The following is a 144,179-nucleotide window of genomic DNA, read 5'->3' on the forward strand; positions in this document are numbered from 1 at the left end:
TTTCCTTAGTTTCCTTCCTCACTTCTTCAACTCTGCCATTCATTAACTTGTTCACCCTATTCCAGCTTCTGAATTCCTTCTTATTTGCTTCCTCAATGAGCCTTTTAGCTTCATCTTGGGAGATACAGGTGCAAACATTGACCAGTTCTCTCTCTTTCATTTCTCTATCTATTTTACTAGCTGTCAACCTCCTCACATCAATAATATTATACAGATCCGTAGGGACGCTACGCTCCAGTTCATTCAAAGTCTTACTAAAGTTGTGTAAGTATAAAACAACAACTTCCTCAACTTTCCTTTGATCTACCTCAACTAGATTTTCATAGTAAGCTCCAAGGTTCTTCAAATTTCCATCAACAATTATCTCATCAATCAATTGATTTGTTTTCATTAGAGGAACACATGTATATTTACCTTGAAAATTGTCGATTTCAAGATCATCATCAAGTTGTGTTCTGAGCTTCCTTCCCCTCTTAGGTCTTCTGGTAAAGGTAGGTTCCAATTTAGCTTTCATGCTCTGCACCGCACCACCGGATTGTGGTTTCCTCACCACCCTTACAAATTATCCTTTCTTTTTAGCATTTTCTTCTTCTTCATCTGATTCAGTCTCAGATGCCACTGGAGATACAACAACATAGGTTCGTATGGGTTTCTTCCTTTTCTTCAAAACTCTTTTTCCGAATGAGCTATGTCCTGTTGATGGTGTTACTGAAGTAGGGGCATACTTGGTCTCCTTAGGTTTTTCTTTGGAGGGAACTGGTTGATCCTTGGGCTTCTTGGATTCCTCCTTAGCTTTCATATGAGCATGCTTCTCCCTTGCTTGCTTCATTGCATCTCTGGCAAATCCCATCTGCACAGCCACCTCTTCAACCATTTTAGGTACTTTTCTCTTTCTTGCAGGCTCAGTGAACTTGTGCAACTCCATATCTTTCTCCTTGAAGGTGCCAAACATGGATTCATTGGGGTCCACCGGTTTTCTCCAAAGGTGTTGAACATAAACTTCAAGGGTCTAACCATCCACCTCATAAGCCATTAGCAAAATCCAAACTGTCCTGGGTTCCATAGCTTCCATGTGACATTGGTCTTTGTCCACCATGAAGTAGATAGTGTTCTCATATTTCTCAACTATCTCTTTGGGAATCCTTTCTCTATCTTTCATTCGGCCTTGGAAAGTCTTAAAGAAACTCTGCAAGGCAGCTGCCTGATTTTCTTTTTTTCCCAATCTTTGCAAACCTTGCTTAATCTAGGTGGCCACCGGTAAATCAAATGCCCATTGCACTCTACCTGTACTGAGGATTTGGTTCATGAAGTACAATGCTAGACAGACAACTAGAGAACTGAACTTAAATACATTCTTCTTATCAGATTTTATCTTCTTCAAATTGCTCAGGAGCTCCTCAACAAGGATTGAACAAAGATCATACTGAATGTCCTCTTTTACCATCTAATTCGCTGCGTAAATGGCTGTATCGGAGACAGAATTCAGTCTAATAGACTGGTAGACCTTGTAGCCAATGATCATGGATGCAAATCTAACATCATTCTCCAAAATATCGTCAATTGTCATAGATTTGTTATCAAATTGTGCACCGGTTGCCTTTGTGACAGGTGTGTTACCTAGCTTCCTTAGATTCGATTTGTCACCAATTTGATGGAAACATGTGACTGCATGAATGGCTTGTTTGGTGGTTTTGTATGGTTTGTCTAGCCAGATAAATTCATCATGCACATGGCTCAGAATATATCTCACCCATTCATCCTCATCGAACACGGGAAAATGCACAAATTGCGTGAAACCCTTCCTTTGCAATTGCGCATATTTTGGTTTAAGATTTTCATCTCTGTCCTAGAGATGTTTGATAGGATCACCTCATTTTTGGTCTCCTCAATGTTGTAGTGAATATAGGCTCTCACATCGTCCACATGCAAAACACCGTAGGGCATAGATGAGAAGGCACCATCTGGATCATTTTCTACAGACTTAAATAGGTGCTTCTTAAATTGTGACCTTGCTCTCTCTGAAACCTCAACTAACAAAGGAGTATTGACAAAAGATGATGTCATTCCAAGAAATTTAGGGTTAAGAGTGTTCTTCTATAAATACCTCTTGTTCCTAATGAATCTACAATAGCTTCTATCGGATCGCCTCAAATATTTTGATCTCCTTGGAAACTAGTTTGCCTTGCTCTTCTGCTTCTTCTCTTCGCTCGTAGTGTGAGAAATGATTCACATTTTCCCTTTTTAACTTCACAAACCCTAATTTTAAGTTGACATAAATGCGCTGATAAGGTTCAATTGGATGCCCTGTTCACCATCAATCAACTCACCGGATGATCTAGAGATCCGGATAATCGACTCCAAACATCCGCAATCAACCAAGATCGATCACGGATCTCTTTAAGGGGGTTCTGCAAGATTTTGCATGAAGATGCCACCCCCTAAGGCCAAATGCCTTAGTTACTAGATGAAGATCCTACACCGGATTTAGGTGTAGATCCATTGTTCGCCTTGGATTCATCTTTTCCGACCTACATCTTCTCATGCTTGTCTTTGATATCCTCTACCTTTGCCTTGCCTTTATCATCAGTTTTGTTCTTGTCTACCGGAGCACTCTTGTTAACATATTTTCTTCTGCAATATTTTACAATGTGACTAGGTTTGTTGCATGCATGACAAACAAAATTTTGCATAGGTTTGAAGTTCATCTAATTTGGTCTCATCCTCCATTGATTATAGATATTTCCAAACATCCCACAAGCATAGCATCTCTTGTTTTGAAAATTATTCATTACTACTTTGCACATGTTTGACTTGTGACCAAAACTATTGCATATGAAACACTGACAGGTAAAGGTAGGCCCATTGTTCATATTATTCATTCCATTATTCATCCTACTTCTGCATTGATTTGCCACATGACCAAATTTATTGCAAGTAAAGAATCTACCATTGAATTTATGAGCATTAGGATGTCGTACTGGAAGATTCTTGCTCTTCTTATGATTAGGTTTTGCATTGCTTGTCTAGATTAGGAGGATTCTCCCTTCTCAAATCCAAGTCCTCGCGTGTCATTTCCATGTCTTTGACTTTCCAGCATCTCATCAAGCCTTGCTGAGCTAGAATTGAATTTTTCTTTGTATTCATTTGTAGTAGCAAGTTCATCTCTTAGGGAAACAATTTGTCTCTCAAGTTATTGACCATTAGTCCTTGATTGTGTTCACTCAAGCTTCAATTAATCATTCTCATAGGTAAGCCTAAAGCATTCATTTGCTTTGTCCTTCAATGATTGAGTCTAATTCCCTTCGCTCTTCTTCTAGTCCTCAATCTCCTTCGTCAGCTTCATCACAATGGATTGCATCTCATTCTTCAATGTAGCATTCTCTCTCTCAAGCTTTTCAACTTTTTCTGATTCTCCATGCATTGATCTTCTTTCTCCTTCAGCTTGTCCATCGACTCTTTCCTCTTCTATCTTGAAGTGTTGACCTGATCTTTCAAATCATTAATAAAATCTTATGGTTGCATTCAGGTTTCTCTTTAAGGAACTGATCTCATTTCTTGTTGCATCAAGATCCTCAAGTGCCACACAAAGCTGTTTTGAAAAGTGGAATCCATTGATTTAATTTCCCGAACCTTCCTCAAGCAGTTAGGCTTCCTCAGAGGAACTAGGCTTTGATACCAATTGTTGGAATCAAGGAACACTTAGAGGGGGGGTGAATCAGTGTTCTACCGGTTATTAAATTTTCTAATCTTAAACCATTGGAAGCATAAGCATGAAACTGAGATGCAGAAGCACAAAACAATCAACCACAAAATCATAACACTAGTATTTTTATGTGGAAACCCATATGGGAAAAACCAGGGCGAGATTTGAACCCACAATATTATCCTACTATGGCTAGTAGAAAAACTATATTACATGAAGGGGAATGCACAAATATTCAGGCACACTACCTAGAGCTTATAGCTCAATTACAATAAGGGCTACAACCCCGGAAGGCTCATTGCCTTACAGATCAATTATATTGATGAATTACAATGAATGAACTCCAAAATAACATCTAACAATGCCTGGATGAGTTCCGGTTAAGTGAAAAACTCTAATTGTACCACCTCTGCTACTCTGCTTTGTTTACTGTCTCGATTAGCTACTAGATCAAGAATGCGCACGTGAAACTGCACCAAAAGAGATTCTCGATCACTATTGGCTCATATTACCTCATACCATACACCAAAAAGATCTTTTGCAATAGTCTTATATATCCACAATAAAAAAAATAGACAAATATCAAGTCGGCATGTAGTGTAACGTGTAGAATTAAGTCGGCTTGACCAGATCACCAAAAAGATGATAAAATGATGTCTTTATGTCGGCCCTATCAACCCATGCATGATTCATAACACCGCAATCACCAGAAAACTTCCGAACCAAAACTGCTCTGCTCAACCTGAAATATCGGTTAACTCGTTACTAGTTCACATCCACTTCTGATTATCAAGATCTATAGCTACCGAATAGGATTCCATGAAGAGTTGCCATCAATGAAAACCCTTAAACCAATAATAAAGCATCAGTATCCACCAAATTAGTGTCAATTGCCAACATTGACATCTTGGGTGGAATCTTGCCCCTACATCTGGGGGAAATCTCAGCCTTCCAAGCAAGTAGGACTCTAATATATAGTACACAATCTATAACTGTTGGCCCGTATCTATTTGTCTATGGCTCCTTCCAACCTAAATCAATAAACTCCAAGCTCCACTAATGGCCCCTACCATTCTATGGCATCATTAACCATCATCAACACCATTTCCTTCCTCGGGGTGGTTCATCGGGGATTGATGTCGGAGAAGTGGGAATGAGACCTATATCTATATCTATTGATACCATTGCCATCATGTGTGTTGCTATCGCAATTGGGAACAGAGTGTCGCTGCGGTGAACGAAGGGAGATAGGTGGGGAGGAATCTTTTGAAACTCTTGATCGAATGTCGAGGGTTGATTGAGGGCCCCTATATACAGTTACAGTCGACATTCAACATATAGGGGGTTGAATGAGAGCCCCTGTATACAATTACAGTTGGCACTCAACCGGAAGGTCGGGTTGAGGAACTATTGATATATGGATGGGGGGAATTATTTGTAGTAGGGGCATTTATGTGAAGGCCCTTTATCTACTAGTAGGTCGTTGGTCTGCATAGAGCCTATATACAGATATAGTCGATGAACCCCCAAATAGTTCAGATGTTGGGGAACCTCTATTCCTTACCCACCCGCTCTGCCAACCCACCCCACCGCACCCCATCATAGATGAATAATAGGGCCCCTTTACAATAGTAGGGCCATAGAATTATTAAATTGTGGGGGATATAGTTCATTTTTTAGGGGGATTAATGAACTGATTAATTATTCTAGCAACCACAATTGTTATTCTAGCAAGATGATTAATTGGGGGGCCCCTACAATTCTAATGAGGCCTATTAATTTACTGATTAATTAACAGTTCATGTGGGTGGATGAATATAAGATAAGTCTTCCCACCTGGATATAGAGTTATTGTAGGGATGGGTGGGAATAAAGGTCAAGGATTGAGTCATTCTATTATATATGTAATATGTTGTTATAATTAATCAGCCTACCACCTTATATATCCACCCACCCACCCCTATCAAGGCCCCTACCATTCACGAGGGGACTTAAAGGAGAGGATTTGAGTGAGGTGCCACTATTATAATTTATATCTATGACCCTACAGTGAATTGACAAACAAACAAAGATATCGTCTATTGGGTGCAATGCCTCTATCTTTCAATGGAACAAAGGGAAGAATGAACTTTAGCGGGTGGGCGGGAAACAACCCCCCCCCCCCTACCATTTTAAGGGCCTCCCACCCACCCTTGGTGGGAGGAAGATAAAGAGAATGACTATCAAGCCACACTCAAGCGCAATCAACAACATTCATAACTCCTTGCATTCTCAGTGTTGAGCAGTTTGGAGCAATCCCACTCCAATTCTTTCGTTTTGATGTTTCCAGTTCTCAAGGCTTGAATCCCTCTTCAATAGATAGCTAAAAGGGATAATCTACCTTTTTAGGATTGTTTGAAACTAGGACACCCATGTAGAAGTTGGGAAGTTCGTTAACCACTCTACTGGTTGCTCCATTAGTCGGAGGATGCTAGTTCTTCACTCATTGTTTGGTTCCTCAGGTCGATGACGTACTTAGTCTTGTCACTCTCGATTGAGAGTGTGTTTTGCTTCCAATTATGATTCAGCTAGGCAGTAATCAACCATCCCCTCCCAAAGAGTGCTTCATACGCCTTTTCCTACAATGGGATAACTATGAAGTCCAAAAAAATTTGTTGTGTCCCAATCATCACTTGGTGTGCCATCAATGTTCCCAACAGATCGATGTCATGTTGGTTGGCACCTACCAAGTGGAAGGTCAGCAACTGGAGCGTTGGTCTTCCAAGGCATTTCCAAGTATCTTCTGGTAGTACTTTTACTCTCGAGCCTCCATCGACAATGGTGTGTGTCAACTTCTTCCTCATTATTTCCATCTCGACGATAGTCGACTTCCCCCTGATGCTCACCGTTAGCAACATTGGATCACTAGCCTCATTCCCTTCACATGGTAGGTTCACTGTCAGTTACTCTTGTGGTTTACATTGTTTATGGCTAATTGTGTCATCACTGACAGTGTTGGTAATTGCCACTCTCAGTTATGGTATAGTTTGAAGGAGGTTTGTCACTATAAGAATTTGTTGAAAATAGCCAAGATCAAGAGCACATTGAATAGCACAAAAGAGACAAAATATTTGATAAAAATAAATTTTATTCTAATCAAGAGCAAAATAAGATCAACTGGATCATTACATACAATGTATGATGAGCCTTCTTATAAAGGCAAGGCTAAGAGACAAGAGAGAACACAATGATGGCATGTGGCTCAATGAGATGCAATGGTAGGTAGGAGAAGTAGTAAAATATTTCACGAGGTGGATTACCCACCAAAGGTGGAATGTAACAACAAGATCACACCATAAAAGGTGGAAATTCTCCTACATACACACTTCCAATGTATGCACATCTCCCTAAGTGTCTCATATACAAGCTACAATGGTATACATGTACCTAAGTAAACTCAAGTGTAATTATATCCAACATGAATAAATAATTACACCAACAGTCACACCTCCTGAACTATGTTCTTCTCTGACTCTGATCGCAATGATGTACTTGCAGTTCTGTTGGAAATTATTCATTCCTTTGTTAGCACTTGTTCTACTCTTGCTCTAGCTTCTTTGAGTTGTTCCTTTTTCATACAAGAGTCCAAGTACATTGCCTTCTTCGTCTATGATCTCATGATTGCCAAAACTGCCACATATAGTTGAATTAACTTTTTGCATGGTATAATATCATTTTGTGTTTTACATCCATCAAAATTTTATGTAGAAGGTTTCTTCTCAAATTCATCAAGTTGGGTTGAATGCTTGAGGCAAGGTGTCACAAGGCAAAGAGGCTTTTGTTGGCATTGTATTGTCATTGATATCAACCGGTATAGGATGACTACCGATATAAGAGATGTATGTGCAACACTGTCATGGATGAGTACAGGATGACATATCTTTGATATCACCTTGTGTTGCAAATGACCGGTAAGGTAAGGTAGAGAATGTCATTAAGAGGAATGATCACTGAGGTCACCAGTACACAAGTTAGTGTTTGACTTGTGTGGATGAAATGGACATGTTATCGGTACAGTCTTTCACTGGTAAGGAAAGGATATCAACTTGTAAGTGTTGTGTTGGCAGTGAGTAGTTGCCAACCGACAAGCTCATGACTAGTGTACAAGCAGGATGGGCAAGGTGCTTGAGTTGTTGATTGTGGTGAAGAGGCAGAATGTTACCTAAATCACATCAACACAGGAGGAGAAGGATGTACAACAAAGAGGACCTCCTACCGGTAGAGGACAAAGGAGAGCTACTGCCCACAAGAAAAAGCAAGTGTGGGAGAAGAAGAGACCAAATCGAAGAGCTACACAGAATGGACAACCTAGGATCCATCCCCGAAGAAGCAGAAATGGAAATGCTAAACCGGTAAGATCTCCCCATGCATGGTAGAATAAAATTGTAAGTAATGTGCCCCCTCTTTCCGGTTACTATTTTGCATGCAAAGAATATGGCCATAGGGTAGATGAATGCAAAATGAAGTCTAGGAATAGACAGTATGTTTTTCCTAGAAAAAATAATGTCATCTATTGGAGGTGTAATGGCTTTGGCCATAGAAGTCATAACTGTAGAAGAATGAACTTGCAGTCACATGACTACCGGTGTAGTGGCTATGGTCAACATAGAAATGGATATAGAGCATATGAGAGACAAAATGTTGCATGGAACAAAAGTAGAAGAGATTTTGCTCCCATAAGATCAAGGGATCCACCGGTTCCGGTAGCAGGATATAATGGGATGACCAGAAGAAGATGGTCTAACCGGTACGCTAAGAGATTCCCCAATCATGAAGTTGGGATGGATGTTGTGTGCTACTATAGCACTACTTCTGGTTGTGATGCAGAGTCCGGAAATGAAAGGACCCATCAACAGAAGATGGTAAGACCTGCTCCCAAGACTGAAAATGGGAAGAAGAATGAGACCAAGTAGGTATGGAGGAAGAAAACCATGGACCGGCACTGTGCATTCAATGCACAGGTGATATCTCCTAAGGCTTAGAGGAGATGCGGGATCTTAGGGGGAGTAATACACTGACCATATCATTCACCCCCTTAGTGAAGAAGGGCACTTGGAAGATCAAGTTGTTGCCGGTATGAAGGATGGAAATGAGAAGATAGGTGTGTGTAGTGGCGGCCTTGCCTACACACCTACAGATCAGTGTTAGGTCACTACTATTGTGTCAATGTATGACAAGATAACAGTTGGAATTAAATACAAGGTGACACAAAATGTCAAGAGTTACAGGAAGGTACTCCGGTAGTGATGATGGACTGGTACAAGAAACCGGTATGTGCAGGATTTTGCTGGTATGAATGCTAACATGTACTTGCAGGATATGTAAGACAATGAGGTTGGAGATCATTGCATTAGCCCCAGTAGCATGGAATGTGGAGTTTATGTCTCAGGTGGTGTTGATGAAGACCTGAAAGACATATGGTGACCCGGTTGTTGATCATGCAGGCATGCATACTTTTGGGCTAACCGGTTTGACTCATGGCATGATGATGATAGTGTATGGCATTATGTACATCCAGGATCATGTCATAGGTTGTGGTGGATATAATGGAGCTGAAAGATCATCATATGATCACAGTTGCACAGCTCAACCGATATATGGTGTTGAATGGTGCCCCGGTATTGGACTTGACCGGAGATGAGGACCTGAGATGTATGACTCAAGGGAAGTTCAAGTGTTTATGAAGCAGAGCCGACATGCTTGAACTTGTGAGTGTACTGACTGCCTAAACTGAAGATGATGGAAATTGCAGTAGGAATACCCAGGAGAATTTCATGGTTAAGAGTATCTACTTGTCATTTGGTTGGTTGTATTCATAGTACAATCACATTTGATCCTAAAGAAATTTGGGATCAAACGGGAGGTGATGCAGTTTGACCGGCAAGTAAGTAGTATTTGATGTCATGGAAATGGGGACAAGGCAACAACAAAGTTCAATGTTAATAAGTTAGTTTCAACCATAAAAACAAAACAAAGAACTAAAAACCATTCCAAACATATCAAGAGAGATTTCAAAAAGCATGAAAGAAGTTTAACAAAATAAAAGAAAGGAGAAGAGCCTCCCTAAGATGCTTCCATGATGCCTTTTGATGCTTCTCCCTTGTTTCTCTCCTCTCCAAGTCCCAAATGAGTGTAGCTCTCAGCTTTTAGCACTAGCCATGGATGCCATATGGAGATTCAAGATGGTTGAATATGATAAGCAAATACTATGCAAGAGTAGATAGTGATGTATTCAATGACACATCTTTCTGCAATTGAGTGCTTTAACAAATAGTATCATATTTGCATACTCAATTGGTGTCAGTTGATGGTTGAGTCCTCCATCTCAAGTGTTGTGACTTGAGAAGATGTAACAAGTGGTATCAAAGGAGGAGATATATTCGGTAAAGAAAAAAAGGGGAGAAAGATTTTTGTCAGTGCCCGGTAGATACAAGGAGGAATGATATCCTGACAATGCCTTTTGCCATTGTTGTCAAAGGGGGAGAAGGATTCTATAGTATACCGCATACTATATGTGTGAGAATCCATGGATTGTTCAAAGGGGAAGATTTGGATCACACAAACGAGGAGAAAGACTGTCGGATACTACATGAGTTGACATCAATGCCAAAGGGGGAGATTGTTGGCATTGTGTTGTCATTGATGTCAACCGGTATAAGATGACTACCGGTATACGAAATGTATGTGCAACACTATCATGGATCAGTACAGGATGAGATATCTTTGATATCACCTTGTGTTGCAGAATACCGGTAAGGTAAGGGAGAGAATGTCATTCAGAGGAATGATCACTAAGGTCACCGGTACACAACTTAGTGTCTGACTTGTGTGGATGAAATGGACAGGTTACCGATATAGTCTTTCACCGATAAGGAAGGGATGTCAACTTGTAAGTGTTGTGTTGACAGTGAGTAGTTGTCAACTGGCAAGCTCATGACCCGTGTGCAAGCAAGATGGGCAAAGTACTTGAGTTATTGTTTGTGATGAAGAGGCAGAATGTTACCTAAATCACATCAACACAGGAGGAGAAGGATGTATAGGTCACTAGTATGTTGTGTGGATCCAGAATAGCAGGACTCCCACCATATAGAGATGCAGTCACCATGTGAAGAGATGACTAACAATGAATGTGCTCACACCAGATCACATGTGCTTGTTTGAAGATATGTTGCACAAACAGGGAAGCCACATGAGTGCATTGCAGGATGCAGATGACAAGGAATCACTACCACCGGTAAGTGGAGCTTATCTCCTATTATGCATAGTGTGCATCATAGTTCTGTGAGATAAGGAAGAAGAGGTAAAGGCAGGTGTTTGAAGGCTCACACCGAATCTACCGGTGAATCAAAGGAATGTCTCAAGTGCATGAAATCAAGGATATGCACTGGACCAACAGAGAAGGCATGTTGAGCTTCCGTAACAAATGGAGTGTGATGAGTTTCACTTTGACAAACCAGTCGAGACATGGTTTGAGCTGATCTGGAAGAAGGCAAGGTTGAGCAAAGACAGACAAAGGAAAATGGTCGGATTGAAGATGGAGTCTGTTGAAGGTTGATGACATGGTTTCATCAAGAGTGTTTACCAGTATGTAAGTCCACCGGTAATATGGACAAGGTACAGATGCAGAAGACTTCCCATCTGATGAATATGTGCATAAGGTAGGTTAGCAAGAGTGTTGACCGGTTGAGTGTTCCACTGGAAGAGAAGCATAGTGCAAGGTTGATGATAGACCGGTTAGAGGGTTTAACCGGCAGGGTTAGTAAGTCGGTAGATGAACCCAGTAATGGAGTTGGTCGGTGATCCCATCTATACTGACACAGATGTTCCAGCTAAGTTGGAAGCCGATACAGTTGCCTCGTGGAGATGAAGTGGCATGCAGGCACAAGTTGGTGTGTTGAGTCGGTGAAGTGTTAGGCGGCGAGGTAGATAGTGACAGGTCGACATTTATGTCGACTGCGAGATTCACGGGATGAAAGCAAAGGTTTGCGGTTCGAGGTCTGGAGGATAACAGAGAGTCAGCTCAGATTGATTGAGGAGATTGAGGCAAGTGAAGGAAACCGCAAGACCAATCTTGGTGATCGACCAAGAAAACAGCTGACTGGTCAAAAGCAGGTTGCTAAAGATAGAAGGCGTGATCAAGAAGGCACAACAATGGCGGGTTTGATTGATGAGTTACAGTTCATCAATCCAGGCAATCAGATTTGATGAGATCTGATTGGATTTGGTTTGTCTCGAGGTTGATGAAAAAACCCTAACCGCCTGAATTTTGAATTGGCTTTTGGCGGGAAAACTAGGTTAGAAATATGCAAGTCAAAATTGTTGAAGGATGCTACTGAAGGAGAGAGTATTGTCATTGGATGAGGGAGTTTTGTTGCATGTAAGGAGAAATCGGTCAAATGCTTATCAAGAAGAAGAAGAAGAAGAAGAGACTGAGTGTGAGGAAGAACAGGGTTGAAGTGTTCAACCGACAACAGAAGTGCAGAACCGACAATGATCATACCGTCAAAGAAGAAGTGCAGAAGACTGCAGAGCAGGCAAGCATAGAACCGACAGAGTGTAGTATCGATGAAGAGCAGCAAAGCAGAGAAGAGAAGAGGCAACCAAATGAGAGAGCCGACAGAGAGAGAACCGACAGTGAACTGGACAAGAGATCCAGCAAAGAGGTTTGAAGAAGAGTTTCAAAATCCATTTGTAACAAGAAGATAACTTTGATATTGAAATATGTTTGTATTCACTGAGTTGGAGCTCGGTGCAAGGGTTGTAGCTCCTTGGGTTGGTGCCCTAAATCAGGGGTTGGTGCTCTAAATATTGTAATCAGAGATTGATTGTGACACTGGATTGGAGCTGTAGTCTCCAACAACATTTCTCGTCGAGGTTTTTCCCATCTTGAGTTTTCCTCATATATGTTGGTGTTATGTGATGTCCCTCTTGTGTGAATGCATTTGTGTTTAGTCTCCTCACTAACCGGTAAGCTTGCATTGAGTTAGATTTGATAACCGGTATGCACACATAAGACAGTTAAAGGGAAAAAGCTTGAGAACCAAATATTGAGTCTCTTAACACTGATAAAACATCTATGAAAATAATGTTAATTTATAAATATATAAGGTGCCCTCGTAAGAGAGAAGATGATTATAGTAGTGTAGTGTTTCCAACCACTGTATAAATCACACAAGAACCATATAATTGCAAGTGGTGAAATGGTTTTTGCAAATGCATATTTCACTTCATGTGGCTTATCTTTATTTTACAGGTCCTTTTTTGAAGACACAAAGTAAGGTCAAAATAATTGTGATCTTCAATATCTAGATCATTTTAGAGGTGAGGCAACATAACACATTATATGCTAAATTTTTGTCATGTTAAGGATTAGTTTTCTGATCTTTAATTTAAAATAAATTAAGAACACTAGGCATTAAGTCAATTCATTAAACTTACTTACCTCATTTGATGATGCTCATGATTTAATTCATTCCATTCAAAATTTATGCATTACTCATAAATACTGGTTTTCTGGAAGTCTAATTGGAGGAATACATTAATTCAATCAAGAAACCAATATCTAATACTAATTATATACTGTTTTCTTTATCCACAACTCGTCATTTTCTTTTTGAGAATAATGTTCTATATGTATCATATTTTACTCGTAAATAGCATGTAATGAATGGAAGCATAACAAATGCAATCAAGTGCAAATTGTGGGAATAACATTTGGTGGAACGAATTTGAACATTCTAAGTTACACATCTCAAGTACAGAAAATATCTATTAATTCTTCTCTATTGATATTGAGTGAATTGATCCTTATTGAAATTAAAAAAATAGTAATAAAGGTCTTTGTGCCCCATCTAGACACCACACTCAGTGTATGAGACCCTCTTAGCTTTTGGCCCTGTGACTAATCAGAAATAGTTCAGACCATGGCAATCCTTCTAGACCTCATATTCCTCATATCATTGTTTGGCCCGTTTCAAAAGCAAACGGAGTGATGGAAAGCCAAGAGCACAAGTTTGCCAAAACCAACCTTTTGCATTGGCTTGATCCACCCTTTGTGCCAAGAAGTAGGCATAAGTTGCTTCTGCAACGTGAAGCAGTGTTGCAACATAAAAAAGGATTTGTAAATTTCTAACAGAGCGGAACAAAAGAATGCCAAATAACCTTACCCACTTCAGGGGACCAAGATATGGTAGTGGTATAAATGCAACACAGAATAATTGAAACATTCCAACAATGATATATGACCATATAAAGATGTTAGGTGTGTCCAGCTCCTTCTTTTTCTTCTCTTTCCAATATGTGATTGTTGTTTTCATGCCTTCTTCTGGCTTTACAATTGGAATGTAGCCTAGTTCTTGCTTGGCTTTTAAGAAAGAGAAGTAATGAGTGACCCCCACCTGTCGGACAATATTTTAGAGATTATAAAAGGTAATCAGCTAACATCACATTGATAAATTGTTATCTAGTTGCAAGTAAAGTTTTAGAAAGTAAAGATTCCAAATGCAAAATGCCAAAGAATTTATTTGCTTTCTAGAATACAAGAGGAAACAATGTTACTTTCTACCATAGAGGCCAAGGAAATTGTCAAGGTACACACCCTAATTGTTTTCTTTGACTTTTTCCTGTAGGTGCCATAGTAGGTACGTATTGATTATGAATAAGCATTCAGTACTTAGTTTGTTATACCAATGAATAAGTAAAGTTACTTGTTTACTTTGAAAGGGAATCACCAAAGGCACAACTTCTGGTGAAAATCCTTTAATTGTATTTATATGGACAAGATTGAAGTAGTGAAATAACCATCCTTTGAAACTGGTAGTTCTTATTCGCTTTCATTAGTTTATTGTTGTCATACGTTGATGTCAACTGTTTGCTGAATATCTCATAAGCTGTTAAAGGAACAGGTTAGGCCTGGTGTATGCTATCATTGATGAACCCAAAATGTTAATGTGGTAAAAAGTTACACCACTAACACAGAATGCAACTTTGATGGGCAAACAAGTTATTTGATCCCACAAAGCAAGAGGCAAAGGAACCAAGCAGCAAGTCAGAGAAATAAGATCTGCAGGGTTGCGGAGAGAGAATCATCCAGCTGACCTTGAAATCAGCCAAATCCCTGTGGAAGAAACATAAGTAGATATGTTAGCAGGAAGAGATGTTCTCAATGGTACTCTGTCATACTTAAAAGAGGAACAAGAAGTTGCTTGGACCAATTCGCTGTCCACAAAAGTTTCAAGCAGCAGCACTCAATGATATCAAAACAATCGAGTTGTGATGGAGAAAGAATCACATTCCAACCACAAATTGCTTGAACTGGGTGTATTACTGAAGGAAAATGGTATTAATGATGATCAAAGAAATAAGATCTGTAGGGTTGTGTAGGAAGAATCATCCAGTTGACATTGATATCAGAAAAATTCCCGTGCAAGAAACTTTAAGTAGATATGTTAGCTATGCAGCCTTTGACAGCTTTAGCATCACAGGAAGGACTGTCCTCAAGGGTTAGAAGAGACTTCAATCATCACAAAGCTTACAGTGCTCTTGATCCATACTTAAAAGAGTAATAAGATGTTGCTTGGATAGATTCACTGTCTGCAAAAGTTTCAAGCAGTAGCACTCGATGATATCAAAAACATCAAGTTCTGGCGGGAAAAGAATGACATCCCAACCACAAATTTCTTCAACTGGGAATATTACTGAAGGAAAATAGTAGTAAATTAGTAATGACGATCAGACCTGCCATAATTCCTTCACAAGAACATTGCGATATTATGCTATCAATTGGTATGATCAATTGAAGGGGTGGAAACAAGGATACACAGGCCAATAAGTGACCATTCAATAAGAAATTAAAACAGTGGCATGCAGATACCATATATTGAACAAAATGACAAATTTGAACAAGCCAAGGAATCCCAAGTTTGGTACAAATGTCAAATTATTCACTCATTGAGGGTTTAAAGTTAAACCAGTAATATCGTGTGAATTGGATTATGCCAAGTATTAAATATAGTTTTGACTCTTGAGGATAGTACCAACCCTGAAATATCATGAAACATATTAATGAAACATCAAACATATTAAAGACATAGATGTGGAATAGCAGCAATATTTGCAAAATCAAGACTGAGAACCAGATCATGAGACCAAATTTACTTTTAAGTGTCGAAACTGTTTTAAGTGTAAGAGAGAAGATAAAAAGGTGAAATGGAGAAAAGTGGGATATGGTGTTTAAGAGGCTTAATTAAGGGCACGAGGACAAAAACCCAGTTCAAGACTGCAATCTGCAAAATGTGAAGACAAAATATAAATGAATGCTCGTTTAACATAAAAAAATAGAGCAAACAATCAAGGTATGAAGGTACAACAATCACTATCAAGTGGGGGTACCACAATAAGAGAAACCAAAGGTCATCAACCAATAGCAGTCATAGTAGTTTGTGAAGAAATGTCTGAATACATCACTAATGAAAGTTAATAAAAGTAGATCTGCAATTCAATAATGAAAATGTGGGTAATTGAGCACTTTGTACAGAAATGTTCTAATGGGCCAATATAATGCCCCAAGTTTCTAAACTTGCAGGGAATATGGTTTGAGTGATTACTTTAAAGCTGACTATTAAACAAAGAAACCACTAAGCATGGTTGAAACTGAAAGTTATATCTTATAATTTATTAATTGTATGACATGTATTTATGACCTTGCTTTTGCATGCTAATCTAACCACTATTCTTTCACCTTCTTAATCTCTTGCAAGTTAATACCAGATGTTATTTTATTTCGATAGGGAAATGCCCATCTGTTGAACTTGATGTGGTCTTTCATTCATTTCATCATGTGATGGGAACAAGAAGTTTCGGTCTATACACTTGATCACAGACCAACACACAAACCTTCAACTATGTGTTTTTAGGAAATTTGCCATTGGAACCAGTTTTTATTCACTTCACACATATCAAAGTAAGTCTTTACTACATAGATTCAAAGCACAACAACATTTGACTCATACTCGATCATTTAACTATCAATAAAATCTTCAATCTTGTGTATCATGTGAATAAGAACGTGTCACCAATTTTGCCTGTCATGTGAGAATTTCAGTGTAATTATGTTAAGCAACTTGTTTCAGTTCCAAAAGGACCAAAAAACACACACTTACACATGCATACACACAAATTACACTGAAATTCTCACATGACAGGCAAAATTGGTGACACGTTCTTATTCACATGATACACAAGATTGAAGATTTTATTGATAGTTAAATGATCGAGTATGAGTCAAATGTTGTTGTGCTTTGAATCTATGTAGTAAAGACTTACTTTGATATGTGTGAAGTGAATAAAAACTGGTTCCAATGGCAAATTTCCTAAAAACACATAGTTGAAGGTTTATGTGTTGGTCTGTGATCAAGTGTATAGACCGAAACTTCTTGTGATCACAAGAAGTTTCGGTCTATACACTTGATCACAGACCAACACATAAACCTTCAACTATGTGTTTTTAGGAAATTTGCCATTGGAACCAGTTTTTATTCACTTCACACATATCAAAGTAAGTCTTTACTACATAGATTCAAAGCACAACAACATTTGACTCATACTCGATCATTTAACTATCAATAAAATCTTCAATCTTGTGTATCATGTGAATAAGAACGTGTCACCAATTTTGCCTGTCATGTGAGAATTTCAGTGTAATTATGTTAAGCAACTTGTTTCAGTTCCAAAAGGACCAAAAAACACACACTTACACATGCATACACACAAATTATTCCCATCTAGATTAAAATTATATTTAAATCTCTTTTCTTTAAAAAGTGCCCATGATGCTATTTTTGTTTCATCAATAAATTCTGGAAAATTCTTTTGGCAAAAGGAGCGAAAATGACTTGACATGCGTGTGCAAAAAGGAAACATCTTTCTTATTTCCTCTCATTTACTAATTTCTTAAGGCAAAGCTAGAAGGGATCAAATTACCTTATATACTTCTGCAGGAAGAATCAATGGTCGAGGAAACCATGTCTTATTCAACCAGGGATAACAGAGACTATAGATGCCCCAAAAGATCCACGCAATAGTAAGAGCAGTTGGAACACTAATTGTTAGTCTTGGGAAAGTGTAGTCCAAGCTTACAATTAATGGACGAAGAAACTCGAATGAATTCACTGGAGCACCTTCAAAAAAAATACATTTTCAATACTTAAGAATACATATAGCCAGAGAATTAAATAATAGAAAACAAGCAAGCACTAGACAATTCACATATTAAGTAGTTATACTAGAAAACAAATCATAGAAAGTTAATTATTTCCAATAAAGTTTTTCCCATGAGACTAACAAATGCCAACAATTAAACATACAGATGAATTAAAATGTGTAGAAACAAGAGAGGAAATTACAAAACTTGTACCCTAGCCTACAAATGAATTGCTAAATCATAATTTCCATTATTAACATGGCATCCAAAGGATACCCCAGGAAAAGATTTCTTAACTCCAGCAGAAAGTTTAGGATTGCCTTTCAGCTCATTCAATTTTGAATACTTGCACTAAGAAGTTGAGAAACATTATTACTAAGTCTGGTTCTGTCTGGAATTTTTGGAACAGCTGGATTTGTCTGATTCAGTTTGGACTTTTCAATTACTATAGAATTTGACTGATTTTCTTTTTAAATTCCAGATTTCCAAATTTTTTTACCTCCAAATTGAAAAATAAAAAATTGAAATCTAGTAACCATGCTACACAATAATAAATTGGAATCTAGATTTCCAGATTGCTATAAAGAAAAATTGAAATCTAGTAACCATGCTACACAATAATAAATTGGAATCTAGCTTTCCAGATTGCTATAAAGAAAAATTGGAATCTAGTAACCATGCTAAGAATAGTGTCGGTTAGCTTGTTACCAAAATAAACCATCAACGCACAATCTTGTCATTTCATAATAGAGCAGGCCTAAGACACAAGGTTAGAATTCAGCAACAATAAAATTTGGATGAAGCTTGACAAGCTAAAATATTTGAAAAAAAATTGACAGTAAACTCGCCTACATTTAATTTTAATTTTTTTAAATGTAAATAATATATCCACAAAATAACTAAATAAAATAAAATTTGTCATTTGTAAACTGTAATTTTCTAAACATGTATTATTAAAAATAATATATATATATTTGGAATTAAAAATCACATATCATTTATTTCTTCCAATCTGCAAACTAAACTATCCCAAATCCCTTAACTGCCAACCATAAATGCTTAAGATTGCTAGAGTTGGGAAGAAGCACTCAAATCTGGATCATCTGCCGGTTTGTGTTACTAATAATTGTTCCTGATGTGCATCTCTGCATTGATTATCATTAGACGGTGAGAGAGGTTCTCTACTACTTTCTTAATTGCCTCTTGCTCCATCTGTTGCTTAAGCATGTCAAAGGAATTCAAAAAATGGAGTGAGGCACTGAGAGTATTTGTGACTTCAGCTTTCCTCATGTGGGCTTTATAGAAACTTTTCTCCATTTGTGAAGTGAAATGCTTTCTGTTTTATTTTTCTTGAGTTCCAACTATATTTTACATTTATGTAGGATCTCAACTTCCTGTTCTGGTTTCCTCAAGTTGCTAGTTGTATTTATGTTCAGTTTTTTTGGGTGGGGATGAGGTAAGCGAGGCAGGGGGAGTGGGATAGGGATGGCCGGGGTAAGCTAGAGGCAGTCGGGTATCTTCTAATGTACAAACTTGAGCAATTGGCAAACTAGCACAGCCAATGCCTGGCATTGCATTCCCCAGGAGACAGGGCCAGATGCAAGACATGGATGAATTTGACAGAAGAAATACCCCAGTTGTGGTATCTAAGCCAAAGGGCACTCTGCAAAGAGAATTTAGTAATTTAACAATGGAAATAATATCAACTATCAAAAGTCTTATTTCAATAGTAAAAAGAATTGAAGAATACCATCAGAAATGAAATATGCTTGGCCAGCAGCAACTGGAGTTCCTTCTCTTCCTGGAATATCATCTAGAAGTCCCATACTTGCCAGCAACAGAGCATGTACCAAGTTATCAACATAAACCCAGTCATTTTTCACCCTAGGCTCCCCTATTTTGAATGTTAGAAGGCCCATTTGTCCTAAGCCAAATATTCTTGGAAGATGTCGTTCCTCGCCAGGACCATAAATTGCTGCTGGTCTGATAGCACACGTGTAAAGCTTTTTTCCATCTCTTTTTCTGTTATGGGAGACAAATGCTCATTAAGATACCAGAAACCAAATTCAGCAATAAATAGTTCATGTTAACCAGGTTAGGAACAAATAAACATGCACTTACACAGTTACACTTATTGATGATGCAAACTTCAAACTAATCAGCCTCTTTCCTAGCTTTAGTACAAAACCAAAAATAAAGAGTAAGGTAAGCTAGACATGTCCACTGTTATCAAAAGGATAACAAGCCATATTCGGTTCTTGCAGTACTGAATTGAGTTTCTAATTAAACCTTTTGACCAGTTTCTTCTTTCATTGTCTTTAATTCTTAAATTTATTTATTTTCTTGATTTTCTAAATTTCTGATTTCCAAAGAGAAGTTCTTATCCTGAGTATCCAAATAAATTGACAATATTTTTTGTTTTACAGTTTACTTGCCTCTTCCTTTATGCTTTGTCTCTGAATTTTCTAAAGAAGCAATGATTGTTCTTTGCGAAATCAGTTTTATTTGTAATAATGGAATTATGTTTATCTTCACTTGACAATTTATTTGTCTCTATTTTTGAGAAGATTATAGCTACCACATTGAAGAAAAAAATAGACACAATACTCCTCAATATTACAGCTCTAATATTTGTTTTCTATTCAATATTAGATTGGCCAAGCTCCTATCATTTACAAAGAGAATCCACAATTTTCATTTATGGTATTCCATATTCATATTTTAAAATATAAATATGGAATACTGCAAACAATCAGTGTTCCACCGGGATGCATCTCCCCACCACCAAGTCCCCGCATTTCTAGGTCAAGGATGTCTCCAAGATGTGGGAACTCGAAGAGGATGTCCCCCTGCTGTCCCACCACCTGTGCCACTGTCCCCGAGACCTCTCCCTCTCAAAGGGGACATTTCTAGGGCACCCCTTTTTGGGGGGACTTCTAGGAGATGCTGGGACATCCCTGAGACGTCTGAACCCTTGGGCCTAGGCCTGAACCCTAATAGCCTAGGGGCCCCACCTAAACCCCCAAAACTCTATAAATCTGCATTCTAACCTCATTTCAACTCACAAAAAGAAAACAAAAATCTGATAGTAGCGAGTGAGAGAGCAGCAACTCTGCAAGTGCAAGGTGAAAGAGTGAGAGTGAAGAGCAAGAGGGTTGAGTAAGAGCAAGAAAAGGAATGATGCCAGCTCAAAGGATTGAAAGCATTTTTCAAGCAAAGAGGTAGGCTTCTATGACTGGTTTTTTAAAAAAAATTTAATTAGAATTTCATTTCTTTCATTACAAATTGAAATAGTAGTTTAAACTTTACTTTGTTGATGGTAATTTGTTACAAATTTCAAATTTATATTTTAAATCCGATAGTTATTAGTTTATTTTGGCAAATGAATCATGATTAAATGAATAAAATTAATGAATCATGATCAAATTTTAATTTTTTAAATATATAACAGCAAGTTGTCATATTTATATTTTAAGTTTTAGATGTCCAAATTTTTTTATTTTATCAAATTAGAATTATAACTTTTGTGTACCTTTTACTTTTGTGCTTTGTGCAACATGAAATAAGAAAAACAAAAGTGATATCTTTGTTTGACAAGGGCTAAGAACAAAGATTTTTATTTCTGTATCCTGTAATGTCTCTGTTTTCCAAGTGAACATCTAGCGGAGATTTCTAGCCTATTTTATTCCCATAGGCTAGGGTAGGCAATTATAAGAGAATAAATTAATTAAGTTAATTATTTAAAAGTTGTCTCAATAAAATTAAATCCTAAGGATAACTTTATTTCAATTAATTTAATTAAAGTGACATTCGTGAAAAATAAATTAAATATTGTAAAGTCACTTTATTAAATCTTTTTAAATGATTCTTCTAGAAGCTTCAATGGAGGTTAAATCATATTCTTCTAGAAAACTCAGCTGGACCTTTAAAAGGAGGTGAAGGCAAGTCACTTGGCATCCATTATTGACTTGTTTAAGATATTTTAGAAGAGCTTGAGTTTGCAGGTTCAGCTGCACTAGGACAAAAACCCTTGGGTGTTTCAATTGTTTGGACGAAAACCAATTCAGCCTATTGGGTGGTGTTGACATGTCTGAAATTGCATTGCTGCAAACTCCATACGGCCAACGCAGAATAGAATAACCAGCTGAGTATCCTATCCTCTCTTGAGATAAGGAAGTCCCTAATGCTATTTTTTATATTTGATCAAAGGGGACAACCTCAAGGTTTTGATTGTCAGGTCTTGACTGCAAGATTACTCAGTGGTCGATGTGTTTTTGCTGGAAACACAAGGGGACTTACGATTTGCAACAAGCTAGTCTGCTGTGATTCTCGAATTACAAAATAAAATCAAAAGAGAAGGGTTCAGGAAGCCTAAGGACAAGGATGATAACAGCTGATGCAGTGGGTAGACAGATTTCGATAAACCAGTTCTTGTTTCACCAGAGATACCCTCACAACTGGACAAAAATGGTGCAAGCTCCAAGGGATGAAGGATTTTCAGACCGGAGACACCCGTTTTAGGCACCCAACTCTGGCGCAGCCTAAGACGAACACCCGCAGTTGAACTAAGCACAGTTTGGGTTCAGACTAACCATGCACGGTGACCTACAATCAGCAGACCCCCAATGGTATGAACCAGAAATGCATCAAATACCCCTCCACACTTCACCATTAAAATCCCTGCACTCTAAAATTAACCAGCTGAAAGAAACCATGCAAACAGACCAAAACAAAGACAACAAACACCATATTTCGGTGTTCATATATTTGCTTCAGCTGTCATTACAACAATTTCTGCAGCATCTCTATGCTATGCCTAAAATCTAACCTATTCTAACTCTAAAATCTAACTATCTAACAAGCTCTGATTATCTCACTATCTAACTATCTAACCATCTAACCCTTTACAAAAGAAAGGCCTCTGCCTTTTATAGATATTACAATTTTGAATCGAAGGCTAGGATGGACTGCATCCAAGGGTCCTGATCTGCCTTCCAAAAGCTGGCAGCTTTAACCCATGCCCAATTAATTCTCAGTCATCCATTCAACCACAATTTCAACTACCTACCACTTTTGGCTTCAATTCAGGTTTATCCAGTCTTCTTGGTGGTTGGGAATAGTTATCCACAAAAATATCTTGCGCGGGACCCATAGGCAGTCTACAATAAAGCTGTTTCAGTTTTAAAACTGAATTTCTGGACTTAAATCCAGCTATGTGCTTTTTCTCGAGAAGGCATAAACTTGCAGCATTTAGAGTGTTCTTTGGTCTTTGGTCATGGTGGTGGACTTCATCTTTGTTCAACGGCACGGTTCCCAATGTTTGGTTGCTCTTGCATCTTTTCTTTTCCAGTCTTCAGCGCCTAGCCTTGATTGCGATCCTTCTTCGATTTGCGTTTCAAGTTTTTCTCCCGGTTCTCCAATGATGTCCTGCAATCAATCAACCAATTTCATTTCATTAAATCAATTTGAAAAATTAAATAATTTAATTTAACAAACATTAAATATAATTACGACATCTGGCTTGAGAAGCTCTTTGTGAGATGTATCTTGAAAATGCTTCTCCTTTCTCTTCGAATGTGCAATCTGATCCTTGGTCTTGATGGTGATTGGGCACTACTTCTGCGTGATTTTACCTTTGGAGTCTTGAGCATTTTGAATGGGTTTAAGGCGTTTTGAAAACTTCTTATAGCGCGATTCTGGAGGTTTGAAAAGCTCCTGCAAATTTTAAAATCCTAACACTCATGCCCTTTCTGGATTTCGGAGCTGTGGCGCTGTTTTGCAAACTTTAAACTGCGTTTTCTAAAACCCTAGGGATGAACTTCGGATGCCTTGGCATATTTTTGCGATTTTGAAAGAACTTCGGACCACTCACGCCCTTTGGGATTTCGGGGTTTAAACGCCTTTTGGCGACCTGGAGACTTAACGCCTTTGCGAACTTCGGAGAACTTCGGACCTCAAGGCACAATTCACGATTTTTAAATGAACTTCGGAGTTTTCAGACGTTAAACGTCTTTTGGCGAATTTACCCAAATTTCGGACCTTAAGCCCCTTTTGGCAAATTTAGAAGAATTTCGGACCATTTGGGGCTTTTTACAACTTTTTCACTTTTTTGCAAATTGCGGAGGGTTTGAATGAATTTAAACGCTTTTTCGCGATTGGGGATATTTTGGAGCATTTGCCTTATTTTGCAAATAAAACTTCGGACCTTGGCCCCCTTCTTTATAAAACTTCGGACCCTTTCACGCTTTTGGAGAAATTTCGGACCATCAAACACTTCTGCAAATTCGGAGTTTTAATGCGTTTTTTGAAAATCGAAAAAAGCTTCAGACCATATGGCTATTTTTGCAAATTCAAAGAATTTCGAACCCTTAGCCCTTTTCGCAAATTTCGGAGTTCTGGAGTTTTGGGCGTTAAGGCATATTTCGCGATTTTAACCTTCTGGAGCTTTCAGCGTTTTGAAGCATATTTTGCAAACTTGAACAAACTTCGAAGCTCCCAGCGTTTTTTTTAACCTGTAGAAATTTCGGACCTAAAGCTCGATTTTGCAAAATCGATACACTTTAAAATTTCAGAGCTAGGGTCCGAAATTGGGTGTTTAAGTGAAATTCGGACCTAAAGGGTCTTTTGTAACATTTCACTTTCTCGAACCTCCAGCCGGTTTTGTCAACTTTTTCACTTTTTGCCCCAAGGTCCGAAATTGGTCATTTTAGCGATTTTAAACGTTTTTCGCAAGAAGTGCGAGCTTGGGCACTTGGACGAGTTTGTCAAGATCTCGCCGAAGGATCATTTTATGAAATATAACATTTAAGTATAAGAAGGATTCTTCAGTTTTTCAGAGTTAGCCAAATTTCAGGGTCAGGAAATTCAGGACTTAGCCAAATTTCAGGGCATTTGAAGATCAAGAGACATTCCCGACTTTATCACTCACCAACTTGACCCTTCATATCCCCTTCCTCTTCCACAAAGACAGAAAGGCACAAATCGGGGGGTTCCTGTCCAAGACGGGGATGGGTGTGCGATTCGCACAACAAATGGCGACTCGGCTAGGAAATGTTCCTAAACATTTCAAGGATGACTATCCAGATCGAACCCGAGAATCTCTGGTATATACCCCACAAAACAACCCAAATGACAGAAGACAGATTCAAAGTAAAAATGAGGTCGCAAACTGAATCAAGTCACCAACCTTGAGAAATCGAGTGTGTGTAGTGAAGTTCATTCAAGCCTAAAGAAGGTTGAGATATCATTGTTTAGTTAATGCAAGTTACGTAGAGCGACTCTAACTCCAAAAGCAACCTGGATAGAGCCCCGCTGCCAACAAGCGTCTATAGCCCCGGCGGAGTTATCGCTTGTAAGCTCACAGAGATTGCTCTGTTTCCGATAAATTTTCTTGTTGAAAACCGGCAGAGGTGTCTGCATTCCCAAAGCCAAGCAACTTGATATTTCTTTGCTTTTCAATTTCTTTTCTTTTGATTTTTCTCTTTTATTTTCACTTTTTCACCTTGGCTGGTAAGTAGTGAAGCCTATGTGGGATTGAGCGTTACAGTGGTCGCTGAAGCAGAGCTTCAGAATTTTTTCACTTGCAGTGACCTCCCTTTGATAAAACAACAAACTTAAGCGTTTTTAAGCATTTAAAAGTGCAGTGATCACAACGTTGGCGACAAGACGCAGTAAGCAACTAAATTTTTAGACTGACTAAGCCTTAAACCAAAATGGACTGACTACGGGGGCAACCGTCAATTAGGCGCTCTACCAAAGTCGGCATCCAAGAAATGAGCCGGAAAAAATTTCTGACTTCGTACACCAGAGCTGGGAAAAGCAAACAAACCCCTTCAAAAACTGACAGGGAGACAACCCCTTCCGAAAGGACACCTACACTACGGAAAGCAAACTAAACTAAAGCAGAAAACAGGAAATCTAAGCTAAAAGAACAGAAAACGAACAAAAAACCTAAACTAACTACGTACAAGAAGAGACCGATTGTACAAAAGGCGGGTTATATACATGCGTTCCCGATCCATGATGATTTCTCAGTATATGCAGCAGCAACAGGGCAGTGGGAATAGTTCTCAGTTTGGCTGGTTTGTCTTTATATTCTGAAAAGAAAATTTTCAGTTGGCCACTCTCGAATTTAACCAGGACATTGGGCAAAATTATTAATTGAGGGAGTTCATTAGGTCCGTGGTTAATCCATTTACAGGTTGTTTTTCCAGAATATTCAAAATTTAAACGGAAAATTTTCAGAATTAACAGCAGGAGGAAAAGAAACAACCTGGCCGGTTTCCGAGTCATGCAGAGTTTTGCACGGTGGGTTGTACGACAGGAAGGTTTCAGCAGCTGTATCAGGAGGTCACCATTGGTGGTGCAGCATCTCGATAGCGTCTGGTGCATGCGAATCAGCATCACATTCCACATTAGGTTGCGTAGGCTGAAAATTAGTCTTGAAACCAAACTCGAACTCAGGAAAGAGAGGCGCAGCATCTGTCAGTGAATCCTTGGGCTGTATGAACAATGCGGCCTTATGCACTTGTATCAGTATTTCCTCAAATAGCAGAGACTCTTTGATTGATTGGCTCTCAAAGACATCCTCGACGGACTCTTGGACTGCATCGTCCATTTGTGGGGTTGCTGCAAACTGCTCTTCAACCTGTGGCTGATCCACAAAGCTCCCTTGATCGTCCTCTTGAACACTGTTCTCATCAGTTGCAGGGATAATAAATTCATCTGCTACCTTGGTCTGATTGACTGGTTCATCTTGCTCAGCACTTGATAGCCCCAACTTAACATCATCAGAAGGTGTGGTGTTGTATTGATTTTGCGATCTTCTATACTCGTCTACAGCAAGGTAGGCACTCCACATTTTGTTGGTGATGCTCTCCTCTGGTTCTTCCGGTAGTCCAAATTGGGCTTTGACTTGACTGACTGCTTCTATGCATAGCGAGCAGGTGAACTCTGAATGTGGGGTGCAGTGAATTCTGCACCACCAAGGTGACAACACGTTCTCCAAGCATAACTCCTCTTCGAGACCAAACTGATTCTCAATCAAATTCTTGAATCTTGTAAATTCTTCGATGCTGGATGGAGGACTGAGGATATCCAGCTGTACAGTCGCCTCTGGTTTGGGGACATCCCAAAAGAATATCTGCCCATGTAATGCGAGCTCGACCCTTGACAAAAATGTCAAGCAATTGAATTCATCGTGCGCTGTGGTGCCATGAATTCTGCAATGAGCTGAAGATGCAAATTCGGACAGCTGCCTTGGATAGAACTGCAAACTCAACCTCTGATGGATCTGAAAAATTTCGGACTGCAAACAATCTTCGTGAAGCGACTGACTCAACATACTGACTCAGAGATATTTTTGGTATTTTCAAGTTTTCTAAATTTTTGGCTTTTCTGGTTTAAGAGGGATTTTGCATATCCCGAATATAGCATTTAAAAGGTCGATTAGACTCGTCTTGCTGCAAGGAACCGTTAAGGCGCCCTCCCCAATTTTGTTGCGTGCGGAGGGTAAAAGCTATAAAGTTACTCCTTACAAATGCAGGCAGATATGATGCGGATTTAGCTGTTTAGACATTCATCATACGCCCTCCTTCTAGCGCCAATTCTGTTGACGTGTCTAAAATCGCATTGCTGCAAACTCCATATGGCCAACGCAGAATAGAATAACCAGCTGAGTATCCTATCCTCTCTTGAGATAAGGAAGTCCCTAATGCTATTTTTTATATTTGATCAAAGGGGACAACCTCAAGGTTTTGATTGTCAGGTCTTGACTGCAGGATTACTCAGTGGTCGATGTGTTTTTGCTAGAAACACAAGGGGACTTACGATTTGCAACAAGCTAGTCTACTGTGATTCTCGAATTACGAAATAAAATCAAAAGGGAAGGGTTCAGGAAGCTTAAGGACAAGGATGATAACAGCTGATCTAGTGGGTGGATAGATTTCGATAAACCAGTTCTTGTTTCGCCAGAGATACCCTCACAACTGGACAAAAATGGTGCAAGCTCCAAGGGATGAAGGATTTTCAGATCGGAGACACCCGTTTTAGGCACCCAATTCTAGCGCAGCCTAAGACGAACACCCGCAGTTGAACTAAGCACAGTTTGGGTTCAGACTAACCATGCACGGTGACCTACAATCAGCAGACCCCCAATGGTATGAACCAGAAATGCATCAAATACCCCTCCACACTTCACCATTAAAATCCCTGCACTCTAAAATTAACCAACTGAAAGAAACCATGCAAACAGACCAAAACAAAGACAACAAACACCATATTTCGGTGTTCATATATTTGCTTCAGCTGTCATTACAACAATTTCTGCAACATCTCTATGCTATGCCTAAAATCTAACCTATTCTAACTCTAAAATTTAACTATCTAACAAGCTCTGATTATCTCACTATCTAACTATCTAACCATCTAACCCTTTACAAAAGAAAGGCCTCTGCCTTTTATAGATATTACAATTTTGAATCGAAGGCTAGGATGGACTGCATCCAAGGGTCCTGATCTGCCTTCCAAAAGCTGGCAGCTTTAACCCATGCCCAATTAATTCTCAGTCATCCATTCAACCACAATTTCAACTACCTGCCACTTTTGGCTTCAATTCAGGTTTATCCGGTCTTCTTGGTGGTTGGGAATAGTTATCCACAAAAATATCTTGCGCGGGACCCATAGGCAGTCTACAATAAAGCTGTTTCAGTTTTAAAACTGAATTTCTGGACTTAAATCCAGCTGTGTGTTTTTTCTCGAGAAGGCATAAACTTGCAGCATTTAAAGTGTTCTTTGGTCTTTGGTCATGGTGGTGGACTTCATCTTTGTTCAGCGGCACAATTCCCAATGTTTGGTTGCTCTTGCATCTTTTCTTTTCCAATCTTCAGCGCCTAGCCTTGATTGCGATCCTTCTTCGATTTGCGTTTCAGGTTTTTCTCCCGGTTCTCCAATGACGTCCTACGATCAATCAACTAATTTCATTTCATTAAATCAATTTGAAAAATTAAATAATTTAATTTAACAAACATTAAATATAATTACGACATCTGGCTTGAGAAGCTCTTTGTGAGATGTATCTTGAAAATGCTTATTCTTTCTCTTCGAATGTGCAATCTGATCCTTGGTCTTGATGGTGATTGGGCACTACTTCTGCGTGATTTTACCTTTGGAGTCTTGGGCGTTTTGAATGGGTTTATGGCGTTTTGAAAACTTCTTATAGTGTGATTCTGGAGGTTTGAAAAGCTCCTGCAAATTTTAAAATCCTACCACTCATGCCCTTTCTGGATTTCGGAGCTATGGTGCTGTTTTGCAAACTTTAAACTGCGTTTTCTAAAACCCTAGGGATGAACTTCGGATGCCTTGGCATATTTTTGCGATTTTGAAAGAACTTCGGACCACTCACGCCCTTTGGGATTTCGGGGTTTAAACGCCTTTTGGCAACCTGGAGACTTAACGCCTTTGCGAACTTCGGAGAACTTCGGACCTCAAGGCACAATTCACGATTTTTAAATGAACTTCGGAGTTTTCGGACGTTAAACGTCTTTTGGCAAATTTACCCAGATTTCGGACCTTAAGCCCCTTTTGGCAAATTTAGAAGAATTTCGGACCATTTGGGGCTTTTTACAACTTTTTCACTTTTTGCAAATTGCGGAGGGTTTGAATGAATTTAAACGCTTTTTCGCGATTGGGGATATTTCGAAGCATTTGCCTTATTTTGCAAATAAAACTTCGGACCTTGGCCCCCTTCTTTATAAAACTTCGAACCCTTTCACGCTTTTGGAGAAATTTCGAACCATCAAACACTTCTACAAATTCGGAGTTTTAATGCGTTTTTTGAAAATCGAAAAAAGCTTCAGACCATATGGCTATTTTTGCAAATTCAAAGAATTTCGAACCCTTAGCCCTTTTCGCAAATTTCGGAGTTCTAGAGTTTTGGGCGTTAAGGCATATTTCGCAATTTTAACCTTCTGGAGCTTTCAGCGTTTTGAAGCATATTTTGCGAACTTGAACAAACTTCGGAGCTCCCAGCGTTTTTTGTAACCTGTAGAAATTTCGGACCTAAAGCTCGATTTTGCAAAATCGATACACTTTAAAATTTCGGAGCTAGGGTCCGAATTTAAAGGTTTAAGGCGAATTTCGGACTATTGGGGTCTTTTGCAAATTTATAACAAACTCTCAAATTTCGGAGCTAGGGTCCGAAATTGGGCGTTTAAGTGAAATTCGGACCTAGAGGGTCTTTTGTAACATTTCACTTTTTCGGACCTCCAGCCAGTTTTGTCAACTTTTTCACTTTTTGCCCCAGGGTCCGAAATTGGTCATTTTAGCAATTTTAAACATTTTTTGCAAGAAGTGCGAGCTTGGGCACTTGGACGAGTTTGTCAAGATCTCGCCGAAGGATCATTTTATGGAATATAACATTAAGTATAAGAAAGAAGAAGATATAAGGAAATCTTCTTTCTTATACTTTAAGTTATATTCCATATATACTTTCAGGATGTTTGAGAGTGGTTTCTGCCCTCCAGGAGTTATATTGCAAATTCTAGTTTTTGGAGGATTCTTCAATTTTTCAGAGTTAGCCAAATTTCAGGGTCAGGAAATTCCAGACTTAGCCAAATTTCAGGGCATTTGAAGATCAAGATGACATTCCCGACTTCATCACTCACCAACTTGACCCTTCATATCCCCTTCCTCTTCCGCAAAGACAGAAAGGCACAAACCGGGGGGTCCCTGTCCAAGACGTGGATGGGTGTGAGATTCGCACAACAGGTGGATTCATTTTTAGAATTCACCTTTGTGCTTCAAAGTCAGTTTGTGAAGATTGTGGAAGCTTCAAGGTATTTTATTTTCTGCAGATCAGAATTTGGAAGGTTTGCAAAATAAGTCTTTTTATAAAGACAAACTTCCAAAATTTACATAGTATATGGAGATTCTAGATTTGGACGCCAAAATTAGTGTTAGGAGCTGCAGTAACAAAGGCATAAAGATATCACCTGTATGCTGAAACTGGAGGATTTGGAGTGGTTGCTTGGTGTGCTTTTATATCTGCTGGTTGGGGGTTTGATATCAGAAATTTTGATCACTTGTTTCCTTCTTTTTCTATGCAATAGGGTCACCTGGTTGGCATGATTCTTATGCTAGTCTGAGTGCATGAAATCAAACCTGTTTGCAAGGTTTTGAAATCATCAAATGTCCGAGCATTTGTTTATGGAGCTGTTCCTGATTTCTGGGCAAATATTTATGCATTTATTAGCAGATCCTAGCCACGTTGGAACCTTGAACATCACCATTTGGGCAAACAATTCAGAGGGAAACCAAAGGAGCAGATCACAATGAATTCTGGGCAGATTTGGGAGGTTATACCTACAGGTCTGCAGAAACAATAATGGCAGCGATTTATGTGATCACTTTCAAATATTTGGACAGCGATTTGCGTCAACAATCATTATTCTTTGGCATCCTTTTTTAACAGCAACCTTGATGTGATTGATTCTGATTTTTGTGGACAGCAATTTCATATATCATTTCCGGGCAACAAGGTCAGAAATTCATGTGTTTTGATTTACTATTGCCTGCTGTAATAAATCAGCGAGTATGTTGATATAATTTGCATGATAACTTCACTTTATGCACATCAATAATATTGACATTTTTTTGTGGTATTTTTGGCTACTTGAATTCATGACCTTTATGTATGCAAATTGTTTGATATAATGTCCCTAAATTTGAGCAAAAACTAGTAAGGGTCATTTCAGTGGTATCAGAGCTAAAAAACCTGTTAGTCTGTTGAGCAACTATCACTTGTTGCAGATATTCAGTTTCAAATCAGAAATCTCAGTTGTCACAACAGGGTTTGTGAGATGAGTTGTGAATCATGGCAACTTTGAGTGAAGAAAATGTGTGGAGAAAGCTTTTAAATGGGGGTGGAAAGTTAGAAAAAGTGTCTCAGCCAAAAAGGGTTTTTCTCAACACCTTGGAGGAAGTGGAGAATTACTTATGCAGGGTCGCACAGGCATCTTCACAAGCAATGCAAATAGCTATAACTCCATCAATGTAGTCTTTGGGTAATTAAAAGTTGTTGAGACATTCTGATGAATAGATAAGATTTGTAGTTATCTTATATGTTAGTCAAATCATGAGAATTTCAGCTCCTAATATACCTTACAATGATGACACAATGAAAGAGGTACTTCAACTGATTGTGGAAAGCTTCAAGGGTTTAAATGATATCACAAGCCTTTCCTTTGCTAAGAGGGTAACAATACTTGAGACATTTGTAGAAATTGGACTTGGTAATATCATGTTATTGTTTGGCTGTGAAGAGATTATAAATGAAATGTTATTGATCAGGCTCATTCAAAGAATGTTATCACTTTTATGCAATCTATTGTGTCCTTGATTTTGAAGGATGATGATATCTCTAATATATTGTTAGCTAATTTGTTGGTTGTTTGGAGGATGGAGCAGGATATGTCACCAATGGCACATAGGTTGTCAAAAAGGTTGGTTGAACAGAATATGGAAAAATTGGAAGATCATTTGACAGGAGGAGAATTGCTTTCTTGTGGTTTGCAGCCTAAAGTTTATTCCAGTAGAGTGATAATGTAAACAAAGAAACTGAAAAAAGAATCATTTGGTGCATCTACAAGTATAGTGCACACGAGTCTCTATGTTGGTAATTTAGAGATTGTTATTGACAAGCCATATGAAGGTTCTCTTGGTGATACTTTGCTTGATCATAACGTTGATCCACATGAAGATTGCAAGGCATCAACTAGTGAGTTAGCTGATCTTGGTGGTGATATTGTTCTTACAAATGAAGGCAAAACAGAAATCTGTTGTGTGGTAGGCCAAGTCACTGTGATGAATGGCTAAGAAGAGCCAAGGAAGCTAGGATGATAGGTTCTCAAGCAAAACAAAACCTACAGAAATTTAAGGAAAAGGTTGGCCACATGAACCATGAAAAACAAGATTGCATGAGAAGGATTTATTTTGGAAAAGATGTTTTTGAGAGCTTTAGAAGATCTTTTGATTAGGCATACACAAACAGCAGAGTTGCACAACGCAAGTATAATGAAATTATTTCTCCACTATGAATACAGATCAGTCACCATATGATTTTACAGATGGATTGGAAAGTACATGAACTCTTGCATATTGAGGATCAATTTTCACATGAAGGTGCAACTTTTAGCCATGAAATATATGCTATAACTAGTAATGCATGTAGTTTCCAGCTTGGTACAATTTATGGATAAGTAGCTAATGATGAGCAACTGAAATTTGAAGAAGAGAAGCTTGGGATCTATGAAGACATTATTGAAAGGAACGAATAAAATTTGGTCCTATCATTGTAAACAATTGTCTATTGTCTTTGTATGATTTCAATAATCATAAGGTCATAGATAAGTTCCATGTGGATTACATCAGTGAGAGGCATTATCATATTGACACTCAAGATTTCATATCCAAGTATGAGATAGTGTTTTTAATTCCAAGGTACACAAAAGGTTTGACATTCCATAATGGATTTGCTAATTCTTGCTTCATGAAGACATGACTAGTTGTCATCATGTTGGAAGGCAATCCCTTGAGATGGTTATCAAATGAAACATTAGGGGTTCCCAATTTTGAACATGCTGTTCATCATTCATTAATAGTTAATGATCAAGTATATCATATCCCCAGCTTGCTGAGTTGGCGTAATTCCTCCAATTTGCAGCAAGTGGGAGAATTTTCAGATTTGGTTCAAGCGTTGAACATAAAATTTTCAGACCTAGCATTGATGATTGCTGATTGCATGGGTTTGTGTGCACAGGATTGTCACTTCGGCACTTGGAGTTTAAGTGATGATGAGGAACTATTAGTTTATGACAGTAGAAGCACTCACAGAGTAATTATAAATCTGATTTTCAAATTTGACACTACTGTCATCTTTTGTAATAGCAGCTTTGAGGATGTTTGTGTGATTATTGTTAGTCACATGCTAAGATATCCTTTCACTGGCTTTGGATCCAGGGATTGTTAGAATACTTCACAAGGTAATGCAACAGGATAGAATTGCCAATTTCAGTACTATCCGAGTTGCACAGCAGAAATTTGGTAAGGCAAAAGCATTTCGTGGTGAGTTTGCTAATGCCATGATGAGGATTATCATACTTCTAGTCAGAAGAGATAAGGAGGTATTATTTGTAGGTATATTGCAGCATAGTGTTTCAAACAGAAGATTATACAAACCTCCTAGATTGATATGGGATCTTGCTAATTGGCTTTAGCATACAGGTACGGATTGCTTGGGGCCAAGCAATATCCAAGAAGGGACGATTGTAATGTCCTCTTTTTCCGAGTGAACATCCAACGGACATTTCTAGCCTCTATTTTATTCCCGTAGGCTAGAGTGGGCGATTATAAGAGAATAAATTAATTGAGTTAATTATTTTAAAGTTGTCTCAATAAAATTAATTCCTAAGGATAATTTTATTTTAATTAATTTAATTATAGTGACTTACGTGAAAAATAAATTAAATATTATAAAGTCACTTTATTAAATATTTTTAAGTGATTCTTCTACAAGCTTAAAAGAAGGTTAAATCATATTCTTCTAGAAAATTTAGCTAGGCCTTTAAAAGGAGGTGAAGGCAAGTCATTTGGCATCCATTATTGACTTGTTATGTTTGAGATATTTTGGAAGAGCTTGTGTTTGCAGGTTCAGCATGCCCTAGGATAAAAACACTTGGGTGTTTTGGTTGTTTGGATGAAAGCCCATTCAGCATATTGGGTGGAATCATTTTCAGAATTCACATTTGTGTTTAAAAGTCAGTTTGTGAAGATTGTGGGAGCTTCAAAGTATTTTATGTTCTGCAGATTGGAATTTGGAGGACTTGCACAATTTGTGAAGTCTTTTTATAAAGACAAATTTCCAAAATTCACTTAGTATTGGAGACTCCAGATTTGGATGCCAAGATTAGCATTAGGAACTGTAAGAACAAAGGCATAAAGATATCACCTATACGCTGGAACTGGAGGATTTGGAGTGACTGCTTGGCATGCTTTTATATCTGCTGGTCAAGGGTTTGATATCAAAAATTCTGACCACTTGTTTCCTTCTTTTCCCACGCAATAGGGTCACCTCGTTGGCATGACTCTTATGTTGGTCTGAGCACATGAATGTTAAAATATTCGATGTTCGATGTTACATTAAACAAGAAGTGAAAGCTTAAATAGAAATTACAAAAAGAAACAAACGCTAAACAGGAGACGAAAATAGAAACTACCTAAGATGACCATTAACTAAACAAATAGAAAGATATTATTGTTGAGACATGGACCAGCTAGGACTCGAACCTAGGACCTTCCATACACTGCTGGAGTGCTCTACTACTGAGCTACTGGCCCCTCTTGGACCAGTCCATCGTTGGTCCGGGTGTGGCTTATTTCCAACACCAACACCCCCCCTTAAGCCACACCTCTCGTGTGCTTGGGGCTCCTAGCCTGAACCTGGCTCTGCTACCATGTTGAGACATGGACCAGCTAGGACTCGAACCTAGGACCTTCCATACACTGCTGGAGTGTTCTACCACTGAGCTATTGGCCCCTCTTGGACCAGTCCATCGTTGGTCCGTGTGTGGCTTATTTCCAACACCAACAATTATTATAATACCCTCCCTTAATGGTCATCGTTTTAACTACCCAAAGAAGGCTATCCCTTTCTTCTCAGAACGCTGTTGCAACAAAAGACAAGAGCCTGCCACTGATTATGCCACTTGAGATGAGTCTGCCACCAACCCTCCCAGAAACTGAAGAACTTCTGGAAATCACCAAAACTGATCACAAAACATCCAACCTAATGTTGGGTAACAAATCTCTCTATAGCTAGAGATATCGGGTTCAGTTTCTCAAACCAAAACCATAATTTTGAGGAAAAATCGAGAAACCCTGAAACTGAGGATTACAAAGCATTGTTTTTTTCAGAAAAAAACGGTAAAAACCCTAATACAAGAACATCTATTCAGAAATTTTTAAGGGAAAAAATTTATTAAAACCCACCAATAATTTTGTAAGGGAAAAAATTATAAACCCATCAAAAAATTTTTAAGGAAAAAAATCATGAAAACCCATCAAAACATCTGTAGGCAACCAAACAAAGAGGCAGATTGCCTGTCCTAGTCGCATTTTTGCAGGGAGATGAAGACATCGAACAAGGCCCGACTCCACGAAGCCCTAGACAGCAGGTACACAAGATCTGAAACCCTAGGTCGCAGAATGCAGAATACAAATGCGGGTTGCAGATTTGAAACACCATAGTCGCGAACAGAAAGAAAAATCTGTGTGCACGAAAAAACATAAGAAAACCTCCACAATATTCAAATGCAGCACCCAAATTGCCCACGAACACAGATCTACGAACCCACAAAAATTTCAAATTATAGCTCCAAAAGAGCACATGAAATTTTGCATGCAAAAATCCTACACGATCTTTGCCTAGAAGACAGGTCAAAACCCTTCATGGGTTTGAACACAGAAACCCGCCTTTGCAAATCCATACCAAAACAAAGAACCAAAAAAGCCTTCCCATAATCCTAAGCCCTTTCGTGAGGTAGTGTTGACGTGTATTTTATACACCATCATACACAGAATAAAATACCAATAGGCATCTTATCCTCTCTTGAGAAAAAGCCTCTAACTGCTGAAGATTCGCGTAAAGGATCAGTTAGGAAGACTCCAAGGTTCTGGTTAGTAGGGTCTCTACGTGTGGACAAGCTTCCAGCGGTATGATGTGATTTGCTGTTTCCTCCAAGGGGTCTTACGTATTCCGAAAGTTCAAGATTTTACTAAAACTAAAGAAACTTTTCAAAAATAACAAAAGAGTAGGGTTTGAAAGAGGTCTAATCTAATCTAACCCTAAGAATGACTTCGTGTGAACAAGACTTGGCAAGATTCAACCAACTTCAATTTTGCCATAAGATAACAACTCAATTGAAATTGATGCAATCTTCTAAGGTAATAAAATGATATTCAATACATCAAAGATCAAAGATACTACCACGAAGGTACATATCCAAGATACAATAATGATTGAAGATTAAGGGACTCAAAGTATTCTCCAGTCGACCACGCAAGGCGTTCCTACAATCAGCAAGAAGCTAGTGGTTTGGATTACGAATCCTACCAAAGATCAAGTCTCACACTATGTCCTTCAAATTAACACACTACTTTGATTGAGCATGATTCAAGTAAATTGAACAACCATGAAGATAACCAAGAAAGTTGCAACAAAACACCATAACTTCAATATTTCATTGATTTCCAAGTCATCATGTACAACAATTGCTTGAATTCCTCTCTTCAAAACTCAATCTTGCTACAAAATAAAATTGCTTCTAAGTCTAATCTCTCTAATACAATAAACTCTCTGATATCTAACTATTGACTATTACCCAATGAAATGGAAAATGAGGGTATAAATAGCATCCTCAATTACAATGAAAGGTCCAGATCGAAAGTAGATCAACGGTCAAGATCATGACACCTAAACCCTAATTAGGGTTTGTTACAAATGGCCTCCTTTTTACTGAACAATATTAAATACATAGCCAAATATTAAATTTGGCACAAAAACCTAGGAGACATAAACCAATGACAAATAAGATGCCATGTCATCTATAACAACCTTTCATCTAGAACCTTATTCCCTTTCCAATGCTCTTTTTTGGCATATGCAATGAATCTTGTCACGATTCCTTCGATTTCTGCAATTGGAATCTCGGGAAGATTCTTCATACTCTCTTCCAAGTGGATGACCTGATCGAATGCATCTAGAAGAGCTGCATCCCAAGTAGATTCAAGTTCCTTTGTTCTTTCAATCAGGAGCATGGTGGCAAACATCTGATCATATTGCTCATCTGTAACATTAGCGTCCTTGCAAAAGATGACCTTGATTCTATCCTCTAATTCCTACATATCCACATCTGTCTCGACCTCGATCCTTCTGCCGAGAATGGTACGAAGTACCTCAAATACTCTGTCCTGGATCGGATTGATCATCTCTTCAACTTGGCCACATCTAACACTGATGTCCTCGAAGAAAACACTCTTCATATGGAGTAAGGTTGACCACTGAAACAAACTGTGAGATTCCCCATCCAAGATCCTCTCTTGCGCTAAAACTTTCCTGGATGTGTGTCTAATAACTTTCAAGACAGGAATGATAACATCTTTGGTATGGGCAAATGCAGCTACTGTTATCATCAAATTGTGGATTATCTCAAGAACTTGGATAGCTTGATGAATAATCTTCATCATCCTAGTTACAAATTTTGTGGCCACTGTATGAGATCTATCCATCCAATTACTTGTACGTTGGACCATGTTCCTGAATCTTTCTGCTTCATTGATTGATTGAAGTGGAAGTGCTTGCACTGGTGATCTAGCTGGATCCTGACGTCCCAAAGGTTCGTTGATGTGACTGAAATATGTCCTCCATGCACCGACCTCTCTCTCAAGCTTTCTGTTCTTCTCCATTTCTTCTCTAAGCTTGTCTTTCAATGCCTCAAATGAATCGGTGGCATCATCCAATGTCTGCTCTGCTGTGGATGGTCCTAGCTCAAATGTCTGTATATCATATTCATCTGCTAGGATCTCACCCTCATATTTGTCTACTGTCGGTGTAGCTATTTGCAGTTTTCTAGATCCAGTCTCATCTCGAATCATCTTGGACATCTTGGTAGCCTTTCTCTTCTCTGTTACTTCGTGTGAACGTCCAACAAGGCTCTCTAAATCAATTGCACTGTCCTCGTCCTCAACTACGATCACCTTGGTTAATCTTTCCTTCAACCAATCTGGGATAATCGATCTTGTTTCTTGAACTTGAATCTCTTTGTGCACTATTTCTTCTTGTCTGGGAGGAGATGTCATTTCATTGTCTTCTTTATCTTCATCTAACTCATAGTCCTGGAGAGATCCATCTGGTGAACCATGCTGTGTCTGTCCTCCTTCCTGCCTGTCATTCTGTACCATAGACTCCATGGACTCTTCCACTTGAATTGTTCTCTTCTCAGGTCTAGAAGAAGTACCGGATGATCAATCTCTGTTAGCCTCTTGTTTCTTCTTGGAAGATTCTCTCTTTCCAGGTCTCTCTTTCCTCTTCGAACCTCTTGGATGGAGATTGCCCTCACTGGCACATCGAAGGTCACCTTCACCTGAATTTCTAGGATTAGGATTGCCTTCACTCACACTAGCTCCACCTTCGGCTAGTTTCTCTTCCAAAGTGAAAGTCATAGCTATGCCTTGTTCTCTCAACTTCTGATGCTGTACGTCAACCCATCTGCGAGTACAAGACAAGACTGGTGCCATCAAAGTATCTAGATCCACGACCTCAGGCTCATTCCAATCCAACCTTATTGTTTTGCTTTCTCGATCATAGGAAGACTGGATATGTCTGCCACTGTCCTGAGCTTGGTCGGCCACTCTATAAATCCTGCATTTCCTGATGAAATCCAAAGGCAATCTAGAATGCATTTTTCGTTTCACTTCAAGATCATCTAAGAGATTCATCATAAAATCTTCTATTTGGTACTCATGCCTAAACTTTCTGCCGACTGTCTCCTCTAAATGTCCATGTGGATCAAAGCTTTCTCTCAAAGCAAAAGATGAAAAAGAATACAAGGCTAACTCCTTCTCTGCGTCATCCATGGCTAAAGCATTAGGACATACCTCAACTGAATTACCCAAAATGATAGGTACTGGAACTCCATTCTGATGTCTGTGTCTGAATGCCTTCGCATATGCTGCCAACTGTCTTGTTACTTCAAGTAACACAATTTTGTCTGTCGGATATCTCGGCAACATGTATGGAGGTAAAGGACATCCATGCACTCTAATATAAGTGAACTTGGGAAACTGAATGAACCAAGCACCGTACCTCCTTATGAATTCCTGTGCATCCTGAGATAATCTGTTGTGAATTCCACCTTGCAACGTCCTGGTGATGTGCATCGTGAAGGTATCATTAACCAACGTATAGTTGCTCCCTGGCGGATGATGCAAGTAGGCATAGGAATCACAAGCTCTGACCTCGCCGGGTCCTCTTCCAATCACTCCTCTGTGAGGTAGTCCTGCGTACTCAACACTCCTAATCAAGGCATAGATGACGTATGAACTCATGTGGAAGGACTTGGTAGCTTTGAGTCTTCTCAACTGTACGTCTAAGCAATGGCTAATCATCCTAGCCCAATGTATCGTACCCTTTCCCTGAACAATCACCTGGATGAAGTAGAACATCCACTTCTCAAAATAGAAGGCATGAGGGGCTCCTGTAACTCGGTTGAGCATAGTAATCAAATCTCTGTACTCCTCCTGGAAATCAATCCTGTGCGGTGTGTTCGGGATCTTGCTCAGGCGAGGACGACTCTTGAGTAACCAGTTCTTATTGATTATGCTTAGACAAGCATCTGGATCATCTTCGTACATTGACCTGGCTCCTTCTATGCTCTTGTATATCATGTCCCTGTGCTCTGGAAGATGGAAAGCTTCACTTATAGCTTCCTCTGAAAGGTACGCCAAAGTGTTTCCCTCATTGGACACGATCGTTCTGGACTGTGGATCATAATGACGAGCACACTCGATCATCAACTCATGGCACTGAATAGCTGGAGGAAAGCCGGCCGCCTTAATGATACCACTCTCGATTATTCTCCGGGCGACAGGTGATGGTTTGCCAATGTAAGGGACCTCTCGAAATTTCTTCGTGCTGAAGTTGCCTAAGTTTGTATCTCCAATGTTGCTCCACTTGGACACGATCTTAGTCTCCACTTCTTCGGTCTTCTGATCTTCTTTCATGAGAGCTGAACGACTGGTGGATGCTCCCGCCTTCGAGGTTGCCATACCTACACAACATTTCATAATGAGAAGCTAGATTTTGCAATAAATAACATGGATTAGAGAATATTTTAGGAAACTTCATGATAAGTCTTTAGAGTTATCATTTCCTAAAAATAACGATTGAGCTAGGAATTCAAAATTCAAAAATCAAAATTTAGGCTATGACGATGAACAAATAAAACAATAAAACCAAATCGCCATACCTCAATAGAGAGCTAACTCTAGAATGCAAAAAGAACAAAATCGCCTAGGCAAAATTGACGTATAGATAGTCTTCAACGCAATCTTCCTTTTAAAATATCAATTTCGCCACCTTTTGAGTCTTTGACGTGATCTCCTCTATCCTTGGCAAAGTTCGCTCAAATGTAAACTTCAAGTTCGCACAAAAGGATCTTTAAATATCGCACCACCTTTGAATGATATTAGCGCCACCTTGGATAATAGTTCGCACTTTCCTTTGATCGCATATGAGATGAAAATGAAAATGTGAAAATAATGATTTTCACCTCTCCCTTTATAGCGCTCACCTCTTACCACCATATAGGCCGACTTTGGTGAAATAAAGCAATTTTTAAACGATTTTTTAATAAGTAATAAAGGCCGACCTCCATATCTTAGCACTCTTTTTGATTTTTTTTTTAATTAATTAATAATTAATTAAATGCCTTTGTTTTTAAATTATCAAATTCGATTTTTTAAAGGCAAAATAATTAATAAATGTTAAGCGCAACATTTAAATGCTAATTTATTGAATTTCAAAAATTATCGATTTAGCATTTAAAATAAATTCAAAAAACATTTGTTTGAGCGCCAAATTCATGAAGATGAAAGATATGTACCTCATCGCCCTGGTCCCTGACTGGGGGACAGGAGCGATTCATCAATTTGGTTTTGATTCTTGCAATTTTTTTACGTCCCAGGTCTTCATCTCCACGTTGAATTTGGCATTTTGGCTAGGTCCTTTGAACTTGAATGTCTTGCTTGTATGAACTAGTGCTCTTTTAAGGTGACATCGCCCTGGTCCCTTGGAGAGGGACAGGAGCGATCTTGATGTTTTCTCCATTTCAAGCTCATCTTAACGTTCACCTTCCTTGTATCACCTTCCAAATGATGTTTTAAAACTTATGCGACTTTATTTTAACGTGATCTTTAAAGGATATCATGTGTTTTGGCAAATATCGTCCTGGTCCCTTGGAGAGGGACAGGAGGGATCCTCATAATTTCTCCTTTATCTTTGCATCTTTGATCTTTAATCTTCATTGTGATGGACAAACAATGCTATTCTTTCGCTCCCCTTTCGTTCCACTTGAATTCTACAAGGTGTTTAGACATTGGAAGGATCATCGCCCTTGTCCCTTGGAGGGGGACAGGAGCGATCTTGAAGCTCTAGTCCAAATGCATCACCTCTCAACCTTGGTTCCTCGTTCATTGCCTTCCAAAGGACGTTCTTGATCTAGCGTGAACTTGCCTTGTCTTGGTTTTGACGGAACATGAATGTTTTAATGAAATCGCTTTGGTCCTTGTCCAAAGGACAGGAGCGATATAGGCTCTTTGCTTAATTGATAGCACTTTGACGTTTGGAACCTTTGTAAATCATCTTCAAATGACACCTTATACCTTGTGTGATCTCGAAAAACCTTGGCTTGGCATGAATTTGAAGGAAAATGAAGGATCCCATACAAATCGCCCTGGTCCCTTGGAGAGGGACAGGAGCGATATAGCTTCTTTGTTCAATTTGATGATTGTTTAACGTTTGAAGCCTTTGAATATCATCTTTTAATCATGTCTTGGACCCTTTACGACCTTGCAAAACCTTGACCTTACGTGATATTTGAGAGATTTGGCTAACATAATCAATATCGCTCTGGTCCCTTCCTGAGGGACAGGAGCGAATTTCAACATTTTGAGCTCGTCTTTGCCTTGTTCAACTTGCAATCGCTATCATCGTGCAAAATAAAGTTCCTTGATCGTTCTTGATCACTTGATGCTTGATAAACTTTCAAATTTTATGCCTTTATGGAAATATCGCTCTGGTCCCTTCCTGAGGGACAGGAGCGAACTAGGTGTCTAAGTGCGGTTCCTTCAATATTGGCAACTTTGGATACTTCGTGCTTGATTGAGATGTCTTAAGACGTCCTTGCCTCCTTGTTCTTCATTTTGGAGTGGCTTGAACTTGGAAGAATAGCAATATAATCATCATATCGCCCTGGTCCCTTGGAGAGGGACAGGAGCGATTTTGCTCTTGTGGGCTTCATTTCACTTCATCTCCTTCAAAAACTATCTTCAATTGTCTCGTCATACTTCCTTTCATTCATTCATGCCTTGAGATCGGTTGTAACTCGGCAAGAAAATCATCTATAACAAAAATCGCTCTGGTCCCTTCCTGAGGGACAAGAGCGAACTTAAGCATTTTGGTCCTTTGTTGGCATTTGGTAATCTTCAATTTATCTTCAATGAGTTCATTTCACCTCCTTCCTTGCCTTCAAACATAAACTTGACTTGATCTTTGCCTGAATTTTGTCTTGTGAAGAACTTCGCTCTGGTCCCTTGGAGAGGGACGGGAGCTACAAAGAATTTCGCCCTGGTCCCTGACTGAGGGACAGGAGCGATTTTGGCATTCTGGGTCACTCTCCTTCACGGCGGCATTTCAAGTTATATTCATTTGATAAAACATCTCTCCTTGAGCATCTTCAAATTGTCAAGTCATTAAAATCCTGCAAGGACAAAGCAATATTTGATTTGTAGCTCCGGTCCTTCACTGAGGGACAGGAGCGATTTTGCTCCTACAGGGCAAAATAACATGATTTTACACGTTTAATCACTTCACGAGGCAAAAACAAATCACCCTCAATGCCCGGGATCAAAAATCAAAAAACTCAAACCTTGGTCAAAAATATTCAATTGAACAAAAATTTCACATTTCATTATCAACACTTAGACAAATTTAGGCTCTGAACTCAAAAATTCCAATTGAAAATAGACCATTCTAGCGAATTTATTCCATTCAAGATTGCATCCTACAAAAGGAAGCTCAAAATCTCTCAAAACTGACTGGATTCTGGCCTGAAAAGACGGCAATTAAAACCCTAAGGCTTGACCCTAAATCCAGACAACTGACTGACTAACAAAACCCTAAAAGCGAAGCGAAAAGTGAGCGAAAAACGAGCAAAAAAAGGGGGTCCCCATTTGCAATGGGGCGATGTGTGAAATGGTCACAACAGGTAGACAGGCTCAGACCGGCTCCAATACCATATTACAGAAAACGTAATTGGTAAAAAATTAGTTGTTATTACAAATGATCAATAGATCATTAAATAAAGTACAATAGCCCGATATTTCTAAATAAGAAACACTCATTATTAGAAAGAATCTAAAAAAGACGATATTTATATTATCTTACATAATTGACCATTAAACAATAATTAAGAATATTATTCTAATACCCTCCCTTAATGGTCAATCTGTCAACAACACCAAGCTGCCCCCTGAATCTAGCAAACTTATCTAGACTGAGTGCCTTGGTAAGAATATTTGTTGTTTGCTCTGTTGTTGGAACATACAACAACTGAAATGAACCGTCTTCAACAAGCTTTCTGATGAAATGACAGTGAGTTTCCACGTGCTTGGTTCTTTCATGGAAGAGGTGATTCTTGGCAAGTTTGAGCACTCCCTAATTATCACAGAACAAGGGAGTCAGACCTGCTTGAGACATCTGCATATCCGCAAGCATCCGACAAAGCCAAACTGCCTCACATGCTGCCTTAACTACTCCTCGATGCTCTGCTTCTGTCGAGGAGAGAGCCACTGCCTGCTGCTTTTTACTAGTCCATGTGACTGCACGAGATCCCAAACTGAACACATATCTAGAGGTTGACTTCATGTCATCAACCGAACCTGCCCAATCTGAATTTGTGAACCCACTAAGTCTAGGATCATGACTCCTAGTGTAAAGAAGTCCATAATCAGAGGCGCCCTTCACATAACGCAGCACACGCTTCGCTGCTACCCAATGATCAGCCTTGGGGGCTGTCATGAAGCATGAAATGTAGCTCACTGCAAAACTAAGATCAAGTCTAGTAGCAGTAAGATAGATGAGACTGCCCACTAGTTGCCTGAATTGTGTTTCATCTACAGGAGGAGAATCAGACTTGGCTGACAACTTCAGTCCTGTCTCCATAGGTGTGGAAGCAGGTTTGCAATCCTGCATTCAAAACCTATCAAGCAAGTTCCTGGCATACTTAGACTGAGAAATAAAAATGCTACTATCAATCTGCCAAACCTCAATACCTAAACAATAATGGAGAAGCCCCAAATTTGTCATATCAAAATCCTTGCACAGATCCTGTTTGATTTCTGCAATCAAATGTGCTAAACTGCCAGTAATGATCAAGTCATCCACATAGACAACAAGAAAGAGAATATCATCACCAGAGTGTTTGATATACAGATTACTGTCAGAAGGACAATGCTGAAAACCATGAGCAACCAAGTACTAATCAATCTTAATGTACCACGTTCGAGAAGCCTGTTTAAGTCCATAGAGTGCTTTCTGGAGTCTACATACTTGATGTTCTTTGTCGGCAACCTTGAAACCAGGAGGTTGCGTCATGTAGACTTCTTCCTGCAACTCCCCATTGAGGAAGGCACACTTAACATCCATCTGAAAGACTTTCCATCCAAACTGAGCTGCAATAGCAAGAAGAAGACGAATTGTACTCATCTTGGCAGTAGGAGCAAATGTCTCCTCATAGTCAATGCCCTCTCGCTGTGTGAATCCTCGAGCAACTAATCTGGCCTTGTATTTATCTAAAGTACCATCTGCATGATACTTGACCTTATATACCCATTTGTAGCTAATGGGCTTCTTCCCTGGAGGAAGATCAGAGAGAACCCAGGTGTTGTTCTTCAGAAGGCTCTGGTATTCTGCGTCCATTGCATGTTCCCACTCTGGAATCCCTTTTGCCTCTGTATAGGTCTGAGGCTCATAAATACTATGAATGTTGGCCATGAGAGCAAAGTTAACTGTATTTTGCTACTTGCCCTTATTTATGGAAGATCTACCCTCAATGAGCTCATCAAGACGAAGATCACTGATGGTCTTAGCCCACCACTTAGGTTGGAGAGTAGAGGTGCCAACATAAAATGCAAGAGGAACGATTGGAACTGGAGGTGGAAGAGGATCTGGAACAAGTGGAAGATTAGCATCATCCAGAGGAAATCCAGGTAGTGCATCATCAAATACAGAATCTGCATCATCCCTCCCATCAAGTGAGCCAAATGGAAGACGAACACCCAAATCAGAAGCCTTCAAAGGCGGATCCTTAGAATTCTGCTCAAACGAGGAAAGCTGAAATAGTCCTCGATCTTCATCAAAGACAACATCACGACTGAAGATAAGACGATCAGTGTCTACATCAATCAGTCGGTAAACCTTAAGGTTGTCATTGTACCCTGTAAACATAAGCTTTTGACTCTTGGAATCCAACTTAGAGCGCTTGGCATCCGGAATCCAAACATATGCTAAAGAGCCAAAAACTTTCAGATGGTTGATCCTAGGTTTGCGACCAGTCCATGTTTCCTCAGGAGTCTTCCCCTTAACAACATGAGTGGGAGACCTATTAAGGAGATAGACTGCAGTAAACACTGCTTCTACCCAATACTTCTTAGGAACATTTTTGTGTTCCAACATAGACCTAGCCATTTCTGTAATGGTGCAGTGCGACGTTCTACAACGTTGTTTTGCTAAGGGGTGTATGGTGTGGTTAATTGGTGTTTTATGCCATGTGTGTCGCAGAAAGTGGAGAAAGCAGTAGAACAAAACTTCCCCCCATTATTAGACCTAAGTGTAATAATAGAACAACCAGACTCTTTTTCTACTAAGGCCTTAAATTTCTGAAATACAGGAAACACATCTGATTTCTGTCTAAGAAAGTAAGAACACCCACATTTTACGACTATAATCATCAACAAAAAGTAAGAAATACCTACACCCAGTAACAGAAGGAGTATTCATTGGACCACATACATCAGCGTGGACCAGTTGTAGTACCTTAGATGCTCGCCATGAGTCACCATCCTTGAACGGTGTCTTGTGCTGTTTCCCAACCTGACAAGCTTCACAAACTCACTGATTCTGAGTTTGACTTTCAAGTAGGCCATGTACTAAATCTTCCCAAACAAGCTGAGCAAGGTAATGAATGTTCGGGTGACCATATTGTTGATGCCATAGACGAGTGATAGAGGAAGATTTTGTTGTGAAGGCATTCTCAAGAGAATCATCTGTATTCACAAGTCTGTAAAGACCATGATCCTCAATACAAACAGCAACCGTAGCGCATGTCGCACGATCAACAATCGAACACTTATGTGCACTGAAGATGACATCAAGCTGAGGAGAATGCCGCATAATCTGACTCACAGAGAGAAGGTTCAGTTCCATGCCAGGAACGTAGTATACATTGAGGAATATGAGACTCCTCCCACCAGACTGTATCTGAACGTTTCCCTTGCCGACAACAGTATACTCTTCACCGCCTCCAAAAATAACTGAATCAGTATAGAGAGAGAATTTTGTAAACCAATCACGCCTGTGAATGAAATGCCGAGAAGCACCAGAATCTATATACCAAGCAGAAGATTTCACATGGTCTGCAGGTATTTTAGCCATGAAGGCGTAAAAGGCAGACTCTTTCTGCTCTATGTGCTCGGCGACACTGGCTTTAGGCTGAGACCCCCACTGCTTCCGCTGTTCGGAAGCTATGCGATTGCGACAATCCTTAATCATATGACCATATTTGTGACAATAATCGATGATCGATGTTATATTAAACAAGAAGCAAAAGCTTAAATAGAGATTACAAAGATGTTGTTCTAAAAGAAACAAACGCTAAACAGGAGACGAAAAAAGAAACTGCCTAAGATGACCATTAACTAAACAAATAGAAAGATATTATTCTAATAATGAAATCAGACCTGTTTGCGAGGTTTAGAGGTCACCACAGGTTCAAGCATTTGTTTATGGAGTTAGCCACGTTGGAACCTTGAACATCACCATTTGGGCAAATAATTCAGAGGGAAACCAGAGGAGCAGATCACAGTGAATTCTGAGCAGATTCGGGAGGTTAAACCTGCAGGTCTGCAGAAACAATAATGGCAGCATTATATGTGATCACTATCAGAATTTTGGACAGCAATTTGTATCACCAATCATTATTCTTTGGCATCATTTTTGAACAGCAACCTTGATGTGATTGATTCTGATTTTTGTGGACAGCAATTACATATATCATTTCTGGGCAACAAGGTCAGAAATTCATGGGTTTTGATTTACTATTTCTTTCTGTAATAAATCAGCGAGTATGTTGATATAATTTGTATGCCAACTTCATTTTATGAACATCAATAATATTGGCATTTTGTTGTGGTATTTTGGGCCACTTGAATTCATGATCTTATGTATGCAAATTGTTTCATAAAATGTCCCTGAATTTGAGCAAAAACTAGCAAGGATCATTTCATATCATCTGCTTTTGCACTTCGTACAATTTGAAGCAAGAAAAACAAAAACAAAATCTCGTCTTACTCCCTTGCATTATGCATAGCTTGAATTTTAATTTTAAAATTAAACTTATATATTTGATATCATTTATTGCAGTGTCACTATGAATTCTCATAGCATGAGTGAGGATGAGGTTGAGCCTCAACAAAAAGTTGAAAGTGAAATTGAATTCGACTATGCACTCAATGAAAGTGCAGAAGCCAAGAGGGGTGAATCGTGAAACCCAAACCACTAGTTCTACTACAAGTGCAAATATTAGTTGCCATTCCACAATCCTAGCAAAATATGCTACAAGTCCCTTTGATCCTAAGTCTCCTCTAAGACAATTTTAAACAAAATAACAAATAAAACCAAGGGCATCATGAGGCACTAGGTTGTGGAAGTGTCACTTTTGTAACCTTGAATTTTAGGTAAGTATCACTAGAGTTAATGCTCACTTGCTTCATATCCAAAAGAAAGGTGTAGATGTATGTGAGAAGTTGGCAAAAAAACTGAACTATAGGGCTGAGATAAGTAAGTTATGGAGTGTTCGAAGGGGATGATCCAGGCAATAAAGAAAATGTACTTACATCTGCTTCTTTGTCTCTAAGGTCAAAGGGTAATTACGGTTAGGATTCTACTTCTACTACTTTGTAGAGACTAGTTGCACATATGCCAGTTTCTTCTACTTCAGGGGCAGCAAATGCTATAGGGAAATGTAAGATGACAAGTGATGCTCCAAACCCACACGCAAAATTATTCAATATGCAATTCAAGAATGAGGCAAAAGATACCATTGGCAAATTCTTCTTTGCCACTGGCATTCCAATCCATGTGGCTCACTCTCCTTATTATAAGGGGCCAGTGATGAAAATAGCAATGGTACGACCATCATGTGTGCCACTAGGAGATACAAAATTGAGGACCACAATCTTAGATAAAAACTATTCCAAAATAAATATTTTAATGGAGAAAATGAAGGAATCTTGGGTCACAAGTGGATGCAACATAATCATGGATGGGTGGACCAACATTAGTCATCATCCACTCATCAATATCACGGTTGCATGTACAAAGGGGCCTTATTTTATTAGGGTTGTTGATTACTCAAGGCATCACAAGGATATCAATTTTCAATTTCAAATCTTCAAATATGCTATAGAGGAGGTTGGGTCACAAAATGTGGTCCAAGTAGTGACATATGTGGCCCATGTGTGTAGAGCTACAAGGAAGTTAATTGAGGCATCTTATAGACATATTTGGTGGATTCCTTGTGTGCATGCCATGAATAATGCACTCAAGGACATGGGAAAGACCGATTGGATCAAAACAATTGTCAATGATACTACAGTTAAGATGTTTATTTGCAAGCATCACAATTCGCATGCACTCTTCAAGACCTTCTCTAGGAAGGAATTATTAAGAGCTATAGAGAGTAGATATACATCATATTTCATTCTCTTGAAGAGATGCTTGAGTTGCAAGAGGCATAGCAACTAATGGCTATGACAGCAAAATGGAATTGGTGGCCTAAATCCAAGTAGAGTAGGGGAAGATGGCGCAAAACATGTGGTGAAGAGTAATGTTTTTGGAGTGATGCAAAATAAATTGTCTCCATCATTATTCCAGTATTTGAAGTGATTAGATTTGAGGATGCTAATGCACCTAGACTTGAAAAGGTGTATGAGTGCATTGATTCTATGCTTGATTAAATGAAGGTTGTCATGTAAGAGAAGAAACCCACATTGCCATTCTACAACAAACATATTTAGCTAGTCATTCATCAAAGATGGATGAAGCTCAACACTCCCTTGCCTATAGTTGCCTATGCATTGAACCCCAAGTGGTACATGTAAAGGCCTGGTAAATTACACCCATATAAGATGCTAAGGTGAAGGCATGGTTCATAAAGGCCATCCAAAAGAAGAATGATTTTGTGGAGGTCAACATCATTCATACTAAGTGGACATAATCTGCCACTCTGAGGGGTTATTCTGAGGAGGCCAAGATGGATAAGGAAACTATGGCACAAGAGGACCCAATTTTGTGGTGGACTATGCATGTGCCGACTTTTTTACTACCTCTCTAGCCATTCGTTTGATATCTTAGGTTTCTAGTTCTTCTACTGTTGAGATGAGCTAGTCTACTTATAGCTTCATTCACTCCCTTAAGAGGAACAAGCTTACCTCTAGGAGAGCAAAGAAGCTTGTGGCTATAGATAGTGCCTTGATGCTCATTGACCAAAAGACACTTATGTACAAGGAGAATCTAGCATTGTAGTGGGATGTAGAGCCCAAGGAGACAGCACCAGTTGATGATGATGCTACACAAATAGCGCTCATTGGTATTAGTTTAGAGGAACTTGAGCATGTGGAATCCAGTAGTTCTACTAATGAGGCATTTTGGGATGATTAGAGGCCTCACTTCCCTCTGTTTTGCTGTTTTGAATATTTGTCATTGTAAAATTTTGAATATAATATAAATTTCAAATTTGACATTTTCATTGTTAATGTTCACTTTAAAATTCAAATGTTTAATGCAATCATTGCAATGTGTTTACAAGTTTAGTTTAAAGTTTATTGTTCAGCAGTTTTACTGGTTTGCCAAAGTTTCATTTGTATTTCTTATACATATTTTTATAACTATTTTTTCAAGTACTATATGTATGTTAGCGCCACTGCCCCACCACCATCCCCCTGTCATCCCCAAACTTAGGCCCTTGGTCCACCCATCCTTGAAACCTATCCCCCATCTCCCCATGAAGATACTCCATGGAACTACGCAAATAATGAAATTATGTTTATCCTCAATTATGATTTTTTAGTTTCTATTTTTGAGAATATTATAGCTACAAGATTGAAGAAAAATAGAGACAACACTCCTCAATATTACAGTTCAAATATTTGTTTTCTATTTAATGTAAGATTGGCCAAGCTCCTACCATTTCATAATAGAATCCACAATTTTCATTTGCAGTATTCCATATCAATATTTTGAAATATTACTTTTTGCCTCCTTCTGTTAGATCCTTCGAGTTATTCAGATTTATGGAATCTTTCATATAACATTCTAGGCCTTCCACACCTAACTGCTAGTTACTTTCCAGTAGTACAGATAGTCTCAGACCCTCACAACTATATGTTGTCTCCTGACGCTTGTCTGCCTTGTCTGCCTAAATAGTACTTAATGTCTGTAAATAGTACTTAATGTCTGAAGGCTTCTAAAATGTCATTTTAAGGTACAAATCTTCAATCATAGCATCCTTAAGCTTTTCCCTATTGTCGGGATTTCTCATGAGCCTCGGCTTTGTTTTGAATACTAGTACATACTATTCAAAAGCTGGTCCTTTGGGGTGTAATGCCAATGTTGGAACTCTATCTATTTCAAGAAATTAAAAATAATAATAGTTGCTATTTATATTAAAGTCTTGTGAATTTGTGTGACTAAACAGTCTGGTGGTTGAGGGGAGCAGGGATATTCAAGATGTTTTTGGTCATATACTTCTTCTTTCTTCACTAGTCTTTCAATGTATTTTCCATATTCTTTGATTGCCTTTGAAATTGCATTCAGACAATTTCCATCATTAAGTTCATAGAGAGCATGACATGGGAAGCTGTCTCCTTCATGCTTACTTTATCATTATTGTTCACCTTGGTGTGAAAGAAGGGGAAAAAGAAAAATAACCTACTCTGATACAAGTAAATATTCTCCCCTCCACAAAAATGAACCCAACAATAAAATACGAAGGCAATTTAGTTAATTTTTAGAAAAAGCACAGATCCATTAAAAAACCTAGCTCATATATAGGCATCCCTTGACAGTTTTCACCATTAAGGCTCGGTAGTTTAGAGATCCAGCCAATTTGTTCCTCCAACTATGCTTGATCTAAGACAAATATGCAATACCTGAGGGCTGAAGATTTTATTGAGCTCCAAATTAAATAAAAATGCATATGCAATATTTTCGTTGGATGGAAGTTGTAATCTTGAGATTTTATCATTTTGGAAACAACTATTTAGTGATGGAGAAAGACCAAGATATGATTTGTGATGATCATAGTTCTGCTTTATTTTGTACTACAATAATGCAGATTTCAATCTTTATTACCTATTCACGAGTTGAAATTTATGATATTTAGTATATGTTATAATAATTCAAAGATAGGATGGGTGATGTACTTGTAGTGATATTTGATATGCAATATTATGCCAGTATGCCAAAAGCTTGCATTTTCTCAAATTCATCTATTTGTGTATTTTGAAGCCCAAAAATAGTATAATGCCTCTCAACAGGATGCCAAACAAGTGTAACCATAAGGATTGGCAAAACCTAAGCCAAGAAACATTTGTTCACCATAATTAATCAAACCAAATAAAGAAACGTATAATTTTATTAGAGTGAAGGTTGGCAGGTGGCAGTTAAATGCTTACAATAGCCACAAAACTGTATATGATATGTAGTTTCTTGAGACATAAACTAATTAGGCAAGTTCTGAATACACGAAAATAGATTTGAAAGTGGCGCACCTAAAATAAGGCAAGATTTTGTTTATTCAGCATCCACACCATTTAGCAATATTGGACATCAACCATCAGATTGATTTAGTTTAGGCCCATGTACAAGCATATCTTTGCAGTATCATTTTAATGTATTGCTGGAAAATTGCATTCTATGGAAAGAGTAGTTTATACATTCAAATTTTAATTTACCTGTATGATCTAAATATATTAGCAGATGACTAAAACGAATAGTCATGTTGTTGAACAACTAACAGCCAAAATGTTAATGCTTAATTGGAATATATTGGCTTGGCAACTCCCACACCCAATCTCAGGTCTGGACTCTGTATGATAGATGAACATACTTCAGCATGCAATACAGAAAATTCATTGGTATCTAAGATCACTTGGGTTTAGTACAAAAATTGAATTTTTTAGCTATTGACTTCCCTCATAATTTACTTTCATATCCTGATCAATTGGACTATGGATAAGAAAGAATAAAAAGTTTAAATCAACAAAAAAGTTGTCTGAGGTCGCCAGTAAACATACTTTAATGGTCTAGCATTGCTTTTCAGGACCAACTGTTCAGCCAGAGCTTTACTACGTCCATATGGATCAACGTGATCATCCAGTGGAAAATATTGCAAAGATTCATTACCATTAACTATCTCTTTTCCACCATACACAACATTATATGTACTTGTATATATGAGTCTCCTCACACCATACTTATTGCAGGCCTCTAACACATGGCAAGTTCCATTTATATTCACCTGATCAATCCGCCCTGCTTGAAGCATTTCTTTACCTGACATGCCATAGGAAGCAAGATGGAAAACACAGTCTGCTCCTCGCAGAGCTTTCTCGACATCCTCATTCCTACTCACATCACCTAAATAACAAGAAGCATGCTACACTGTTTAGTTATAAGCAATCATTTGCTTAAAGATAAATGACACTGAAAATATTTTATTTTCTAGTAGTGTGAAGAAGAATAAGAAGCCTTTTAGTTACAGGATTTTTTCGTTTTCTTCCACCTTGTAGCTGAATGCTAAAAATAGCATTTAATATGAGCAAAAATTGTGAAAATGCCAACAACAATGTCTAAAAAAACAGCAGAGAAACAACACAGAATTACTGCCACTTGATATAAGAATGCCACTTGCACTTATGCTCAATTTATTGCACACCTATAGGTTATAAAAAATTCAATACTATGAAAATTCTAAAACATCCCATCTCTTAAGGGAAAAGGAATATGGACCAATACCATGCTACAACACTTATGTGTTTATTAGAGTATAATGGATACCATGATTTGAGATACTTTTCGCTCATTACCAAGTCTAAAGTAGCTATTATAATTCTTTGTGCATTCAGATTTCGTAATTTGTGGTTTTTGATATTATTTCTTGATTCTTTCTGTTTGAAATACAAGATTTGTGTTGTTTCTACGTTTAGAAAACAGAAGTCCTTGGGAACATTTATTATCATTGTTAAGATGCTTCTTGGACTTTTTGGCTTAGAAATCATAGCATGAATCAACTGGGGAAGTTGAGTTTTCAGTCAGATGGAGTTCCCAAAAGAACTAGATAGTAATAATATTTGTTCCTAGTGTAAAGATATGTACTCCTTGCTCCTTGAGGCCTGGATTCAGGTCATGTGTTCCCTGCTAACATAGGGAGAGACTTTCCTTATAATCCTAATGTTCAACTGATCTACTAATCATGTTTCAATAGATGTAATACAAGATGTACTTCTTCCAGAAAAAATAATGGATTAATTACTCTAGTCAATATTAAGCATATCAATTGTTCGTAGAAGACTATCCATGTAGATAAAGGATGCACAGACAACAAAATCTCAAAAATATAGAAAGATTTAAGAACTAGTTCAAGGACTTGTTCCCATGGTAGGAGATGAGGAGACGCATTTCTGGGTAATTTTTTTTTAGGCTATTTTTGGGGATGGCTACTGAAAAAGAGAATTTATAATATCAGCAAATTTCAAATATTCATTTAATAAAGACGTGTCTGACTGGTGTGTGTATTCAGGTAAGAAATTATTATTGATGTTTTCCTAAAGCCTTCAAAACTGCATATTCTGCTGTCAAATCAGAGTTGGCATCCAAGATTGAAGATTGGCATAAGTTGGAGGCTGAAGTTGCACTATTAAGAAAGAAACTAGAAAGATATGAAAACACCAAATTAGAAGACATGTTGAGCAAACAAAGAAGACTTGATAATAAGTCTGGTTTGGGTTTTAAGGTTGGGCAAAGTTCAAATTCTTATGACAGCAAACCATTGGATTCCTTATCAAAATCTGATCACAAAGACTCATATGAGAGTGCAGATCCAAATATGCATGCAAAAGGACTCAAAACAACATGTTCAAGGATTCTTCATTTGCTGGTAAAAGATTTCCTTTCATATTTTACTCATGCTTTGTTGGTTATTGCTTCTATTGTAATCAGTTTGGACATAAAGTTAATGTTTGTAAAGTTGCTTTAAGAAGATGTTCAAAATTTGGCTATAGAAGTTTTCATGATAGGATGCATAACCTAAGGTGCTTTAATTGCAACAACTTTGGTCATTTTAGAAAGCATTGCAGACATGTTGTTGGTAAGCAAAATGAGGAACATATTGCTGCTCCTGAGAATAATATGAAACTCCTGAAGTCTTGAGAATAATATGAAACTCCTAAAGTCTGATGTCAAGGCACAATAAGATTTGGAGACCAAAGGTAATGAGAGATGTTGGTAAGTCTATGTTTGTTCAAGCTGCTTTTCATACTGAAAAGAAGGATTTATGGGTCATTGATAGTGGTTGTTCAAACCATATGACTGGCGATAGGAAGAAGTTTACAAAACTTGAAGCCTATGATGGAGGATTTGTAAGTTTCAGCGATGATACTTCTAGACAGATCAAAGGTTTGGGAACCTTGTTGTTAAATGATAAAATGCCTATTCATGATGTCTACTTTGTGGAAGGTTTGAAACATAATCTCTTGATTGTAAGTCAGATTTGTGACAATGGCTATAATGTGTCGTTTAATGATCAAGGGTGTGAGATAAAAAAGAAATCAGGCAAATTAGTTGCTGCAGGTAAAAGAACAAAAGGTAATGTCTATAATTTGAAAAATATCACATGTAATGATGATCATAAAGATATTTGTCTTATGGGACAGGTAGAAGAAGGATGACTATGGCATAGAAGACTTGGGCATCTGAATTTTGACAATCTAGTCAAGGTTAGTAAGAATTAGAATGGGAGAGGTATGCCATTTATTCAAAAGCCGGCAAACAATATTTTTAAGGAGTGTCAACATGGTAAACAAACAAGAATTAGTTTCTCTTCAAAGGAACATTCCTCTACTAGACCTTTACAGTTTGTTCATACGAATTTATGTGGTCCTACTAGGACAAATCTATTAATGGTCAGAGATATTTTATGCTCTTTGTAGATGATTATACAAGAATGACTTGGGTGACATTCTTGAGACACAAATCTTAAGCATTTGATAGGTTCGAGGTGTTTAGGAAAATGGTGGAAAAAGAATTAGATTCAAAGATAAAGTGCTTGAGATTAGACAAGGGTAAAGAGTATAATTCAAAAGAGTTCGAAAATTATTGTGAGCAACATGGAATAAAAAAGAATATGCTGCTTCAAAAACACCTCAACAAAATGGGGTGGTAGAGAGGAAGAAAAGGATAGTAAAAGAGATGGCAAGAACTATGTTGGATGAGGCCAAATTCCCTGACATGTATTGGAACGAAACTGTTCATACAGTAGTATACATGTTGAATAAAGCTCAATTGAGAGTCAAAACCAAGTACACACCTTATGAATTGTGGTATGGTAAGTCAGCTTCTGTTAAGCATTTTAGAATTTTTGGTAGTCCATGTTACATAAAGAGGAATGACTAAAATTTAAGCAGTTTTGAGTCAAGATGTGATGAGGGTATTTTTCTTGGTTACTCTACCCATAGTAAGGCATATAAATGTTTTAATAAAAGGCTCAAAAGAATTGTTGAAAGCACTCAAGTAAAGGTTGATGAGAAGTTGCCGGTTAGTGATAACATTTTGGAAAATGTAAAAGAAGATTCTGAATCAGAATTTGAAGTTGAAAAAGAAGCACCTAAAGAAGAAGAAGGAACAGCAAGTAAGTCATCAGAGACAGCAAGTTAACCTTTGGATACTAGGGCAAAAACTCCTTCGAAGACATTGAAAAAGCATCATCCTCAAGAGCAAATAATTGGAGACAAAGAGGCAGGAGTACAAACAAGAAGTAGGGCAGCAAAATCAGGTGAGCAAGCTGATTTATGTTTATTATCAGCAATAGAACCTAAAAATAATGATGAGGCTAGCAATGATGAATTTTGGATTAAGGCTATAAATGAAGAACTAGGGCAGATTGAAAAGAATGAAACTTGGGAATTAGTTCCTAGGCCTGAAAACAAAAATGTAATAGGGGCAAAATGGGTGTTTAGAAACAAGATGGATGAAAATGGGAAGGTTGTGAGAAATAAAACTAAACTTGTTCGTAAAGGGTACTCTCAAATTGAAGGTGTTGACTTTAATGAAACTTTTGCACCTGTGGCTAGACTTGAAGCCATAAGGATCTTCTTGGCTTTTTTTAGTTTATAAAAATTTCAAAATGTATCAAATGGATGTTAAGACAGCCTTTCTAAATGGATACCTTGATGAAGAAGTGTATATGGAACAGCCTAAAGGTTTCAAATGCAAGGAGAATCCTAATTTTGTTTACATGTTGAAAAAGGCCCTTTACGTTTTGAAACAAGCTCCTAGAGCATGGTACTCTAAGTTGGACAAGTAACTTGTGGCAAATGGATTTACAAGAGGAGGTGTGGACAACAATCTTTATGTCAAAGTAGAAGGTGATGATGTGCGTGTGGCAGTTGTTTATGTAGATGACATTGTGTTTGGTTGCAATAATGATAACATGAGCAAAATGTTTTCTAACCTCATGCAATCTAAATTTGAAATGTCTATGCTAGGAGAGTTGTCATATTTCCTTGGATTGCAGATCTCACAATTGGATAAAAGTCTTTTCCTATCTTAGACCAAGTATGCAAGAGAAATGCTCAAAAAGTTTCATATGGATGAGTGTAAACCAGTGGGCACAACAATGGTAACAGGCTGCAAGTTAAGTAAGTTTGATGATTCACCAAATGCTGATCAAATTGAGTATAGATCAATGATCGGAAGTTTACTTTATCTCACAACATCCAGGCTTGACATTATGCAAGTTGTAGGTTTAGTTGCAAGATATCAATCCTCCCCTAAAGAATCTCATGTTAATGCAATCAAAAGGATCTTTAGCTATATCAAAGGGACAATAGATTATGGCTGTGGTATCCTAGACATAATGATTTCACTCTTACTTCTTATACTGATTCTGATTGGGTAGGGTGCCTTGATGAAAGAAAGAGTACTGTGTGTACAGCATTCTTTTTGCGAAATAGACTTGTGTGTTGCAAAGTTAAAAACAAGAGTCAGTATCCTTGTCAACAGCAGATGCAGAATATATTGCTGCTTGTTCTTGCTGCACTCAAGTGCTTTGGATGATACAAACTCTATCAGATATGAAGCTAAAGGTGTCTAAACTAGTTTCTATTTTGTGTGACAACACCAGTGCAATCAATATTTCAAAAAACCCAGTCATGCACTCAAGAACCAAGCATATAGACATTAGATATCACTTCTTGAGAGAACACGTGTTAGCGAATGATGTTACTTTGGAATATGTTGCTACTGTTGATCAATTAGCAGATATCTTTACTAAACCTCTGGCAAAGGATGTGTTTGAAAGGTTAAGACAGCGATTAGGGATATTATCCCTCTCCTTTATCAATTAGTTCATTAGCAAATGGATTGGTTTCAGGGGAAGTCTTCAATGTTTCATTATTACTTTCCTGAAACCTCATGCTACTCCCCATTGTCATTGATGACAAAGGGGGAGATGAGGATAGTAATAGTGGAGTAGCAGTCAGATTGTGTTGCAATGGTAGCAGTTAGAAAGAACAGTCAAGGTATGATAGGAAGTTGAAAAGGCAGCAATCAAAAGGTTGCAGCAAATATGAAAGCTTAAGAGTATGTGAGGTGCTTGTCAAAGGGGGAGAACATGACAATTACTGTGGATGTTGACATCAATGCCAAAGGGGGAGTTTGTTGGTATTGATTTGTCATTGATGTCAACAGTGTTGCAGAGAGTTTACATTGAAATTTGATAAGGAATATAAATAATAAAAAGTATCATATATATAGGTATCCTCTTAAAGTTGTGTTGCAGAAAAGATAGATCGGGTTTGATATGTAGACATTTAAAATGAAGTTTTGTTTTAATTCCTGTCATTCGGGTGACAGAAACAGGAACAGATTACCGTGTGCCAAAATCTTTTTGGAATAGCAACAGGATATCATTCAACTATTAATGTTGTTTTTAAAGATATGATAAAAGTTGTCATCTAAATCTTCTTATACATGGGTTAAAGATTATTTTTATAATCTTAACGACTAGCTTTTTGTAACAAGTATTCAACGGGTAGATATCTGTCTGAACTCGTGTGTATCAGAATTCTCTAATTGCTTGAAAAGGTTTTTACAATTTGAAAAATATGAAGTGTGAAAAAAGGTTCGAAGTGTGGAGAAAAGTGTAGCTGGTTTCTTTTCTGCGGAATATGTGAAGCATGTGGAGTTATATCAATGCAGAATGAGTCTCATATACTTAGTGATACAAAACTAAGAAGTTGTGATCAGGGTTTTTGATGTTTTCCAATGAAAAAAACTCACGGGAGAAGATAATTTGATGGAGTAAAAGCTTGGGAGACAAAGTTTAAATCTATGATATTAATGAAATTGTTGGAGATATAAGCGGTTTTGTCAATATTGCAGAGTGAATATAAAAGATTTAAGTTTGTATATGCAGGGTTTTGATATGTTCATGTGAGAATTTAGAAAACCTATTGGAGGACAACTTAGTGAAAGTGAAGATTGATTTGGTTCTCAGATATTATTGTTGATATAACCATATTGGCAATCTAATCATTATATGCTATGTGAGGCATAATAAAGAAAGGATATTCATAGTGGGTTTTCACCCTTCAAGGGTTTTCCACTCAAATATTGGTGTTATGAGTATTGCATATGTGTCTTGGCAATCTTAATTGGTGTATACATTTTTTTTTATATTGTTGCATTGCGCTTTATAATCTTCTGCAATTCTTTGTGTCATTGTGTTGAAGTTTTTGTTAATTAAGTGAAATTGTTTTTTTATAGACCACTGATTCACAACACCCCCCCCCTCTCCCCCGCCGCTGCCTCAGTGGTCCTGATTATTCCAACAATTAGGTGCTTGAGATGGAGGTTTCATAATGTGAGATTTTATAGGTACCATTATACTGCCAAAAATACTCAAAATCTCTTGTTAGTAATACTCCTACAAAAGCTTGGACTCTACAAGTGTATTGTAACATTGATTTTTGAATAATAGATTGAGTTGCTTTGAAGTGAGATTTATTTTTTCCAAAAGGGTTTTCCCCAATATGTTATTGTATATTGCTTTTGTGTTTATTTTCTTGTAACCATATGATTAATTTAATTTTTGCATATAACTCCTCTCATAGCTAGTGTAAGAAGCATATTTTGCATCTACACTTTCTTTCATTTCATATCAAAAGCCCAAATACTTTGGATTCTAGGTGTTAGGGACAAGTTTTTTTTGTATAAATCTTGGATTGAGTGGGAGCTTGCACAAAAGATCTTTTTGTAGGAAAAATGGCAAGCACATCATGGATAGAAATGAAGAAGTTCTAGGACACAGACTTTGAGCTTTGGAAGCTTAAGATGGAGGATATGCTCATTGATACAGATCTAGGGGCTGCAACATCCATATCCAAACCTATTGATATATCACAATAAGACTAGAAAAAAATGGAGAGAAAAGTGAATGACCTCATTAGACTTTGTTTGACAAAATTCAAATTGTTGAATGTACATGAAGAAGCCACCACTACAGCTCTTCGGAAGAAGTTGGGTGAGATTTAATCATGTTATATCCTCAGTAAATAAATTTTTCTTGTGAAAGTTCTATACACTTAGCATGGAGGATGGTGGCTTTGTGGCCAAGCACACATGATGCAACTAACTAAAACTGGATGAGGTAGTTGCATCATTACTTATGAAGGAGATGAGGAGAATTGTTTTAAATCAACCAAGGAAGCCCTTGTTCATGAAGGATTAAAAGAGAAGGGTATGAAGAAAGACAAGAAAGAGACAAGTCTAGATCCAAATCCAATGGGAAAACCAAATCTCCTAGAAAGACTAAGACTAAATGTTGGAATTGTGGGAAGCCTGGGCATTTCGGAAGAGAATGCATGGAGGAAAAAAGAAAAATATACATGATTTTGATGATGAGTCTTGTTGTGACCTAATCACACATCACCCCATTCCAAATGGGGACCCCCTACTTTTTAGGCCCTCTCGGTCTTTTGGTTTTGGTTTTTTGGATCTTTTTGCGGCAGTCTCTTTGATCCTCTAAGTTTGCAAGTGAGTGGGGTTAAATTTGATCAAGTCTGCTTTTCGTTTGGGTAATTTTGGCTAAGTCTAGGGCTTGTTTTGTCAATTTCAAAGTTTTGCCCTTCAGACCTAGATTTTAGGGTTTTCTTCTAGGGTTTTGAAAAAATTGAACATTGCATTGGAATAAGGACCCTTTGAGGAACCTCCCAGTGAAATTTGAGCGAATTCTGAACAATTTTCTATTTTTAGAAAGTTCCTATTTCTTAGGGATTTCACTGCCTCCCAGATTGTCTTCATTTCACCAAAAATCAAACTTACTATTTTTAGTAATTTCTATTTTTGGTAAGTTTCTATTTTTAGTAAGTCCCTTGCATCCTGTTTTGCCCTAACACTGACATTCTGAATCACTTTCTATTTTTGGAAAGTCTATTTGTGGCAGGTTCTTCGCAGGTAGGCACTAAAGACCAAATATGCATGATCATTTCTAAATCCGAAGAATTTGAAAAGCAAGCAGAGTGATCAAAAAATGGCTGTGTAGGAATCATTCCAAGAATGGAAAGCATCGAAAAATAATCTGTCTGGAAAATCCACCTCTATTCCTAAAATGGCATCCTGAATCTGGAAACATTCGAATTGGCTCTGTCTGGAGTGAGCAACGAGAAATTCCATCACAAGGTGAAAGTGGCACCCAAATCCAGGTCAGGGCACCAAATGGGGGTCATCACGGAAAATCAAGAAAATGGAAAATTCCTTGCCCAGGGGCATTTAGCGCCCAAGGAAGAATCAGGGCACCAAACTAGCCAAGGCATGGAAAATGTGAAAAATGCTAAAGTCCATCACAAGGTGCAATCAGAGTGCCCAAGTCAGTTAGGTGGGCGCCAAATAGGGGTCCTCATGGAAAACCTCCAAAACGCAAGATTCCTCCGTCAAGTCAAATTAGTACACAGATTTGTGCATGGGCGTCAAAACAAGGTAGCCTTGGAAATTGTGAAAAATGATGAAATTCCTTGCCAAGGTGGAAATGGCGCCCAAGCATAGAGAGGGGGCGCCAAAATCAAGGACCCATGGAAAATCTTAAAATGGCAAAATTCCTTCATCAAATCAATTTAGTGCCCAAGTCAGGAGATGGGCGCCAAAATAGGGTTGCTCTGGAAATCTCTAAAATTGCCAAATTCCTCCTCCAAGTGAAAACAGTGCCCAAGTTTGTGCATGGGCGCCAAAGCAAGGTGGTCATGGAAAGTTGACAAAGGTGCAAAATCCTTGACAAGGTGGAATTGATGCCTAGGGGTCAGGTAGGTCGCTAGAATGGGGTCTTCATGGAAAATTCAAAAAACATAAAATTCCATCACCAAGTGAAAACAACACCCATGCTAGAAGAGGGGCTCCAAAATGACTAAGGCAAGGAAAAAATGAGAAAATTGGAAATTGCTTCACCAAGTGAAATCCATGCCCAAGTCAAGGATTGAAAATTTTCCAAGGCAAAAAAGTAAATTGAGGGTCAGGAATGGAATGAAAAAGCAAAAAAAAATCCCCTCATGAAAAATTTTAAAAATCCATTTTCAAGCATCAAATTTCATCAAAATTTCAAAAATTTTGCGAATTTGGATTCGTGAGAGGATTTTCTCTCCTGGACACAAAACCCTAATTTGTGGAAAATCCCTAAAAAATTGGATAGTGAAAAATTGTTGAAAATCTCTTCTAGAGCAAGGAAAGTTTAAAAACTTCAAGAAAATCCTTCCTAAGTCAAAGATTCTCTCTCCTGAAGTTTTCTCTCTCCTAGGGTTTTGCGCCAAGTGGATAGATAAAGTGAATCTCAAGTGAATCTTCCAAAATCCCTCCAAAATTCAAAAAATAGAATGTTGGCGAGTTGGTAAGAGAATATTCCAAATCATGACAATGCATTGAAAGAAAATTCCATTTTGGAGCTCAACTACGATGGTGGAGCCCGTTTGCATGGCGTGTAGGAAAGGAAACTATGACACATAATTAAAACAATTGCTAAATTTGATTCTCGCCAACTTAGCAGCATGTTGGAGGGATTCTATATAAACGCACAAGTACAATTCATTTCTCACGAGCGAAGTTGGAGAAAGAAAAGTTGGAGAGAAAGTGCAAAAGGTCAGACTTAGAGAATATTTTATTCTTTTCAGGAAGCATTGTTCGCAAGAAGTGTTCATTTATTCCTGAAATGGCTGAATCAAGCAAGGCGGCAACCATTACCAGGCAGGCACAAATGAAAGATGAGATGAAAGGCTTCCTTCCAAAGTCAAAGATGGTATCCAAGTGGAAGGAGATCAATGATACAAATTTAGGAACATTCAACATGGCTGCCTTCTGAATCAAGATGTTTGGGACAGCAGGGCATAATCCATCACCTACCATTGCCAGGATTGTCAAAAGCGCAATTGTTGCAGCAGCAGGTTTTCCTCCGTCTATTCAATGTTCAAAGTTGATCCTGGAATGCGCGAAACACTACAATCCGCAGAGAAGGGCTATTTTAGCAGCAAGTGGCAAACTTTTGGCCAACTTGACTCCAAAGGCTAAGTCAAGAGGCTATTGGTGAAACCTTTGGAATCCCCTCTCATCATTCCATGACCTACAGGACTATGAATGGAGCTAAGGCAGTATATGATGTAGGTCTTGATAGATGTGCGGAAATCATCAACAAGAGTTGGTTGCAGAAGCCTAGGCCTCACATCTCCAAGATGCCTAAGACGCTCACCATTTTTGAATTCAAGGAGGAGTATGTGGATTTGATAAAGATGTTAAGTAGGATAATGGGGTGTCCACATGCCATAAATTTTGAATCATGGATGTTTATCTACATTGGCGAAGTCATGAATGCCAATGGATTAGTGGACTAGACCCGGCTAATCAGCCATTATGTTCATGAACAATTGAAAGATTTGAAGGAGAAGAAGACCCAATCCTTCTATATGAGCTCTTACGTGATTTATTCACTTGCAAGGATGGGCGACTTCGATGGTTTGCCGGGAAAAGGAGGCATGGGTTGTGGACCAGCACAACTGAAATTTCATGAATGTTATCCTCAGTTGCACCTCTACAACACTAATTCTTTCAAACTAGCAAACGACACTTGTACTATGTACTTGATTAGGTTTATGCAGAACGAGCTTCACAAGAGAGTGTCGTCGGAAGTTAGGGCTTTGGTGCAGAAATTTGGGGTCACGTTCCTGCAATTTCCAAAGTTCACTTATATCAGGACACAGGGATTCTCATACCAGCCATATAAATTACCGAGGTATCCATCCGATAAACTGGTGTTGCTAGAACTTATGAGGCAATTGACGTCTTACGACCAAATTCAGAAGAAGAAAAGAAAGTTGTCTATTGAATTCCCAATTGTTCTCAGTTATTATGTAGAAGTGTACCCGAACTTGGTAGCAGCTGAGAAAGCAACAAAGGAATTGGCATTTTATCGCAATCTCATTATGATCCATATTGTAAGATCACGAAGGTTGTTGGATTAAAATTTGTGCATAAGTTTCACCTAGAAGATTACTGGGCAGGTGCCAAGGATGACCTTGAGGTTAGGAAGAAAATGTTTTCCAAGCTACCCCTTGACACAATCAAGATAGGTGAAATAATGCAAGTGCGGGATCAAGTCAAGGAGGACTCAGACTTAATGCAACCAAAATTCGAAATGGTGAAAGATCAGCCCATTTAGCTTCCAGATTGGTCAGAGCCCGAAATTGATGATCTGGACATTTTGGCCAAACCCGTACTGAAATTCACCAAACATTGGGTTGATCAGCATCGCAGAAAGTTGAGAGAAGGAAATATCCGCCTAGGTTACCAGTTGATGGGAAGTCTAGATTCCCGTAGTGAAGCCACTGAGGAACTTCACAAGCTCAGGCTGAGGAAGGAGAAGTTCGACAGAAAGAAGTTGAGCCTAGCAAAGGAAAGAGTGCTCCAAAGAGGCCAAGAACAATAAGGAAAAAAGATACCCAGTTGGAAGTCCCACAGGAAGAACCACCGCAGAAGAAGGCAAGAGTGGAAGAGACTCGATCACCAGCCAACTCTTCCAATGCGCGGGAGGTAGAAATGTTTCCATAGGAAAGTCCAGTGAATCCACCTCAAGGCAACCTTCCTGACAACGCTCCCGCACAGGATGTTCTCAGTATCAGCACTTCACACAAGCTAGATCAGCCAAGGGTGCAAAGGCAAGAAATTTCCTCTCATCCAGAAGAGCCACGCCAGGACAGTTTTGTAGAGATGATTCTAGAAGAAATGGAGGATACTTCATAGGAACATGTGCAGAAGGAGATTCAGGATCAATCAGTTTCCACTCCTAATTGGTTGAGAGATAGATTGAGGAAGGAACCAGAAAAGGAAATTGATCCAGCACGGGAATTGGAAGAACTTTTGAAGAGAATGGATCAACCAACAAAGAAGAAAGCTGCCCTGAAATTTTCCAAAATCACAAGAGATGAGTCCGGATCCAGGACTCTAAATTTAGCTGAGCCCACAGCAAACAAGGATAGGAGTGAAATTGCGCCAAGTGATTATGTGATTAGAGAAATTGATTTGGGGCGCACTTCCATGACGCAGGTTGTGGAAGATTTCGAAGGATCTACCTTGGCTATGAAAGAGAAGATGCAAAAAAGGAAAGAAAAATGTAAGTGGCTGAAGAGTGAAAACAGGGCCTTGTGTGAGTATATTAAAAGTTTCAAGCATTTGCTTAGGGAGGTAGATCCGTCTTTTGTTCCTCCTTCCTCTCTTCCTCAAGAAACTTGATGAAGCTGAAACAATTAGGAAAATAGACCAGGACGCTAAAGAATGGGTGGAGGATGTCTTCACAGCAGCTGGGAAATTCATCGAAAACTTGGCTCGTCTCCACTCCAAGCTCATTACCCTTCTGAACAAATCGGAAATAGCAGATGGTCTATGGGAGGATGTTCACATTTATCAGGACATAACCATTCTGCGACTTAGAACTTTGATGAAAATTCCGAAGTAGACATTGATTGATGGGAAGGTAATCCAAAAAAATGAAATTTACAACTTCCCACAGTGGTCCTACGTCGCTTGCTTCGGAAAGGATATCTTTGAAAGATTCAACATGGAATTTTTGACTTTAAAAGACTCAATTAGAAGGGTACAGGAAGAAATTATCAGCATGATTGAGGCGTTATTTGCAAGAAAGTTGAATGAGGGCGGAGTGACACTGAATTTCTTGAGGTCCCAGTTGCATGAATTCTCCTTTGTAGGGTCCTTTTCCAAGGAACATTTTGAGAATGTTTCTTCATTTTCCAACATAATGAAGAAGACGCAGGAAATGATGGTGGAATGGGAGAACTTCTTCTCCAAGAGCGAAGAGGAAATCACCTTGATGGAGTTCAAGATTGAGAGTGTGCCAAGTGTCTCCATAGGAAAACTGGAAGCCGTCATTGCCAAATTTATCGCTTATGCTATTAATGAACGAGATAATGGTCGCCCATTCTTGGACGAGAATCTTTTGACCGAGTAGTGGTGGCACACTTATTGCTGGAATTTTTAAGCGGCGGTCTGGTCAATGCATGTTGAATTTATGAAGAATCGTTTGCATGCAACCGCCACATTTATGATTTTATAACAGATTCCTCTCCCATGTTGTCGTCGCATGAAGGAATGATGGGCATTTATGTCTGCATGAACATTTTTGCATGGGGAATATTCATTGTATATTGGGAGAACTTGATGTAAATGGTGCATTCAATGCACAAATGGATGCTATTTTGGGCATGTTTGAATTAGTTCTATATGGGATTCATGGGCATTTAATGTAGATACCCACCTTGTTGCATCCTATGTGGGGAATCTTTTAGGAGAAAACCCTAATTAGGGTTTGTATGTCCTCGTGGTTTGAGGCCTATATAAAGGAGTGACCCCCCTCATTTGTAGAGGAGAGATTGTTTTCTGAGATTGTTCCATTAAGATTGTTGAAGTAGCAAACTTAATACATTGTTCGATTTGATGGTGTATTCTTGTTCTATTTTGGCAATCTGCATGGTCTTGCTCTCTTCATTTAGATTGGATTTGCTTTAAAGTTGTTAGACGAATAGGATTTGATGAGATTGTTTATAGTGTAGACCCTCGCTCATACCTTTGGTTGGTAGTTGATTGTTATCAACTGTGCAAGGTTAATCTGAGCTTTTTTCTACGTGGACACTTAACTTCGATCATCGAGTGAATGTTGTTCAAATTGATGGCTTTCATTGATGATGTGAAAAATTAATGCACAACCTCTGAAGATTGCACCAACTTCTTATACTTGTACTGTGTTGGCAAAGCGAAGCATGGTTTGGCCTCACTTGAGCAATCCCTATCTCCTTGTTCTTAGCTCTAGATTAAGTTAGACTAGATTTAGTGTAGCTTTCTAAACCCTTCTCATTTACTTTCCGCATATTTTAAATCGAAAAATCCTAAAAAACGAGTCATTCAAAGCTCAATCATTGTAATGTCCCCTTCTCCGCAGTGATTAGTTTAGTTGGCCGTTAGCCTAGTTCGGAGGCCCGTAGGCTAGTCGGGAGTAGAAATTAGGGTTTCCTATTTTCTAGGAGGATTTTTTGGTGTTTTCAAGGGGTATATGTGGGAGTTTGACAGTTTGGATTCTGGATTCCTTCTGGGCTTTCAGAGAGCTTTAGGATGGTTCGACATGCATCTGCATCAGGTGACTTTTTCCAAACTTACTATTTTTAGTAAGTGCGACGGCTGCTCAAAATGTGGTTAAAATCACTTTGGAAACACTTACTATTTTTAGCAGCATGCTATTTTTAGAAAGTACCATTTTTAGCAGTTCTATTTTTAGCAGGATGTCAACAGGCCTGTTCAGATGGCTATTTCCGGCAGGTCAGTTTGAGCAGTTGGTCTTCTAGCATTTTTTGGTGCTATTCTTGGCAAGGATTCTGCAGCTCAGCTCAGTGGCTATTTCTGGTAGTATTATTTTGGCAGGATCCTGTATTCACTCAGATGACTATTTTTAGCAGTTCAGTTTAGAGCCCCAACTCAGTTCAGTTTTGGTGATTTTGAGCACTTCAGTCTCCGGCTCAATTTGGCAATAATTAGTATTTGAGGAGAAGGTATTTTTAATATATTAATACCTTAGATATGAGGTATTAATATTTGATTATTTTATGAATGGACAACTTAGGAAGGGAGAAAATATTGATTTTATCCTAAGTCTATTTGGGCAAAATTTGCATATGACTTCAAGGGGGTCGCCATGGTGTTAATAATTAAATTATTACTCAAGGCAAATGGGGCGATTTTCTAAGTATATTGCCTTAGTAATATTTTTTATTTGGAAGTCATAGTTGGGCGCCCACTTTACACTTTATTTTATGACACTTATATTTATTAAAAAGGGCAATTTCGAGTGAATGTGAATTGGGTGAACTTGTGCAAGGAAATGAAATGAAATGCAATGCCAAATGTGGATGAAACGGAATGGCATTTGGTTTGGGCGTATTTGGAGTGTATTTGAATTTGAATTTGGCTGGCAAAAAGTTATAAGTAAGTGACTTGGGCTCTCATTTTGGTATCCAAAGAAAAAATTTGTTATGCTCTTGGAATTAATACAGATGCAAAAGCATATGGATTTCAAAGAATCGATGTTGTTCAATTAATCAAGGAGACAAAGCTCCTTTAAATAGAGTTACAAAGACGATATTTCTAAAATAAACAATCGTTAACTAGAGGCGAAATTAGAAACAACTTAAATGACCATTAATAACACAAAGAGAAAGATATTATTCTAATACCCTCCCTTAATGGTCATCGTTCTAACTACCAAGAGAAATAACAGAGAAGGTTGCCCCCTTCTTCTCAGAACAGGCTGCAACAAAAGACAAGAGCCTGCCACTAACTCTGCCACTTGAGATGAGTCTGCCACCAACCCTCTCAGAAACTGCAGAACTTCTGGAGATACCCAAAACAACACCAACCGTCCAACCTGATGTTGGAGAATTGTTCCTCCCTGTAACTAGAGACACACCAAGAACAGTTGTCACGATTTTGAGGAAAAAATCGGCAAACCCTCCAAACTATTGCAGATGAGCAAGATGCCCGAAAATAGACTGCAAACAAGAGACTAGTGCAGATGTTCGCACAACAACTCCAGGTGCGACTAAAGACAGACTACAGCAAAGTACAATTTTTGAGGAAAAAATCATAAACCCTCATGATTTTTTTTTTACAGGAACAAAAAATATTTAAAAACCCACAGATAATTTTTTAGGACAAAATTATTAAAACCCACAGATTTTTTTAAGGGAAAAAATATTAAAACCCATCAGAATTTTTTTTAGGTAAAAAAATATTAAAAACCGAAACAAACATCGATGCCCATAAGCCATCTTCACGCTTTTCGAGGCACAAAAAAACGAGGTACTGAGAAGATGCTAAGTGCACAAAACCTGACTGCCTTCCAACATCAAGTTGGTCAATGACGCCATCTTGCACATTTCCCAATGCACGGAAAACGAAAAACTGAGAAGAGGCGTTGGCATAGAATTAAAAAAAATTGAATCCCACTGCAGAAACAGAGGCAGATGCAGGTACAGACTTCAAAAAATGAAGTACGCCTGGCACGAATTTCAAGAAAAAAATTCCGGCTGACCCAAAAAAATCCGAAGACAACCCAGAAATCTTTGCGAAAAACCCAGAAGGAATCTGCTGTCGGAATCTGGATCCGCTGGTTCGAAAAATCAAGGCACGAAAATCGAGGCACCCAGAAAATTTTGACGACGACCCAGTTGAGATCTCGAAAAACCCACCATGAATCTATGCTCAAAAAAAAAAATCGACTGAATCTAGAGGGTCAAAACCCTAGCCGAAAATGCAGATTTCCGTCCAAAAATGGCAAAAAAAAATCTACAAGCGGGAAAAAAACGCGTCGCATGGTTGCACGAAATGCAGGAGAGACGGGTCGCGGGAGAGGGCAGAAAATAGCCAGAAAACCCTAGTAGTGCAGCCAAAACGAACTGCAATTTCGAATAAACAAAAAAAAATTTCAAAAAAAACTGTTAAAAATTCATGACGAATTTTTAATTGAAAAATTATTTCGAAAATAACCAAGGCTCTGATACCATAATACAGATGCAAAAGCATATGGATTTCAAAGAATCGATGTTGTTCAATTAATCAAGGAGACAAAGCTCCTTTAAATAGAGTTACAAAGACGATGTTTCTAAAAGAAACAATCGTTAACTAGAGGCGAAATTAGAAACAACTTAAATGACCATTAATAACACAAAGAGAAAGATATTATTCTAATAGGAATGACTCCAGACAATCTTCGAGGGTGAATACCTCCTAGGGCTCTTGATAGACTTCGAGTGTGAGATATCACTCCTAACTGTGATTGGATCTTCTGAATGTGTGGTTCAATTTTAGTGTGCATTTGCAGATTTTCAATGTGGTGAGGATTTCAGTGTTGCTGGTTTTTGGTGTGGTTGTAGCACGTTTTAGTTCATAACTCTCAGTTCGTGTGTCAGATCATTCTGGGTAGTGGCTCGTTCTCTTCCTATGCCACAGACGATCAAGTTTGTAAGTTTGTAGAGCTTAATTTTGAGTATTTAATTTTTAAATGCAAATCGTACTTCTTTCCTAGCAGTACTATGATGGGCTGCTTGGGAATGCGTGCATAAATTCATTTGGGGGTTTTGGGTGCAGTTTGTTGGTTCTAATCTCATCGCATGTCTTGTATCTCTCATTTGCATCCGTTTGGGGGTAATTTCATTGAGTGTGAATAGAGTTACGAGCATTTTTGTGAGTTTTTAAGCTGCTGGTCTGTGTGTTTCCAGCGCACGGGTTGCATATCAAAATCTGAAAAATTGTTAGTTTGGAGTGTTTCCTTGTGTGGAGTTGGTTTTAAAGTGTGTGGGTTCTATGGAGTGTGTTTAGAGATAATTTGATTGTGTGGGGAGTGGTTTAGAAGTGTTTGTGAGGATTTTAATGTTGTTGGTCTGTATTTCCAGCCTGTTGTTCATTCATATCAGATTTAGTTTTTTGGGGTTGAAGTTGGTTTTCAGGTGTGTGAGTCTATGGGTGTGGTGTGAAGAGTCTTGGTAATAAGTTGCAGTTGTTAGTTTGGGTTTTGACATTTGAATATCCATGATGAATCATATTGTAATGCTTGTTAGTAGTACTAACAGCAATTTATTTGAACTCTCTTAGTCCCACTGCATAAGTGGAAGAGGCTGGCCTTGCCGCCCAGTTTGGACAATGATTCTAGTAATTTTGTAATCCATGTTTGCATTGTAAAGCTGATTAGTAGTACTAACAGCTATATACTTGGATTGTTGTTCTTTGGCCCATTGCATAAGTGGAAGAGGCTGGCTTGCCGCCTTCTTATCTATTGTAATTCTGTCCTCCCGCTGAATAAGCGGTTGAGTTGATTGTAATCTCATTTTTAGTCCTCCTGCTAAATAAGCGGTGGAGTTGATTGCTATTTCATTTCTAGTCCTCCCGCTGCATAAGTGGTAGAGTGATTGTTCTTCAGTTCTTGCATCATCCTTGGCTAGTTTACCGCCAAGTGATTTTTAATATTCTCCATATCCCGCTGAAAAGTGGAAGGGGCTGGCTTGCCGCCCAAGCATTGTATTATTTCCAGTTATTTGAAGCTAACGATCCCCACAACACCGTATGCTCTCACCTTCCCATATTGGACACTTGGTGATCAGAAAGTGGAAGGGTTACAATTTCAGCATTATTGTATCTTCATTTACTAACCTTAACAGGTTCTTGTTGTGATTGTAACTGGAAATAAATTGAAAAAAATTGTGGGGATATTACAATCATCCTCGAGTCAATTCCTTGAAATTGCACAATTGTCTAATCTTCTTTGAGAATGTGTAAGGCCCCTTGGATTACCAATAGAACACATCAGCCAACTGAGTCGCATTCGTTGCACGAAGGAACCTTGGAGTTAGCCATTTGATCTTATTGCAATCTTAGCATACGGTTTAACTTTGATCAAAAGAGAGTGAAGTGATCGTTGGGAACTTTATTCTGTGTTAGACGCTGTCCTAAAAAACACGTCAACAAGTTTGTAAAGTCTTCTCAAAATGATGGGATGCCTTTTTCATAGCCTTGGCAACACATGTATTGAAAGGTGCATGGTTGGTAGACTCTGAAGCTTCTTTCAACTCACATTGGGGTTTATTCTCAAAGAATGAAGAATATGAAGACAAGAAGGTGTACCTTGGAGATGACTAACCTAAAGATTATTGGTCATGGAAGAGTTTTGATATAATTCCTAATTGACGTGTAAAGAGGATCAATTGTATACTACATACCTTTAGTTTGGCATGACAGCTGCTTGCATGGGTAAATTTAATTATGTGGATGTGCAAATTGTTTTCTCCAGTGGAGGGTGTAAGATGGTGTGAGGAGCTATGGTGCTTGCTAAGGGTGTTTGTGTGAGCACTATGTTTCAGCTAGATGCATGCATAATTCATTTCGATAGTTCCTTTGTTCTTGCAGTGAAGAGATCTGCAAATTCTACATTTTCACCATCAAACCAACAACAAAGAGAAGTGGTGCGTCTATTTTGATGGTTGTGCTTTCTAGGTACCTAAAAGTGCTCTTACTTCAGAGACCGAGTTATTTGTCTAGAAGACAACGTTATGGCACTAGAGAATGGGGCACATAGGTGAGAAAGGTCTAGGGACCTGTTGTGACGTATTCACACATCGCCCCATTGCAAATGGGGACCCCTGCTTTTTTGCTTTCTAGGGTTTGTTTTCTAGGTCTTTTAGGGTTTGTCTGTTAGCCTTTGCATTTTGAGTGTCGCCAAGGGATCAATAGGATGGTAGGCTTTGCTTGAGCCAGGGGAGTCAGCAGGTCCCCCAGAATTAGGGTTTCTTTGAGAGTCCTCCTTAGGGCCTGGTTTTGCTCTCGTTGCTAATTGTGTCTTGCTTGGTGAGTGAGTATCATCCTTGAAGGACTGAGTTAGGTCGAGTTGATGAGTGATGAAGTCTGGAATGTCATCCTGATCTTCAAATGCCCTGAAATTTGGCTAAGTCTGGAATGTCATCCTGATCTTCAAATGCCCTGAAATTTGGCTAAGTCTGGAATGCCCTGATCCTAAAATTTGGCTAAGTCTGGAATGTCCTAATCCTGAAATTTGACTAAGTCTGGAAAACTGAAGAATCCTCCAAAAACTAGATTTTGCAATATAACTCCTGGAGGTCCGAAACCACTCTCAAACATCCTAAAAGTATATATGGAATATAACTTAAAGTATAAGTTATACTTAAATGTTATATTCCATAAAATGATCCTGACGAAGAGTCCAAAATGTCAAATTTCGCTCTTGATCCTTCCAAAGGGTCCAAAGCGAATTTCGCCCCTGACCCTTCCAAAGGGTCCAGAGCGAAATTCTCCATAAGACATTCTACTTTGACCAAAACCTAGAACTAATACATTCCTAAGCTTGAATGAAGGAAAAAACGCTTGTTTGAATGAAGAAATGTGAAAATGAAGTCAGGATCTTGGCCAAGATTAGGAATTTCGCTCCTGACCCTTCCAAAGGGTCCAAAGCGAAAATCTTTATAACTCTTGTTTTCCTCCTTATTTTGGCTAGGCGTTGGCTTGATGGGAGATGAATGGGTATGTTTTTGCCTTGAGAGGGAGTTTGATTGATTTTGAAAAACAAGATTTTGGCCTAAAGGAGAATTTCGCTCCTGACCCTTCCAAAGGGTCCAGAGCGAAAATCTTCCCAAAGCACATTTCATCTTAAGTTTGGCTAATCTTTGACTTGCAGGGTACCTTGGAAGGAAGCTGGGACATTCTTATTGCCTTTGAAAGGTTTGAAAGCATTGAAAATGAAGGGTTTTGGACAAAAAATGAAAATTTCGCTCCTGACCCTTCCAAAGGGTCCAGAGCAAAATTACTAAAAACTCATATTTTTGCATTGAAAAAGGTCAAGTTTTTTATTTGTTATGACGTGGATGGAAGAGAAATAACTTGTCTTTGCCTCTTGAGGTCGTTTTGAAAGGGAGAAATGAAGAATCTAGCCCAAGTTAAGATTTTCGCTCCTGACCCTTCCAAAGGGTCCAGAGCGAAAATCTCTCTAAAACACATTTCTTGCCTTATTTGGCCAAAATTTGATGTCCAAGGCATGATGAGATGAGGTATGAACATGTTGAAATCCTTGGAGATGATTAGAAGATTGTGAAAATGAAGAATTCTAGCCAGGATAGGAAATTTCGCTCCTGACCCTTCCAAAGGGTCCAGGGCGAAATTCCTTATAAACCTACCTTTTGACCTTTCTTGGACATGAAATCTTATTCCTAGGGTGATGAAGGACGAAATCCTACCTTGCAAAGAAGTTTCAAGTTTAGAAAATGATGATTTTGGGTCAAAAATGAAAATTTCGCTCCTGACCCTTCCAAAGGGTCCAGAGCGAATTTTCTCAAAACCTCTTTTGCTATCAAGTTTTTTGCTAGGTCAAGTGTGGGATGAGGCAAAATCAAGAAGAGCATGCCCTTAAGAATGACTTTAAGTTGTTAAAGACCATGAATGATGAAGGAATTGAGCCTAGACAAGATTTTCACTCCTGACCCTTCCAAAGGGTCCAGAGCGAAAATCCTTGAAAACATTGTTTTTTCAAAATTTTGGGCAAGGCCAAGCTAGGACAAGGGTGTGAGAAGGCATTTGGATTGCCTTAGAATGAATTTTGGTTGCCAAGAATGCAAAATTGAAAGCCAATGAAAATTTCGCTCCTGACCCTTCCAAAGGGTCTAGAGCGAAATTTCTAAAATTCCCCTTTTTCCTTGCAATTCAAGATAAGATTTTGGTTTTTATACCATGGGAAGGAGTGAGGCAAGATGTTTTATGCCTTGGAAGTGATTTGAAGATGAAAGGATTGGAAAATTGCCCTAAAACCTAATTTTCGCTCCTGACCCTTCCAAAGGGTCCAGAGCGAAAATCCTAAAACCAACATGTTCCTTTCAAGTTTGTGCTAAGACAAGACTAGACCAAGGTAGAAAAGGCCCCTGAGATCACCTTTGAGTGGATGTTTGTTTCAAAAAAAATGATGATTCTAGGTCAGAGAAGGATTTTCACTCCTGACCCTTCCAAAGGGTCCAGGGCGAAAATCTCAAAATCCCCTATTTTGCCTTGCAAGAACAAACCAAGCTTGGGTGGAGTGAATGAAGAAGACCATTGCCGAGCCTTGAGGCGTGGATTGAAGTCAGAATGATGGAGGAGTAAGCCTAAGCAAGGAAAATCGCTCCTGAACCTTCCAAAGGGTCCAGGGCGAAAAACATCAAAGACACCTTTTCCTCCAAAATTCAAGTGAAACTAAGCCTAGACTACAATAAAAGAAGCCATTTGGAATGCCTTGAAGGAATTTAGACCTTCAAAAAAATGAGAATTTTGAGCTCAGGAGAGAATTTCGCTCCTGACCCTTCCAAAGGGTCCAGAGCGAAATTCCCAAAAGAACAATATTTCCTTCAAAAAATTGATAAGCCAACTCAGTGATTGAGATGAATAGACCCTGGAGATTGCCTTGGAGGAGGTTAATGATCAAACTAAGGTGAATTTTGACCTAAAAAGTAAAAATCGCTCCTGACCCTTCCAAAGGGTCTAGGGCGAAAATCACATTTTCATCTAATTCGCTCATGAGAAATGCTAAAATTTGGAATGCAAGACTTTGTCAGGTCAAAACAAACATGAGCTCGCCTTCCAGGAGATTTTGGAGTGAAGGGAATAAGGTATTCAAGTCCTAATTTGAAAAATCGCTCCTGACCCTTCCAAAGGGTCCAGGGCGAAATCATCAAAAAGCCTATCATTCAACCTTGTTTGATTAAGTCAAGGGCAAATTGCAAGATTGTGAAGACAAGGACATTAAATTTGCAAATATAGGTTGTGAAAATTTCAATTTATGAAATGAACAAGCCTTGAAGTGGTTTAGACCTTCATCATCTTGGATATTTCAATGCCCAAGGGAGAAAGGAAACTTCATTAAGCCTCAATCAAACCTCAATATTCCTCAATTTTCACTAAATTTGCCAAAATTAAGACATTTGGGGAAGCTAGATCAAATTCGCATAAATTAAGGCCTTTACCATTTAATTAATCAATTTTTAAGCCTTAATATAAATATAAAATCCACCTTGGAAGCCTTGAAATTAATTCTAAAATTTAAAAAATGAAGGGGAGCGCTCAAAATCCATTTCTTTGCTTGTATAAGCAAGTCGGCCTCCTTCTAAAGGGGATTTTATTTGTTTTATTGCTAAAAACCTAGGTCGGCCTCATGGTTAATTAGGGTGAGCGCCCTATATAAGAGAGGAGTGTTGTAGCATTTTCAAATCATTCATTCATTATTCTTCTCATGCGAATTTCAAGAGCAGATTGGAGGAGCGAATTATACCAGATTGGAGGCGAATTTCTTGCTAAATTGGAGGCTAATTTCCAGAATTTGCTAAGTGGTTGGAGGCTAGTGGAAAGCTAAGTTCTTTTGAAGGTTGATTGAGGCATAATTCATCCAAAGGGAGACCAAAATTCAATCCTTATCCAGCAAAATCTGATCTTCTTTCTTCCATTTTCCAAGGTTCATAGTTAAGCTTTCAAAGAAGGAGGTATGAAGAATCAAATTTTTGAAGTTTCTATTCAAGACTTATTTTGATTTCATAACAATCTTTTAAAAATCTAAGTCTTGTAAAATCTGATTTCCATTTGTAATTAATTTGAAAATTTATAATTCTTGGATTTATCATGTCATTTTCAAATTAAATCATTCCCTTGAAAGGTCTTAAATTCTATGCTTTAAGGTATGATGTTCAAAGACTAATTTTAAATTTTTGTGTAGGCATCAAATGACGACCCCCAAAGCCAGAGGATCAACTACTTGGCAGACTCTCATCAAAGAAGATCAAGCCAGGACAAGGACGACCTTCTCCAGCCCAACATCAACAAGGACGACCTTCTCCAGCCCAACCTCATCAAGGACGACCTCTTCCAGTCCAACATTTGAAGGAAAGACAAGGTGGCATCCCAGTCATCACTCCTCCAGTCGGGTTGGTCCACTTCAGCATGTCCAGATTCAATATACCTGACTCATCAAAGATGGCACTAACTTCGATGTACCTACCCCGGCTATCCATTGGTCGAATATTCCAGAGAAGACATGTGTCCAAATAATGCAATTATTTCATTGGTCAGAATTAAGTTTGTTGTAACAAACCCTAATTAGGGTTTCATTGTAAAATCTCGGCCATTGATCTCAAAGTGATCTAAGCCATTGAATTGTATTGAGGGCACTATTTAAGCCCTGGCTCCTCATTTGTAAAAGCTAATAGTTAGTCATTAATAGTTAGAAGGTGAATAGTTAGTTCATAGAGGTTAGAATAGCTAATGATTAATAGCAAATAGAATAGCAGTTAGAATAGAATAGGAGGACAAGGCAAGAAATTGTTGCCATTGATTGTAAATAAACTCCATTTTCATTGAAGTTATGGTGAAGTGTGTCGTTTCTTGCAATATGCATGGTTTCTTGTTGAATCTTCAATTCTAGATGGTAGATGATTAGATTGAATGAAGAAAATTGTTGAATGCACCTGTGTGGAATCCGTCTAATCCAAACCACTAGCCTCTTGCTGATGGTAAGTGCGCCTTGCGTGGTCAACTGGAATAAAATGAGTTTAATCTTAAGTCGTTACACGTCTATTGTTCATGCATTATCTTGAATGGTGATCAGTGTCTGATGGTGTACGATTTGAACATATTGGAAGCATCCCTTAGAAGATCGCACTGAGTTGGTGTCAAATTGTTCAAGCCTGATGGTGAGACCCAGCCCAGTAGGACTCCACCTAGTCATTCATCCATCTTCTCGCATCCTAGGTAGTAGAGTAGACTTCCTGAACCCTGCATCTTTTGCCATTTGTTTGTCTTCTAGTTAGTAAATAGGACTTGTGATTCCAGCAAATTGTACGTTTAGGTCATTGAGTGTAAGTCCCCTTGTGATTCCAACAAATCACATCATACCGCGAAGAGCTTATCCACACGTAGAGATCCTACATAACATAACCTTGGAGTTACTCTGAGTGATCCTTCGGCGAGATCTTCAGCAGTCAGGAACTTTGCTTAAGAGAGGATAAGGTACCTTTTAGGTATTTTATTCTGTGTTTGGTCATGTACAAAAAACACATCAACAGGACCCTAAAAAATAAAAATCTTGTCAAGGGTTTGAATGATGATACTCGAGTTTTATTTTTGTGAGCATTGCATATATGAGAAACAAGACTGCATTAAAATTTACTAGAGTTCTCCTTTTGGGATGTTGGATATAATTCATTTTGATGTTTAAAGTGTTGTTAATGTTCCTTTGATTTCAAAATATTTATATTATGTATCTTCTATAAATGACTACTCTAGAAGGAAAGGGGTGTATTTCTCTAGAAATAAATCTAAAATCTTCCATCGTTTTAAATAATTTAAAGCTCTTGCACAAAATCAAATTGGTAAGAAGATTAAGGTTTTGAGACTGACAATGGCAATGAGTTTGTCTAGCGAATTTCAGTAGATTTTGTAAGGAGCATGGGTTAGAGAGACATAATACAAATAAATATACCTCTCAGTAGAATGGGATAGCACAAAGAATGAATTGGATGCTGAAGGAGAAGGTTAAGAGCATGCCTAGTTAAGCTCAATTAGAACAAAGGTTATCTATAGAAGCGGTTGCTACAACTTGTTACCTGATTGATAAGTCTCCTACATTAGCTGTTGTGGATAAGACTCTTGTGGAGGCTTGTTTGAGCAAAAAGCCCTCATTACAACGTCTTCGTGTATTTGGTTGTGAGGAATATGCTCATTTACCTAAGGAGAGGCTGTCAATATTGGAGAATAAGGCAGTTAAGTGAATCTTCATCAGCTATAGTGCAATGTTCACCCCTGATTTTTTTTTTAAGACTATATGTTGCAATATTAAACCATTGAAGAGTACTTGTTGTTTGTGCTTCAGTTTGTTTTCATGATAATAATCAACATATAACAAATATATGTGCATAAAGACATAAAATAGCAAGAGTAGATTGTAACTAAACCTCAATCAAGCTTCATAGGACATTGCCAAAGATTACATATCAGACTTCAATTTAACAGTATTCTGAAAACCAGACTAAACATTCAAAATGCAGACCTGTTACCAACATGTTTCACTAGGAAAGTCAGCTCTGAGATTTGTCCAGCACCATAGCAAAGCATGCGTGGACTAAGGCAACTTCTTGAATTGATAAATAGGTCTCTAGCTGCTCCTAATCTGCTCCAGCACTCACTGGTTGTTGACAGCAGTATTAAACTCAGAAATATAAATTATTATTTCAGACCTGGGAAGACCTGCTACACTAGATATTTTGTCCAAAATGTGCCCAGCAATCAGGAAAGCATCAAAAGGTAACAGAACAGCTACAGCCACACCCAAACATTACCAGATTTTTGCTAAAATCTACACCAGAACTCTTACAAATCAAAACTATTTACCCAAAAAACTCACACTACACCAAGACCTGCAAACCCTCTTCAAAACACACTGAAAATCTTCATCTTCACACCAAAATCGAACACCTCCACAAGCCAAAGGATCACCAAACTTTGAACTTCGAACTAGAACCAGCTAGGGTGGGTCTTTCACCACCGAAACCAATGTCCCAGCTGAGGGTTTTTGTCCTCAAACCAGCAGGTTTTCCCTTTTAGAAATGCTCCAGCAGCACTTTGTTATGTCCCCAAAATAAAAGATGCACAAATGAAGGCTCAATCGCCCTTTTAAAGAATGAGAGAGTGAAATAGGGCAACTTTAGGGTTTTCCTACTTTTTTTGCCTTCTTAAAATATTTTGCATTTTGAATATTTCCTTTTCTCCCTTAGGCATCCACTTTCTAAGGCATTATTTTAGCCTTAAGTCAAGGAAATATAATGGTTCCCTTTTAAAAACAATGTTATTCAGCTAGGCCATGGGGATAATGGTCCCCCTTTTAAAACAATGTTATTCTACTGGGCCATGGGGGCCTCTTCCATAAGGCTTAAAAGCAACATTAAAAAGATTGAAATGGCCAATAAAACAAATATTTCTTTGAAGCCTCTGAACTCACCAAAGTTAAAGATAGGAACCCCTCACTGACTGAAGAAATCGGTGGCCCACTGATGTAATGTCCCCTACCTGATATATTTCAATATATTAAAATTGATTGATATTCTTCAATTAGTTATTAACAAGTGCTTAACTATTTTCCTCATTAGATAATTAATATCATTATTAATATAGATATCAGACCCTGCTACTACTTCAGTTTTAAGGGAGAAGGGTTTACGTATGTTACCAAAGCACTTAGAGACCAACTACAATAGGTTCCCTCAAAGTTTACAAATCCAAGCCCTTACCTATCTTGGGTCCATACCCTCAAGGCTTTTGGGCCGCTGATCCCCACCCTATCTTGGGACTTAACCTATTGCTTGGATTTAGACTGGCCCTCTTTGGTACATCTCATCCATATCTTCTTAAATACTGACAGTAATAACATGATTTAGACTATAAGTACACTAACTTCTAATGTATTATGAATATATACAATATTAAGTATGACTGTCATACATATTGCAGTTTATAACAATATTATTACTAGAATCTGCATAACAACTTTATCGGGCTAAATATACTAAGCATACATATTAAGCACATCCCCATGCATACCACCAAGAACACAAATGTTACTGCATGTAACTTGATAACAATTCTGATATGATCTGATCAATGGTGATGTCACTAGATGCTTTTGATTCCTTCCCTTTATATCTCTCAATGTGAGGGAGAGGTCACACCTCTTCATTATGTATGCCCTTTGGCAAGAGACGTACCCTTTCACCATTAGCACCCTTTGAAAGGGACACAACCTTTCATAATCAGATCTGCACTTCTCATTTCCAAATTATCCCCCCTCTCAAATGAGGTTCTCTTCTTCCTTTTATATCTCATTGTTGAGGGACTCACAACTTTTCCTTTCATGTCTTTTGACTTTTCATTAACTTAATTAATTTTTAATTAATCATATTTAATTATATTATTTTATATTTTAATTTAATTTTTAATGTTTTAATTTTATTATTATCATTTATTATTAAATTCTATTTCAAAGTGGGGACATTACAACTAACTTACTATAAATAGTAAGTACTAAAAATAAATCCCTGCAACAAATAGAAAACTATGCCGGAAAGCCCAAGAAACTCCTGCATGATCTCAACTAGGACACGGTCCCTTAGCCAAAACCATTTAGCCTACAAGAACTCAGAATAGACTAATGGTACTCCTATGCTGACTAGGCGCAAAGAGGGGGCATTACGTATAGTGTTGGTGTGAAAGCGTATAAACTTTGAGATCCTATGGTTGAGAGAGTTTTGTATTGTAGAAAAGTTATTTTCAGAGAGATTAATGATTCAGCTACCCTAAGACTGAGAAAGTTGAACCAAAAGCTCATGAAGGACCTAAAGAGAAGGAGAGCTCAAATTGTTGTTATAGCTTCAAAGATAAAGTAGAACCTCCACCTCAACTCTTGAGAAGGTCCACTCAATATAGAAAACAACCATAGAAGTATACTCCTCTTGATTAGAGACATATTTTTGCTTTGATTACTAACATAGATGAACCTAGAACGATGATGGAAGCATTGAATATGGATGAATCTAAGTCCTTGAGAGTGGTTATGGATGAGGAGATGATCGTATTGAAGAAAAAACACATGGAAATTGGTACCTTTGATTAATTGTCAGAAACTTGTTAGTTGTAATTGGGTATTCAAAAGGAACATCGATTCTAATGGCAATGTTGACAATTACCAATTTTGATTATAGTGAGATTTTTCCTCCAATTGCTAAGTTGACATCCATTTGGTTCTTATTATCTATTGCAATAGCCTTTGATCTTGAGATTGAACAAATGGATGCAAAGTTTTTTCTTCATGGTGATATGGAGTAAGATCTACATGACACATGTAGAGCACTATGTCGAAGAAGGTGATAAATCTTTTGCTTGTAAGTTGAAAAAGTCTTTGTATGATCTCAAATAGTCCCTTGGGATGTGGTCCCAAAATTTTGATTGATTTGTGTTAGGTTTGTAATGTCCCCGGTCAGTTCTGATATAAAATTCTGATTTTCTTGGTTTAAACCTTTCGTCAAACACTTAGCTAATGGGGTCTTAGTCTGCTGCTCTTAGTTTCCAGCTTAGTAAAAGGGACATCAAAAACTAATTCCACATTAAAGATCATTCACCAACAACTTGAAATTAAAGTATGATAACATTGAAAAGCTTGACAACAACCTAGATGTATTGGAAGATAAATGAAGCTCTCAAACATGGACATCTACTAGCTGTCATATTGTCAAATAGTTGTCATACATTCTCAGAATTCAATCATATAAGGTGCAGCCTCAAACTCCTTAATCCTCTATTCATATGATAGCACAATATGTCATTACAAAGCTCAAACACATGACTGATGCAATTACTAATTCTCAGACTTCTGAGGACAATGGCACTTATTAACTTATGCACAGCATACTGAATTTACAATGAGTTCTATAAGGAAAGAACCTGATATGAATCGCTGTGAAGGAACAAGCAATATCTCTTGTCAAGGAGCCTCTAATGCTAAATCGAACCACTTCCAATGTCGCCCCTGCGGCTGCAATGAGAGGTCTGAGATCTCAATGTCGAACTGCAGTTAACACTTCAACCCTTCACCAAAAATGATCGCCTTTAATACTTGAATGTAGTGCCTCCCTCAATGTAGAGTCTCAAAGCCAAATCATGAAGACATAACCCAAATCAAAGGGTTCAAGATGCACAGGTCCGTTTTAATCAAACTCTCAGATATGGCCGAAACTACCACCAAAACTCTTTTAGAATATCACAAAGAAATTGCCTTGCCCTCTAATTGAAATCTCTGTCCTCCAATGTGAAAATCGATGCACAAATGATAATGAATGAACAAGATCGTGGGAGGATATAGTCTGCTGCAGTCTGATAACCAGCTGCTACTTGATTCGATTCACCTTCAAAATACATCAATTAATATCGCCCCCTTCCTTAGATAAGATAGCTGATCTCAAACACATGAAGGCATACTTCTACTATGACCAATAAGCAAGATCATGACATTATGAAGGTCTGAAGCATAACTCCTCAGATCTGATATGAAGACTCCATAAGCTCAATGTGAAGAACTGAATATTCCTCACTCACAAAGCAACCCTTCAGAGGATCTTTCACCTCCTCAGTTATGCAGATCGAAGGGAGGTATCATTCCCTAGGATCAAATCTGCGGAGAACCCTTGGCTCCACAACTCAAGACAAGAAGATAACAAACAACTAATGCCCAACATGTCTTTCCTCTCTTCTATTTATCCATTACATAATACGTCACAATCACCTTCTAGAAGATAAGGTTAGGTACACTTTATATTATTTAATTAAACATGTTATTTTAATGTACCTTTAATTTAATAATTACCACGCCTCCCGATACGTGTTATCTCCTTATAACATCAAAATAACAAATAATAAAGAGATGTGAAGTCACCAATCACCGCCATGTCGACCCCCTAAACAACTCCTTGGCCTCCGAGGGTCAAATATAAGCCAACCTCGACACAACTGCACGTGCTAAGGAGAAGGGGACATTACAGTTTGCCCTCCCTGAAATTGCTTGTCCTCAAGCAATCTCAATGCAGGATGCTGCAAAATCTCCTCACCTTCCCAAGTAGCATTCTCAACCGGCAAATCCTTCCATTTAATCAAATATTCCTTGATAGCTCTCTTCCTCAACCACTTCTCCCTAACATCCAAGATAGCTTCAGGTACTAAAATCAGCTTACCCTCATCATCTAAAGGTGGCAAAGTCGTGGAAGGAGTCACAAGATGACCTAACGCCTTCTTGAGGCGTGAAACATGGAAGACATTATGCACTCTACTATCTGCCGGTAGCTCAAGCTCATAAGCCACCTCTCCCACACGCCTGATAATCCTGTAAGGTCCATAGTATCGTGGCTTAAGTTTCTCGGCACCGCTCCTCTTGAGAGTAGATTGTTTGAACGGTTGTAGAATCGAATATACCATATCGCCCACTTCAAATGTTCTCTCTACTCTCTTTTGATCTACGTACTGCTTTTGCTGGTTCTGTGCCTTCTGAAGATTCTCTCGAAGGGCTCTCATGGTATCCTGATTCTCCTATAGCATATCTCCAGCGCTAGGCACTCTACTATCACTGAACAACAGATCCATAAAACTAGGTGCCTCATACCCATACAATGCCATTAATGGTGTCATCTGAATAGAAAGGTGGTAAGTGGTATTATAACAATACTCACAAAGGTATATCCACTTGACCCAACCCTTCTACTGCCCCGCAATGTAATTCCTAAGATATCCCTCCACCCATTTATTCACTATTTCTGTCTGTTCATCTGTCTGCGGGTGGTAGCTAGTGCTCGGAGTGAGCTCAGTCCCACAGATTGAAAAGCTCTTGCCAGAAATGGCTCATAAACCTACTATCTCTGTCACTCACTATACTCCGAGGTAAACCATGCAATCTGAATATCTCTCTAAAGAACAGCTCTGCTACCTATGTAGTTGAATGTGTAGTGGTGATCGTAAAGAAATGGGCATATTTAGTCAAACAGTCAACCACTACATAGATACAATCCTTACCCTACACCTTGGGTAAACTCGTAATGAAGTCCATGGAAATACATTCCCACTTCCTACTAGGAATCGGAAGTAGCTGAAGTAAACCTGTAGGGTATGTGTGGTCCTTCTTATTCTGCTGACACACAGGACACTCTCTAACATAACGAAGAACATCTAATTTCAAACCCTTCCATGTGAATCTTTCCCGTACCTGTTTATATGTCTAGTAGTAACCGGGATGACCTACCATGGGTGTATCATGAAAGGTTCTCATCACTATGTTCTTTACAGTCGATCCTAGGGTCAAAAAGATCCTTCCCTTGTAAATGATTAAATCATTTACAATGGTATATCTATCATCATGAATCAACCCCTCAATGAAATCTGAAGCCCAAGAGTCCTTGGCATATTCTGCCACAATCATGTGCTTCCAATCTTCTGAAATCTGAGCCATGGAGCTCAAATGAGAGCGGCGAGATAGTGCATCAGCCACTACATTCTGTGACCCTTTGACAAAAGAAATGTCAAAGTCATATGATTGCAGCTTACTCGCCCATTTTTGTTGTCTATCATTAAGATCTCGTTGCCCAAGGAAATGTCTCAAGTTGTTGTGGTATGTTTTTACTGTAAATTTGTTGCCTACCAAATACTGCCTGAATTGGCCAAGGCATGCATGATGGCCAACATTTCCTTATCATAAATGTTGTAGCTCCTCTCAAGACCCCTCAACTTCCTGCTCTCAAATGCAATCGGATGTTTGCATAAGGACAGCCCCAATCCCGTCACCTGAAGCATCACACTGCAACTCAAAGGGTTTACTGAAGTATGGTAATGCAAGTACTGGGCAAGTGGTCATAATTCGTTTGAACATCTCAAAACACTCCTGTGCTTCGAGTGACCAAACAAAACCTCCCTTTTTGGTCAAATCAGTGAGTGGAGCTGCATGTCGGGAGTATCCATTAACAAACCTGGAATAGAAACCACATAAGCCCAAGAAACCTCTAAGTTGTGTCAAATTCTCAGGTGTAGGCCATTCTACAATCGCCTTGATCTTATCGGGATCCATGCATACACCCTCTGCACTGATGATGTGACCCAAATAAAGCAACTCTGTCATGCCCAAGTCACACTTGGATTCCTTGGCATAAAAAGACTCCTTGCCAAGAATACCCAAAACAATATCTAGATGTGCAATGTGTTCTACCCAGGTCCTGTTGTACACCAAAATGTCATCAAAGAAAACTAGCACAAATTTCTGCAGCTGAGAATGAAATACCCTGTTCATTGTAGACTGGAAAGTGGCAGGTGCATTGGTTAACCCAAATGGCATAACCACAAACTCAAAATGACCACAATGACATCGGAATGTTGTCTTCTCAATGTCCTGCTCCCTAACTTGTATATGGTGATAACCCGACCTTAAGTCAATCTTGGAAAAATATTGTGCACCATGGAGCTCATCAATCAATTCATCAATTCTAGGAATTGGATACCTATTCTTGATGGTCTTCCTGTTCGGCAATCTGTAGTCTATGCACATACGTAATGTTCCATCTTTCTTTTTGACCAAAACTACAGATGAAGCAAAAGGTGACTTACTAGGTCAGATATGTCCCATAGCTAATAGCTCCTTGATAGTTTTCTCTATCTCATCCTTGAGCCGTTTGGGGTGTCTGTAGGGAGTGATTATCACTGGTTTAGCCCCTTCCTCCAACTCAATGATGTGTTCAATTCCTCTATCAAGAGGTGCTCCAGGTGGAATCTCACTAAAGACCTTGTCATGCTTAATCCTCAGCTCCTAGATGTCAGGTGGATGGATGGGCTTTTGTTGTTCCTCTTGCATGGGTTTCAAAACACATCCTGCTGCCCACTCGATCATGTCATGACGCAAGAGACGTTCCATCCTCCTGAATGAAATACACCTGCAGCTGGTGTCCCGGAGTGCCTTCAACACATGTGTCTTTCCATCCATCTCAAACCTCATTTCCATCTCATGAAGGTTGAGAGTAAATATGCCAATATCATGCAACCATGTCATGCCTAGAACCATATCGGTGTCACCCATATTCACAACATAGAAATCTGCCTTGAATTCAAATTATCCAAGCGCATAGGCAAGTTAGGTATCATTTTGTCACACTTTAGAGTGTAACCATCAGCAACCTTAACTCTTATTCCCTCAAAATCTTCAGTGTGTATGCCCCATCTTTCCACAAGCCTTGCATCAATGAAATTATGGGTTGCACCAGTGTCAAGAAGTGTGATGACTTTTTGCCCAGCAAGAACACCTCTCATCCTGAAAGAGCCCTCACGATGAATGCTAGTGAGGCGAGCCTCCTTGAGTTTCACCTCAAGTTCAACTTCCCCTTCTGGTTCTGACTTCTCTGATTTGGAATCTTCATCATCAGTTTGCTGGTCAGAATCGGATCCTTCATATAGTGTCCACATAGCTCTGTTTGCTTTTCCCTTGGGCCTTAAGGGACAATCATGATTAGCATCATAAGGCCCTTTACAATAGAAGCATAATTTCTTCTTCCCCAAATCATTCAATGTCTCACGATCAAGAGGGAAAGTGGACTTCTCCTTAACTTTGTCTTCCTTCTTCTGAAAATTCTTATTATCACGATAGGATGAAGATCATTTTGAAGGAAACTTGCTAGTAGGTGCGACAAATTGCATCCCTCATGCTTTTTTTATTGCTTCCTGTAGAGAGGGGGGGTCAAAGGCTTTCAACCAGCCTTTGAGAGGTTCCATTAGTCCTTCAGTGAACAGGACTACCAGTCTTCTTTCGCTGATGCTGGGAACCATGACTGACAACTGCTGGAATTCAGTGATGTATGATTCAAGGGAGCCATGTTGCTTAAGTTGAGCTAGCTCACGGAAGCTTACCTCAAGGTCCTTCACATCAAATCTATCAATTAGCTTCTCAGTGAACTCAGCATATGTGGTGATTAAGTTATGACAAGGGTAACTAACCCGTGGTACCACCACTCATGGGCAGCCCCTTCCAAATGCAAGGTGGCAAACTTAATTGCATCTTCCTCCGGCATTGGTCTTAAGGAAAGATAATTATCAAGCTTCTATACCCAAGACCTTGTTGTACATTTATTGCTGCCATCAAAATAAGGCATAGGTATCTTACCAAGTGTCTGTTGATAATCATTCCTTGGTGGATTGTAGTGATCATTTCTAGCTCCACCTCTTCTATTCCTTTGATTCATGCATTGATCAAAGGTCCATTGGTCCTTCAAATCAGTAGGTAATGTAGTATACTCTTGGTACGCTTGCCTTGCTTCATCTCCAAATGTGTTAGCAGCAACTACAGGAGGGTTCTTCCTTGGTGTGAAAGTGGGGAAAAGTGGTCTAGAGGCTGATCCCCTAGTAGTAGTCCTTTGGGCAGACCTATCTCCTTCAACATTTCTAATGTTTTCATTGCTCCCGCTGTGTTCAGCTTCATTTCTTTGGTAATTGGTGTCATTGTTGGACTGCTGCTCCATCTTGCCCAACAATCTTGACATCATGTCCAACATGGTGTCAAACTTTCTCTCTATCCGAGCATCTTTGTCATCTTCCGCCATTTTTCCAGCGTCTCTTTCCCTCAATGCTGCTGATAATGTGTCTACGTTAGGTACCTGTGGGTTATGGTACTGCTGTCTCCGCTGTTCCCTGTTATAGTACCTTACTTCCCTTGCACTCATTCACCAATTTTGATCACAGGATGGCAGGATGAAAGCTCTGATACCACTGTAATGTCCCCTGTCAGTTCTGATATAAAATTCTGATTTTCTTGGTTTAAACCTTTCGTCAAACACTTAGCTAATGGGGTCTTAGTCTACTGCTCTTAGTTTCCAGCTTAGTAAAAGGGACATCAAACACTAATTCCACATTAAAGATCATTCACCAACAACTTGAAATTAAAGTATGATAACATTGAAAAGCTTGACAACAACCTAGATGTATTGGAAGATAAATGAAGCTCTCAAACATGGACATCTACTAGCTGTCATTTTGTCAAATAGTTGTCATACATTCTCAGAATTCAATCATATAAGGTGCAGCCTCAAACTCCTTAATCCTCTATTCATATGATAGCACAATATGTCATTACAAAGCTCAAACACATGACTGATGCAATTACTAATTCTCAGACTTCTGAGGACAATGGCACTTATTAACTTATGCACAGCATACTGAATTTACAATGAGTTCTATAAGGAAAGAACCTGACATGAATCGATGTGAAGGAACAAGCAATATCTCTTGTCAAGGAGCCTCTAATGCTAAATCGAACCACTTCCAATGTCACCCCTGCTGCTGCAATGAGAGGTCTGAGATCTCAATGTCGAACTGCAGTTAACACTTCAACCCTTCACCAAAAATGATTGCCTTTAATACTTGAATGTAGCGCCTCCCTCAATGTAGAGTCTCAAAGCCGAATCATGAAGACATAACCCAAATCGAAGGGTTCAAGATGCACAGGTCCGTTTTAATCAAACTCTCAGATATGGCCGAAACTACCACCAAAACTCTTTTAGAATATCACAAAGAAATTGCCTTGCCCTCCAATTGAAATCGCTGTCCTCCAATGTGAAAATCGATGCACAAATGATGATGAATGAACAAGATCGTGGGAGGGTATAGTCTGCTTCAGTCTGATAACCAGCTGCTACTTGATTCGATTCATCTTCAAAATACATCAGTTAATATCGCCCCCTTCCTTAGATAAGATAGCTGATCTCAAACACATGAAGGCATACTTCTACTATGACCAATAAGCAAGATCATGACATCATGAAGGTCTAAAGCATAACTCCTCAGATCTGATATGAAGACTCCATAAGCTCAATGTGAAGAAATGAATATTCCTCACTCACAAAGCAACCCTTCAAAGGATCTTCACCTCCTCAGTTATGCAGATCGAAGGGAGGTATCGTTCCCTAGGATCAAATCTACGGACAACCCTTGGCTCCACAACTCAAGACAAGAAGATAACAAACAACTGATGCCCAGCATGTCTTTCCTCTCTTTCTATTTATCCATTACATAATACGTCACAATCACCTTCTAGAAGATAAGGTTAGGTACACTTTATATTATTTAATTAAACATGTTATTTTAATGTACCTTTAATTTAATAATTAACACGTCTCCTGATATGTGTTATCTCCTTATAACATCAAAATAACAAATAATAATGAGATGTGAAGTCACCAATCACCGCCATGTCGACCCCCTAAACAACTCCTTGGCCTACGAGGGTCAAATATAGGCTGCACGTGCTAAGGAGAAGGGGACATTACAAGGTTTGGGATTTTTGAAATCCAAATTGGATCATAAAATCAATTATAAGATAGATAGTGATCAAGTCTTTGTCATTGTATTGTACAATGATGTTTTTTTCGGTAACAATAAAGATGTGATTTGTGATTTAAAAGTCTCAACTTTTAGCACAATTTGAAATAAAAGACTTCAAGGCTTGTAAATATATTTTCGATATAGAGATCAAAGGAGATAGAGCATACAAAAGGCTTTGGTTAGGCCCGAGCACATATATGAGCTCAATGTTGGAAAGATTCAACATGATAGTTTGCAAACCATTATGTGTTCCTATCTCAAAGGGAATCAAATTAACCATTATGTGTTCCTATCTCAGTGGAACCAAATTATCTATAGAGCAATTTTGACTTTACCTAGTGAGGAGGGCATGGCTCAAGTGCCTTATGCCAATATTGTTGAGAGTTTGATGTATGCTATGGTTTGTACCAAACCAAAACAAAACATTGCACAAGCAATGGGAGTCATGAGTCACCTTGTGGTTAATCTTGGACAAGATCATCGGAATGCAATTAAAAGGGTCTTTTGATATTTGTGAGGTAACTTTGAGTACTCTATTTGTTATCGTAGTGGTTCTACAAGGGACCAACATTTAGTGGATATTTGTAAATTTGTGGATTCAAATTGGGCAAGAGATGTCAATAGAAAAAGATGCACCAGTGGATATGTGTTCAATTTATTTAGTGACGCTATCACTTGATGAGCAAGCAGTAGGTTGTGTCACTTTTTCCACTACAAAGGTTGAGTACATGGCAGCTACTCATGCCTAAGATGAGGTCATATGACTTAAGAAATTATGTTCAGCTGTGTCATTGAGTCAAAGGGCTATCAAAGTGCCATATATCTCAAAAAGAACCCGACTTCTCATGCGTGGATGAAGCATATTGATATCCATTACCATTTTGTTTGTGACATGGTAGAACATGGGAGAACATGGGAGAGTGATGCTCAAGAAAGTTGACAATTTGATGTTGCAACCTCAATGATGAAGCCAATGAGCATAGAGAAGTCAAGTAGTGCTATGAATCTATGGGCCTCTCAACCCCTAGCAATTAGTTGATAGTGTTTGTCTTCCTTATACTTTTGCAAGGTGTTCAACTAGTGGGAGAATGATAGGAAAGGTGTCTCAACCTTTCACCATATAATTAAAAACACAAAAAAGGGCAGTTTTTCGGCTCTAAAATTAAAATAATCATTTTTGGGCTATAGAGGTAGTTTTTGGCCCTGAAAATATTGGAATGGATCTTAATTGCCAAGCTAGTTATGAAACTTATGGTCTCCAAAAGCTGAGACTCCCACATCGAAAATGCAAAAATATTACATAAAAGAGAGTAGAGGAAGTTACACTTGTTGACTAACTTATGACTCATGTTATAACATGCCATAAGGTTATTTTAAATGGAGATAATATAACCAAATAGAGTGTCCAAGTTGGTAAGTTGATTATGATGAGTTTAGAGCAAGTGGAAGAAATATACTTTTAGCCTATGGACTCATATTGGGGATTGGTGTTGGATTTTTAACTAGGGATCTTGGCACCACATTTTGGGTGGTTTTAGCTCATGGTTTCCCAATTACTATTTAAAGGTCTCATGAATTGCTTCTCCTATTTATTAGGTGCTTGAGAATGAAGTTTCCTAGTGTGAGATTTTGTAGGTACTATTATGCTATTAGAATTGCTCCAAATCTCTTATCAATGATACTCTTGTAAAGGCTTAGACTTTACAAGTGTACTGTAACCATTGATTATTGAACAATACATTGAGTTTCCTTGAAGTGTTGAGGGTTTTTTGTTGTTATTACATATTGCTTTTGTGTTTATTTCCTTGTAACTATATGATTAGTTTAATTTTGCACATACCTCCTCTTATTGATTACTGTAGGATGTGTATGCGACACCTATACTTCCTTTCAACCAAAACCAAGTAACTTAGCTGAAGACGTTTGTTGAAGAAGATATCATGTTAATCCATTCATCAAAGTTCAATTCCTTGGAGTCTCTGTTAGGCCAGGCACCAGCCTTAGATAACTTTGAGGGAGTCTTACTCCCTAGTGCCAGCCTTAAGATAACTTTGATCATCAAGGTTCAATTTCTCGGAGTCCTCTATTAAACCAAGTGCCAGCCTTAAGGCAATTTATTTTGAGGGAGTCTTGCTCCCTGTCAGGCCAGATGTCAGTCTTAAAGTGACTTTGATGGTCCTACTTCCTGTCAGGTCAGCTTAGCTGAACATGAGATTATGGTTGCGTGCAAAAAAATTCTCCCTCCCACGCATATCTTTACATCAAAAATCTCAAACAATTAAAGCAGAAAAATAAGAAATTCAATTCCGCATTCTGATAACAAATCACAAATGTATTCTAAAACATATATGTGTGTGTGAGTGAGAGAGATTGATTTACTTATAGGATAAAATCGGTGCATCGAAGGTGGAATTCTACATTTTTCTAAGATTACTCGAAAACTGCTGGATATTGCTCTTCAAAATTTGGAAGGAAATGGGGATGCAGTATTACCAGTGATGCAAACGACTCCATTCCGGCGGAGTGTGGTGATCCAGGGAGAGTCCTTGCGGAGATCGAGAGATCGAACCTCGTCAGCACCGCGCCTCATCAATTCGAGGCATAGCGCGGAGCCTACAAACCCTGCGCCCCCTGTAACCACGAAGGTTTTGCCTTCAATTCCTTCGTTCTCGCTCAAATGCATCTTCTAGCATTCACAAAGTCAAATTCTTTCGCCTCGGCTCCTTCCTCAACTTCAAAAACTCATCGCACCAGACACCTAGAAATTGATCCTCGCGTCGGGGGATTTATTTATTGGTTGTTAGCCCAAAGTTGGTAAGTCCGTACAGAACGCAGATTTCACCGAAATAATAAATAACCCAGAAAAATTCAAGTAATGACTAATTTCAATCATTTATCGTTTTGGTTTGATGTATCCATATAAAGTCACTCTAGCTCTTTTTCGTTTCTAAGTTGAGAAAATTGTCCAAAAATTAGCCTCACATCATTCAAGACATGTTGAAAAAATAGAAAAATAATGAAATGAAAATTTGTTAAATGTTAAAAATGGATAGAATTATTTAATTTCTTATGAATGGTTCTATTGTCTTTTCACCATTTTAGTGTTAGGATTTAGATAGATTGGAGCAATAAATAAAGAATAAAAAAGATAAAAAATAACAATTCTTACGATAAAAATAACTATTCACAATTGTAAAAGATCTAGATTTAATATGATTCATTCAATGTAAGCTACACCACAAATAAACAGTCATCCACTTTCTTTTCATTATCCAACAAAGAGCAAATTTTAATCTTATAACCTTTAACATTTCATAACCACCGATTTATCAAGTCTTTTGGTAATTTACAAAGGTTGATTTATATACCAAAACAATAACTTACTCCTTTATTAAATAATAAGTCTCGGGCTCCACATGATCCCCTACACTCTCTCATTAATTGATTTGGGGAGAAAATGTGGTTGACAAAGTCACTAAAATTTAAGCTTGATAGCATGATTAATCACCACATACCAACAATCTTCCACTTGAAGACTAATCAATCTTCACACTAAGCAATCTCGAACTTGGATATTGATCTTGGAGTAACACCACTACACCTGAAGCTCCCATTGGATTGATGTCCCTGGACTTGGTTTGCATCTCATTTATATTATCACACTTGAAGGCCAAAAGAAGTTGAGCAATAAACCAATTTCTCTCAACTTCATGTCTTCATTATTTGCAAGAGTTTGACTAGTGTGTGTTTTTTTCAACCAAATCATTTTTTACTAGCCTCTATAACAACAACATGCCTTGCTTTTGTTGAATTGAAATGCAACAAAGTTTTGCAATTGTGAGATCTAACTAACCGATTTTCTACCTACAGTAAACTCATACCCTATAATACTACATTTGCTATTTATATCACCTACCAAACTTGAATCAACACATCCCTATAGAGTAGAGTTGGAACCTCCAAAACATAATGTCTGAGTAGTAGTACCTCTCAAATACCAAAGAATCCACTTTATTGCATTTCAATGCTCTTTTCAAGAATTGTCCATAAACATGCTCACAACGCACACTGCATGTGCAAATCCAACCTTGTACACACCATAACATACATTGAACTGCTAATTGTTGAAGAGAACGGAACTTTGGACATATAGTCCATCTCCTCTTGTGTCTTGGACCACATATTCTTAGTCAATTTAAAATGACTAGGCAAAGGTGTACTAACTCGTTTTGCATCCTACATCTAAAATCTTTTCGACACATTCTTTATGTATTCACTTTGAGACAATGTTAATGTGTGATATTTCATGTCTCTTGTTAATCTCGTACCAAGTATTTGTTTCAAGAATAAAAAAAAATTTAAAATGAATTGAACCAACTAGTTCTTATCTAAAACTAAATGTATTCAAGTATCTAGCAAACTCCTCCTAGTTAGCCATGTTTACATAGCATCTCGTTGGTTGCCTTCTAAATCGTAATATAATCAATCGCACTAGCTGATTAGGATCTTTATATAGTCTAATCAAGGAAACAAAAAAGGTCTATCTTCCACATGTTTGCTACATTGTATTCAATCAAAGGATAAAGGGGGCTTGGGAATTATTGATCACCTTATGCAATATATTTCCTCCACTAGCAAATGGTTAGTGAGATTCTTTGATGGAGATGCTCCTTGGAAGCAACTAATCTAACATCACATATTCTCTGTCTTTATGAAACACCCTTGGACTCTCGCTAACTAGTGGTACAAACTTCCTTTCTTTCTTTTTTAGAACTCATGATTTTGCTCCTTTTAACGCCATTTGGAAAGCTTAGAAAATCACCTCTAATAGTATTGCCTAGTATGATCAATCATGATCAATCTCTGAGTTGTGGTCTTAGTCTCACCACTTCATCTATTTGGTGGAATAGATTGATCACTTAGGGTGACAAATCCCTTGGCCTCTTCCATCAGCTTAAAGGTAAATGTCTTTTTAAAAAGGCAATTCATAGTTTGAGAGACCTTTTGGACTCAAATAATTTTAGTTGGAAATCTTGACAACACCTTAAAAACTTATTGCCTTTCAACAAACATCGAATTCTTGACATTCGACAACGTGTTACCATTAAACTCTATATATTTACCATTCATACATTGTCATTTTAACTTCTTCAAAGACTGAAAACGATCCCATGTCCATTAACTCTACTTTTATTTTTCCCCTGAAAGAGATCAATTAAAAGCTTCTCTTGTTACTCACCATTTCACTCTAACTCAACACTCACTAGAACTATAATTTCAGCCTATCCAAATGAAACAAACTTGACTTCCAAATCTAAAAGTCCAAAGCCTATGTGCAGTCCTAACTTACATCTTAAAAAATTCTTTAAACTTCCCATTGACACCCACCTCAAGTTCCTCCACCCACCCTAACATTCCCTTTTTGTACCAATACAAAATCCATCAAACAAAATCCTCGTCAATGGCCTTGGTCTGTTGATGAAGTTGAAAGGTTCTAAATGAGCCTACCAGGGATCAAGTCTTGTTGAGTGCAAAGCTTTGACACTATAAGGGATGAGGCTGGAATCATACCCTAGACAAACTTTGGTGGAATGTATACCCCCTTAGACCTTGACTCTTAAGAAACCCCCTTGAGATAGCTCCAACAAAAAAAATCCATCAAACATACTTTTTGGTCCTATCCACATGCTAGAAATCTTTGGTTTTCTCCCTTCTCCATCCTCCTTTCTCTTTTCCCACATACTTGGTCATGGAAGTCTAGTACTATGCCAGGGAACTCCACCTCTCACAATGTCATCATCCACACTTTTGGGCAGGTGATTCTCAATTTTCTTTGGAAATTTGGCTGATTGGTCGTCTTCTTTGGCACATTATTTCCTCATCAAATTGAGATTTAGATAGTCTTCTTAAATTTTATTCTTCATATTGTCAACATATCCTCTTTTCTTCAAGACTCTTTGGGAGATAATACAAAGCCTACAAATACCATTCACAACCTCCTCTTGCAGTTGCAGAATATCTGGGTAGTTCAAACCACTTCCAAGACTCTCTAGAGGTTTCTTCATGACTGTTATCCCTCGTGAAGTTATATTTTTATTTTGGTAGCCAACTCTTTTCTCTCCAAGTTTCTTGTCGGTTCTCAATTTGAGACACGGGGTATTTCTTCTCAGTTGTTGGGGTGTTGTGGTTTGGCTGCTAGTTTGGCCCTACTACCAGTAGTTCTTGCTCTTCCACCTTTGTTGTTGATATATTATGGGCCATTATATGATGCATTCTGTCCTTTTTTTTTGCTATTGTTGCTTCCATTATCTCTTAGTTTCTATTTTGTTACTATTTTAAGCTTGTCCTTTTGTTGCGCATGCTCAACTCCTTGTATCTTCATGTTAAGCATTAGTTGTTCCTCACTGCACTGAGAAATCTTGGCTACATCTGTGTTTTGTAACTGATTTTTTTGGGGTTTTGAACTATTGTTGCTACTGCAGCAGCTTCTTGTAGATTTATTGCTTAATCCAATAAAAATATATGTAGATAATATCATAACCAATTTAAGTTGTACTCATATGGCTGAGCATGAGTACCATAAACACCATATTTTAAGTTTGAAGGGCTCTGATTTTTCAAATTGAGTATTTTCTGTTATGACTGCAAACACAACATAGAATGTTTCTCCACTGTTTTGATACTGTATACACCTAAAAATGGTCTAAAGATAGTTAATTAAATACATAGTTATTTGATTAATTCCCCCTTCCCAATTAATTGAATCACAAGCAATTTAATTAATTTCTATATTCATGATTTATTTATATAATTCATCTCACATCCCCCTTGATTAATTAATTCTAAATTAATTAATGTCTCCCCATATTAATCAATTCTTCTAATCCCTAATTGAGATTAACAAACTCAAGTTTGTTGAGATTAATTATCATTTTTCAATTATTTGAATTTCTAAATTCAAATGAGCACATGGCTCTTAACTTTAACCACCCAACCTAACCATCCCCTAGCTTAACCCATTCAATCTAATCTTGGGTCTAACTAACCCTATCCTATCTTGCACATTCTAACCTCCTTATCCTAACCTCCCATGGTGTGGATATTCTCTCCTTGAGACACATGGCACTTTTGCCACATGTCTCCTCCCTTGGACACTTGCCCTCTCATGAGCAAGGCTCCTTGACACTTGTCACCACAGAGATGACAAGTGTCTCTTCCTCCATCCTCTTCTCCAACTTCCTTAATCTTGGCTCTTGATATCTTCATATTAGATCTGGACCGTTGATTCCTGCCACCTCAGCTTTGGCCTTGAAATTCCTATAAATATCCCTCATTTTGGAGCAGTAAGGATCTCATCTCATATTAATTTAGGCATCATTACTATAGGCAATTTGCATTTCAATTATATAGTAATTAGCTTTTGGATTTATCATAGCATGTTAGTCTAGTTTCTTAAATCATGCATTTCATATCATCTCCATAGTCAATCATGATCAAATAGCTACTCAACTCTTGAGTTGCCACTTTGGACGTCATTGCTCCGTTAAGAGCCCATCAATCTAACACCTTCAAGGTCCTCAAGAATAAAGGAAAATGGGACATTTCAAGGAAGGCTTATGGTTTGCATTTCTAATCTAGTTTTCAATTAAGCTTTTCAATTATGTTTTTATTGTCTCATTATATGTGTATGCCTCTTATATACCACATTTTTAGCATTAGCGTCGCGGGAGGCACCGCAGGCGCCGGTGGCGGTCGCCGTTGGGCCTCCACCTTTGCCCTTTTCCCGCCCAAAACATAAAATTTCAAAAAAATATATATTTTTTTATTTTTTTAATGTATTTTTTTTAAAAGAAAAAAATGCATACATAAATAAAAAAAAATTTCAAATGCAAATGAATTTTTTTTTTACAAAACTGTAAAACCCATTTCGGAAATAAAAAAACCCATCTCAAAAATACAATTTTCTTTCCAACCCATCTGGTAAAAATGCTAAATAATGATTTTTTATACAAATAGTTAATTTTTTTCAAAAATAAACTAAAAATTAACAAAGCTGGGTTTTCTCAAAGTACGTACCGGTGGACCGTATGCCAAAGGACGCTCATATCGCCGAACTCGCTCGAACCTATGCTGGTGGTACAGGATCGCCATTTCCTTCCTCTAGAGCAAATTTTTTCCAATAACTGCAATGCACAAATGAGGAGTGGTAAAAGGAATTCACTTTTTTAAACTCATAATGGGGCATTTAAGTGGGATTTTTATCCCACTTATTTTTAATCATCTAATCAACTAATCAACCTGGCAGGGCAGGATTTTCAAATTTCTTATCGGGAAATGAATCAGATTGACTCTAAAAATCTCTAAAAATCAGAAAATCATTAAAAATCTAAAAATCGAAAGAATTTCAAAAAATTTCAAAAAAATCAAAAAATCGCGAAAAATTCAAAAACATTAGAAAATTATCTGATTCATCTCCTGAGGGGGCATCCTCGTATCGATATCTATCAATCAACGTATGGGGCATCATATTGAGATTTATCATCTCCAAGATCGAAACCACATCATATCGAGATTTATCATCTCCAAAATCGAATCGACATCATATCGAAATTTATCATCTCCAAATCAAATCAGTATCATCGAAATCAAATCCGCATCAAATCAAGATCGAATCTACATCCTATCAAAATCAATATCAACAACATCGTCAATCAAGTTTTCTTTGAATCAACACGTCGTCACACATTGCTTCAAAGAGGGGCAAAATGTATACACCTAAAAATGGTCTGAAGATAATTAAATACCCAGTTATTTGATTAATTCCCCCTTCCCAATTAATTGAATTCACAAGCAATTTAATTAATTTCTCTATTCATCTACTAGTAAATAAATCTAAATGATTTATTTATATAGTTCATCTCACATCCCCCTTGATTAATTAAATCTAAATTAATTAATGTCTTCCCATATTAATCAATTTTTCTACTCTAATTAAGATTAACAAACTCAAGTTTGTTGAGATTAATTATCATTTTCCAATTATTTGAATTTCTAAATTCAAATGAGCACATGGCTCCTAACTTTAACCACCCAACCTAACCATCCCCTACCTTAACCCATTCAATCTAATATTGGGTTTAACTAACCCTATCCTATCTTGCACATTCTAACCTCCTTATCCTAACCTCCCATGGTGTAGATATTCTCTCCTTGAGACACATGGCACTTTTGCCACATGTCTCCTCCCTTGGACACTTGCCCTCTCATGAGCAAGGCTCCTTGACACTTGTCACCACAGAGATGACAAGTGTCTCTTCCTCTATCCTCTTCTCCAACTTCCTCAATTTTGGCCCTTGATATCTTCATATCAGATCCGGGTTGTTGATTCCTGCCACCTCAGCTTTGGCCTTGGAATTCCTATAAATATCCCTCATTTTGGAGCAATAAGGATCCCATCTCATATCAATTTAGGCATCATTCCTATAGGCAAATTTGCATTTTCAATTATCTAGCATTTAGCTTTTGGATTTATCATAGCATGTTAATTTAGTTTCTTAAATCATGCATTTCATATCATCTTCATAGTCAATCATGATCAAATAGCTACTCAACTCTTGAGTTGTCACTTTGGAGGTCATTGCTCCACTGAGAACCTATCAATCCAACACCTTCAAGGTCCTCAAGAATAGAGGAAAATGGGACATTTCAAGGAAGGCTTATGGTTTGCATTTCTAATCTAATTTTTAATTAAGCTTTTCAATTGCATTATATTGTCTCATTATATGTGTATGCCTCTTATATACCACATTTTTAGCATCACAGATACATTATACTATAATTCGTTCTCTAGATTCTGCTCGAAAAAAATGGTAATGCAAATCTAACCTTCATTGCTGGTGAATCTTCCTAATCCTAACCCATCAATGAGAGGCTCGTAATCTTTATATGCCATGTAAATAACTCCTGAATTTACATAATGGTGGATGCAAATCTGATGAAGCCACTCCAGTCCTCTTGAAATTCGATACAAATTTTATGTTTGGTGAGCTTGTCCAATCCATTATGATCTCTATGAAGGCCATGGAAGCAATTGAAGAAGGTTCCTCTACCCATACATTTTGTAGATGAGCAACTGCTATTGGCTGTGGCAATGCAGTGGCCTAAAACTAGGACCAAATTGCAGTTCCCGAGATGCCTTGATGTCTTCAAATAATGGTGACTCAGGTAGATAGAAAGATTCCAACAGAGTTTTAACCAGGTCAGTTCCATGAGAAATATTTGCTTAGGTTGTGGACATGAAGGCTAAGATGTGACTATCACTCATGACCTGATCCTTGGAAACATATTGATTAAATCATCAAATTATAGTTCCAATGAAGAGATTAAAATGTGATCATGTCATACTTACGAGTCACACAGGGATCATGACAGGACAGATTCCTCAGGTATACATGGAGCCCACCAAGGCAAGGAGAATCCCCGTGACGGTCAGTACTCCATTTTGTCTTCTACAATAAGGCACAGATGTGTTATGGGAACCCTTTTCGCTTGGTGTTTGAATTGTTTTTATTTGGGTGCACAGAGTAAGGATTTGAGGAATGATGACGCACAGATGGAGCTTGAGGATGGATCCATGACAATTGGGGCAAAAGCTATCATAACCATCCTTCATTCACCAATTCTTCTAGCATTGACATCTGGGCAAATCCATGGAAGCAAGCATAAGGCATGTCTTCAATGAATTCATAGCCAGACGTCATATTCCTACATGCAACAGCTTTAGGAATGGGCTTTAAACCATTTTCTGTGATAAATTTTGATGTTGGGTCCGGCATCAGGCAGCTGCCCATGTGGACTCCAATGCCACCAGAATCTTTGGCTTTGGCCTGAAGGCAAAGTATTTGCAATTATTACCAAAACAAACTCTGCAGTGGGAAGAATAAACAACAGTGATAAATAAAATAAGGGGAAGTCTGTATGTATGTAACCATTATAAAAATTGTTCTAGTCACTCGATGTGTACTCTTGTCCGCACTAAAAAGCCTGTGAGATTCTATTTCCACCATAGCTTCATTTTTTGTGTGTTCCTGTGAAAAGTGAATCATGAATCATGATCATCTGTTGGGAAAAACAGTGGGATCACACAAAATCAAATGGGCAAGTGAGTGCACGCCTAGTGGGTATGATTGGCCCTAAAACTAGCCCTCAATCTACCTGACACTTACTTTATGTCTTGCCTTGGGCGGCTACATCATCCTATTCCATGGTCTTTTATATGGATTGCTCAGCTTCTTGGCTTCATAGTGGCCTGCCACCTCTTGAATTTCACCACCACTGGTTTGATAAGCTTGATTCTTTAGGGTTAATAAAATTGATTCATATGTTTAAGTTGGTCTAGTGATAGAGAATTTATGTTTTTGAAATTGAAGTCATGAGTTCAAATCTCATATTGTTATAAGGCATCTTGGACTATAAAAGAATTTTTTTCTTTATACAATTAACCAAACTAGATTACGATAGAAAATAAAAGGAGTTGTAATTTTTGACATCTTTTCTAATGTTTTGATATATGCATATGATGATAAAATGACAAAATTTTATATGGACTATAAAAGAATCTTTCTTTTTTCTTTATTTATGCAATCAACCTTATTAGATTAGAATATAAATTAAAAGAGGGTTGTAATTTTTGGCATCTTTTCTTCTCAAGGTAATGTTTTGATATACGTATATGTTGATAAAATGACATAATTGTGTATAAAATTGAACTCTTATAAAAGTGTTGTTTTAACTTTTATATGGTAACCTTCATATTAGTTATCATCTTAAGGTGTCTCGTTCAAGAGTAAGGAATCCTCTTTATCTTATATGTTAGCACCCTTCTTACTCTAAAGGTTTGCCATAGTTGTCCTCTATTTGCCACAAACGTAATGCAAATCTAGCCTCTAAATCTAATTTTTTTATTGCCTTAGATATGCACAATAAATTATTTCTATAAATGAAACATTGCAATATTCTATAAATATATAGTATTAGTAGATAGTACTTGATTAGTGTCATACCAATATTTTCTATATATTTTGCATTTTTCAATGGCAATTTCTTTTGTTTCAATCAAATCATTAGCATAAAGTTTGTGATTGATGTTAAATAAATTTGCCTTCTATTGAATAAATGATGCAATGAAAACCATATACACTAAAAGAGGAAATCTAAATTTTTAATTCTTTACACACTGGCACCTAAAATTAAGTCATTTGACGTGCTTTAATTAATTATTAGGAGATAATAAACTTTGGCATTTTTTGATAAGTTATTATTTTAATTGTTGGCTCATTCATAGGAGAGGCAATAGAGTAGGTCTTTATATGACTCTCAAAAGCATAAATGCCTATTGTGATGTCTTATTGAAGACTCATATACTACTTCAAAACACATATTTATGAGGAATATTTGGTTACTTTACATGCCCACCTTGTTCTGTGTCTCCCTTATTTCGTGTAATAGTACCCACTTGGCATAAAATTCTACAGTTAAATTTTTTTGAAATCTTTCGAATAGTAAAGACATCAAATTTCCACAATCCATGAGATTGGAATTAGTTGTTTTTGGATTAGATTGTGTGTTATATTTTGCATACTTTCTTGTCCTACATACCCATTTTAGGTCTTCACGTATTGGAACACATTTTTAGCCTCGCAGTCCCATCTTGGGCCTTCGAACCCAGTTTGTGGTGCTCATGGCCCATTTTGGGTGTCGAAACTTGTTGATGGTGCTAGGGTGTCATTTTGGGTGTCAGAGCCCATCTTTGGTGCTCGGGTGTCGCTTTTGGTCTAGTGCCCCTTTTGGGCACTGGAATCCCAAGTTTTGTCATCGAGTCCCATTTTGAGCCTCGGAGCTTGTTTCTTGTCTTGTTGCCCCATTTTTGGCCTTGGAACAAATTTTTGGTCCTCGGGTCTTGGTTTCCATCCCGCATCCCACTTTTGGTCTATGGCCCTTTTTGGGTCCCGAAGGCCTGATTTTGGTCGTTGAGCCTCGTTCTTTACATCAAAACATGTTTCTTGTCACGTGGACTTGTTTATGGTCCTTGTGTTTCACAACACATTTTCAATCTTGCAGACCCTTCTTGAGCCTTGGAACCCATTTGTGGTCCTCGGGTCCCATAACCCATTTTTTGTGCTTGGGACATGTTTTTGGTTCGGTGCCCCTTTTGGGTCCCGAGACCCCAATTTTGTTCATCAAGTTCCCATTTTGGGCATCAGAATCTATTTCTTGTCCCACATACACGTTTTGATTCTTGCATCTTGGAACACATTTTTGGTCTTGCAAACCCATCTTGGGCCTTGGAACCCATTTGTGGTCCCTAGGTCCAATTTTGGATGTCGAAACTTGTTTCTAGTGCTCGGGTCCCATTTTGAGGCTAGAAATTGTTTCTAATACTCAAGTCCCGTTTTGGGTGCTAGAATCCATTTTTTGGTGCTCGGGTTCCGTTTTTGGTCTAGTGCCCCTTTCCGGTTCGCAAATCCCATTCCGAGCCTTGGAACACATTTTTTTGTCCTCGGGACTTGTTTTTGGTCCTTAGGCCTCGTTTCTCATCCGACATCACGGTTTTGGTTTGGTGCCCCTTTCTAGTCTCATGCCTTGTTTTCGATCCTCAAGTCTCGTTGTGAGCATGATAGAAATTAGAAGGGGTTGTAATTTTTGACATCTTTTCTTTTTGACAACGTAATGTTTTGATATATGTATATGATGATAAAATGACATAATTGTGTGTGGACTATAAAATATTTTTTTTCTTTATACAATCAACCTAACTAGATTAGGATAGAAAATAAAAAAGGACCATTGTAATTTTTGACATCTTTTCTTATGAGGTAGTGTTTTGATATGTGCATATGATGATAAAATGACATAATTGTTGTTGGAAACAAGGAGCATCGAGAGGGGGGGGGGGGGTGAATCAGTGTTCTGCAATTTTTAACATTCTTAATTTGTCCTTTAAACCACTTAATGCAAATGAATAAAAGTGGAGTGCAGAAACACAAAGCAAATAACAATAACACCATAACACTATGATTTTTACGTGGAAAGCCGATTAAGGGAAAAACCATAGTGGGATTGAGACCCACAATATTAATATGCCTTGTTAGAAGTATAATAATATTACATGAGGGGAATGTACATGCATTCAGGCACATTATCTAGAGTTCACTGCTCAAATTACAATAAGGGCTACAACCCTGGAAGGCTCACTGCCTTACAAATGATTACAGATAATAATTGGAATGTCTGAATTGATAAGCAACATCTAAATACTAAAAACAGTTCTGGTTAAGCACAAAATAATCTGTTCTGCAACACTGCTCTATTATGATATTCTGTTGTATTCCGGAGCTGAAATATTTCACTTGCGCACATGAAACTGTGCACAATTGCCCATGCACACATCACTCATAACCATCGATATAAAAAATGATCATATCAATCGGTCTTATAAATCCGCAACATCAATTTAGGTCTTCATCACGTCGGCCCAAAAATGCATAACATACAAATCAAACGTGTTACCTAATTCGGCTCAATCTGATCCAAAACAATCATGTGGACCAAAAAAAAATTTCCAAATGCTTCCCATACATCGGCTTACTAACCTCGAACACACAAAAAACTGCCAAAACTGATCCGCACAATGAATCTTCACATGTTACTATTGGTAAGCATTGTTCTACTAAAAAACTTGTCTACCGGATCTTCCAATTTACACAAGACGCAACATCGAAGGCCACAAAGATGGAATAAGGCATATTACATGTCTACAATGATTCTCTGAGATCTGCAACACAAAATACTCAACACAACTAAACCACCAACCAAAATATTGTACATTTTGTCGGATGTCATGTTCTTCTCACCGGACCTCACTGAACCTTAGTCTCACTTTCAATATGAATGAATTATGAATTGCGGATTGGATATCTGACTCTAGTTGTCATCAATGACAACATCTGAACAACAATGCAATGTCTCTTTCCAACAATCTCCCCCTTTAGCATCAATGGCAACACTTAGTGAAAAATGACTAAGTGTCGGACCAAAACCAAGATATATACACTGAAACCAAAAATCTGACTACCGGACTCCAAAAATCAACAACTCCCCCAAAGATCAACATTTTTCACTTATCTACTCTCCCCCTTTGACATCAATGGCAAAGGTCGGGTTCCAGAAACCAAAAATTCAAGCCAAAAATGTTATTTACATATGTACACACAGTCCTTTTATACTCACAAAAATTTGAAGATGTCTAAGAATTCTTCAAAGAGTTTAAGTGGCTATCCCAACCCTTCTTGAGGCATTCCAAAATTGTTATAAGCTCATTGAACAGGTAGGCTTGGGCCTCTACAGTCTTCAGCTCTTCTGAATCACTGTTGACTAGAGCATCTTGAGAATCCTTCAAGGCACTAAGCATAACATCCAACTTGGGAGTGATGAGACTCCTAAGTTCATAGACTCTGTCAATTATTTTCTGTTTTTCCAAACTCAAACTCTTGTTTTTCTCAAGCAAAGATATTACTTGGTCTTCGTGACTGCTCATGGAAACTGATAAGGGATCAAACGACTAAGACATATGGGCAAGTTGATCCTCATGCTCTTTAGCCTTTTTCTCTATGTCCATAGTGAATTTAGACAATGATAAGCATGATTTATAAATGTTTCCTCCCTTGAATAGTGCACCATGAATTCCTTTTACAGAAGTATCTAGTGTAACTCTATCATCAACAATCATCCTCATTAGTGTCTGGATCCTTCTTGCATTGAACTCATTGCAGACCTTCTCTTCAACAGATTTTTCAAAAGATTGAAAATGACTGTCCATGGAGTTAATTAAACTTTTCAATTGCCCAGATGGAGTGTCTAAAGTGTCTTGAAATGCGGGCATGAGTTTCTCCAAAACACTGGATGCCATCGTAAGCAGCTCACTATCCTCTGTGTGAGATTTCAGCAGGTCCTCACTAGCTTTTTCTTGAGAAAATGCAGCCAATTTGAGCTCCTGGACGGGGGACAAAGAAGCTAGGTTGATGGGGCCTTGAGTGAATTTCAGATCCTCTACATAAATATGCTTCCCCTTCATTGATTCCTCAGTGTCTCTTGCCTCAACCTCAACTTCAACCTTAACCTCCACCTTCTCCTTTTCTGCATTCTTCTCTGTATCTACTTTCTTCTCAATAGTCAAAGGGTTATCTGCATCAACCAGAGGATTATCACTCTTTCCCTTATCCTCATTTACTTTCCCTACATCTTCAACTCTAACCTCTTCTTGCACACCAACCTCTACTTTCTCAACTATCTAGACTTCCAAGATAGGAGTACTATCTGGCATGTTTTGTTCTCCCAGATGAGATTCTTCTTGTCCTTTTACCCGATTGACTTCATACTAGTTATCTAACAAAAAATTTGTCAAAATTTTCTCAGTTTCCTTTGCAACCTCGTCAATTTTTCCGAACATGATCATATTCACTATGTACTTACTCTTGAACTCATTCTTTGCTAACTTGAGCAATCTTTCTATCTCTTTCTTAGAAATTATTGAACATAGACTAACTGATATATATTCTTTCAAGTTCTCATCTTCTTTATTTGTCGTTTGTCTCCTCGCATCTAAAATTTCATACAATCTCTTGGGTATAACTGACATTAGTTCAATTAGAGCCTTACTATATACATTTAGATACTCTATAGTTGCTTCCTCTAAAGTTCTTTTCTCATTCTCATCAAAATTATCATACCATTCTGGTAATGGCTTCAGGTCACCATTCTTCACAATCTCATTCAAAGACATAGGAGGCTTAACTTCAAGTTTTCTTTTCTTTAATGCCTCATTAAGTTTAGATGGCTTAGATTTCTTGCCAGTTTTAACACCACTAGAAGGCTTCTCCTTGTGACCTTGGTGGCCTTAGCAACTTTGGCTTTAACCTCCTTGACTGCTTTATCAGACTCTGTCTCTTCTTCATCAATAGGAATGAATACTCTAGCTTGTCCTCGCTTCCTCTTTCCTTCACCTCCTTGGTAATCCCCATGCTTTCCGCCAACTGCTCTACCTCCTTCCTAACCTTCTTCTTGTTAAAATCAGGGATCACTGAGGGGGGGGGGGGGGTGTGAATCAGTGATCTACCAGAAGTTGAATCCACAAACTTATTCTTTATCCACCGCTAAGCAATGCATAACAGAAAAGAACATAAACATGCAACAAAGAATCCACATATCCACAACACCGAAATTTTTACATGGAAATCTGGAAAGGGAAAAAGCATGGTGGGGATGGAACCCACAATATTCATACACTATGGCCAGACTACATAAATATTACATAGGTGGGAATGCGCTTGCATTCAGGCTCACTGATCAAATATAGTTGCTCGGAAGGCTACAACCTTCAGGGAAGTCTCACTGACTTACAATTTGATTAGAATGAGAAAATACAATGAAATGAACTCTCAAGTAGCATTTGACTATGCAAGAATGAGTTTCAGTTAAGCACTGAATCTCTGATTGTCTTCGCTTTGTTAAATACTTTGTTTCTGTCTCAGTTAGATACCAGATTGTTTGTAAGCAAAGTGTGCACATGAAATTGTTCTCAATCGCACCAAAAAGGATCACCACAATTATATTTCTACCAAAAACCAATTGCCAAATCGATCTTATATATCCGGTCTTAACATAAAAGCAATCTCCTTCAAGTTGGCTTCAAGAAGTGTATCGTGTAGCTTCAAGTCGGCTTCAATCTAGAACATAAACATAGCATCGAACCAAAAGATTATAATCACACGCTTCCTAAGGATATTACCATTCATCAAGAACACAAAATCAACCACCAAAGTTACCGCAACCATCGGAAATCATTTCGGACCAAAACATTACTGAAATACCCTGTTATACCAATTAACTACCTACCAATTAACTCCATCTTTTGGTTAAGATGAATAACGACCACCAAATCGAGTCTCCAAGAAGAGTTTCCATCAATGACAACCCTAAACCATAAATCAATCATCAAAGATCACAGGATGAGTGTCAATTGCCAACAATCTCCCCCTTTGGCATTGATGGCAACACCTGTCAAAAATGTCTAAGTGTTGAAACTTGTGAAACTTGTACACCGAATGAAAGAATTCTAAGCCTCCCCCTTAGATCAACAATCCAAAAATCTGCATTACACCGGACTGTACACTCCATACATATAATTAGCCAGTACATTTTTCACCTCATCTCTCCCCCTTTGACAACAATGCCAAAGATAGGGTGTGCATCAAAATTGCTTGTACATATATACACATTCACCAGATGACCAAATCTATACATGTTTCAGTATATCTGCATATGCCATCTTAAGGAACCTAAGATATGTGTTCCATCTTGCCCGCAACTTCTCCAAAATTGAAACAAAACCATTCAAAACATAAGCATGAAATTTTATAGCCAAAATCTCAGTAGGAGTCTCATGAGACATGTTTTGAATGTAGTCCATCTTATGATACACTAAGGTGTTCAACCAGGGACCAATTAGTTTCTGGAGTTCACCTGTCCGTCTGATCATCCTCTGCTTCTCCCTATCAAAATTCCTAATCTGCTCCATGATATTCAAAATTTGTCCTTCAATACTGCCAGTTAAGTTAGTTGTAGGATCATAAGCCTGAGAAATCTGAGCTAACTGTCCTCTACACTTATCTATCTGCTTGTCTATCTCAGTAGTAAAATTGGTCAAAATTAGACAAGACTTATAAATTTTACCGCCTTTCGCTAAGGCATCATCAATTAGTTTTAACTCCTTATCCAATTGGGCCTTATCATTACTAATCATTTGAAAAATTGTTTGAACTTTAGCATCTTTAAATTTCTCCATAGCTTGTCAGGTTGATGCCTTGGTCAAAGAATCAAACTGGGTCGATATATGATCTACTAAGTTCTGAAGCTTACTGAATGAACTAGTGTTTGCATCAAGTTGCAGTTTTGGTACCTCCTATTCCAAAACTTTAACCGATTTTTCAAAGGGTCTCTTCTCTTCAAATTTTGTCTGTGCTAACTCCTGACTGGCTTGTGCTTGGAGAGCAGCAGCAACAATCATCCTCTCTGCCAGAGACATCTGATTGAATGGTTTATCAAAACTGACATTGAACTGTGGAAAACTCCCTTGGCTTTGAATTTTAGTTGTGTCAATTTCCACAAGGATCGGAGTCTCTGTTGCCTTACCCTTTCCTTTATCTGGTTCTTCCTATTTCTCCTCTTCTTCTCAGCTTCGACCTGTCCGAATTTGCCTTCATTAGGTGCCTTCTGTGCACCGGTGTCACCACTTGGTGTACCATCCTCTACCTCTGCTGATTCATCATTTTCTTTAGCAGGCTCAACCTCAACAGAATCCAAAAACATTTCTCTGCAACATCTTGAGTATCCTCTTCCTTATTTACATCATTAACCAGAGGATTTTTTGACTGAGTGACTTCATCTTGTGAGACAGTTTCTACAAGCCAGTTCTCAGTAACAAACTTCTTCCAGATTTCATTGGTTTCTCTCCTTATTTCTCCAACTCGCCCAACCATTAGACTGTTGAATCTGTGCTTGCTCCTGAATTCCTTTTTATTAGCCAATAAAATCAATCTGTCAATTTTCTCTATAGTGATATTGGTGCATTGATTAACCAATTCACTCTCCTTTATTTCTCTGTCCCTTTGGCTAGTAGATTTTCTCCCAGCATCAATTAAACTGTACAAATCTTTGGGAAGATATTTTTCTAATTCAATCAATGCTTTACTAAATACATCCATGTATAAAATTACAGCTTCCTCAATCTGCCTTTGATCTTTAACGTCCATATTCTCATAATATACAGAGATGTTCTTCAAATTTCTATCTTTAATAATTTCATCAATCAACTCTTGAATAGACAAAGGAGGAACAATATGATTTTCTATTTTAGAAGTCTTCATCTTACCGGATTCTATAGCTTCATCCAAGTCTGATTTTGTCTTCTTTCCTTGGTTGGGCTTGCCTGCCGGTACAGGATCAGATCTTGCCTTCTTCTCCTTCTGCTCTTCCTTCTCACCACCGGATTGGGGTTTCCGGATCACTCTAGCAAACTCTCCTTTCTTCGGTGCCTTGGGAATGTTTGTATCTGATTCAGTCTCAGATTGCACCGGAGAAACTTCTACATATTCCCTTTGAGGTTTTTGCTTCTTTCTCAGAACACCTTTACCCTTAGCAGATGCACTGGAGGGTTCTGCTTCAGCAAGAGGTGTCTTCACCGGAGTGGGAGAAGGTCCTGTCACCTTTACCTTAACTAGAGCAGGTGTAGTCTTTTCTTTCTCAACTGCATCCCTCGTAGCTCTAACTCTCTCCCAGGGATGTCCTTCTTCAACAAGGATGTCCTCCATAATCTTTGCAACTTTTCTCTTTCTTGTCAGTTCGGTGAACTTAGTATGCAACTCCATTGATTTCTCTTTGCAGGTTCTGAACCTTTCTTCTTTGGTTTCTACCAGAGCTTTTAACAAATGTTGTGTGTAGGCATCCAAAGTAGCTTCATCAACCTCATATCCTATAGGCATTATCCATACCGTCTGAGGCTGAATCACTTCCATAAGACATTCATCTTTGTTCACCATAAAGTAGATTGTCCCCTCATATTTCTTTACAATTTCTTTGGGGATTCTGACTCTTTGTTTCATTTTGTCCTAAAAGGTTTTGAAGAAAGCCCACAAAGCAGCATTATGATTATCCTTGTTGTCAAGTCTCTGAAGCCCCTACTTTATCTGTTGAGCCACCGGTCTATCATGTAGTCTATCGGTTCTAGGGATCTGATTCATGAAGTACAACAACAAACAGATAACCAAATAATCAAATTTGAAGACATGCTTTTTATCCTATTTAATTTTCTTCAGATTTATCAACAACTCCTCCAATAGCACACTGCATAGGTCATAATGAGCATCTTCTTTGACCATTTGATAGGCTGCATGAATAGTAGTGCCAGATACAGAATTCCGTCTGTTAGACTGGTATACCTTGTAGCCAATTACCATTGCAACAAATTTGACATCATCCTCCTTGATTGTGTTGATTTTCATTGATCACCCATCAAATTCTGCACCGATTATTTTGTTCACTATAGGGTTTGTGACCTTTCATAACCCTAGCTTTTCACTGGTTTGATTCAAATAGGTTATCACCTTAATCACATCAACAACGATCTTGTATGGTTGGTCAAGCCATATAAATTCAACATGGATCCTACTTAGCACATACCTCACCCATTCCTTCTCATCGAATATCAGAAATTTTACGAATTGAGTGAAACCCTTTCTCTGCAACTGCGTAAATTCCAATTTAGGATTGCCAATCTCATCCATGATGCGGTCAGTATAGAGATCCAGAATATCCTCAAAGCTGGTTTCCTCAATCTCACAGTGAATGTAGGCTCGAACATCATCAACGTGCAAAACTCTGTGCGAAATGAAAGAGAAAGCTCCAATCAGGCTGACTTCCATGGATTTGTAGGGGTGATTCTTGAACACAGGACGGGTCCTCTCCTTGACTTCAATAACTAGAGGGGTAGCAATGGAAGATGCAAATACCATTTCAAATTCTCAAAAAATCGGACTAAAAAATGCTCTTCAAAAAATTCCTCAACCAATTAACGGATGCCCTAGATCAACTATTGGATGCCAGAATCAGCCATCTGAATCACATATATCAACTGAAACTCAATTTCAACTATTTGTAATCCATCGACTATAGATCTCATCAAGGGGTACTACAATATTTGTATGAGTTTTCCTCCCCCTAAGGCTAAAATCCCTAGTTACTAGATGAAGATTCTGTACCAGATTCAGGTACAGATCCATTATCTGCCTTAGTTTCATCCTTCTTTATCCACATCTTCTTATGTTGATCTCTGATCTCATCTACTTTTGCCTTTCCCTTTTCATCTGATTTGTTCTCGTCAACCGAAGCGATGTTCATCTGATTTGGTCTTGTCCTGCACTGATTAGAGATTTGTCCAAACATTCCCCAAGCATAGAATCTCTTGTTCTGAAGGTTATTTATTACTACTATACACATATTTGACTTGTGTCCAAAGTTATTGCATATGAAACACTGACCAGTAAAGGTAGGAACATTATTCATGTTGTTCATCATATTGTTATTGTTCATCATTCCATTATTCATTCTACTTCTACACTGACTTGCAATATGACCAAACTTGTTGCAAGTAAAACATCTACCATTAAATTTATGAGCATTAGGTTGTCTTACTGGAGGATTCTTGCTCTTCTTCTGATCAGGTTTTGCATTGCCTCGTCTAGATCCAGAGGATTCGTCTTTCTCAAATCATAGGCCTCGCATATCCTTTCCATGTCTCTGACTTTCCAGCATCTCATCAAGCCTTGTTGAACCGGCTTTGAATATGTCTTTGGATTCATTGATAGTAGCAAGTTCATCCCTCAAGGTAGCAATCTGTCTTTCAAGTTCTTGATCATTATTCCTTGATTGTGTCAACTCAAGCTTCAACTAATCATTCTCATAGGTAAGCTTGAAGCATTCATCAGCTCTTTCCTTCAGTGATTATGCCAGATTCTCTTCATTCTTCTTCCGGTCCTCAATTTCCTTAGTCAGTCTCATCAGAATGGATTGCATCTCATTCCTCAAAGCAACATTCTCTCTCTCAAGCTTGCCAGCCTCATCAGCTTTGTCCTGGTATTCCATGATCTGATCTTATTTCTCCTTCAACTTGTCCATTAATTCCTTCCTCTTTTCTCTACAGATACTTGCTTGATCCTTCAGCTCATTAATGAATTCATCGATAGCATTTAGGTTCCTCTTCAAGGTATAGATCTCATTTCTAGCTGCATGAAGATCCTCAAGTGCTACATTGAGTTGTATTTGAAAACCAGAATCCAAAGAATCAATCTCCCGGATCTTCCTCAAGCGGTTAAGCTTCCTCAGAGGAACTAGGCTCTGATACCACTTCTGAATCTTAGGGTTCCTGAACTTAGAGTGTAAGTCCAAGCTCTTCTCCTTGTAATTTCCAAACCTTTCCTCAGATGTATCCACCGGTTTTTTCAATAAGTGTTGAGCATATGCATCAATAATATGTCCTCCAACCTCATACCCCATGGGCATGATCCATGAAGTTCTTAGCTCCACAACTTCCATAAGGCACTGGTCAGTGTCAACCATAAAATAGATTTTGTTCTCATATTTCTCCACTATCTCCTTAGGAATTCTCTCTCTGCTTTTCATCATGCTTTGAAAGGTCTTGAAGTATCCCCATAGTATGCCATTTCAGACTGTAGCATCTTCAAGGCCATGAAGTGTTTCTTTGATTTGCACTACCATTGGCCTATCATAGACCCAGTGAACTTTTCCCACTCCCGGAATCTCATTCATAAAATAGAAGTATAAACATATGATCAAGGTTCCAAATTTAAATGCATGCTTCTTATCCTATTTGATTTTCTTTAATTTTCTCAATAGCTCACTCCAGAGCACCTCACATAAATCATATCTCTTATCTTCCTTCAACATCTGATAGGCCGCATAGATGGTCGTACCAGATACCGAATTATCTCGGCTAGAATGATATATTTTGTATCCCATCACCATTGATGCAAACCTGACATCATATTCAATAATATCACTAATTGTCATCGACCTTTTGTTAAATTTAGAACCAATAGCTTATGTTACCATCTGGTTCTTAACATTCCTCAAAGCAGGCATCTCACCGACTAAGCTTAAACAAGTCACCGCCTTAATTTCACTCTTGGTAATCTTGTGGGGTTTGTCAAGCCACATGAACTCGTCATGCATTCTGCTCAGAATGTACCGTACCCACTCAGGTTCATCAAACACTATAAATTTGGTGAACTGCGTGAAACCCTTCTCTTCTATCAACTTAAATTCGGGTTTCAGGTTTCCCATTCCATCAATCATGTGTTGTCTGTATAATGTTATCATTTGAGAACTCCCAAGCTCCTCAATGTTACAGTGGATGTAAGCACTAATGTATTCCACATGCAATACTGCATATGGGACTGATGAAAAAGCACCACTCAGATCATCTTCCATTGACTTACATGGATGCTTCTTAAAATTAGGTCTTTCCCTTTCAGTGACATCTACTACCAATGGGGTTGCAATTCTAGAGGATGCCATTTAAAAAAAATTACGCTTCAAACTAAACAAGTGTCAACCAATAAATACCTTTCAAACGGATGTAAGATCGCACGACAAATCTTCTTTTCGCTCTGAATCTCTGGAAATTTTGCTTCACTGCACTCTTATGCTCTCTTGCTTCAAATGCAAAGTGAGAAATAAATATGTTAATTTGCTTTTTATCTTTTGCATACCCAACTTTTAGGTATAATAAATGCTCTTAACCCTAACTCTTTCAGATACCCTGCATATAGACAGATATTCAAGAAGTCTTTTGTAGATCATCTAACACTTTCGAAAAACCTTCCACTGAATCAGTGATCATCAAATAAACATCTGCAACCTGTAGGAACCAGGTATAGATCTCCAACAGGGGGTTTGTGAGCTTTTTCATGGAAACCTCCCCCTAAGGCCGAATGCCTTAGCTTAGTTATCGGATGAGGTTCCAGCACCAGAATCAGGTGTGAATCCATTTGTTGCTTCTGAATCACTCTTCTTAACCCAAGTCTTCTTCATCTGATCTCTTCAACTTTTGATTTTCCTTTCTCATCTAACTTCACATTCGTGTTCTTGTCTTCTGCACCTCTCCTATTCACAATTCTTCTTCTGCAATACTTAGCAATGTGGCCAGATTTGTTGCAAGCATAGGAAACAACATTTCCTTGCATAGGTCTGAAATTCATCTGATTTGTTCTTGTTCTGCATTGATTAGCAACATGTCCAAATATACCACATGCATAACATTTGACATTTCTCCTATTTTGAAAGTTGTTCATCACACTTTTGCATTCATTTGCCTTATGACCATACTTATTGCATTTGAAGCATTGACCGGTAAAAGATGGATCATTATTGATCATCCTATTTCTATATTGACTAGCCATATGACCAAATTTATTGTAAACAAAATAGTTACCATTGAGCTTATGAGCATTGGGTTGTCTTATCGAAGGCCTTTTTGAATTGTTCTTTTGTTGTCCTGATTTGGAGCTTTCACCTTTCTCAAATCCAAGACCTTGAGTATCATTAGGATTCTTATGGCTTGCAAGCATCTCATCAAGCTTGGCGGAGTTGACCCAAAACTTCTCCTTGTACTCATTTGCAACATCAAGATCAAATTTAAGAAGAAGGATCTCCTTTCCAAGATCTTCCTTGGTTTCATGCAATTGCTGCTTTAGTTGAACATTCTCATTCTCAAGTCTGCAACATTCTTCAGATTTGTCTTTCAGGGATTGAGCAAGCTTCTCCTCATTCTTCTTCCTTTCTTCAATCTCCTTTGTCAATTTCATCACTATAGACTCCATCTCATTCTTTTGAACTATATTAGCTCTAGCAATATTTTCACATTATTTTGTCTTCTCCTTCATGACTTCATCATCAATGCTTTGACATTCTTTCTCTTTCAACTTATCAACAAATTCCTTTCTTCTCTCCCTTGACTTGTTCAACTCATCCTTTAATGATTCAATGAAGTTCTCAGCATCCTTAAGGTTTGCTTTTACTTGTCGGACCTCAGCTTGGGCATGATCAAGATCCTCAAGTGCTACAATAAGTTGATGCTTCACACAACCATAATCCATTGACTACTTTCTTGGATCCTCCACAAGTTGTTAGGCTTCTTCCAAAGAACTAGGCTCCAATACCGATTGTTGGAAACAAAGAACACTGAGAGGTGGGGGGGGGGGATGAATTAGTGTTCTGCAATTTTTAACATTCTTAATCTATCCTTTAAACCACTTAATACAAATGAATAAAAGTACAGTGCAGAAACATAAAGCAAATAACAATAACACCATAACACCGGGATTTTTATGTGGAAACCAGGTTAAGGTAAAAACCACAGTGGGATTGAGACCCACAATATTAATATACCTTGTTAGAACTATAAGACTATTACATGAGGGGAATGCATATGCATTCATGCACACTTCCTAGAGCTCACTACTCAAATTACAATAAGGGCCACAACCCCAGAAGGCTCACTGCCTTACAAATGATTACGGATAATAATTGGAATGTCTGAATTGATAAACAACATCTCCATATGCCAAAAACAGTTTCAATTAAGCACAAAATTCTCTGTTCTGCAACACTGCTCTATTCTGATATTCTGTTGTATTCTGGAGCTCAAATCTTTCACTTGCGCACATGAAACTGCACACAATTGTCCATACACACATCACACATAACCATCAATATAAAAAATGATCATATCAATCAGTCTTATATATCCACAACATCAATTTAGGTCTTCATCATGTCGGCCCCAAAATGCATAACATGCAAATGAAACGTGTTACCCAAGTCGGCTCAATTCGATCCAAAACAATCATACGGACCAAAATAAATTATCCACACGGTTCCCATACGCCAGCTTACTAATCTCAAACACACAAACAACTGCCAAAACTGACCCGAAAGATCCGCACAATGAATCTTCACACATTACTGTTGATAAGAATTGTTCTACTCAAAAACTTGTCTACTTGATCTTCCAATTTACACAAGACTCAACATCGGAGGCCACAAACCTGGAATAAGGCATATTACACGTCTACAATGCTTCCTCAAGATCTGCAACACAAAATAATCAACACAACTAAATCACCAACCAAAATACTGTACATTCTGTCGAATGTCCTGTTCTTCTCATTGGACCTTAGTCTCACTTCCGGTATGAATGAATTATGAACTATGGATTGGATAGTTGACTCTAGTTGCCATCAATGACAACATCTGAACACCAATGCAGTGTCTCTTGCCAACAATTGTGTGTGGACTATAAAAGAATCTTTCATTTTTTCTTTCTTTGTGCAATCAACCTTATTAGATTAGGATGTAAATTAAAAGGAGTTTGTAATTTTTGACATCTTTTCTTATCAAGGTAGTGTTTTGATATATGTATATGTTCATAAAATGACATAATTGTGTGTAAAATTGAACTCTTATAAAAGTTTTGTTTTAACTTTATATGGTAACCTTCATATTAGTTGTCATCTTGAGGTGTCTCATTCAAGAGCAAGGAGTGCTCTTTATCTTATATGTTAGCATCCTTCTTACTCTATATAGGTTTTCCATAATAATCCTTTATTTGCCATGAACGTAATGCAGATCAAGCCTCTAAATCTAATTTTTTGTATTGCCTTAAATGTGCAAAATAAATTATTTCTATAAATGAAACATTTGCAATATTTTATAAATATATAGTATTAGTAGTTAGTTCATACCAATATTTTTTATATATTTTGCATTTTTTGATTGCAATTTCTTTTGTTTCAATCAAATCTTTAGCATAAAGTTCATAATTTGTGTTAATTAAATTTACCTTCTATTGAATAAATGATGCAATGAACCCTATACACTAACAGAGGAAATATTGATTTTTAATTCTTTACACACTAGCACCTAAAATTAAGTCATTTGGCATGCTTTAAGTAATTATCAGGAAATAATAAGCTTTGGTATTTTTTGATAAGTTATTATTTTAATTGTTGGCTCATTCATAGGAGAGGCAATGGAGTAGGTATTTCGATGACTCTCAAAAGCATAAATGCCTATTGTGATATGTCTTATTGAAGACTAATATACTACTTCAAAACACATATCTATGAGGAATATTTGGATACTTTACATACCCACCTTGTCTGTGCTCCCTTATTTCTTGTAAATAGTACCCACTTGGCATAAAATTCAACAATTAAAATCTTTTGAAATCTTTCGAATGCTAAAGACATCAAATTTCCACAATCCATGAGATTGGAATTAGTTGTTTTTGGATTAGTTTGTGTGTTATTTTTTGCATCAACATTTTAGATGACGGATCGCAGAGTGTGATCCAAAACATTGATGCAAAAAAATAATACACAATCTAATTGAGAAACAACTAATTCCAATCTTTTGAACTTGCTAATATATATGTTTTATACCAAGGGATTCCTTAGTCTTAGTTGAAGAAAAAATTGATACAAGATTTGTTTGACTAACAATTCAATTGATATTCATATCATATATGATGTCCCCATAATTATCTTTTCTTGAGGACAAATTTCATTTGATGAGTTTTTAAATCCTTGGGAATTCATGTTTTGTAAAACTATAGGCTATTAGGTTTTGTTTTATTTTCACCCACCCAAGCAATTACATCCTTCAAGTAGTATAACAAGTGTTCACTTGTTGTTACATATATTAATCACACCCTAGGTATATTGAGATCTCGTGTTTTAAATAGGTAATTTATTAATTAAGATATTATAATATAGCATATAATGGCTTGGGTAAAATATTATCATTTATTATTAAATATGCCCAAGGCCTAAGGTTTTTGTGAGAGGATATTTTGCTATGGGAGCGATCCAATTTGCATTATTTTATTCATGGTATCATGTGGTTCCAAACATAGTGTTAAATATTTTGTTTGCTTAGTGTACTATAATATCATGTCTACATACATGTTAAGGTATTTTGGAACTAGAAGTGCATATGTGGACACATTAAGGAATGAAAAGCAAATATTGCTTCTCTTGAAATATATAGTAATATGGATTTGACTATTTATGGTGAACTTGTTTGAGCTAAAATGACTATCAATCTTCATTTTATACATTTAATCAATGTCAACAATGACTTTATAATTCATGAGAAATATTTAGAGAAAATACTAAATTTTAAATAATTATAAAATGATATTGTTTTACTTCTTCTTGTTACATAGAGATACACCTCTTTAAATTTAAAGATAACAAGAGCTGCTTTTTGCAGTCATCAAATATTCCAATGTTCCTTTTCTTCACCATATTTCTTAATAGGGAGCTAATAAATAGAAGGATTCAATGAAACTAAAGTATGATGTTGTAATTTAAAACAAGACATGGGATCTTGTTACTCCACCTTCAAAAGAAATACGATTGATTATATATTGCTCTATAAAGTGCAGTATAATTCCATTAGTGAAATCGAATAAACTAGTATAAAGTCACATCATATTACCCTATATTCATGTGTTTTAACTCGAATTCATCTAGGTTTGGTGGATGATGATAATATTTACTTCTCCATGAAAATAGAGTTCATTATATTATGCCAAGTGTGTCCCATTATGCATGCATGATCCAACTTTTGTTGCAAATATGAGTTCTTGTTGTCATTGATGTCGAACTTGTTGATACATATGTGTAACTTGGTAGCATTCTTTGGGTCAGATGTGGTCTAGTATAATGTAGTAACATTGGGTTAGCTCTGTGATCATTTAGATGCGTGGAATCCATTTGTGGATGCTTCAGAAGGCTTACAAAGATGTATCATGAAGTTTCCAAAGCTTTGTGTTGATTTCTGGGATCTGTAGTTGATGTTCAGTCATGGGTGATTGTTTTAGTGTCAATGTACAAGAATGTGTTGCATTCCTATGTCTACTAGTATTTGGTGATGCAACTCAATTATTTAGTGTTGTGGATACTTATTGCATTGTAGTTTGAGTAAGTTGTGCCAAAGTGCTTTAACAATGTTATCTTGTGCACTCGATCTATAATGTTTTGGTCTATGCAGATCTATAGACAATGATTTGGGATGGACAAGAATGTGTGTTGACATGGTGTGATGCCTCACACATCTTATTTTTCCTTCCACATTACATAGGAGATTGTTTTTAGGCTAATTATTTTGTATTTGCATGTTACATCTAATTAGTTTGACCTAATTGATGTTCTCGAAGTTGTAGATGATATATAAAGGATGAAATCATTATGGAAAGAGATAGTGAAGGTGTTTGAGTTGTGTGAAGTGAATGTGAAGTAGTACAGAGGTTCAAAAGTATAACATAGTAGTAATGAAGACAAATTTTGATATGTTTTGAAAATTGAACTATGATCAACATTTCAATGGATGTGGTTCTTTGCAATTTAATCCAATTGATGTTTTCATATAAGAAGTATTGTATCTTGCCCTAAAGAAGTGTTCTTCAATGTTTGCAAGTCTTCCTTGTATCTTTCCCTAAGGTTGTCTATGTTATCTTTGAAACTCATCTCAGGGGTAGTAAGCTCCTTGGCCTCTGACCTAAACATTGTAATCAAATTATCATATAGTGAGATTGTTATCACCAGGGATTTTCCTAGTTTGGGTTTCCCACTTGGTGTTCATGTGTGGGTGTTTTTGTGGTTTTAGCTACTTTATTTCATGCCTATAGTAGATGGAATGAATGTTAATTAAAAGGTTAAATATGATTAATTTTTAGTGTATGTTGATTCACCCCCCTCTCAACATCTGGTAGTGTTCAACAATTGGTATTACATCAAGGTTCCTAAAGTAATAGGCTAACAACTGAGCTAGATCCGATTTTTTGAATACTATGTTTTCTAAAAGAGATTTGGATACTATGGGACAACATGAATGAGACATTGATGTTGTGGTATAAATGGATGGAGAGTTGAGGCATGCTATAGCAAATATGGATGAAAGAAGAAACAAGTGCAAGAAAGCAGAAGATAAAAATTCCTATATGAGAAAGCTACCTGATAAAGGAAGGAAGGCTATTGATGATCTTGAAATGAAGCTACATGACAAATCCAAAGAATGTACCAAACTTAAAGAGGAAGTGATTATGCTAAATAAATAACTAAAAGATGCAAAAGAACAAATTGACAAGGGCTTGAAGCTTAAAGGTGGCAGTGAAAGACTTGATGTGATGTTGAGTGCTTAGAAGCAAGATAAAGATAAAGGCAAAGTTGACTTTGAGAAAGGCGAAAGCTCTAAGACTCCTAGCAAAGGAGATAAAGGAAAGGAAAAGGTCAAGGATGAATTGAAGGACATTAATAAAGATCAACAAGGTTTCATTCTAGTTTGGAACAAGAAGAATGCTAGAAGGACTCTTTTGCTCAAACCAGGTATTCATCAATCTTTAATGGTAACTGCTTTTCATGTAACAAGTTTAGACATAAAGCTAGTGGATGTAGAAGTTAGATCAGAATTTAGTCATTTAATGGTTAATGCTATTCTTTTAATAAGTTTAGACACAAATAGAATGAGTGCAAAAGTAGGATGCTCTGGAATAGATATGTGAATACAAACTATGGTAGAAATGTTCAATTGTTCAATGGATATTGTTATCCATGCAACAAGTTTGGGCACAAGGCTTTTGAGTGCAGGTCTAATGTTAAAAGATCCGGCTTGATATAATTGTAATAAATCAGGACATATTGCTAGGTTTTATAGAGGAAAGAATGAGAATACTATCGGTTTGGTAAAGAAGATTGATATCAATGAAGAAAAGGAGAAGATGAAGATGAAATGGGTGAGGAAATCAGATAAAAGGTGGAAGAAAAGATTGAGGATGGTTTTGCACTTACTGATGGTGCATATTCCTCTTCTAGTAACTAGACAATATGCATTGTTTAAGGGGGAGAAAAAAATGAAGATCTTATGGACCCCCTTGTGATTTGGATGTTGAGTTATTTTCAACATGGCAGAGGCTGTGAAGGTGTTTCTAGATGTTTATGGTAGTCCACAATGTTGCTTGTTGAATATGATGAAACAAAGTATTATCTTTTTGAAGTTACAACAATAAAATGCACTCATGTCAGATTAACCACAAGTAGGTGGATGCAATGGATAAATTGGCCTTTCGAGTTTATTTTGATCACTTGTGATATTTTGAATTTGAAGAGCTCTTTGGTGCAAACAAATTTCCTATGCAACAAAGTGCATTTGAAGGTTTTTTCCATATCCTAGGTTTTCAGTCTCGTCTGTGAAAGTGCAATATGGCTACACCCATCGTTGTTGATTTTTAATTGAAGCCATGACCTATTTTCAAGCCTTATCCTTATGTGGCAATGGTGAAAAATAAGGAAGGAGCATTTTTTAGGGTTCTGAGGATGTCAAGGCATACATTTATGCACCTATTGTAGAGATCGGTCACGTGAAATTTCATGATGTATGCAAGAAACTTACCTAAGATTACTTAACGACATTCAAGAAGGAGTACAAGATGATTCCAAAGTTGGGTCTAAATATTTGGAAGGAATTTCCTATTTTTAGTTATGATGAAGCATGGGTTTGAATCATTCTAAGTTTGATTTACAATGATGTGATGTATTTGGATTGGCCATACAAAATTATGAAGGATGCCATTAGGGTGTCGTTTGTGTTCCACTAGTATTGTTCTAGTGAATCTAAGATGATGAAAAATGATACTATTGCACAACTTACCAGTTCAGTGTATAATGGAAGATCTATGATTGTGGAAGACATTGTTGATTTGGGAGTTCAGTATGTAACAAAGTGTTTCATGTACAAGATCTACTTCCAAAACCACGAGGGTTCTCCCACAATGATAACAATTCACACTGCACATCAAATGGTGGTTGTTGGAGAAAGGTTTGACCTATGAAATCTTGAGGCGACAACTTTTGGATAACTTGAAAAGGATAAAGGAAAGAAAATATTAGTTCAAGTATGAGTCTTTAATTATCTATTTAGCATTCATGTTCATGAATGAAGTTCCAAGAATTAAGAATAAACTGTGGGATAAGTTTTCCTTAATTGTCATTCAAATTAGATAGAAAATTAGGTCTTTTGGGACAAGTGGAGATGCATAAAACACCCAATACTCCAGGTGGTTCAAGAATTTTTAGGATAGAATGCAAGAGAGGTAGAGATTTCTAACATATTTGGTCCAGAAGTAACAATATGTATTTACATTTCTAGTAAGTAGAGATCATTCTTATATTGAGGATGTTGAGCTGAGAAGTACTTGGGTTCCCAAGTTACCCTATGAACTATCAACAGAAGAAGTTGAGAGGCACATTGACACAATTTTGAAGATGTTGGTTGATCCCAATGAGCCTAGGTTTGGGACTGCAAAAGAGATCTTTGCGCAATGGAGATAGGAGAAAGTAGATAAAGGGTATGAGAAAAGGATTGAGAAATTATTTCAGAATAATGGTCTATACCCTATATCTGAAGCTTTTGGAGCGATTATGATTTAGGGGTCTCCTATGCTTGCACAAAAGACGACTAGGATTGTCTCCACCTCTCCTCTTATGAAGATAGGTTCCTCTAGAACCCTTGCTAGATTGATAACAAGTGAGAAGAAATGACCAAGGCGTAAACAAAAAGCAACAAAGGAGAAGGAAGGTTAAGAGCCAAAAAATGAAGAAGTGGAAAGTAATAGAACTAATGAATAAGTTTAGAAGGAATAGTTTGTGATCTAGATGAGAACCAAAATGACTAAGGTTGAAGAAAAATAAAAAGAAGAAGAAGAAGAGGATATAGTGCTTCTAGGTAGATGAAAGAGAACATTGGTCTCTTCGGTGAGACCCCTACAAAGAAGAGGAAAGAGGTGAACAAGAAAAAGGAACAAATGAAGAAAGTTCAATACGATATGAACTATCAACCATTGGAATTAATAGCTTGGTGAAAGTAGTGTGTGAGCATGAACCATTGGAGTTCTCTATTGGGTTGTATCCAAATGCACCTTTGACAAACAAGGAGAAGATTGAGAAGACAATAATCAAGTATTTGATTACATTTAACAAATATATTGGTGACATTTAAGATAAATTACTTAAGGATCTTATAGAAGTGTTAACAAAGAAGACAAAGACCGTAGTAATGAAGGAGTTAAATGTGAGGACTTAAGCACTAGATATGGTAAACAGTTTGTTTTCAAAGGAAGAAGAGATTCTAGAAGACACTAGGGGGGAAACAAGAAAGAGGATTCAGAGAAGGAGAAAAAATTAGAGAGAACAGAAGAAAAGGAGGAAGAAAAGGCAAAATATAGGACAAAAGAAAAGGTAGAAGGGAAGAAGGAGAGTCCTATGAAGGAGAAGGAGAAGGATGTAGAAGGTGAAAAGATAAGGCTGTGTGTTGGAGAATTTTTTAGACCCTCCGAAGATTCTACATCAAAATTGTTGCAGTTGCAAATGAAGTCACACCAATTGTCACTACAGAGGTACTTTAGGTACCCATGTCTCAAGGTCAAATTGACCTTAGTAGGTTGTCATCTCTTCATATGTCGCATCTAAGTGATGTCCTTCATCATACTACAAGAATGAATTTTATCATATCTCAAGTGGAGTGTATTAAGTTAGTCAACGATACACTAATTTTTGTCCATGAGAGAATTCCAAAGGTTACTTTAGATGAATCACTAAGTGATGCAAAGCAACTACATGTGCTACTTAAGAAATAAAAAAATCATGATTCTAATCTGGAAGCTACAATTTTCAAGGATGTTGAGAAGAAGGCAAAGGAGAAAAGGTTATAAGAGCCAGTAAACAAGTGTGCAGGTGCACACATCCAGCTACAAGAAAGTATAAGTGTTTTTTAAAAGAATGTAGATAGTGTTGTAGAAGTATATCAATTTTATCACAAGTGGCATGAGTCAACTCAAGAGATACAAAATCAGATAAATATTTTTGAAACTCAAATTGTATAATTGTCCAAGTCAATGGACTTTAAGGTAGATGGAGATGGTAAAGGAAGAGTTCGGTTATAGAATCTGTACATAAATCTTAATCTACTGATCAATCAGAAGGAGCAGATCAATAAGGATTTGTATTGGTTGAGAGATATTGTAGATATGCACCTCACCAATATGGTGAAGATTCTTAAAGACTCCCAGGAGCTAAGAAAAACAATAAAGGTTTTGGCAGGTTGTGAAGAGGCAAAGAATCCTCTTTTGAAGATGGAGAGTCAACGTAACCTTCTGGCCTCTACAAGAGTTGATTGGAATACTGTCTGGGCTCAGCTAAAGTTCATCCATCAGAATATCATACCCCCAACTCAACGAAGTGGATAAATGATTTTTTGATAAGGAAATTTTGATTTTGTACATATGCAAACATGTTAGTAACACAATTACAGTTTCCAGTTTTGAGGTGTTGTAGATAGGGGGAGTTGTATATAGTTTGTTGAATTTTGTTGTAAGAAGACACCCTTTGTCTTTTATGCCAAAGGGGAGTGATTTTGGTGTTGGCACAAGTGTTACCTCAATTAAAAATTGAGAGATTGTTGCAACTATGAGTTGTTGTCATTGATGTCAGACTTGTTGATCCGGATGTGTAACTTGACAGTATTATTTAGTCTGGATGTGGTCTAGTATAATACTATAATAGTGGGTTAGCTTAATGATAATGCATATGTGTGGAATCTATTTATGGACACTTCAAAAGGCTTAAATATATGTATCATGAAGTTTCCATAGCCTTGGTATTTATTTTTGGGATCCACTGTTGATGTCTAATCATGTGTGAATGTTCCAATGTTAGTGTACATGAATGTGTTGCATTCCCATCTCTACTAGTATTTTGGTGATGTGGCTCAATTATTTAGTGTTGTGGATATTTGTTGATTCTATCTTGGGCATCTACAAGTACTCTTCATGGTTTGCATTGTAGTTTGAGCAAGTTGTGTTGATTCACATTAATAGTGTTATCTTTTGCACCTAACCTATAATGTTTTGGTTTGTGTGGATCTTTATAGGTGATGATTTGGGATAGTCAGAAAGGTGTGCTGACATGGTGTGATGCCTCACGCATCTTATTTTTCCTTACACATTACATTGCTAATTGTTTTTGGGCCCATTGTTTTGTATTTACATGTTACATCTAATTAGGTGACAAACCTAATTGATGTAGTTGAGGTTGAAGATGATATAGAAAGGATGAAATCATTGTGGAAAGAGATAAACAAGGTGTGTGAGTTGTGTGAAGTGAATGTGAAGTAGTCTAGAGGTTTGAAAGTATAGCAAAGTAGTAATGCAGATAGTTTTTGATGTGTTTTGAACAATGAACTATGATCAACATTTTAGTGGACGCGGTTCTTTGCAATTCAATCCAATTGACATTTTTTTATCAGAAGTATTGTATCTTTCCCTAAAGAAGTGATCTTGAGTGTTTGCAAGTCCTTATTGTATCTTGACCTAAGGTTGTGCATCTTATCTTTGTAAGTCATCTTAGGGACAATGAACTCCTTAGCCTCTGGCCTAAACATTGTAATTTGATTATCATATAGTTAGATAGTTCTCACCATGTTTTTTTTTCCCAATTTGGGTTTTCCACCTAAAAATCTCGATGTTCATATGTGGGTTCTTTTGTGGTTTTAGCTATTTACTTTCATGCATATGGTAGATGGAATAGATTTTAATTAAAAGGTTAAATCTAATTAAGTTTTAGTGTATGTTGATTCACCCCCTCTCCCCTCTCAGCATCTAGTAGTGTTCAACATCTTTGTGGTTGTGTAGATTGCTTGGATGAAGCAATGAGAATTTTTAAGAGGATTCCATTTAAACTTGGTGATTTGGTATGGTCTACCTTGCTTGGTGCTTACATTTTTGATTAATATATATGAGCAATAGGATTACAAAGTGTATGACACCTATCTTAAAATATGACTCTCCTAAAGAAAATATTGTGAGTGTGACCCATTCATGTGAGGGGAATTGATATGCATCAAGATAAAGAGTCGCCATACCTATCTAGGTTGCATCTCATTCTCTATAAAATTTGGGCATCTCAAATTTGGTGGCTTGGGAGAGGTGAAAATTTGTTAGAATGGTGAGGCCTTCTATTTTTTTAATGAGAATTAGAGTGCGAGGTTTCTAAGTGAGAAATCCTAACCATCATGTCATAAAGATTGACTAGATAGAAAATTGTGTTGAATACTATTCTCTTAATGAGGGAAGCCACTTAGTGTATAGATGTCAACTTTGTTGGAGCGAGCTCCTCAGCCAAGATCATATCTGCAATAGCTTCCACAAAAAGAGATAGAGATAAATATTTCACCAAGAAATGATATATTATTTCCGAGATGTTTCACAAATGTACAATAGCCTTGATTAAATAGGAAAGAGCAGGATATGAGAGAACATAGGATGTGAACAAGTGTCTCAATAGTATGTTAGGGTAGGCAAAAGCCAACTACAAACATTAAATGTAGCCTAAACTATTAAATGATAAATGCCTAAGTTGGACTTAAGCATGAGTAAATATTTTTTACTCCAACACCCTTAAGTACAACTTTGGGATAAAATTATAAGGAAAATGATAAAATATATGGGTCTCAACAACTAGACCATGTTAGGTACCGATGCACAACTAAGCATGTAACTAATCTCTTACAAATGGAGAAAATGAGGAAACCTCATAGGACAAAACTCCTTTCAAAAAAAGAGATAATGGAAATCATATTCAAGTGAGGAATGAAGTGATGTATGGAGGTCTCAACAATAATACTCCCCAATAATTAAATCCATCATGAAGATCCAAACGATGTCCCCCCCATAAGAGGGGAAATGAGAGACTATGTAGCCCCCCCATAATGAATAATTGCCTGCTCATTGATGCAGAGCATCTTGGAAAACCAATCACAACTCTAGGATCATGTTAATCCATCCATATTTTAATCATGATAATAGTTCATTAGAGGCATATTTCATCATTCTTTAACAATCAATCAATCAATAAAAGATAAACTTAATCTAGGTATCAAACTTGCCAACTTGCTGCCCCTTTGGATAGACCTATACACAGAGCTCTATAACTTTCTAACAAGAAGTAAACATCTCAATCCCTTCGGTCACACCTTGAATAACTGTATTATAAAAAATATATCCAAAATTCATGAAGATCCAACGGTGCAATAAAAAGTTACCATCTCTGCACCGAGACCAATTTTGACTGTCATAAATCTGGAAAATGTATACTTGCTGCCTGCTAGGGCATCATATTTCACAACAAATACTTAACCAAATGAAAACAATAATATACTCAAATAAAATCCCTCGGAGTATAATTTCATAATATGCAAGTCATTAATTTTTCCAATGGTGAAATCACAAGATAAATACAAACCCTTTCCAGCAACTCCATTTAAGACAGTTTAAAACCAGTTTTCACCAAAATCTTCACAACTTCCACAAATATAAACAAAAATGCCTCAGACCAAAGGAAAAAGAAAGAGGATTCACATATCTTTCCAATAAGTCTATTTAGAGGTCTTAATAATCTTATATGAGTTCATACCATACGCTGCAATGTGACTGTTTTCAGGAAGTATCAAATCTGCAATTAACAACTTTCACCAAAACTTCCATATCTTCTTCATTTCTAAACATAATCACTCCAAACAAAAAGGAAAAGAAAGGTAATTAACATATCTAAATATCCATTATACATATACAAAGGTTTCCAGGCTATACATGGTCGTACAAGGCCTGTAACCAACACAAAAACTGGAAAACCAATCAAAATAACAATAGTAGAATGCACCAAAATGTATCCAAAATGTTCTCCATTCTTCCCTTTCTTTTTCTTCTTCTTTGGAACGACCATACAATATCTTTTTATAGACTCTTGGTTAGTTTTGACTTTACAACTACCTCTCCTAACCAACTTTTAACCCTTTTTTCAACTTTTGTTGCATTTTTGCAACTTTGTTTGACAATATTTTGTTGCCAAGTTGACAACTTTTACACTTTTGCACAAATGACTTTGTGGCTTTATAAAAACATTCAATACATGTCCAAATGACCTATTTAATTCCTTTTACATACTTTTTAGCCTTCTCATGGCCTTTAATACAATTTTGACCTTTTGACCAATCTAGGCCTCTAGTGGACAACTTTTGCAAATTGGCTTGATAGCCTTACATATGTTGGTTCAATGACCTTAGTAACATTATAACAATATAAAAAATGACTTGATTGTCTTCCAATCTTCCTTTATTGAAAATGTACCTCTTGGTAGTGCTCTCGAGCCTAGGTGCTTATAACAATATCAAAAATGACTTAATTGTCTTCCAATCTTCCTTTATTGAAAATGTACCTCTTGGTAGTGCTCTTGAACCTAGGTGCTCCTGCACCACTCATGTATGGAGGTCTCAACAACAATACTCCCCAAGAACTACCTCCATCATGAAGATCCAAATGATGTCCCCTCCCATAGGAGGAGAAATGAGAGACTATGTAGCCCCCCATAATGAATAATTGCCTGCTTGAATGGTAAGTGTTTGAAGACAAAACAAGATCCAAAGCTACAAACCACTTGTCTCCCCACTTGTCTCCCCTCAGGAAGAAACACAAATATGTATAAATATCCCCACTTGTCTCTCCCCATGAAGAAACACAAATATGTATAAATATAGGAACATAAGGATATTTGAGCAAAAATTTAGGGGACCCAAGTAAGGCATGATAAATTGATGAGTGTTGGGTGACCTCTACCACGAAATACCAAATCACTAGCCAATAACAACACACTCCAATGAAATCACCAATCCAATGTCATGAAGGGGATGACCCTATATGTATCAACTAATCTAATGACGTATCCACCGAGATCTGTAAAACTTTTGGGAAATCACCGATCTACCAATGACAAAGCACAAGCTTTAATAATCGTTGGTAAAACTAACAGATAAGAAAAGGCCTGCAGCCACTAAACAAGGATATGAAATGTGGAGTCGATCCTCATAACAAAGAGCAAAGAATGCATATGAACCAAGTAAGTTTGATGCCAAAGAAATGTGTCGTCCACCCAACACAATTAAACTGCAGATTTGAACCCCCTAATTGCAAAAAAGAATCGCTCCAATCAAAAAATGAGAGGATGAATTTTCCAGAGGTACCTACAGAATCGGACAAATTATAGCTGATAAAATGTGGGCGGACTAATATAAGGGAAAAGAGTACAAGCCAGCTATAAATGAAATCACCTGGCCTAAAATAGTATGAGACTGATAATGAACCTACCAATGGTAAAAGATGTTGGCCACAAACAATTACAGTGATGTCTCGACCAAAATAATATGTGATGCCAATATTAAATGAAAGGCCACATTTAATAATATCAAACCATGTAGCCATTAACAAATATGGTCATAAAAAAATTGATCACCAAACCCAATAAGAACAGGCTCAAACAAGTGAGGGAGGTCGCCAATAATAGAGCCCGAATAAGGTAAAATATGTAATCTGTAGCAATCGCAAAGAATGGATGGTAGGCCCATGAACAAACTAAAGAAAATACTGATGTGATTGCAAATAACTAAGAGGAAAGAATGAAATAGATTAGGTGCCACCAAATGAAATGGCGAAAAGATATATCGCCAATTTGGAGACTCCCAAAATCTCAACAAAGTTGGCGAAGGGTCTCAGATTGTAAAGAAGAGTAGATCGAAAGGCTTTGATGTCATGTTGGAGCGAGCTCCTAAGCAAGGATCATAATTGCAACAACTTTCATAAAAAGAGAGATAACATTGTTTAAATATGCAAGAACGGGAGATGAGAGAATACAAGATGTGAACAAGTGTCTCAATAGGATGTGAGGGTACGTAAAAACCAACAACAAAGATACAAACATTAAATGCGATCTAAACTATTAAATAATAAATGCCTAAGTTGGACTTAAGCATGAGTAAATAATATGTATTCCAACAAACTTCAGTCTTCAGATTTTCCTTTGAAGGTAAGGTGCCATTAATATATATAATTTTGTACGGCAAGTTAAGTTTTTCGTAAAAATGATTAATGTCAAGTGATGATCATAATGGGATAGATGCCTAGATAAGGTGAATGGCAACAACATGACAAAAATGGATATTGGAGTTATATAAATCAAAATGATCAACTCAAAAGAGGTTTACAAGGGGACACTAATATAAAAGGGTAAAAATTGGTCCAATTTTTTTTTTGTATTTAGGGTAATCTAAATTTTAATATCTTACAAACAATATTTATAATTGAATGGATTGAATTATTGCCAAATTAAAAGAAATCGACTTTAAAACCTACAAATATTGCAAATTGTATAAGATATGAGCTCATTGTAGTAAGTAACTCAACAACAAAGTTGTGTACTATAATAAAGCTACCTAGCTATCTTAGATATTGAATATCAATACTCAAATATAACTACATAGAGTAGGGTATAATAAGGATAGATTCTACAAGATGTTTATGGTCTATGAGGTCACATAAATACTAATTTTGTTTATAAATAATGTTGGAATAGTGTTTCAAAAATAATCATATAATATATTTTAATATACTTAACGGTATGTAAAAGTTCATGATCACATACAAAGGTTGTTTGAGGGCTCGACATTGGAGTCAAAAGCACTTCTCACTTCACTAGACCCTTTATGGGGAATACTTTCACCCAAGAAGGAATACTCTTTTAAGGATATTTGAAAACCCTTGGCATAGGGTTTCTAACCTATTTTTTTAAAAACATATTTGCAAGATGGAAAATATTTAAGTATATCTCAAGAATAATAAATAGTATTGCTTTTGTAGCCACTTTCTAATCACCAAAATCTAGGGAGTGGGAGGTGAAACTATACAATGGACAATCACATAAATCCCTAAACTTGTAATGTTTTATAAAATATCCTTCAAAATAGTTATTATATCATTTGTAAGGAACTTGTGATGGAAATAAAAATGCACATGTAAATACATAAAAAAGACATTAAAAAAATGCTTTATATTACCTTCATAGTACCACTCATTGAGGCAACCTCATAATAGAGGATACATTCTAATTACAAATATCCAAGATACCTTCCACTTGGAAAATTATTATAAAATAAAGTCTTATTGAAGACACCTACCACTATCCTCTGCATTTTAGATACATACTTATATTACAATTTACCATATGGATGACTTACAAAGCCAATGTATTCAATATAATAGTAGTTAATAACAAGTAACTAATACCTATAATTGATAAAATTCAGAAAAGATCCATTTGATCTGGGGTTGAGGAAAATAAAATAATCCCTCTGCTTGCTTGGGAGAATGTCTGCAAGCCAAGGAGATATGGTGGACTAGGAATTAGAAGCATTAAAACCTTTAATAATGCTCTTTTGACTAAATATGTGTGGAGGTCTTATGACTGCAGAAGGGAATGGAACACCTTATGGCACAATAAATATATCTCTAATGTTCATTCTTTGCAGGATTTTTTGAGTTCCTCTCATATCCCTGTTGGATCTAATCTTTGGAACAATATCCTCAAGGCTAGGGATGTGGCTAGCTAGGGAGCCTATTGGAAGCTGGGGAATGGCAAAAGAATCCGATTTTGGGATGACTGCTGGATCGAGAATCATTCGCTTGTTTCTGATCCTACTTTGGGATCTTTAAGGGATCTTTGTGTTGCTTCTTTTAGCTTAATGGTGGCTGACTATTGGAAGGAGGGTAAGTGGGTGAATCTTCCTGTTATTAATCCTTCTTTCACTCATTTGCAACTTTCCCTAAATTATTTTGGTTTGGAGGAAGGTGTGGAAGATGAACTTATTTGGAAATTCAATCCCAATGGGAAGTTTTTTGTTGCTTTTGTGGATGGTTGTAATGAACCCCATGTGTCCTGGTGTTCTAAGGTGTGGATCAAGGACCTTTCTCGTAAGGTCAATATGTTTTTTTGGCACCTCTTTCTTAATAAAATCTTAACTACTGATAATCTTGTTAAGAGAGGATTTTTATCCCAAACAGATGCTACTTGTGCATGAGGGAGGCTGAATCTATTGATCATCTATTTTTACATTGCTCTTACACCTCTGAGATTTGGGGTCTAGTGCTTCAGAAATGGGATCTTTGTTGGACTCTCTCGGGGGTTGTTAAGGAGTTCATTCACCAATGGAACCCGCCTTCAAGAAATCCTTTCGTAAAGAAGCTATGTTCCTTCGTGTTTCCTCACATGGTGTGGGGTTTATGGAAAGAACATAATAATCGTATCTTTGGGAATATCCATCTCCCTCCTGATAATGTCTTCAAGAAAATTTCTAGAGCCATCTCTGATAATCTCTCGACTGTTAGCTCCAATTTTCTCTCTCATAGTGGATTCCTTAAGGGGTATGAAGCCAATGTTTTCAAGGATTGGGATTTTGGTCATCATGTGGCAACACCTAAGGTCAACTCTAGGGACAAAATTAGTTGGAACTTTCCACCCCAAGGATGGGTGAAAATCAATTTCAATGGTGCGGCTAGAGGGAGCCCTGGTCAAGCTGGCTGTGGAGGGGTGATACAGGATCACTATGGCAACTTCATTTATGTTGTTGCTCTTCCTCTTGGTAAATAGACTAATAATATTGCAGAAGCTATAGGAGCTTATCACAGTTTAAAACTTGCTAAACATAACAACTTTAAGCTTGTTTGGGTCGAGGGAGACTCAAAGAATATTATCAACTACCTAAAGGGCAAATCTACTCCGGCTTGGAATGCAGATATTTGGATGAAAAGGATAACGTTATTATTAAAACCTTTGATAGATGCATTATTGTCCATGTATACAAAAAAGCCAATGTGGTTGCCGACTTCCTTGCCAATAGGGGAGTGACGTGTAAAGCCCAGCTTAGTTGGACCCGTGGTGATAGGCTGGACTCAGAATTTGCTATGCATTTATTCCATGAGCGAAGTCAAGGGAGTAAATTTAATGATAACTTGTGCCATAATGAATTTGAGTGTTTCTAGAATTACTGATACCTTCCTTTTTGAGGCAGGTGGCTAGAGAGGACATGAGAATTGATGTGAATTTATTTCGCATGCTTTGTGGGTGATTTTAAACATTTTCTGGAGTCTTGCTTTAACTTTGAAAATTCTTTACAGAGCATGTAACATAGAGCTAGATAAAATGGGTGGTGCAAGAAAAAGAATTGAGCCAACTAGCTGTGTGCAGTTGAAGAATGAAAAGAAGCTATGGCAGATTTTGGAGAAATTGGGGTTTACTCCCTACATTGAAAGGCTATGAGGGTGAAATCAGGATGTCACAAACTATTTTGCTCAAAATTGGAAGGATGGAACAATTGTTCTCCATGGTCGGAAGGTCCTGGTTGATGAAGCCCTTATTGCATAGGTCACTGGGTTATCTATGGAGGGTATGAAGTATTACAGAGACAGAGTGTATATGGAGCAAGCTGTGCAGAATTTCCCCAAGAAAGAGGCAGAGTGGACCAAAATTGTTAAAAAGGTGACCAACTACTATGAAATTGCGGTCATTAAGTCTTTCTGGTAGAAGCTTCTCAAGGTAATTATGAATTACCTTACTTTGGATGGTCGTTATACCAGGGTGTATGGTCACCAGTTTGTTATTTTAAATAATTTCCGCCATGGTGTGAAGATGTCTTTCCCTTTCTATCTCATGTCAACTCTTAGGGCTAACTTTAGTGACCACCGCAAGAACCCTGCCAAGTTTCCCATCTTGCACGAAGGCCTGCTGGTCCTTATTGATGCCCATTTCCATGCTCTTCCTCCCCTTGATGATTATATCCACTTTGATTCTGAAAATGATGAGACTAGTGCGGGCGAATCTGATAATGAAGCCTTTGGGTCTGGGTCTGAAGAGATTTCCCCTCCCCTGAAAAAAGCTAAAATAGAAATACCTTTGAGTTCAAAACCTAAGATGAGGAAGGGTATCAAAGGGCAAAAGAACATTGTTATGTCCTCCCCCTCTACTTATTCTGATAATGGCTTCCCCTCTTCTAGCGAGAAGGCAAAAGATGATAAGGACCCTGATTGCCCTAATGTCCCAGCCTCTCCTCCTTCCTATAAGGAGACTGGTAATGTGGGTGTGGTTGGTATTGCAGACCTTCATCCCAAAAGTGATGAGCTTAATGATAAGAAGGAGGATTATGAAAATGTGTTGGGTATGGCTTGTGAACATGCTATTGATACTTTTAGCTTGTTCAAGTGGTTCTTTCATGAACTTAAAGAGATAAGGATCAACCAAAGAGCCCTGGGAAGAAAAATGAATGCTTTCCATGTTGGTTCTACTCATGGTAATCTGAATAATGAAGGGAAGTGGACTGAGGCTGATAAGAAGTCGGTCATGGACTGTATAAATAAGACGAGGGAAGGGGTTGATCAACTAAAGAAAAGGCTGGAAGAATGCATTACCTGCATTGAGGAAGGCTATAACAAGATCCAGGACACCCTCAAGACTATTATGGTAAGCAGTCACAAAATTGTGAAATAGTTCTGCAATGGTTATGAATACCATGGTGAATAGTCTGGAACAACCGGATAGGGCTATTGTTGTCATTGGCGATGATGTTGAGACGGCTCAAGGTGGTGAAGGACCCTGCAAAAGGACCCAAGGGAACATGAAGAAAAAGGGGGCTATTCAGAATGTGGATCACAAAGCTATGAAGGTTGTTGTCGATACCATGAATTCCCTTGAGGCTGAGGTCGTTGAGACCCTTAGAAGCCTAATGTAATTGGGTAGTTTTCTATTTTTTGGTTGCTATTTCTGTCTGAGTCTGGGTTTGGTCTTTTTGTGCTCGACTAGGCTTTTGTTGTCTCTTTGGTTATTGTTTCTTATGCTTATCCTTGCAACCCGTTTTGTTTTGGATGTTTCTATCTGATTCTATACCTCTTAGAATCATTTTGTAAAGGGTTTCGGGTCCCCTTAAAAACCTACTTTTGCCTTAATCCAAAACTAACACCTATAATAGAATGAGTGTACGTAACACATATTGTGCTATTTGTAATTAAAATGATAGCATTAAGAGAAATATTTTTTGGTCAAAAGAAGAAGAAACTATTGATGATGGTGGTAGGATCATTGTTGAGCAATGCAATGGTGTCTTCAATTATTATCTAGGTTGATACCCTAAATTTTGGTGATCTAACAATTTAGGTTTCTACTTTTAGTTCCCTTGAATCTCTTACATCATTTAGATCAGTATTGAGTCATTCTTTATATGTGTTTATTGGTCACCCTCCTCCTAGGACTAAATATTTGTCACTTCCCTATGCTTAATCCCCTATTGTGTATTATGGACAAGATGTCATTAAATGTTTCCCACTTTGCTAGATGACATTGAGTTCTTCTCAAAATCATGCTAATAAAATAATCCCTTGTAAGAAATCATATTTTTACCTTCAAAACCCTCCAAAGAGAGGAAAATTAGAGTATGGTAGTGGGAAATACAATACTTAACTACATTAAAAGTGCTAAAACTACCAAGTGCAATAGATTGCTTGGATGCAAGTTGCCTTTTTCTCCTATAACATTGGTAAATTCTATTGCCTCAACCTTTCTATCACACTATAAACAATTGAATCCTCTTTTCCTTTGCTCAATACAATTTTATTTCTTCTCCCATTTATTTTAAATGTTAATTCCTACCCCCTTTAATAGGTTGTTGCAAACAACAAGGTTCTTTTGAGACCTATAAATTTTCTAACACTTATGATCAGAGGGTGAAATAGTATCCATTCTATTCAAAATTTATTGGTTGTATAGCCACTACAATGATCATGTTTATATCTTAGACACTATCATGGTCACAATCATGTCCTAGGAAGTTTTTCCTAACCTATTTCATGATTGATATTTTCTATTTTCTATCTATTTAATGGATATATTTTGTTGTTCACAAAAATACACCTTTGTATACATTTTTATTATAATTTTTGTGATAATATAGATCATTAGATTATTCTTTCAATTTTGATAGTCTTCCATTCATCCATACAAAGATAAATATATGAGATATAATCATTTATAATATTTGTCTTGAAAAGGATAAGAGAGTATACAAGGAGAAATTTGTCTTTATCTACTAAGCATAAAAGAATGTTCAAATGATCTATATTATAAATAATTAGTACAAAATTAAGGAGCAAATTAAAAATTAACAAAGTGAAAGATTAGTACCTAGGCTAGAATTCAATTTCTTGGAACAACATCACCTTTTCCCCAGCAACTTCTCTTTGTAAAGATATCAAATAGAAGCCTCCCGATTCATGTTTCTCAAAATGAACTTTGAAGATGCAAATAAAGAAAATCCTAGTCTTTTTGCTAGTTTTTGCATCTAGCATGACCATAATATTAGTCACCTCTATTAATCATGGCTTCAAGGAGTAATTATGCTTTTTGGTCTCCAAGTTTATTTCCAAATAAATGGAAGAATCCAATTATGGAGGAAGACTTTTAAATCATAATTATTGGAAAAATCTAATCTTTTGCTCAAAGTTATTATTGATGAAGTTAAATGAAAATTTAATAAATTTCTCACATCAAAAGAAAAAGGAAAAATCAAGAAAGCAATTGATCTGGGGTAAATATCTAGAGTAGATTGGGAAAGAGAAACATCAACTAAGAAGTGTCATTTCCTATGACTATGGATTCTCTTCTGGTTAGTAATTAATCCTCTTGCACTTCATAAAAAATTAATCATTGGATTCTCTTTTGGTTAGTAATTAATCCTCTTGCACTTGAAACATTATTGTTGCATAATTTTTATCTTAATTTTATTATTAGATGTTATTGTTTCTCTTTTATTTGTTTGGTACATTTTTCTTATTGTCTTGTGTTTGTTTAACTCTTGTTAAAGTCAACAATACACTTCATGAATTGTCCCAATAAACTTTTAGCTATTATTGACCTTGGCTTTATAATTATTTAAAAACTTTTAACTATTATTGGCCTTAGCTTTATAATTATTTTTGTTAAGTTTAAAATCCCTTTAAAAATAAACTATCGTATATATCTTAAATAAATATATTTAAAATATTTCAAGAGATATCAGATTCAAGGCACTTATTTATGAAATTAGTATGGAGAATAGGTAGGTGTCTCAAAACTAATATCTCTCAATATCTTTTTGATAGATTTATTTAAGATATCTATGCTAGTATCATCGATACTAAGGTATGTAAAATGTTAATTTAGCATCTTTTTCTTGTTTTTGTATAAAGTATTATTATCTTTTGTAAATAAGGAAACCTATCAATATTCATTGAAATATATATAATAATAATTTATTTATCACCAATGAAGCATTTCATTTTTTTTTAAATATGCAATCAACATATTCATATTTCATATTCATCTAAAAATATAATCTCAATGCTATTTAAGGATTATTAAGAGTTTAATAGAATAATTATATCTAATAATGTATACATTACATAAAATTATTGTATTGCAAATATTTGAGTCTCTTCCTCAGCTTTCCTTTTGGAGAGTTGCTTCCTTGTTTTTTTAGTATATCCAAATATTTTGAGTTTGTCCAAGGACTCAACACATGATATAGTGACAAATGTTAAGTCTTCTCTTTCTCCCGATATTATATCAATTGTTTTCTTAGAAAGAAGCAATCCTTTTGATTTATGGATTGTTAGTGCCCAAGATAGTCTTAAGGGAAATCAATGTGTTTGTCCCTTTGTATTGGTGAAATTAGAATTAAATTTAGAGATGGATCTTCAAATAAAATGTCAATTAATTTTCAAATTCAATCATAACATATGCTGGTGGATTTGGTGGGGAAGTTTTAGCTTTATATATGATATTCTAAATCTATCCTAAAGGTCCATATATAAGACATTCTATCCATAGATTAGAGGTTAACATGACTGTTGCATTCCTAAAAATAAAATAAAATTGAACATTCAATTTATCATTTTGAAGTCTTATGGTTTATATAGTAACATTTATTGCAAATAGACTAATATTATTATCAAAATATTTCCTAATGTTATAGGATGTGCATCTCTAATATTTGTGAGTAGTTGACAAATCCTTTGTTGTACCTCACTTTCATCTTCCTATTTGAATATCTTATCAAAAGCAACAACTATCTTAAATTATTCTCATAATAATTTTGCATGTACATTACTATTATATGGTGGTTTGTCACTAATTGGAAGTAGTTTCCCCAAAAATCCTTCCAAAATGATTGATCTTCATTTAAAACTTTTAAGTTTTACTTTTCATGAAAAGCTTAGCGTAGCCTTGAATTGATGTTTTGTAAAATTTCTTATCTAATAAAGCTCATTTCATCAAGCAATATGTATTGTATATATTGGATTTCTTCTTTGAAATTTGTGAGTTGTGACCCTTCTAATTCAACAAAACGTATAAGTATAATTGTCAGTGTTTAATAGATTGTTGATGCACCAATGTTAAAAGTTGCAAATCTAGTTAATTCTAGTAATAATAGGGGACAATGTTGTGGTGGTGATGCATATTGAAGAGCTTAATGATTTGCATGAATCAAATATGATTTGCCGGTTCTCGTTGTTCCTTGAATTATCATGAATCATAGTATGAAATTTTGATGGTAGTAATAATGTGGCATAATAGTATCAAGTGACTTTTTTTCTTAGAACCTAATATTCCATATTCTATATTACATATTTGACATTATATCATCAAGTATTAGTAATTCAATCTATTTCATGGTGTTGGTGTGATTTAATTCTTTATTCGTGTAATTTTTGCCACAAAATTCAACACTCTAGAGATTTTATCTATCGATATCTCTTCTATTCAACAAATATATTTTTGTTAAATCCGTAATTTTCCATAGTGTGGTCTTAAAATGATCTCCTACTCGTGTTCAATTGTATTATGATCATTAGGTAAAACATCCTCATCTTTAGAATCATTATAATTTTAATTTCATTTGAAATAATCCCTCATTTCAAATACCATGAATTATAATTGAGTGACTCCCAATTTGATTTAGTTTTAGTATCATCAAGGTTAATATCTCTTTGTATATTGTGAAATGGCTCGTACAACAATAGCTTTGACCAAAAAAAGTCAACCCATTTTTTGATTGATGTGTAGGTATGGTGGTAAATATTGGATACATTCTTAGAATAGATACCATAGTCCTTGCATCCAATTTGTTATCTCTTCTTCACATGGGGATCCACTTGTTTCTACAAGTGAAAAACTTTCCATTGCCTATAGTCTATCCAAGTACCCTTCAATGAAATCATTTGAGTGAGTTTCATCATCATTTTTTATCATTGGCTTAAACACCTCTCTTGAAACATTTAATGTGATAAATACTATATTAATTTTCACCAATCGTAACCCCAATAACATATTATGTGAGGGAAAATTGGGCTCAAATTTAAAGATTGAAATACCTACGATGACAATCAAGCAAACACAATTAGCTCAAACACCTCAATATCGGGATGCTAGAAAAAAATGAATAAAGCATAAATGACATAAAAAACCAATAATATGCAAACTCTTTTCAGCTTCTCGATTTGATTATCCCATGGTCGGATGTGTGCTCATTGACATAGCTTGTGCTTGATTGCTCCATGATGTGATTATGCTAATTTGATTCAAGATGTAAGGATGGGATGAGAAGATATGAGGATGAAATCGGGAATTATGACAATATGGATGTGCTAATGATGGATGAAATTTTGCATTATGGCATTACGAATGTATGAAAGTGGAGATAATTTTGCATGATAACGATATGGTAGTGAGAAAGTAGATCCTTTGCTCAAAAATTAGGGGGGATTAAATAGGAGTTGGAAGGAGAGGAAAGGATTGGGAAAATGCAGCACTTGTCCTCAAGGAGGACAAGTGGCAATCCCATGAATGACAAGTGGAACAAGATTCCACACTTGTACTCAAAGAGGACAAGTGGCTCAAGAGGGAAATACAAGTTTCCCTTAGAGGGACAAATGTCAAAAGGGGTTTGACATGTGTCCTCAAGGACACATGTCTATTTTGGGAGGGAGCCACCCAAAATAGGCTTTAATTTCCTAATATTAAGGAAATTAGGGAATATGTGTGTGCACACACATGTGAGGGGAGGTTAGGATAGGATAGGATAAAGTTAGTTTGGGAGGATAGGGTTGGTTATAACCCAAGGTTTATATTGTAAGTTGGGTTAGAAGGGGGTTAGTTAGGTAGTTAGAAGTTAGGAGACATGTGATCAAAAGGGAATATTTGAATTTTATTAATTCAAATAAAAGGAATGAAAGGGGAATTCATTAATTTGATTAATTAATTCATAGAATAGAAAGAAAGAATTAATTAATTAGATTAGTTAATTCAAGGGATTAATTAATTGAATTAATTAATTCAAGGCATTGCAAAGGGGGGAATAATTAATTCAAGGGATTGGAAGGGGATAATTAATTAATTAATTCAAGGGATGAGCTTAATTAATTTAGATATTTAATTAATTAAATGGCTAAAGGAAATAAATTTGACTAAATTGATTAGCCAAATTTAAGTGTCTACACATATAACATATTTCTTATGCTCTAATGCCTCTTTCAATGAGGGTTTTTATTAGAAATATTGTGTATGCTCTTGATTCTGCTTCATCTAGGTTTTCAATGTTTGCAAGCCCCATTAACATTTGATTATATGTTTTTTTAACTCTTTTAAGATTTTATTGTATACCTTCAATATAATTCATTATAACATGTCTTGAAAGGAGCCATTGCCAATCTACGTTTTATTTTCATAACTAAAGTATATTATAATTATGTGCATTTACTCGTCCTAGGTTCATATATTTTACCTGATGTGGTTGGGTCTTCAAATAGTTTTTATCCATCTCCAGATGCAATGGACATAGTTCATTGTACCTACAAACAAAAGGGAAGTTAGTTTATATTAATAATTTAATTATTTTTTGATATAAAATATTTTAATCTATTGAAACTTTACCTAAAAACCTTCATTTCCCTATTTTTATGTAGGCAAGAACCCTCTTTACACACTATATGAAAAACAACACAATGAGTAACTCTTCATAGTTGCATTCCAAATCTATTTGAATCAATTGTGTATTTTGAAGACATGGAGGTTGTGTAAAATTTCATAGGACCTATCATCAATAATATAACATACTCTATCAATAAAAATTAATATTTTTAAGTATAATGCATTTTAAAATATATATAGAATCGGGAATTACTATCGTACATGTATATATTTCATTTATGTGGATCTCCCCATGGATTCCATGCATGGACAATAGAATAAAAGTATTATTGATAATTTTGTCTTTCATAATCATTTCCCTAATCAAGTTTGTCTATGTTCAGTGCTCCCTCTAACCATATGAATGCATGCATATGTGGTGAAACTCTATGTTTCCATTCATATATAGACCAATCATGTTTTACTTTCATTCTCTTTTGTAGTATTTTATTTTGAAATAGTGTATATCGCAGGTGCATGCAATATGTCATAGTATACAGGTAGTCAATAATATTTTAATGTCACCATTTTTGTGCTTCTTGTGGATTAGTTAGTCATGTTCCTAGAATTAGTTCATGTAAACATAGTCAGTACATATATGTTGCACTCGAAGTAAATAATTTTTTTGGTGTGTCTAATTTGATGCAAGATATCAATTTATTTAGCTTCACGTTTTTTCCAATAAGACCTTATACCACTTGGTTTTGTACCAAAATGCATCAAATGATCAACTAGATATTAGTGGGGGATATTTCCCATATGCTCTTGTAACTCATTGATTGTGTTTGGCATGTCCTGAAAGCACTTTTTGACAAATACAACAGATTAATTTTGTGCACAATGTCTCATAATCATATTCATCATGTAATAATCTAAATTGCGGGTATCATTCAAAATTATGATCTTTATATTAAAATAAATGTTTTGAAAATTCATGTAGATGGACTCTCCTTATTTTTGGTTCTAACCAATCACATCATCCATTTGGAAATAGTGTTGGAAAAGCCATATCAATTAACCATTCAATGATATACTCATTCACTAGAGATGCTCCAATTTCTGGTCAATCAACTAATGATCCATAATCTACATTAGGATTATTTACCCATGCATATATTAGTTTAATCTGTCTTGGTACATTTGGTGGTTTATAGGCTATTGATGTAGTATGATCAATAATATTTCCTTCATCTATCTCCATGATTAGACCTACAAATACACATTCATTTATATCAAAGTCAAACTCCATATGAACAAAGTTTAGTTGGTAAAAAATATTTTCATTTGAATTAGATGTAATTTCACTAAGAAATTTTCATCAATCTAACCATCTCTATAAAAAATTTCGTGTTCTATTTTGTATTTAAGTGCTTTGTGTACCTTCTCTCTATTAACCATAAATTATAAATTGTTCCATGTTGATCCTTCATTCCTCCAATTGCATGCATGACTTGAAATATTGGGTTGACACATGTGTTGAGGCTTCTAGATCTAATTAAGATTTGGTGTTTGTCTAATAGCTTTCACAACTCAAGGATAGTTATCCAATCTAAGAAACTCTTCATGGACTAGAAGCTACATTTAAATTGTCAACCCAAGGATGTATACTTGAAATGGGTTTGCACTATATGCACTATGGGATTCTCTAGGATATTCTATCGATGTGTATAGGAAATTAACTGAAAGAAATACACAAAACTAAAAACATAGTAGTGCTAAAAAAAAATCTAATTGTACAACAATGGTTCCAGTAAACTGTGTAATAAGATAGCGGTTTGTTCTGAGTTTTGCTATTATAACTATCAAAGGTGAAAACTATCCTAAGTGGCCCTTTCTTAAATAATTTACACTCTTGACCAAGTGCTCAAAACTCATACACAAGTAACTTTCTCCCTTGAAATTACAATTTATTGTTTCTATTAAAATTACAGCTACTATAGATATGTTGCTACAAAATGATGACTCTCTAATACCAATTACTCTCTAGTACTTTTGCTTGATGAAAAATTCAAATATATAAGCTAATTTACTTTTTAACAACCATGTAACATGCGTCCCTTCCTTCCATGT

The 144,179-nt window shown here is 37.3% G+C and overlaps 1 protein-coding gene across 2 annotated transcripts; it reads right to left on the reverse strand.

The window, feature by feature from the left end:
• Positions 1–13,498: 13,498 nt before the first annotated feature.
• On the reverse strand, positions 13,499–93,320 carry LOC131061090 (uncharacterized). Of its 2 annotated transcripts, XM_057994606.2 has the most exons (6): positions 92,926–93,320; positions 53,406–53,748; positions 19,693–19,964; positions 17,723–17,919; positions 13,909–14,139; positions 13,499–13,823 (listed from the first exon to the last, which is right to left on the reverse strand). In XM_057994606.2, the coding sequence occupies exons 1-6, from the start codon at positions 93,113–93,115 to the stop codon at positions 13,716–13,718; spliced, it is 1,341 nt and encodes a 446-aa protein (XP_057850589.2). In that variant the 5' UTR covers positions 93,116–93,320; the 3' UTR covers positions 13,499–13,715. The 2 variants fall into 2 exon arrangements, with proteins under 2 accessions (XP_057850589.2, XP_057850588.2); XM_057994605.2 differs by having other exon boundaries at positions 13,499–14,139.
• Between the last annotated feature and the right edge of the window lie 50,859 nt (positions 93,321–144,179).

This window comes from Cryptomeria japonica, chromosome 4 (genome assembly GCF_030272615.1).
Source record: "Cryptomeria japonica chromosome 4, Sugi_1.0, whole genome shotgun sequence".
Taxonomy (NCBI): Eukaryota; Viridiplantae; Streptophyta; class Pinopsida; order Cupressales; family Cupressaceae; genus Cryptomeria; species Cryptomeria japonica.

Excerpts from the sequence above, each read along its gene's own strand:
- LOC131061090 (XM_057994605.2), bottom strand. The coding sequence starts at position 93,115 with ATGCATTTGAGCGAGAACGAAGGAATTGAAGGCAAAACCTTCGTGGTT. Across the intron at positions 19,965-53,405 it reads AGCAATGCTAGACCATTAAA|AAAAAGAGATGGAAAAAAGC; the intron begins GTATGTTTACTG and ends CTCCCATAACAG. Across the intron at positions 14,140-17,722 it reads TTCCTGCAGAAGTATATAAG|GTGGGGGTCACTCATTACTT; the intron begins GTAATTTGATCC and ends ATTGTCCGACAG.